Source organism: Mustela nivalis, assembly GCF_964662115.1.
Source record: "Mustela nivalis genome assembly, chromosome: 7".
Classification (NCBI taxonomy): Eukaryota; Metazoa; Chordata; class Mammalia; order Carnivora; family Mustelidae; genus Mustela; species Mustela nivalis.
This window is the reverse complement of record NC_139026.1, coordinates 95,020,811-95,146,100: the sequence shown is the minus strand read 5'-3', so window position 1 is coordinate 95,146,100 and position 125,290 is coordinate 95,020,811. Positions and strand designations below refer to the sequence as shown.

Here is a 125,290-nt window from a genome sequence, read left to right as displayed (position 1 = left end):
TTTTTTTCTCTGAGCCCTTTTTCTCTCCTCCCAGTGGGTAGCATCCTAAGGTTTATATTTTTCCAGAGAAGATGACAAAGCATCCCTTCCTCCCAAGGCAGTTCTGAAATCACTTGGTCCACTCTCCTTCCATGTGGTAGTTAGGACTGATGGAGTACAGCCTCTCTAGTTGCTGTTCAAGGAGGGGTCTCCAAAGGAGCAGAGCTCAAAGTGAGCATAACTGAATGGCTAGAAAATATTTCTCATTTTGCTGCCTATCAGGTGGTCCTGAAGCCTCTGTGAGTCTGGCGACACCTGCCACTAAGACACTGAGCCCGTGCTGGGCTGCAGAGCGTCCATGTTTGTGGCTTAGAGTCCTTTCACTGCAGAGCGCAGGGGATCATAATGGGCAGTGGACTGTAGACGGGGAGCTGTCTTCGCTCATCACCAAGACTGGGAATGAGTCTCACTGAGAACCTCAAAGGGAGCCGCTTCACACAGGTGCCTTGAACATGCTCAACGGAACCAGCATTCTTGGTGGCTGGATGCACAGTAGGTTGTGACCATTAATTAAACTGACATGATTCATTAATTGAAAGGCTTTTTTTAAAATTTTAACTTGTATTTTTTCCTTTTTTTATTAAAAAAATTAGCATTGACATAGAACATTAAATTAGTTTCAGATATATAACATTTCAATATTTATACAATCTCAAAATGAAAAACAGTAAGTCTAGTTATAGTTAACATCCATCACCTTACTTTGTTACAAATTTTTTTTCCTTGTGATGAGACTTTTCAGATCTCTTGTCTTAGCAGCTTTCACATATACAATATGGTATTTTAACTATAGTCACCATGCTGTGCATTGTGTCTCAGGTCTTATTTTATAGCTGGAAGTTTGTATCTTTTGACCCCCTTTACCCATTCTCCCACTCTCCTACCCCACCTCTGGAATCACCAATATGTTCTCTGTAGCTATGAGCCTTTTTTCTTTTTCTAAGATTTTATTTATTTATTTGACAGAGATAAGAGATCACAGGCAGAGAGGCAGGCAGAGAGAGAGGGGGAAGCAGGCTCCCCGCTGAGCAGAGAGCCTGATGTGGGGCTCGTTCCTAGGACCCTGGGATTATGACCTGAGCCAAAGGCAGAGGCTTTATCCCACTGAGCTACCCAGGCGCCCCTCTATGAGCTTTTTTTTTTTTTTTAGTATTATTAGATTCCATATGTGAGTGAGATCATACAGTATTTGTCTTTGACTTGTTTCACTTAGCATAATGCTCTCAAGGCCTGTCCATGTTGTTGCAAATGGTAGGATTTTCTTCTTTTTACGACTGAATAATATTCCTCTGTGTGTGTGTGTGTGTATGTGTGTACACATGCACACCCCACATTTCTTTCTTCATTCATTCTTCAGTGGTCACTTAGGTTGTGTCCCTGTCTTGGCTATTGTAAATAATGGTGCGGTGAATATGGTGGTGCAGGGATGTCTTTGAGATAGAGATTTCCTTTAGATATATACCCAGAAGTGGAATTACTGGATCATACAGTAGTTCTGTTTTCCATTTTTAAAAAAATATTTATTTATTTATTTATTTATTTGACAGAGGGAGAGACAGGGAGAGAGGGAATAAAAGCAGGGGGAGTGGGAGAGGGAGAAGTAGGCCTTCCACTGAGCAAGGAAGGCCTCCGACTGAGCCACCAAGTGCCCCTCTATTTTTAGTTTTTTGAGGCCTCTCCATGCTGTTTTACCTAGTGCTTGCACCAGTTTATATCCCATAGGGTACAAGGGCTCCCTTTTTCATCAACACTTGTTATTTCTTGTCTTTGTGATGAGAGCCATTCTGAAAGTTGTAAGGTGATGTCTGATTGCGGTTTAAATTTGCATTTCCCTTGGGGTGTCTGGGTGGCTCAGTCAGTTAAGTGTCTGCCTTTGGCTCAGGTCATGATCCCAGGGTCCTGGGATCAAGTCCCAAATCAGGAATCTCTGCTCAGCAGGGAGCCTGTTTCCCTTGCTCTCTCTCTGCCCTGCCTCTCTGTCTACTTGTGATCTATGTCAAATAAATAAATAAAATCTTTAAATTTGCATTTCCCTGATGATTTGTGATGGTGAATATCTTTTCAGGTACTTGTTGGCCATCTGTATGTCTTCTTTGGAAAAATCTCTATTCAGATCTGCCCATTTTTTAACCGTTTTTTTTTAAGCTATTGAGTTGTGCAAGTTCCTTATGTATTTCAAATATTAACCCCCTATAAGATACATAATTTACAAATATTTTCTCCCTTTTGGTAGTTTGGCTTTTCATTTTGTTGGTTATGTATGCAGTATGGAAACTTTTTAGTTTGATATAGATTTTTTTTTTTTTTGCTTTTGTTGCCTTTGCTTTTGGGTATCACATTAAAAAATCTCATCACCAAGACCTGTGTCAAAGAGCTTATTGCATATTTTTTCTAGTTTTATGTTCTAGGTCTTACATTCAAGTGTTTAGCCCATTTTTAGTTAATTTTTTTGTTGAGTATAAGATAATGCTCCAGTCTCATTGTTTTGCATGTGGCTGTCTAGTTTTCCCAGTGCCATTTATTAAAGAGACCGTCTTTTTCCCATTATATAGAATACTTGGCTCCTTTATCATAAATTAGTTAGCCATATGCAGATAGCCCCTGCTTTGTGAAAGTTCATGTTAGGCCACTTTGCTTTTAATTATTTACTTTATTTTTTAAAAAAAGATTTTATTTATTTGACAGAGATCACAAGTAGGCAGAGAGAGAGGAAGGGAAACAGGCTCCTTACTGAGTGGAGAGCCTGACATGGGGCTTGATCCCAGAACCCTGGGATCGACCCTGGGATCATGACCTGAGTCGAAGGCAGAGGCTTTAACCCACTGAACCACCCAGGCGCCCCAAGGCCACTTTGCTTTTAAGAAGACCTACATTAAGGGGTGCCTGGGTGGCTCAGTCATTGAGTGTCTGCCTTCAGCTCGGTTGTGATCTCAGCCCGTCGGGCTCTCTGCTTGACAGGAAGTGTGCTTCCTCCTCTGCCCCTGCTTGTGTTCCCTCTCTCGCTGTCAAATAAATAAAGGGAATATTAACCAAAAAAAAAAAAAAAAAAAAAAAAAAGGCTACATCAAGACCTGTTTTCACTAACCAAAAGAAATCCAAAGGGGATTTTTGCTTTTACTGAGGAGACTGAAAAGCAAAAATGACATTCAGCTTTTGTTGCAGTGAGCCAACATAGAGGCTGTGAGCACCCCACGCCGGGAAAGTGGCTCCCCAAGCTTCTTCCCTTGGCATACGCATAGCATCTGAATGCCATAGCTTTGTACTGTGTGCATCTTATTTGAATTTATTTTGTGCGTCCTTTAGCAAGAGGTGTCCTCAAGTGTCAGAGACGCCTAAAGAGATTATTTTGAGGGTTTGGGAATTCTCGAAAATTTCTCCATCTAAACTAACAGTAATTGATTTTTTTGCTTTATATTCAATCTATCAAAGGTTTCATAGGAACACTGTACTTTCAGGTAGCAGGGGAAGCCTGAAAGGGTTTGTTTCTGGGCTTTCTGTTGTTGAGTGTTTCTATGCCAACACCATACCGTTTTAATTACTATAGCTTTATAATATAGTTGGAGGTCAAGGAGTATGATGCCTCTAGCTTTGTTCTTTCTCAAGATTGCTTTGGCTGTTCGGGGACTTTTGTGGTTCCATACAGATTTTGGGATTGTTTGTTTCTGTGAAAGATGCCATTGGATTTTTGATAGAGATCGCATTGACTCTGTAGTTTGTTCTGGGAAGTGTGGACATTTTAACAATACTTGCAGTCCCTAAGCATGGAATGGCTTCTGTATCTTCAGTTCCTTTCCTAAATACCATATAGTTTTCACTGTATGGATCTTTCACCTCCTTGGTTAAATTTATTTGTAGGTATTTTATTCTCTTTGAAGCACCTGTAAATGGGTTTTATCTAATAGCTATTGGTGTATAGAAATGCAACAGATTTTTGTATGTTGACTTTGTATCCTACAATTTTGCTGAACTTTTAGTTCTCAGTTTTTTTGGTGGAGTCTTAAGGATTTTCTCTACGTACCACGACATTGGCAAATAATAATGGTAGGCTAAATTCCCTTTCCTTAAAGAAAAGAGCCACAGCTGGTTTGAGTATAATGTTTAATATAAGGTACAGTGGGTTGGCAGAGTTGGTGCAAAACCAAGAGATTTGGTTCTAGTCGATGAGTTAACAGCCTAGGTACCTGAACCGATACTGGCCCTGCTGCCTCCCGTCCTCCAAGGCTGCACGGCGCCAGCCAGAAGCCCTAAGACAGAGGTTCTCTCCACATCTTCCAAGTAGTGGCTAAGCGTTCTGGTTCCCAGAGTGCATCAAGAGACTGGCCCTGGTCATCGCAGCAGGTGTGATTTTCGGGCCAGACTTGAGAAGTGGGGGCAGAACTGGACTTGGGGGTCTGGGTCACCGTATGCTTATGACATGCACTAGTCCCAGAGGCTCTTGGCTTGAATGGTTAGCCCGTCTTCCTTCCCACCCACATGTTTGCCCTCCCTGACTGTTCATGGTAGGGAAGAAGGTGGCTGTCCGCTTGAGGAGAAAAGGTCTTTCCAGAAGCTGTATTTGGCATAAGTGAAGGCCACTGCTAGTGCTGCTAGTGGCCAGGCACAGGTACAGAAAGCCCTGAGGCGGAGGGACAAAGGAGGATAACGTGCAGGCAGAGCGGGAAACAGCCAGCTCAGGTCTCTGCCCCAGGAGCCCAGAAGGATCAAGGCCATGCAGTAAAGGGTGACATGGTCCTCCTCTTTGGTCAAGCAAAGGCCCCAGCATGGGCCTGGGAGGTGAGAGGGCTGAGGGGCACAGGCTCTGCCCTCGGGCCCTAGCTTTAGGCTCATCACATCAAGGTGGTGATGCAGTGAGGGGCAAGGCATGGAAACTGTGGTCAGGCTGGGAATCTTTGGCTCTTAGGAGCCGCCCTTTTCCTTGTCATCCATGAGGTCATACCTGGGGAAGAAGCAGAGAAGGCTCAGGTAGAAAGGGGACTTGTGTCCTCCAAGAAATGAAGCATGAGCCAAGGGCTCTTAGACTGCAGAGAATCAGTGGTTCTTACCTCAGAAGGCATGCTCTTCTCCCTGCCCAGGACTGGGATTTCTCTGGCTTATACAGCCAGGCCCACCCCCAGCCCATTGGGTACTTACCACTGGGCCGCTCCCTGGGAAAGGTCTATCTCAGCAAGGTCCAGCTGCACCTGCATTGGAGGAGGTGTGTGTGGGGGTGCGGATGTTACTTTGAGATCTCCAAAGACCACGTCCCATAGTTCCACACTCCTGCTCCAAACCAGTGCCGTGGGGATCAGGTCACATGTATAGTAGTGTCACCTGCGGTGCTTCCTCCCCAGGGCCCTGAGGGAGGATGGCCTTGCTCCCAGCAGCTTCCAAGCCTTACCTTCGCCTGGCTCACCCTCACCCTCTTACCTTCCCTAGCAGCTCACGCTCCCTTGACATGAAGGAGGAATTAGACTTCACAGAGACATCCAGCTTTCGCTTCAGGACCTCATCTAGGGGCAGTTCCCACTCAAATCTGGGGGGAGGGGAACGGCATTAGGGGAAGGGGTTCCTTCCTGAGCCGCCCTTCTCTCCACCTGAATGCCTACTGACTGACCGTTCATTGAATTCAGGGTTTAGGGTCCTCTTCTTCTGCGAGGTTTTCCGCTTGGTACCCCGGTTCTTGTCTGGCAGTAGCAACAGTGACACGTAGGGGTCGGGGGCTTCCCGTCCATTCTGTCGAAGGGCCCTGCACAGGAAGCTGAAGGTAAGAAGGCAGCCCAAGGGGAGGAGGACCAGGGGGGCAGGAGGGGAGGGCGGACAGGGTCTCACCGGCAGCTGTGAACAATGCTGACCAGCTTTCGCTCTTCGCTGTAGTACCAGACGGTCAGTCGCACCTGGCCTAGGGGCCCAGCTGGAGCCTCCAGCGCACTGTGAGGAGAAACGGAGATAGTGCCCCGGGAGCCTTCGTACTCCTGAGCTCACATGGTCTTTCTGGCCTAGCCCCTCACCTGTCCCCATGTGTCAGGCGCTGCCGCAGCTCCGGGGCAGAGGAGGTGCTGTGAGGGAGTCCCCCCCAGAGCTCCGGTTCTTCACTCAGCGAGGAGGAGCTGTGGCTATGGCTGTGTGCTTCCACGCCCGAATGCTGGGACACCAGGATCTGGGGAGGCAAGAGAGCTGCGAGCTGGGCCGAATCTAGCTCAGCTCCCTGACTACGAGAACAGAGCCCCCGGTCTCTGTCCCCGCCTTGGCCCATCACCTCCTGCTACTCACCCCCAGCTGTGCTCTCAATAGCACCTGCCCTTGACCATTGTTAAGTGTAAACCAACGGTCCAGGCAGAGCTGGTCAGCTCCGAGTAGCTCCGAGAGGGGCAGGGAGAACGAGCCCAGTGTGCCTGTCCCTTCACCCCGGACCTGTGGAATCAAGAGGCAAATGATTTAACCCTGGTGTTCTAGGTTCAAACACTTGGGTGGTTTTGGAGAGAGATTCCACTTTGTGATGGCCACATGGCAGCCATGTTGCTGGCCCCACTTCCCTTCCTTTCCTAGCCAGACTAGACTGTGGCCTCTCTATTTCCTGAACTTTCACAAATTACACCCCAGGGCCATAGCTGCTGCACAGCGTGGAGAAAAAGAACAGCAAAAATGGAATTACAGGGTTCCTGCCCACCTAACCCCCATTTCCACACTCCAGATGTAATGACCCGCAAACCCTTCCTGTCTTCTGAGTTCCAGAATAATTCTAGCTAATATGCCTAGATCTCTCTTATCACTGTTTGCCAGCTTTTGTATCTCCTGATTCCCTGCGGTGCAAGGTAAGGAATGGAGCTCATTGACTTATCTTCTCTACCTCTGCTAGTGTTGTTAACAGTTAGACTATTTTAAGGTCTCTTGATTTCTGTTCATGTAATTCTCAACTTATTACCTTATCAACTTTAGAGGCTCTTTGACTCACACTCCAGAAGAGGAAAAGCACCCCTGTATTACCTCTACCACCCTCTCCCTGCTCCCATACCTCTTTACCTTTGTTCGCCCTTGAACCCCCTGAAATCTAGTTTCTACTCCGTGCTTGCCACTAAAGTTGCTCTACTCTGTTACCTCAACGTCAGTCATTCTCAGTCATCTCATTTCATTCTCTCGGTAACATCTGGCCACTTCCCATCTTTTCAGACACTCTTCTTTGGCTTCCATACCCCCTTCTCTCCTGGCAAACACCCCATTGCCCCTGTTACACCTCAGGCCCTTTGCAGGGCTCCTCTTCCTCTGTCTGCTCTGTCATTGCTGCCATGCTCAGCATGTCCCTCCTCTGTCTTCTCACTCTCCGTAGGCCCTCAGGGTGCTCCTGCACACCTGGGACTACAGGTGCTAGGTGTGCTTGGTGCTCACATGAAGGAGCGGTGAGAACCCCATAGTGGGCCACAGATCTGCCTTCTGGATAGCTGTTTCCCCTTGGATGATCTCAGAGGTCTCAAATTCAAGCACTCCTGCTTTGGCCATTCCCTGTGTTGACAATGGCTCCCTTCTCTGTCCCGCTGCCCCAGGCTAAAAATCCAGGAGTTCGTGTCTAGGCTGTTCTTTGTTCCTTCTCCCATGTCAAAATAACCACCACTAAATACCACTGCCCTTCGTCAGGTCTTGCTTCATAGCCTGTTAGCTGACCTCCCTGCCTCCAGCACCATCTTCCTTCAGTCCACCCTTCACCCTGCCATCAGCACGACCTTTGTAAAGTGCAAATCTGGGTATGTCACCCCTCACTCCTTCAAATATTCCCCTATGCCTTTAGGGTAAATCCACATTCTTAGCATAAGAGTCAAGAGCCCTTTTGATCCTGCTCCTGTCTGCCTCTGTGATCTACAGTTTGCCTTCTTGGTCCTCATTCCCTTCTCAGCCTGAGACTATTCCTTCTCTTCTTGGTCACATCCTGTTTCCCCTTAAGCTCAGGGGTCATCTAGGGCTACCGCTACTACTACCTCCACCTTTTCCTCTCATCTGAGGTAGAAGCCCTCTTCCCCACAGTGTCTTCTACCTCAGCAGTTTGTCAGTCTGGAAGTTTTCCTTGGTTACTCTCCTCAAAGGGAGTGTGAGCTGCGTAAAGATAGGAACTAAATCTTTTCTCCCTATGCCTGGTTCAGTGACTTGCCCGCAGTGGCAAAATGTTCACAGAATGAATTTATGGTACCTGCAGCTCCAGGCTCTCGGTGTGTGGTCTCTTGATGAGAAAGGAGGCAGTCTCATCCCAGATAGGGGCTGAGGTTTGGGCAATTGTCTGGTGGAGATGAGGGGTTAAGGTCAGTGCTTGGAACGTTCTCCTCTGCGTTTCTCAGCCCTCCCAAACAGCCCTGCAGCATTTCCTAATACCTTCGTCTTATGAGAAGTGTCTCCGACAGTGAGAGTAGCGTAAGCGCTGGGAGGCTTGGTCCCTTTCCGGAGCTGGAGAGAGAACAGTGCATTGACTATTAAATACGGTCTTGAGCTGAGAGACCTAGTGAGGCAGCTCTCCTGCTCCCCTCCCAGATCACATCCCCATGGTCACTTGACAGCCACTACTCTCCTGGCCTTCAACAGACCATTCTTCCCACCCCAGCACCACCCTGGGAAGGAGGAATTTGGAATTTATTATTCCAAATATCTCCTGGAGCATCCAAACCTGAGGGAGGCGGAGGAAGGACCAGGGAGCTATGGGGTGCAGGGAGCGGCTCTCACCGGCAGCTCGTCCGCCCGCTCCAGATACACAGACAGCAGGGCCGCCGCCAGCTCTGCGCTCTTCTGCGTCTGGATCAGACTGTTCACCTGCAGCACCTGAGGGAGGACACGCGGGCTGGGGGACCCGTTTTGGATGCGCCGTGTCCCGGCCACGCCTGGGAGACGGATGGGAACGTTCGCCACGACCCACCCGGAGTCCTGTCCCTACCTCCTCTAACTCGGCAGCCGTGGGCTGGGGTGTCAGACGTTCCAGACGCAAGTGCAGGCGGCCAGAGGGCACGTCCTCCAGGGCCAGCCACTGTGGGCATAGGCAGGCTTAAGCCTTGGGGATGGGGGACAGAGGGACTAGGAGATTGAGACATGGGTCAAGATAGGAGGGATTATGGCTTGTAATTCCTTGCTCACCTCATCGAGGAAGCCTGTGTTCAGGACTGCGGTGAGACTCACTTTGCACCTAGAGAAGAGAAAAATTAAAACAAGAGGCCAGTGGCCACAGCCAAGTGTCCATCTCCTCAAAACCTTTGTCTTCCCCTCCGGACTCCTCTATCCTCTCACCTGCCCAGAAAGTCATCCTTGTCCAGGTCCTTGTCAAAAACTTCAATGTCTAGCTCTTGGCCTGGAATTGACGTAACAATCACCTAGAGGGAGAAAACAGTGCGAAGTCGGATTCTTTTTCTTCTTCAAATGACTGGGAACCTCACCCTCAACCACCTGAACCCCAGTGGGCTTTCAGACCACTCTCAGAGCTAGAGGGAAGAAGGAGAAGGGACTTGGAGGAGTCCTGGCTGTGCAGTTCTGACCTCAAAAACCTCATTCCAGCGGGGATTGAGATCTTCCCGAACAACACGGCTCCGGAAGCTTCGTCCTGCCAGCTTTAGTTTGACATAGGGGTCTGACTTGCCCTTCACCAGTCCCCCCAGGAAACGGTCTTTGGCGATCAGATCCTGGGCCTCTAATACATGGATCCGAAGCACATTCTGCAAAAGGGACAGACAGAGGCACCAGACGGTAGGTAGAGAGAGACCTATTAAAACCAGCCCGAAACAGGCTTTTGCACATGCTTAGGCAACAGATCCTACTTCGTCCTTTCTAGATCTAGACTCACCTCCATCCCAAAGTGACTCTCAGGAGTGGTGTGAGAAGGTCGAGGTGGGACATCCACGCTGCTGCCTGTCTGGGGGCTCTCATCCAGGTCCCAAGCCCCAGGAGTTCCAGGCACAGTGGGAAAGTGCACTTCTGATGAATCCAAGTACAAGATCTAGGGAGAGTGGTGTATTGTCCAATCAAAGAAGTGCAGCTAGCACCAGCAGGCAAGGGATGTGGGGTTGGGGGCAGAGCAAAGGCTGGGACAGGAGAAACCGGTCCATGCCTTGGCTGGGCTCATCTCTAGAGGGTTCCTGCCACACTCATCCTACTCATTTCTTCCCTAGTCTGGTCAACAGATGTTTTTGTGTGCCTGCTAGATGCTTCCACATACACTAGCTCATTAGATCTTAGAAGATTCCTCTTCTTTATTCTTCATACCAAGGAATCTATAAGGCCCCTCACCACCTCCAGCATTTTCTCTGTCTCCATACCCTCATAACCAATTTCATGTAGAGCCTGGAGTTTGAGCCAGAGCTGCTGAGCTGGAACCACTGGTCCAAGGTGAGTTCGGGGGCAGTCAGCAAGCGAGCCAGAGGCAGGGTCAGTGCCCCTAATGTCAGAGCCCTGGAGTCGTCCTTCACCTAGAGGCACAGGAAGAGGGGAAGTAGTGAAGTGGAAAACAGGGTCATACTCAATAATTTCAATGAGGCATTATTTGCCATAAAAATCACTCATTTTAAGTATACAACTCTCAGTTATAAAGAATGAATCTAGGGCACATGGGTCACTCAGTTGGTTAAGTGTCTGCCTTCTGCTCAGGTCCTGGGATCAAGTCTCACGTGCGGCTCCTTGCTCAGTGAGGAGTCTGCTTCTCCCTATTTGCCACTCCCCCCTCCACTCTTGCTCTTATTCTCTCTAAATAAAATCTTTTTTAAAAATTTTATTTAAGGGACGCCTGGGTGGCTCAGTTGGTTAAGCAGCTGCCTTCGGCTCAGGTCATGATCCCAGCGTCCTGGGATCGAGTCCCACATCGGGCTCCTTGCTCAGCGGGGAGCCTGCTTCTCCCTCTGCCTCTGCCTGCCATTCTCTCTGCCTGTGCCCGCTCTCTCCCCCTCTCTCTCTCTGATAAATAAATAAAATCTTTTAAAAAAAAAATTTTATTTAAGAGATTTTATTTATTTGACAGAGATCACAAGTAAGCAGAGAGGCAAGTGGGGGTGGGGGAGCAGGCTCCCTAAAATCTTTTTTAAAAAAGCTTATTAAGTAATCTCCATACCTGACATAGGGCTTGAACTCCTATCCTCAAGATCAAGAGTTGCACGCTCTTCAACTGAGCCAGCCAGGCACTCCTATAAAGAATGATTCTAGGGGTGCCTGGGTGGCTCAGTGGGCTAAGCTTCTGCCTTCGGCTCAGGTCATGATCCCAGGGTCCTGGGATCAAGCCCTGCATCGGGCTCTCTGCTTGATGGGGAACCTGCTTCCTCCTCTCTCTCTGCCTGCCTCTCTGCCTGCCTCTCTGCCTACTTGTGATCTATGTCAAATAAATACATAAAATCGTAAGGAAAACAAAATGATTGTAGAGTGGTGCCTGAGTAGCTGTCGGTTGACCTACTCTTTGTTTTGGCTCTGGTCACAACCTCAGGGTCCTGGGATCAAGCCCTGCACCAGGCTCTGCACTCAGCGGGGAGTTTCATTGAGGTTCTCTCTCTCCCTCTGCCTCTCCCCCCATTTGCATACGCACACACTCCAAAATAAAATCTTAAAAAATAATGATTCTGGGGCGCCTGCGTGGCTCAAACATTAAGCATCTGCCTTCAGCTCAGGTCATGATCACAGGATCCTGGGATCCAGCCCCACATCGGGCCCCCTACTCTGCCAGAAGCCCGCTTCTCCTTCTCCTACTCCCCCTGCTTATGTTCCCTCTCTTGCTGTGTCTCTATCAAATAAATAAAATCCTTAAAAAAAAAAATGATTCTAGGGAGATCACTGGGGAAGAGCAGGGAGCATGGAGATGGAGAGTCTAGGTAGACAGACTGGAATATAATCAAAGGGGAGAGAGAGGGACTTGATGCAGACCTGGGAAGGCAGAACAGGGTATTTAGAAGAGGCTCAGTAGGTGATTATCTCACCTGTACATCGAGCTCCTGGCTTCGAGGGTCTTGTAGGAAAAACCGGAAAGCCTCCTCCCACACCGGGCTATTGGTACAGTAGACAGCCTGGAGGGGCACAGGATGGGAGTAAGGATATGTGCCGCAGTACCAGTCCTGTTTCTCCAGAAAGCCTTACCCTCTGCAGGCAGCCCAAAGGGGAGACGCCCTCCTAAGACAGAACAGCCCTCCCAACCAGATGTGCATGCGTACATGCACACAAAATCTCCCACAATGCCGTCCTGGCCCTCACCTTGCTCTCCTGGGTCATATCCTGAATTGACAGTTGTACCATGGGGTTGGGTTCCTTGTTCGCCTTCTTCAGCTGTGGGAGTAGAATTCAGAAGTCACCATCTTGGGTATTTTTGGTTTTGTCTCAGTGAAGGAAGGTAGGCTCTCAATCTTTTCCAAGGTGGCTGTGATCCCCTCCTTGGAACCCTTGTGTTACATGCTGCTGCTTCTGCAGCTGAGTGGGGCGGGGGCAAGAGCTGGGCTGGGAAAGCTACATCCAGAGCTTCCTGTTCAGTTGCCCTTAGAATCCACACTCACAGGGAGATCCTGGGCCCGATCCAGATAGACAACTAAGATGGCAGCCGATGGGGGCTCTGGGCGGGAGGAGACTCCTCGATTCCACTGCAGAACCTGGAGGGAAGGGGGGGGTGGGAGTAGTCAGACCTTTGCCCTCATGTCACCTGTATTTCCAGCTTCCTGTTTCCCATGTTGGTTACCTGCTCTAGTTTTTCTGCATTTGGCAAAAGTGACAGCCATTCTAGCTTTAAGTGAACTTGGCCTTGCCCACCTTGCAGAGGAAACCACTGGAAGGAGAAGCAGAAGAAAGTGAGGTCTAGCAGATCAGATATTCACACAACCCTTTCCCCACCAATGTAGCAACTCCTGTCACCCCAGTAGGTGAGGCCACCCTCTTCCTCTGCTCTCAACTTACATCGTCCAGTACTCCAGCCTGTAGCACCTTCCCCACGTCCAGCTTCATCCTGGAGGGGGCAGGGAGGGGTGACAATGAGTAGAGAAAAAGGAGAGAGTGGAAATTAGGAGCATGTCATTGGCCTTCCACTCACCCACCTAGAAATAAATGGCGACTCTCACACTCCCTTCTTATAATCTATAGATACTTATGTGTGTGTTCAGGTGCGTGTGTGGTAGAGGCAAAGAGGTGGGGAAGTTGGGAAGGAAAATGATACACAGTTCTCGGGCCTGGAAAAGCATTATAATGACCTCTGCAACCCTGGTAGCACTGAAGCTTTAGAATCCTAACACACACAATCTCACCTGCCCAGAAAGTCATCTTTGTCTGGATCCTTGTCAAACACCTCCACCTCAATCTCCTGCCCTGGAACCTCGTGTACCATCACCTGAAGCACACACAGGGAGAAAGGTCTCACCAGCTACACTGTGAGGATCATCTGATGAGCATCTTCTCTCACGGCCCCCAGGACACCCCCACCCCCATCTGACAGCCCCACTCCTCAGCTCTCCTACCTCGTAAGTTTCTCCCCACTGGGGGTTGAGGTCCTCATCAATGACTCGACTGCAGAACGCCTGGGTGCCCACTCGCACCAATGCATAGGGGTCTGACTTGCCCTCAATCAGGCCCTTCACATATTTGTCCTTGGAGCCCAGACCTCGGGCAGCCAGCAGGTGAATCCGAATAATGCCCTGTGCAGAGGAATCAGATCATGAGAAACCAAGGACCCAGCACGAGGTTCCTCAGAGGACGATCTGTCAGATGGGGGAGAGGCCATACCCTGGGCAGAGGGGAACGCAACTGGGCCACATCATGAAGGTCAGGCACGAGGGGCACCAATAATCGGTTGGGCAACACAAGGAAGGCAGCGATGGAATCCATGATCATGGTGTCAGAGAGGGAGCTGGATGAGGGAGCAGAAAAGGAGGTGAGTGTGGCTCCAACTTCCAATATACCCCCAGCCCCAGCTGTTTCCCACAACTAAGAGATGCCTAAAGCTAGAGGGACATCCTTTCTTGAAAATCGTTTTTTGGGTGTCTGGGTGGCTCAGTGGTTAAGCCTCTGCCTTTGGCTCAGGTCATGATCCCAGGGTCCTGGGATCAAGCCCTGCATCAGGCTCCCTGCTCAGAGGGAAGCCTGCTTCTCCCTCTCCCACTTCTCCTGCTTGTGTTCCCTCTCTTGGTGTGTCTCTGTCAAATAAATAAATGAAATCTTAAGAAAAAAAATAGCTTTTTGCTACTCTTTTATCCCAATTCCTCACCTACTGCTCTGAACCTTCACTGCCATCTCAGCTCTTCTTTTTCTGTTTACCCCTACGTAGAAGCCTGCAGCCCTCTTCACTCTACCCTGCTTGCTCCCCCACAGGAGAAAATCACAGTATGGAGCTTCTCAGGGGTATTTGTCATCTCTCCAGCTAGGATGATCAAGGCTCCTGGAGGGTACTGGCTGCATCTTTTACTGTTTTTTGTTGTTTTTAATATTTTACTTATTTATTTGACAGAGAGAGAGAGAGAGAGACAGCGAGAGAGGGACCACAAGCAGGGGGAGTGGGAGAGGGAGAAGCAGGCTTCCTGAGGAGCAGGCAACTCGATAAGGAGCTGGATCCCAGGACCCTGGGATCATGACCTGAGCTGAAGGCAGATGCTTAACGACTGAGCTACCCGGGCACCCCTCTTTTACTGTTTTGTATCCCGAAAACCTGAAGCCCAGGGCTGGAACATTTAGGTGCTCAATAAATCCGGGTGCCTGGGTGGCTCAGTGGGTTAAGCCTCTGCCTTCGGCTCAGATCATGATCTCAGGGTCCTGGGATCGGGCTCTCTGCTCAGCAGGGAGCCCCCTTCCCTCTCTCTCTCTCTGCCTGTCTCTCTGTGTACTTGTGATCTCTCTCTGTCAAATAAAATCTTAAAAATAAATAAATAAATAAATAAATAAATAAATAAATAAAAATAAATCCTTGACACCTGAGTCCTGGGATATCCAGCAGATTGGTCATCCCCGTCCAGTTGATATCTAAGGTCTGGAAGGAAAGAGCAGCAGGGTCAGGAAAGAGCACCTGGTGGCATGGTCACACCCATCCAACAGTTGCCAGACCCCTCAGGCTTTCCTCCCCCAAGCCCCAGAACTGGCCACCCTCTCCCTCCCAATCTTCCCTGGTTTCCCTGCTCCCCCATGACCCTCAATGTTTTCCCTTACCGGGCGTCGGATGAAGAACATCGACACAGCTCCCACGATAGGAAGGTCCCCCATGAGAGGCTCAAGAATCACCCGTAAAACACCATGTAGCTGGGGCAAGAGGAGAAGAACAGACCATTTCTCCAAAAAACGCCTTTTTTTTTTTTTAAAGACTTTATTTACTTGACAGAGATCACAAGTAGGCAGAGAGGCAGGCAGAGCGAGAGGAGGAAGCAGGCTCCCCACCAAGCAGAGAGCCCAATGCGGGGCTCGATCCCAGGACCCTGGGATCCGACCTGAGCCGAAGGCAGAGGCTTTAACCCACTGAACCACCCAGGCGCCCCCAAAACGCCTTCTTTTGGTCCCAAACTTTCCCAGCCTTGGTTTTTCCAAACCTCCCACTTCCCCATATCTGATGAAATTCAGGGCAAAGGCTCCCTATTATGGGGACCCCTGACATCTGCCCCACCTGCATGCCTTTGACTCCTGCTTTGCAGAAATATTTCTTCACTTCCACGTCAATCTGCACATCACCTACATAGCTGGCAGTTGATAAGGAAGAGAACAAAGAGGGTTGGTACCGGGCTGAAATGGGGGAAGGGGGAACAAAGCTGTCAGAGTGACCAGGATCCTGCTGAAGAGGGGGCTGGAAGAATGAGCGGTATTACCTGATGTTCAAATCCAACAGGATCTGTTCTTTGCTCCGACCAGGGTGAACTTTGACGCCTACGATGCGCAATGGCTGAGGAGAGATGAATTCTTAACAGAGAGAAAAGAGGGAAAGGGAGGAGTATCTCAGCCTCTTCTGGGCCCCCCACCTTGCCTGCCCTGTCTCCTTCCTCCCATTACTTTCTTTTCTACACACATACCTTTTCACCCAGTTCCACTCGTGTAAATGTAAATGTTTGCAAGTGGGTGTTAGAGCCTCGAACAGCTGGGGCCACAGTTTCAGCCAAAAGCTTCTCCATGTACTGGCCCAGGAAGGGCCAGACCTGGGCCACAATCTGGAAGAAGAGGGAACCTGTCACAGGAGAGCCTAATCTTCCCCCCCTAAAGACAAGTTCCTTCAGAATCCTTCCCACAGAGAGCACTGGGGCTAGACCTGAAGTGTGGCAGGGTCTGCCTAGAGAAACAAACCCCATTCCCCACTCAAGAAAAAGCCAGTGCTCACCTTATTTAGCCACTCAGCCTTTTCCACATCCGGAAAGCTGACCTAGAGGTGAGGAATGGAGAGGGAGAGATGAGCACACCTTCCACCTGTGGTTTCCTACCGAGATGCTGGGCCGCATGCCCACAGAGAAAACAAAAGCTGTGGCAGGACCTCCCCACACGCAGGGTTCAGTGTGAAGGGGCTGGGATGTCCAGAACATTCACTGCTCCACAGACAGGGTTTAGGGGCACGGAGTTCTGATGAGGGGCCCTGACGGGGTGTGGGCCACACAAGGTTGCTTTGTGGACAGCTGGGGGATGTGAAGTGATGACAGCTGCTGGAGCAGAGGGGGAGGGAAGGAGAAGGGCACATTCTTTCTGGAGGGGGAGGTCCTGACAAGTAAGTTTAAGGAGGAAATCCTGGGATTTGGAGAAGTCTTGGCTTCTTTTTGCAGCCTTCCCACCTCACCTCGAACTAGAGCTTCTACACCCAGAAGGTGAAGAGGGGAAGCAGCTCCTAGAGTTAGGGAGGGGCCAGCAGAGTCATTTAGGCCCTAGCTGGTTTTTGTTTTTGTTTTTTTCCTCCTTCTTTTTATCAGTATGACTCCTTTTATGGGAAAGAAGGACACCTGTGCTTTGTATTGGGGAGGAAGAGGGATAGTTGTTTCAGAAAGAAGACGGCTTTCTATGACGAAGAGTAGGAGGAACAAAGACAGTTGCTGCCTGGGCTGCATGTCCCCTGGGACTTCCCCCCCCTTTCCCCTCTCCAGCCGCGGGCCTGCGCCCATGGCCCTATCTGCCAAGTGTCAACTTTGATTCTTCTCTTCTGCCATTCTCCCCCTAAACTGGCACCTCTGCTGGGAAGGGCAGCAAAGCGGAGGCAGGGAGGGGCCGGGTAACGGGCTCTGCCCCCGCAGGGCCGAGAGAAGGAAGGAGGTGAGGGGGTGCAGACCTAGGGTCCGGGTCCCAACCGAGCAAGCGCAGCGCACAGTCCGGAAAAGGGTGGGGCCGACCAGGGCCGGTGGAGTGTGGGCTGCGGGCACTGCAGCAGTCTCACTACCCTCCCCCCGCACCCCCGCCCTTCATCCCGCAGCCGCCTCTGCTGTGCTGCGGCCCAACCGCCTGGGGCTGGAAGGCGAGGGCCGGGGGTCGGTCGGGGGCGGTGGCTCTCCTGAGCAGTGCTCCTGAGGTTGGGTGCCTGCGGGTCTCCAGGAATAAGAGCGGGAAAAGGGAGAACCTTATGGCCATAAATAGGAAAAAATAAAAAAAAAATAAAAGAAAAAGTCTCAAGGAAGACTGGAGAGACTAGAGAACCCTCTGAGCCGCAACAGGGATGTCCGGGAACAGAAGGCGCGAGCGGCACCAGAAGAGAGGAGCGCTCAAGGAGCATGGCTAGGAGGGAGAGCCACGGCTGAGGCCGATTCCCCAGATGTTCTTATTGCTTGCCTAGGAGCAGAGGAAGAAGTCCTGATTCTGTAGAAGGATCGGGATCTGGACGCGGGGAAAGGAGGGAGGGGGAAGAGTGGCTACTCTGTCCCAAGAGTGGCGCGTCCCAGCAGGGAGGTGGCTAGCGGAGCGAGAGGGGAGTCTCCCTCCCACGGTCCCAGGGTGGGGAGCTGCCTTTAGGGACAGGAAGAAGATCCCTAGAAACGGGGGACTAGTAGGGCGGCTATGTAGCACTGAGGGTGCTCGCTCACCCAGGCAGGTAGTTCTCGATGGCTCATATAAAGTGTTTTCGCCGTGAGCCGCTCCTCATCGTCCAGCAGCTGCCGCGCTGCTCGAAGGCTCCGTTCTTTCTCATCGCGGACCCGGCGCCAGCCCAGGTAGAGGGCGAGGCCGAAGAGCACGAAACCCACGCTGAGTCCCACTGCGCCGGCCAGGTACACCGGCACCAGCACCAGCAGCCGCCGCCCGAACGAAGACAGCAACGCCATGGCCTCACCCGCAGCGCCTGGGCGGGCAGGTTGGTTCCCAGAACCCAGGTCCGGCTTTGCGTGAGCAGCGGGGGGCTGGTCAGAAGGGTCGGAGGGAGTAGAGGGCTGGTCCACGAGGCTGGGACTGGAGCCGTCGGCAGGAGAGCGCTCCATGGTGCCACCGCTGGGAGGACCCGCCCGACCCACACCCTGCAGAGAGGTTGCTAGGTCTAGCGCCCAGCTGCCCCCTGCAAACAGTAAACCCCACGCTGGGGGAGGGGACCCTAAGCCACGCCCCCTTCATCTGACCGCTCGGGTTGGCCTTCGCTGCACAGACCAAGGTGGAGTCGAAAGATAGAAACCCTGCCCCTCTTCCGCCGGGAGCCGGTAGGGTTCGGGAGAGGCAGGACCTCCTTGATTAGACCGGCGGGCCAAGATGGGCGGTCTGGGACGGCGGGAAAGGTCGGAAAGAGGCTAAAGGACGGCATTTGATTGGTCAGAAAGAGAAGGAGGCGTGACGTACCGCTTAAGGAGAGGCGGACCAGGCACTCCCCCACGTGGGATTGGAGTGCCTGCGGTATGACGTCATGCGGAGCCGCGCCGCCAATGACTGTTTTACCCGGACTTGGGGTTACGAAGTGATGGGGTTGTGGAGGATCAAGATTTACTTTCACTCCATTCGCACGGTTTGGCAGGATTTGTCTGGAATTCCTATATGTTCATTTGTCAGTTTTCCCTAGTCTTTATACTCTTGAGTACATTACTTAGCCTTCAGTGTTTCCCTGGCTGTCCTTAAAAAGAAAAGGAAAACACCCTGTGTGGAATGAAAATGTTCGATGACCGACCCTGGCTATCTTGTCCCGTCCTCTACTTTGTGCAGTGCAAAGACAGCAGCTAGAAAAAAAAAACAAAAACTGGAAAATACGAGAATTACAGAGTTGAGATTATCCAGCCTTCAGGGAAGAGGATAGATAGATAGCATGACTAGGAAGTGAGGCTTTATTTTTATTTTTATTTTTTTTAGAACTCTCCAGGACGTAGTTATTTCTATCATAGAAGACAAATTAAATTGGCTTGGAAAAGGTGGGGGGAGGGGGGCGCCTCAGCTGCAACGGGTTTGATTACATTTTCCAAGAATTTTCTGACCCTGAGGAGCTGCTAGAACATTAAAATGAGAAAACAAGAGTAATGAGACAATTCTGTTTCTTATTTGCCTGAGTTAGAAGGAAAAGTTCGGAATACAGTCAGATGGAGAACTACTGCAATTCCATGTTGTGCTGTGTAAGTTTAAGAAGGGAGAAGTGCAGGTTATACTGATAACTACTGTTACTAGTTAACTGCACTTACCAGTGTTGTCCAGGGACTTAGAAACTAAACTGGAAGCCCAGGAGGGAAGAGTTGGTCATAAAACAATTATCTTTTAATGCACTCTGTGTGGGGCTTGTGTTTCTGTTTGGTGCAGCAGGGGAAGTAGGGTTGATTGGTGGAGAGTCCAGATCTGCAGCTGATAAATATCATCTGCTTCTGCAGGGCACAGATTTCATCAGACTGTTTCACTGTTCAAAACCTAGCCCTGATCAGCCGTACCCCCTTAATCTTAAATTTTCCCACTTCCCTTTTTCTACTTCCCTGAGGCTAACAGTATCTAGAGCGCTTCCTTCAGTGTGCAGAACTACATAGGGAACAGCTTTCTATCCTCTGTGTACATCTTCCCTGTTCTCAGAGGTAAGCAGGTGGGAAGGAGCTCATCGAGTTTGGAAGAGGTAAGGGTGACCTGCTCATCAACTGATGAAGCAGAACTACAGCAGGAAAATGAAGGAGCCTCCTTAGAGGGAAACCTCTCTGTAAACTTAAATGTGTCAAGTACTAGAGTAGAAGGAGCAGGTCGCTTCACTAGGGGTGGAGAGCACCACCAATGGGGTTTCCTTTCCAGGCTTCTCCACTTTCTCACCCCATCTCGATCATCAGACCCTTCTACTAAAGATGGTCTCTGGAAGACAAAAGCCCATCCTCAGGAAGAGCTCTTCCCAGCTGGGGCCCAGCAGCCACAGGATCAGCAGCTGCAATGCAGGGACCAGAAGTAAACAGGGTGGGTCCCTGCCCGGAGACAATTCTGCTGTCCAGGTGCCACCTGGTGGCGATAAGCAGTAAATAAGTAATGGGGGGGGGGAAGCATGGCCGTTATATTAGAGAAGTAAGTGAGGAAAACGCTGAAACTTCTGGATTTGCAATCTGCATCTGTATGGATGCAGACATCGTTTATATCCTAGGGGAAGCAGAGGGTTACACGTGGTAATCTAGTCTTTGCTCTCTCCTCAAGATGGAAGGGACGAGATTTGAGGAAATTTCCTCTATTATTCCTCAAAAGTTACTGCAAAGTAGTTCTATCGTTAGAATTTTCTGTCAAGTCTGGAGTCAAGACTCCTTGAGTAAACTCCTGGCTCCAAACCTTACTAGTTGCAGAATCCTGGGCAGCTGACTCTCAGTATGCCTGCTCTCTCCTCTACAAAACAGGTTCGAGAATACTACCCACTGTCGGTGAGACGATGCACGTGAAGTGTTAGCACAGTGCCTTGGCTTATATTATTAAGTACATAACTAGTCTTCTGGAACTCCGTTTATCTCTTGTGCAGCAAGACAGGAAATTTTGGGGAGGTCTTCAAATATTTGAAGATGTCTATTAGGTCTTCCCTCAGTCTTTTCCCTTTTTTCCCACTGCTACCTCACTGTTTTATCAATGGGCCTCTTTAAAAATTACATTTAGATCACAGAATATTTAGGAGTGGTGCTACTCAGGCATGGTAGAACCGCTCTATTTACAATGCATTACTCCAGTTATGTTACCCTTATGGAGCTCCTCAAGAGGTGCCTAGAATATAGCAGACTCTTAATATATATGAATCGCCTACTAGAAGGACTGAGAAGGACTTGTTTTTGTAATCAGCTGGAAGTACTGTGCTGTTTTCATGTGAATTACTGCTAATACAGTTCTCTGCATTTCTTCCTTGGGTGGGCTCAAGCAATTTTTTAGGGGGAGGGTGAATCCAAATGATCCAGACTGATCTCTTGGATTAATTCAGTGAATCCACGTTACAGCACTTTCAGGAGTACTTGGTACTTCCTTGTGTTACTGTTGATAATAGGGCTTCTTGTATTTTTACACAAGTTTTTCTTTCCTTTCTTTTTTTAAAAACAGAACATAGCTCTTGGGTATATCACTAGAGACTAGAGGACTAGAGGTTTCTCTAACAAAATGCACTAATCAACATTTACTAGGCATAGATGTTGAGTTTTGACTCCACCAAACTCGACTATTAACTGAGTCATGATTATTCTCTTATCCACAATGACTTAGGTGAGAAGCAGGACAGTAGCCCTGCCATCTGGGAACTGGCTTGGCATGACAGGGCTTCGGATCTGTTAGTGGCTGAGCTGGGGTCACTGCTGGGAAATGGTGTTCTCCTACTGGACACAATCTCACAAAACACCAATGTCACACAAAGGAACTCAGTGACTGTGATGAAGTGAAGCAAAAAGCAAGATCGTATTTCACAATTGTTTAAATACGAAATATGGTCAGTGTGCAAATCATGAAATAGCAACCATCCCCTTTTCCCAGCTAATGAGTGACTGCTGCTTTGTCACCAACTTCAGCTTCACTCTAGTCTGCCCTTCTTCTGGATAAGATAAAGATACCCAATCACAGGGGTGCCTGGGTGGCTCAGTGGGTTAAAGCCTCTGCCTTCGGCTCAGGTGGTGATTCCAGGGTCATGCCCCGCATCGGGCTCTCTGCTCAGCAGGGAACCTGCTTCCTCCTCTCTCTCTGCCTGCCCCTCTGCCTACTTGTGATCTGTCAAATAAATAAATAAAATCCTTAAAAAAAAAAAAAAAGATACCCAATCACAGAAGTGTCCCTGCTTCCCTGATAGCACCCAATCCAGAGTGAAGCCCCACTCCCTTGAACCTTTCCCCAAATCACTCAACCAAAGTCCAAGTCCTCAAAGTCCTCTCTAATGGCCCCTTGCTAGGACACACCATGGATCCCATGTGCCATGCTTTCTCCACTACTCCAGTGAGCATTAACCCCAGCTTATTTGGCTATAGGTGTATTCCTGGTGGCCTTTAGCTGGTCTTATGTTAATAAAGAACATACAATGTCTACAGTTTCCCAACTACCTCTTTAGAGATACTCAGCAAAAAGAAAACAGTCAGGATTTGGCTGGGATGAACTCATGTTGGTATCTATGATCACATTTGTCTCTAAATGTTTATAAACCATCTCTTTTAATAATCCAGAATTGTGCCAAAAAAAAAATCAACATTAAGCTTATCAACGTGTGGTTTCTAAAGTCCACAAACAGTATTTCAGTATTTGACCACTTTTAGTCTTTAGGCCATTTTTCTTTTTTTATGACCAACCTTGACTTAGCCCACCATCTCCAACCCCAGGTGTAACCTGAGTGATCAACCAGACAAGAAAGCAAGAGGTAGCAGGAGATACAATGGGGGAAGCACAACTCAGGATCACTTTCTCTACCCCAAATCCACTGTCCCATCAGACACCTGAGTTGTTTCCCCTACATCAACCATGAGCTCAGGAGGAACTAAGGATTGGCTATGGGGGTCCCTGGCCTTACTGACTCTTAAAAATGGATTTAAAACCTCTGTGGTTCTTTTTGGAGGCAGCGGGAAGAGATGAACACCGAGGCTCGTGTCCCCAGAAGAACTTTCCTTTTCCTAGCACCTCCCAAGCCTTGAAGGCTTAAGGCATTGTAACTGAGGAAGGGATGGGGGATATTAACTGCCATCAACAACTCAGAGAGCAACTGCCACCTGCCCTACTGTTTGAATAAGGAAAGGATCTGTCAATACATAGCCCATTGCCATTTCCCAGCACAGCCACCCTCCTTAGTACCTGCCCCCCTAAATGACCCCAGGAGCCCTGGTTACTAAGGTATCCTGGGAGTAGTACATGCAGATAGAAACCAGAAACAGATGGGACTATTTTTAAACTAGACTGGGTGGCTCCAGTGTTTTTACCCCACAAAGCCCCATTTGGTCTTATTCTGGGTCTCTACCCTTCACCTGACCTCAGTCCAACCTTACCCAAACTATGTGAGGGTGGGGGGTCTTTATCCCATTTTGGCATGAGATCTATTTACCGCTCCTATCTTCCATACAGAATATCTAAGCAAGTTTTCACTGCCTCCATTTGTTAAAAATAATTCTTTTTTTATTTCTTTGGAAAGTGGTGGGCCCGGCCCTATGGATTTCCAGGCCAAGCCAAGGTAAGAAAAGCTCCCCTCGTCTCTGGGCTGGAGTACTATGGTCCCCACCTTCCCATGGGCCCAGGAACAGTTCCTGTATTGTCCAACTCCGCTAGGCCTCCAATTGTCTAAAGGCTCCGATCAGGCCTTCTCTCCTGGCCACCCGCTTCCCAATCTTTCCTGGCTTTCCCTCTAGGCAGGGTTTTTTGTTTTTTTGTTTTCTTACAAAGCCAGTGCTGAAACCTGTGCTATGCAGAAAAGAGGACAAGACCAGGATGTCCCCATCTTCCCATCAGGGGACATACAGCCCCTCGGTCAGTCCTTCCTCTCTGCTGGCTTCAGTTTGCACTCCTACGCAAGGCCCCCTCTGTGAGGCTTGAAGGAAGATGGACAAGAGGACCCTCATAAAAGGGAGGTGAGAGAAAACAGACCAGCCCAATCCCTTCTCAAAAAGCAAACTCCTTGTAGTCTCTCATCCTAGGGCTCACTTAAGTTCTTAAGTGAGCCCTTCAGACAGGGCCTGGGAGGGCTAGGCGAGCGGGTAAGGGCCCCTCGACCGCAGCCCTGGGAGGCTATACCCCGGGAGTGTCCATTAGCCCCCTCAGTGTGGCATGGCTGTGATACGCATGCTCTGGGAAGCGATGGGGTAAGTCACCATGGGAGTGGTGGTGTGGCTCATCGTGATTCCCGCCAAGGGCTGGGCCATCGATACAGCCACAGGGGCCACGGGAGCCACAGATACAGCCACGGGAGCCATGGAGACAGGTGGGGGTGCCATCCCCTGGGCAATTGTTTGAGCCAGAGCAGCCGACAATGGCGTGATCTCTGGGTTCAAGTGTGGGGGTGGGGGTGGTGGAGCAGCAGGAGGTGCAGCATTAGTTGGGGGAGCAGCTGGAGCTCCAGTGGGGGCCACCAGTTCTTGCTGGGATACAGGGCGAGGCTGTAGAGCCTGGCTGCTGAGAGTAGTGTGAGTCTGGGCAATGCCATGGTTAAAAGTGGCAACAGTGCCCACGGTGGGGGCCAGAGTCTGCTCCGTCGCTGGTGCAGTAGAGCTCAGGGTCATGACCTTGGCCTGATTGCGGAACTGGGCATTTTGTTCCAGCAGTACCTCATTGGTGGCCAGCAGGTTGCTGACCTGCTTCTTTAGCTCCTCCACCCGCTTCCTGAGCATGGCATTCTCCTCCTCCAGCAGCCTGCACTCCACGCCTCTCGGTGCAGCCAGACTATATTCATAGGATTCAAAATGGGGGCCATCTGGGGGGCAGCATCCACCTCGCCGGCGCTTGGGGCCTGGCTCGTGGTCCTCAAAGCCCCTGTCAGGGAGGTCGTAGATATCATAGAGGTCATGACGTCGTCCTGGGGGTACCGGGCCTGCTGAGCCACCGCCACCGCTGCCTCCTCCACCCCGAGCATCAAACTCAAAATCCCGTTGCAGGTGGCGGAACTTGCACTTGGCTCCTCTCTGGCAGTCACCCTTGAGAAAGTCACGGCAGATAGGGACCTCCTCCTTGCCATTGGGCAGGTCAGCCGGTGAAAGGCCCAGGCCCGCTGCCACTTTCTGCCTCAGCCGAGGGGGAAGCTCTCCTGTCTTCTTATAACCATCCTCATCCTCCTTGGAGCCATGGATGAATCGGCAGTTTGGGCGGCTACACTCCTTGTTCTGGAAGTCATGGCAGAAGATGAACTCATTTTTGCTCACCCCCAAGTTGGATACCTCACTCATGTCTGGATGACGATAGCGGCAACGCTTGCCTCGCTTGCACACATTCCTTAGGAAGTCTCTACAGATGGCATCTGAGCTGGCCCCGCCACTGCCTGCCCCTGCCCCACTGGCCTCCTCACTGCCACCGCCTCCAGGGCCTCCACTGCTGCTCCCAGTGCCGTTGGCATAGCTGTCCCGGTCAGGCATCCTGGTCCCCCCCAACTCAGGGCTTTCTTCTTTTTCTTGCCACCCTTGGTGACCACTAGGAAAGAGGAGAACCGTGTCAAACAGGAATCTTCCAGAGAGGCCACATTCTTCCCAGCTATAGAGCAGGCAGTCCAGCAAAAAGCAGGCCAGAGGGGCAATGGCTTTGGAGGTGGAAAATCTAAGGGATGAGAATTCTGGCTGGACTGGCTGGCTTGTCAGAAGTCCCGCCCAGGCCCTTGTGCACCTGGTCTGGTTCAGAATGATTCACACTAGCCTGGCTAATGGGGTGGGGAGGGAGGGAGCTGGGGTGAAGCCACCTCATCCCACCAATGATGTTAGGCCAAAGAGGGGGCAAGGAGAAAAGAGTGTTGGGTTTTATTTCCCCTTCCGAGCTGACCTTATTAAAGTTGAGGAAGTGAAATTAAAACTGCTGTCTCAGTGTCTCAATAGGTTAGGAGGAGACTGGGAAGTGGCCAAGATGGGTTGGTGAGCTTACTACGGCTCTGGATAATGGGGCACTGCAGACAAAACTTCTTTTAACCCCTCTTTTACATGAGGGCACTGTGAAGTATCAGATCTCTACACCCCAGGAAGTCCTAAGAGACTGGTGTCACCAGCTTGAGGGCAGTCCCTAAATCTATCATTTTTTAGTATTCCCTCCCAGCTCACCACTGTTCTCAATCCATGTGGTCACCCCCCTCTACTCCATTTCAGGGTAAGAGTTCTACAGCTGAAATCTCCGCTTCTAGACCCCCAAAGGACAAAACCATCTGCGGTAAGACCAAGGTGGGAGGAAGGAGTTAATTTCACAAGAACCAGTGACCTTTCTTTTCCATTCTACACACCCCTTTCATTCCCCATTAGATCCCACTGACATCAAACCACACCATTCCTCACCCCATAAAGATCCTCTTTATTTATAGACTCTATAAAAGCTTTTTAAGTCTCCTCTTTCCCAAGAGAGCTCTGGAATGTCAGTCCACTGCCCTGGTTCGAGCCCTCCCCTCTCCCCACCCCCAAAAAGACTAGGAGTCCCTGCCACCACGTGTCTGACCTCATAAGCCTTTCTAAGGCAGTGATCAGGCTCCCCCTGCTGTTCAAATAGGAAAACTTCATACTGTTTCCACTTGAGTATAAGGAAATCTTTACTGGTTTCTTTGGTCTTCATCTCCCCCCAATCACCTTTTCCATTGCCTTGACTTTGCCTTTAAACCTTCCTAAAATAAACCAACCAGATCAGAGACCAGGATTACAGGTAAATCTGTAAAAGAAGAGGGATCCTCTTCCTCCAAAAGGATGTAGTCCCCAAATCGAAACAACCAAGGAAAAAAGAAGGATATTAAGGAAGAATCAAACTTTTACTAAAAGTGAAAGGACCTGGTAAAAAAATAAATACCATCTCTCTGAGTCTGAACCATGCTGCAGCTCCCACCAGAGGCTGATAATCAGATATAATACTCCTCCCCACCCAACTCTCCCAGGATAGTTCAATACCTGAGGTAGCTCAGGTGAAGTCCGGGGCTCCTGTGGTTCTCCACCTCCACATCACTGCTGGGTTCTGAACAGGAATAAAAAACGAGAGACTTGGGTGGGAGAAGGGGTAAGAACAGAGAACTATAAGACGTTAAAATAAAGAAGTTTGACAAAATGGCAAGAGCTCTGAACACTTCCAAGGTTTCCTGCGAGTTCAAGCTGAACTTCACCTGTCAAAGGGAGAAGTTGTCAGTAAGAAGAATAAGACAGAACTAATCTGGAGAGCCTAGGAGAATGGGTTGGAAAACCAGCCCTGGGTGACCAAAGGGTGAGAGGTGCCCTGCCTCAAGATGAAGGAAGATGTGGGGATCAGAGCCCGGCCTAGGCTTGAAGTTAATTCACTACGAATGGGGAGCCGTGCAAGAGCAGCAACTGACAGTGCAATGGGATGGCTGATTAGACTTGGAGGCGGTGATTATGACGCTTCGCGACACCCCAGAGTTTGGGGGGAAAGTCCTAGGAGTTTCCCACAGCAAGTCTTCTAGTTTGCCAGGTTCTGTGCAGTGCGACCGGCGCTCAGCCGTGAACCAGACGAAGAAGACATTAAGGAAGCATAAGTGAAGCGGGAAGGGGGGACTCCAGGTGACATCAAGCTGCGGGGATGGGCAGGGCTGTGACGTCACGAAGCTGGCGTTTGCTCGCGAAGCAGGGTCAGTCAGAAAAAGGGTTCGGCCCTGGGGCGTGAGAAAGAAACAGCTCGGTCCTGGGGGGCCTTGTGTAGCCCGGTCGAGCCCAGCTGCTGGGCCGGCCCCGACTCCTCCCCTCCGGGCGCGGCCTCCACCTAAGTCTCCCGCCTCCCTCACCTGCCGCCGCCGCCGTAGTTGCTGCTGCCGCCTGCCGGTCCTGTAGCTTCGACAAAGAGCCGCCTACCCTATCGCCCTTCCGCTTCCTGCGGAAGAAATGACGCTCTAGCTACAGACCCGGAACTACTCTATGGTACGCAAAGTACTTGTGCGGCTAGCGACTAGCCGCAGGAAGTTCCCAGCAAGCTTTGCGTGTCACCATAGCAACCCAACCCAGCCGCACAGTAAGACCCCCAAAGCGGTAACTTAGTAACCGAGGTTCTGACAAGAGTTGGGGAGGGATCGTCGTTTGCCCCTAACTTGGTCGCGAACCAGGTTGAAACCCGTCCCCTTGCGTGTACTACCCTAATACGGGAAGGGCCACCCAGTTATGTAGCTTCGACAGCCGTGGGGCCGGTTGGCCAGGGCCGGATTCACAACCCGGCTGTAGCCCATGTGGCGGGACACTCTACAGCACAGTGATCCAGAACCCCAGCCAATGGAACCATAAAAACCACGTATCAGACAAAACCATTTTTTTCCTTCAGCTAAGACAGCAGAAGAGATGATTTATTGTACACGTGTTACATTCAGCCACAAATGAAAACAGTCCCGAAAAGTCACAGGTCCAGGGCAAAGGGCCAAAAGAGCCGGTTTTGGTATGAACAAGGCGGGTCTCTCAAAGGTGGTAGCTGCGATCAGACGGCGATGGATGGTCTAGATCCATTGAATCAAGCTCTAGAGAGTAGGCATGCAGCCCAACAATTGGTAACAGCGTCCCTGGCCTCTGGCTTTCCATATTTCTGCTTCTGTGGCTCCACCGGTGCACAAGCTAGCGGTTTACTTGGACCTCTGCCTCATCTTTCTTCTTTTACGCTTCAGCCTGAAAAGTAGACACGGAAATACATCTCCTGCCCACAAACCCAAATTCAGTCTTTCCCTCCCATCCTAAAAATCTGCATCAGATACCTGGGGTAGCAAAACAAACGAGCACTTCGGTCCTACCATCTTTATTGTGTTCAATCCCGTACTAGTAAAGTCAATACTTAGAATTGTTTTTCACCTAAGTTCTTTTATATTTCTAAACCAAATACTCCTCCCACGTCTTGTCCAAGGCACGCTACACTTCCCTTTTCCTGTTTCGGACGGTCAAGTCTTAACATACCTGCGCATTCGCTTCTTCCTCCACTGGCAATCGATCATAACCAGACGCAGTGAATAAAACAAGAGATTAGCTTTAGTACAGGTCTAGGCAGGGGTGTGAAGGACATTATTTAAAACCTGGCGGGTTCCTAAGTAGGAGAGCTTAGTCGCAGTAACCCTATCAATTTGGACTTCCACTCTCACCCGCGGATATAAACCTGAATCTTGCGTGCGCTTTTCTACTCCCGCCCCCTCTACCCACAGTACTTACTCCCCTCCTCTGCTTCTCCCCAATTATTTTTCCTCCCCTACTAGCTCTTGGGCACCCTTGAGAACCCAGCGGCTCGGAACCATGGCGGACTTCTCTTGCCTGGCTATCCCTCCACCCATCACCCATCGCTACTGCCTCAGCTTACTGCCAGGAACTGCTTACCTTGGCTCTCATGGTGCAGAGGTTTCTACAGGTAAAGAGAAAAAGGCTACAGTTAGTTTGCTGTAATGATGGCAAATGTAGAGATCAGATGTTAATGGATTGTGCACGGAATGCCAACACAGGAACAAACAACACTTACCCAAGAAGATGGCGCTAAGGCCGAGAGAGCGGCGGCGGCCCGCCTCCGGCTATTTAACGGAGAGCTGTGTCGTCACTTCCGCTGTTTGGATCTTCCTTCGAGGGGCGGGGCTGCCGAAGTAGAGTAACAGTGGCCTTTCAGGTGCCGGATTAAATGATTGCGTTAGCAGTTCTCTTGGAAACATTTTATTTGCGTTACAAAATTCCCCTCGCCCAGTTTTATTGTGAGGACATTGTATTATTTCAACATGCGCACATATTTCCAATATGGGACCGAGACGTGCGGACGAGCCTACGATAGCGACTTCCGCCTTCCCCCTCACTGCTTCATGGGAGTTAGAGTTTCGCGGGATACCCTCCATTTTATTATGGATAGGTGCGGAGTCTACAAAAATTCCCAATTTGTTTTACTGGTGTGTTTTCTAAATTGCTTTAGGGAGATTCTATCACGGAACTTACGAAGGTCCTAAGATTACTTGGGAGGATGTAAAGTGGGGAGTCGAGAAAGCCTTCATACTACAAAAAGAGACCTTTGTCATTTAGATCAACGCTTTTTTCTTGTCAACCCCGTAAGGTCTTTCCCCACAATACCTGAGGCTGAATGTCACAAGGTTCCTGGGCACAATGCATCTTGTTCAGAAAATACTTCCGTGACTTTCCCTCTACCTCGGGGTGAAGATCAAATCAATGGACAGAGGAAGCTAGATCAGCTGTCTTCTCTAGAGTGAGAATGTTTGCTGTTAGAGAACTTCCAGTCACAAGGTATGGTCAGGTCAAAAGCACTCGGAAAACATACCCATAGTTTTTGCTATAGGGAAACTTGACTTAGGAAGGATGAAAAAGAACCCCATACCATACAGACTTCACTTTTTTTCTTTGTAAGATTTTATTTATCGGGTTGCCTGGGTGGCTCAGTCAGTCGTTGAGTGTCTGCCTTCAGCTCAGACCATGATCCTGGGGTCCTGGAATCGAACCCTGCATCAGGCTCCTCTCTCAGCGGTGAGCCTGTTTCTCCCTCTCCCACTCCCCCTGCTTGTGTTCCCTCTCTCGCTCTAATAAATTAAAAAAAAAAAAAAAAAAAAAACAACCCCAAAGATTAGGGGTACCTGGGTGGCTCAGTTGGTTAAGCCTCTGCCTTCAGCTCGGGTCTTGATCTCAGGGTCGTGGGGTTGAGCCCCCCAATCAGGCTCTCTGCTCAGCGGGGAGCCTGCTCCCCCACCCCCACCCCCGCCACCCGCCTGCCTGCTCTCTGCCTACTTGTGGTCTCTGTCTGTCAAATAAATAAATAAAATCTTTAAATATATTAAGAAAACCCCCAAAGATTTTGTCAAAGAGAGAAACAGACGGAACACAAGCAGGGGGAGTGGGGCAGAGAGAGCAGAGAACCTGGTGCGGGGCTTCATTCCAGGACACCAGGATCCTGGCCTGAGCTGAAGGCAGACGCTCAGCGACTGAGCCACCCAGGAGCCCCCCACCCCCACCTTACTTCTATAGTAAGAGACTGTAAGGCTGTTTGTGATCATCTTTTTTCCATAATTTCCCTTTATAATTTATACAGTAACACCTCACCTTTTTAACTCTGGAAAAAAACGTTTCTTGTTTTTAACACTTAGGGCTCATGTTCCAAGATTTTAAGTAGTTCTAGTATTGTCACCATCAGAATATGAAAAATTGTGCTTGCTTCGGCAGCACATATACAGATGATGAAAAATTTTTGAGAATAAAAAAACCCAGCAACATTATATCAAGTTCACCAGGATTTCACCTGTTGATTGGCTACTACAGTTGACACTTGAACACAGGTTTGACTGCCATTGGTACAGGTACCTGTGTAGTTTCTACACAAAATACTGTAAACCTTTTTAAAAAAGATTTTATTTAGTTACTTGATAGAGATCACAAGTAGGCAGAGAGGCAGGCAGAGAGAAGCAGACTCCCTGCTGAGCAGAGTGGGTGTGTGTTTCTGTGTGTGTGTGAGAGATATGATGCAGGGCTCCATCTCAGGACTCTGGGATCATGACCTGAGCTGCAGGCAGAGGCTTAACCCACTGAGCCACCCAGGCGCCCATACACACAATAATGTAAATGCATTTTCTCGCTTTCCTAGCTCTGTAATGGAGTATATAATGCATATAACGTGTGAAATGTGCTAATGAACTGTTATCATATAGCTTCTGGTCAAGAGCAGGCTTTATTAAGCTTTGGGAAGTCAAAAATGCTATTGTTCAGGGGTTGACTGCAGCCTATAAGCTCTTACGAAGGGAGCTATGTCCAGTTTTGTTTACTATAGGATATCCTGGTCAGCAATGTTTCACATCTAAGATAGGCTAATAAATTATCCATTTCAGACTGGCCCTGAAAAATTGAATACTAGTAAAGGCATTCTTCCTGGCTTCCTAAATCAAAATAAACATTTGTAGACAGTGCTTTATTTTTTGCAGTACACCTTATCCCAAACTGTCACCAAGGTTACTCTAGGGGCACCTGAGTAGCTCAGTGGGTTAAAGCCTCTGCCTTCCACTCAGGTCATCTCAGGGTCCTGGGATGAAGCCCTGCGTGGAGCTCTCTGCTCAGCAGGGAGCCTCCTTACCCACTACTCTCTCTGCCTGCTTCACTGCCTACTTGTGATCTCTCTGTCAAATAAATAAAATCTTAAAAAAAAAAAGACTTTAGAGAAATTCAGAAACTTTCATAAAAAATGTACTGTCTTCATTCAGAAAACCCAGGATTTAGGTTTTTCCCAACCCACACTCTCTCTCATTTTAGAAAGGCAGAATATGGGAATGTAGAACTAGTTCCAAATGGCCATCACATCAACTAACATTTCCCCCACCTCCCATTAAATAAGAGCAGCATACAAAGGCACATGATTATGAGCAAATCCAAATTTATTTTAACGCCATGTCATTTTCAACATGTTTAAAAACCTCATAAGTTAGCGGGAGCCCTAGTTCCCTGGGACAACATGCCAGAGGTACTGGAATCCATCACCTTTCTCTCCAAACCCCTAGCAATTCATCCAATCCAAGTCCACAGCTTCAAAAAGCTAGGAGTTGTCTCTTCAGTCAGTCTGCTCCTCCGGTTCCTGGTCTTTCTTTCAGGGAGGGAGGGCAAAATATTTCAAACAGGGAACAAAACCACAGTTGAGCTTCCAGCCCAGGTTTCTAAAATGGAGCAGGGGAATGCACCACCCCCACTGACTCCAAAGAAATGGACAAGGTTGAGATGGATTACTCCTTTACAGCTTTGTGAAGACAAAAAAAAAAAAAAAAAAAAAAAAAAAAAAAAAAAAAAAAAGGTCCTGTGGAACAAAAATGACTAAAGAGATTTACAAATGAAGATCCATTTGACAGATGAGAATCCCTTGGTAAATGCAGGCTCCGGCTCCTAAAAATGAGAGGGGCCTAACCAGACAGTCTGGATCACAAAAGGAATCTGCCGCATGTGAATAAAAACAATCTGAGGAATATAGCTCCTCTCTATTTTGAGGCCTGATAAAATACCTGGGGAGAGTGGGAAAAGAGAGGAACAAGCCCCACAGATGGGAAAATGCTGATACCAAAGTGGTATAAAAAAATTTCAGCTGAGTTTTTAGTGGTGGTGGCTACTTTAGCCTTCTCCCTGTTCTGGTGTAGGGCCATAAACCTTGACCAAGCAGAGAGTAGTAGAAAAAGGCTAGAAAGAGGGGCTTGAAGACGATGAATTTTGACTCCTGATTTTATTATTCAATTTCTCTTTTCTATTTAAAGTAGTCTTCAGTGGTTGGGAAGCCTGGCCTCCCAAGACCAGAGTCAGTTGGAGCTGGTTGTTGTTGGAAGGGGTTGGGGTGGGGACAGGGATGGGGGCAGGGAGACCCTGCTCTGTTGGCGGTCCTGGGTGGAGAAGACGAACTGCACTTCACAGAGCCTGGGGTGTGGTGGGAGGGGGATGAGGCAGGAGCAGCAAGCTGGGGAGATGGGACCCACCTCAGTCCCCAGCTTCATTCTCTTCTAATGTTTCCCCACTGGTGGCATTCTCTGCAGTCTTGGAGGCCTATATTCATGGAAAGGAGAGGAAGACTTCTCAGTTCCCAGCTACTTGCAATAGTATCTGGGAGACCAAAGACAAAAATATACTAATGCTCTAGGTCAGGGCTGAGGTGGGAGGAGGGGGAAGGGAGGCAATAAGGTTATACAGAAATATGTATGCCCACCACAACCCAGGAAGGTAGACTAAAGAGGAATCAGGTTCATCATGCCAGACAGCAAAGATCAAAACATACCTTCTTTTTTTTCTTTTTCTGGGTTTTCCGACTTGCAGAACTCTGGAGGAGGGCCTGGACAAGAGGAGGAAGAAGGATAACAAATTCTGAGCAATGCAGAGGAAACACGAAGTGTCACTCTCAGTATCACACCTCTTTTCAGGACTTTGTTGACACCTCACCCTCACTCCCAGGACAGGTGCCATGTGCTCACACTTTCCATCACACACTGACCTTTAGCTCTGCATCTTGGACCTCCATCTCAGACTTGTAGAGTTCAGGTTCAAAGGGACCACTGGTTATCCGCATGGGGCCATTGGGCATGAGCAGGACTGTAAATTTAAACTGGGCAACAAATTCACCTAAAGGAGAAAGGAAGTGTTTTGGTAAAATGCCCCCTCGTCATACTCTTTTCTGTAAGCTAGAGGGAGGGGACCCTAACCAGGGGCTCCTAAGCAAAGCTCTCAGAACTCACCCTCCTTCTCATAGAGAACATTAAATGGCTGCAGCAGTTCATGTTTGGCGCACTCCACCACACCCATCCGGGCCTTCTTCTCGTCTTCAAATGCTCTGGTGGGGGAAGACAAATTCAGGTCTCTTTACCCCCCACCAAGTCTTAGCATTTTCCTCATGGCTTTAAATAGCTCCTACCCTCAGGCAGCAATCATGCTCAGGATCACTCTTTCCCATTATCTTCAATGAGAGGGCAATGGGGAGAGGGAGAGAAGGCGTGCATGCAGGCTGGAGCTACAAGTCTAGGCAGGGGCAGGGTGGGAGGGGGTGTGCTGGGAGAAGGAACAGTGTTCCTGGGTGTGTGGTCTATGAGTCAGACCGGTTCCAAGTCCTGTTCTTGCTAAGTGAGGCTGTAGTACCTTAAAGTAAATGGCATGGCATCAAAACGCCTTTCAACCTCACTGAAGAAGGCACGTGAAGTTTTCATTTTCAGGCCATACTGTTTAGAAGGGTCTCGTTTGTAAATGGTGGTTCTCTGTCCCGCGTCCTTTGCCTAAAAGAGTAATAAGTTAGGTCATGTTTGGGCTGGTGCTCTCAGGATACACACTCAGTCACCCCTCTTTGCTAGCTCTGGCAACCTCTCCTCACCTTGCCCTCTCCTGAGCTGACAAGAACATCCACAGCATATACTTCATGTACCTCAAATTCAGCTTTTTCATGGTCCTTCCTAAAAGAAATAAAAAGGGAATCATAAAAACAATGAGTAGTTCCTGGAGTTTGAAGTAGAAGGCAGACACAATGAGGCTGGGAGTATGGAAGAAAACACTATGAGTAGTGTCAGACGGAGGGAAGGTGAAGGGTGGAACTGGCACCTACTTCTGCTGGTCTGTGGGATTCTGGATAATTGTTTTTTCTCCATCGATGACATGCTGCTTCAACTGATGAGACAACATACCTGTAGACAGGACAAAGCCATCTAAAATCCCAAAATGTTTCCAAATCCACCCACCTACATCATTTGATGGAGCAGGCAATGAAGGGAAAATGCCTGGTTATGAAAACTCGGGGTAGTAAGGGTTTTGGCTTAGACTGTGCTAGAGCCAGGATGGGTCCTCAAAGGAACAAAATCCTTAATTCTACTAAAGCACTTAGACCCACAACCCTGTTATGTGAGGTCTCACCTTCTATTGGTGTGCAATTAAACGAGTGGGCAACCTTGTTCCAGGCTTCTGTCACTTGTGTGTTCTAGAAGTACAAGATCAAATAACAGGTGAGATACGTATGAGGGGCCAAAAAGTTCTCTACCATGCAAATGAAAAGGATAAAAGAACTAAGAATCCCCATATCCTCCATCAAGAGCAATGATTCTTACTGGTTTTTCATTTCATAGCCCTATTACTCCTACTACCTAACAATACCACATGTCTGCTTATCATTTTACAAAGTGCTTTCAAAAAGATGGTCTAACTAAACAATTCTTATAAGTGGATAGGGTAGATCCATATCCCATATCCCAATTTAGAAGATATAGAAACTGAGGCTCAGAAAAGTTAAGAGATCTGCCCAGGGGTAAGCCAGTTAACTGAAAGAAACTGGAAAAAACTCAGGTTTTCTAATGATAAATCTGACAAATCCAGTGTTTATTCCAAGATCTCTGTTTAGAGGGGGACAACAAGCTCTGATTATCCCTTTTTTACCTCTTTCGAATATGATCTGATCCCCATCTAAGCTATTTCATTTGTTTCATTAAACAAAATGAAAAACAAAACTACTATTATTAAACTATGTGTTAGGTACTTTATAAGGCTCATCTCAATTGTCACAACAACGCTGTGATAATAAGGGACAATTTTATTTTTCCTTTTTTGTAGATGAGGAAATCAGAATTCAAAGCTATTTTTATTTATTTATCTATTTATTTATTTATGTATTAGACTTTATTTATTTATTTGACAGAGAGAAACACAGCAAGAGAGGGAATACAAGCAGGGGGAGTAGGAGAGGGAGAAGCAGGCCTCCTGACGATCAGGGAGCCCGATGCGGGGCTTGATCCCAGGACTCTGGGATCATAACCCGAGCCAAAGGAAGACGCTTAATGACTGAGCCACCCAGGCACCCCTATTTATTTATTTTTTAAAGAAGGAGATGTATGTATGACAACTTTATTTATTTTTATTTATTTGAGAGACATTGAGAGAGAGCAAGCATGAGAAGTGGAAGGGTCAGAAGGAAAAGCAGACTCCCCGCCACGCAGACAGCCCAATGAGGGACTCGATCCCGGGACTCCAGGATCATGACCTGAGCCGAAGGCATTCGCCCAACCAACTGAGCCACCAAGGTGCCCTCAAAGTTATTATTATTTTTTTAAATTTTATTTATTTATTTGACAGATAGAGATCACAAGTAGGCAGAGAGGCAGGCAGAGAGGAGGAAGCAGGCTCTCAGCCGAGCAGAGAGCCCAATGCGGGGCCCGATCCTAGGACCCTGGGACCATGACCCAAGCCGAAGGCAGAGTCTTAACACATTGAGCCACCCAGGCGTTCCCCTCAAAGTAATTTTTAAACAGTAAGGGGTGGCAACAGGGCAAGAACCCAGAATTCTGATCTATGTCCTAACTATACAATAGCCACTATACGACACTACCTTCTAGGGGAGAAACACAGTAGTTAGTATATAAAGAAAAAAAAAAAAATCAATGTGCAAATTATAGCCAACACAAGTGCTTACTATGTGCCAGGCACTCTTCAAGTGCTTAACAGCTGTATGAAGTAGGTACCATTATAAGGAAACCAAGACAGAGGTTTAAGTAAAAATGATGCAACTGAGTAACGACGGGGATAAGGTACAAACTGATTAAAAGGATGAAGAACAAGAAAGCATGGGGAAAAAAGGGAGGAAGCTTTAAGTACTGAACAGGACCCTGAAGAATGAAATGCTAGAAAAAATATCTCCACTCATAATCTAAATGTAAAATTGTATTAACTCATGACAGTTCCTAATTGTTGGGCTTCCTAATATTGTCTTGCAAGGCACAGAACTAACTTTTGGCCCCTCTCTGCCACCAGTCTACTGGTATGATGATTTCTGTCTTATAAGTTTTTAAAGTTGAGTTTTTTTTGGGGGGGGTACCTAACTGGCTTAGTTGGAAGGATCACTCTTGATCCTAGGGATGTGAGTTTGAGCCCCACGGTGGGTACAGAGATCAGTTAAGTAATTAAGTTACTTGGAAAAGGGGCAAAAAAGACTTTTTCTTTTTTCCATGTGTTTTACTGTGATATACTTCAAACTATTTTAGAAAAAGATGCACATCCAAAACATGAATAAGGAAGGATCTCTAGGCTCCATAAAGAAAGGACCATATATTCCCATACACCAAGCATGGAACTTATCTATGATAGGCACTCAGAGTTAACTGCTGTTTAGTCAACTGTCTCTTCTCTTTCAGAAATCCCATTCTAAGATACAACTAACAAAAAAAAAAAAATAAAGATTTATTTATTTGACAGAGAGAGAGAGAGATATCACAAGTAGGCAGAGAGGCAGGCGTGAGCGGGGAGCAGGCTCCCTGCTGAGAAGAGCCCCCCCCCCCCAATGCGGGACTTGATCCCAGGACCCTGAGATCATGACCTGAGCCAAAGGCAGAGGCCTAACTCACTGAGCCACCCAAGTGCCCCAAGATACCACGAACTTTAAAGAGCTGTTTGTATCAGGGGTGCCTGGCTGGGTCACTCAGCAGAGCAGGCGACTCTTGATCTCAGGCTGTGAATTCAAGACCCACCTTGGGTATACAGCTTACTTTAAAAAAAAAAAAAAAAAAAAAAAGCTGCTTTATAAGGGAGCTGCAGGAGAAGCTAGCAACTCAGATTCAAGAGAACAGCTATAGATGACTAATGCATCTTTAGCTCTATCATCTTTGGAGCTGGGACTAAACAGCTTACCTGGTTTCCAGGTTTGACCAGGCGCAGGGCAGCTTCAGCACAAAGGTGAGCTGCCTTAATGACATCTGCTTTCCGCCCTGTTACTTGGGTCCCCTGTGGATAAGGAAATGCAATCAGGAAAGCACTTTATCTCAACTGGTCACTATGCAAGGCTAGCCAATGAGTGGGAGAGAAAACACTTTTCTCCTTTTATTTCTCTAGGGACTCTCTCAAGACGTATTTGGTGGTAGGGGGTGGGAATAAGAAGCAAGCAACAGCTATTCTCCCCCATTCTCCACAGGTGGAAGGGTTCAAAGCAGGCCACCTACCTGAGCTACGTCAACCACAAAAGTGTGAGCCACATTAGCGATGAAGCCATCCACATGGACCCCAAGGTCACTAAAAGGCAAGAGCAGAGCACAGTATTAGCAACTGGCACTACGCAAATGCTTAGGAAAAAGATAAGTGCTCTAAAATGGCTTAAGCTTACATTTTTACCAAGTCACCTTCCTTGAGAATATAGTCCTGGTCGCTCTTCAAAGGGGAGAAGTGACATACACAGTTATTTACTGAAATGCTGGTGGGAAAGGCAATACCTGTAAAGAGACAATCATCAGCCTTACTGCCTTGCTGTCTCTCTCGCCCAATCTCTCTTGGAGTCCTGCTGCCCCTCAGAAAAATGGAAGGATTTTCTTCAGGGTCTTGCCTGGTTAATCAGTTTGGATTGGGTAGGAAACTGCTTGTATCCCACCTGCCATTCCAAACTTCCAAATATCTCAACCAAAGCTCGGGCAGGGGTTATAGCATTACAATAAAACAAACAGGACTGAATAAGGGTCAAACGGGGAATTAGTGAGGGATTTTTTTTTTTTTACCTTTTTTCATTTCTTTTTCTTTCTTGAAAATTTTCCCTGTCTCTTCCATAATCATGGCATCACCTTTCTCACACAGGCTCAGTACCGACACACCTGAGCAGGATGCTTCCACCAAAGACCGAAGTACCCCTGGGGACAGAATCCCACCATGTCAGCCCTGCATGTGTTGTCTAAGTTACCATCCAAACAATACCTAAAGTTAGAGCTTCTAATATTCCCTAGTGCCATTGCCCAAAGGTTGAAAGAGTGAACAAGTTTTGCCTCTTGGAATATACCTACCGATGATCACTAAATTTCTACCTTCCTTTTCCTAAAATAATAAATTAACACACCCTTCCCTCCCTATAGAATGTGACAACTGGATAAACACCATCTGTCTCCCCAGTCAAGGGAGACTTTCCAAAGATCCCTGCAGCGTGGTAAGACAGTTACGAAGTTCAAGGGGGTGCTCACCAAGGTAACCAACATATGTTGCAAAGCAGACTAGAAGAAATTTATAGGCGTCAGGAACAACAGGAAGGTAGACACAGAAATGCTGACTCGAAGCTGATGCATTGTTAAATGCTACCTTCTTCCGTTCTCAGACACCCCAATTAGATGTTAGTAATCTCAATCTGTGTAAATTTATTTCCTCATCAACCAGTATATAAACCAAGGGGACTTAATCTAAGTTTCCTGGGCTTCAACAGGCTCATGGCTTACAGATCTTAGCACATTTCAAAGAGGGGTTAAGACCCAAAAAAAGTTTCAAACTGGTATCTGGGATCACAAGTGCCCCGGAGTTGTAAGTTGCAAGGGAAAACATTTTTTTCTAATTCAAGCCACTAATACTAAAAAGCATCCCAAAGCGGGGGTACTACACTAAATGCCCATTATGTTATAAAACATTGTTCTGTTCAGTGGATGTCCTCCTCTCCATGGCCTATCCTGAACTACAGGTTTGATTTTTGTCATCTAGGTTTTGGTGAATCTTTGGAAGTGTGAAAGGCTCAGGTTTTCAGCCATAGGACTAAAGGGATCCTAAATACCTATCTTTACTGTCAAAACCATTTAAAAGCCCAAACCCCACCATTTTCTGTCTTCCTAACTGGGTATTAAAGTGAAAAGGTGAACTGGAGAGAGAGAAAATAGAAAGTAAGACATCTGCCTAGATCGGCAGGCAGCTGCTAAGGTCAGAGCACAGTCCTAATGAGGATGACTTCTGAGACCCTAAAATCAGTAGCCCCCCCCTTCAGTACTATTCACAAGACTGCCTAGTTGAGGTGAGAACCTCAAAACACTCCTAGAATTGACAAGCCCCAGAGAACAATCAAATTTGATGGCTAACTAAGGCTATCTGCACAGATAGTTGGTAGTAATGAGTAACTTCAAGGAAAGCCAGATAGATCTTCAAGAGCTGTGTTAGATCTCCAGGAGTTCCCTCCAACGGTCCCTGAACTGGCCCAAGGGTAGAAGGGAGCCCCACCAGCTAAGGAGTTGAAGTAAAAAACGCAAGACTCCAGTAAAGCACGTGGTAAGGAAGCTGGTGTCAGGGACGGTAGCGGAAGAAGAGAGCCGGCGATCCGCATGGGAACCCGGCGACACGTGCCGGCTGGGCCCCTGACGCCGCGGAGCCAAAACAAAATAGAGGGGCGCTTCCGTCGCCAACAGCTGGGCGCTTCCTTTTCGAGGTGGCCTTGCCGCTGCCAGAACCAGAGAAGGCAGGGATCCGGAGCTAGGGGTGAGGGGCTTAAGATGCACCCTGACTCCTGATTAACGGCCTAAGGTCCGAGACGGCTGGGGGCCCTCGCTCTGCGCTCTTCCCGGTAGCGGGCCCGCACCTCCCCAGACTCCAGCCCAGGCCTGGCGGCTCAGGTCCCAGGCGCAACACGGAGTCTTCCCACCACGCCACCCCCAGCGGACCGGAGAGGGGCCCTCAGTACCTCACTCTGCATGACCCCACCGCTCCAGCCCCTCCGGAGCCAGCCCAGTCCCGTCCCCCTTGCCTCCCCCTCTCAGCCTCGATCCCCGGACCCCCAAGGCCCGCACTCACGGTTGGCGATGTCGCCCCCCATCTTATACTTGGTCACGACCAGGTCCTCGGCAATAGTTTGCTCCTGCTGCTCGTCCTCGCCCGACATCTTCCCACCACCACCACCACCACTGCAACCTCGTTTCCCCTGAGCCTCCGCCTCTGCCTCCCTTCCAGCCGCAGGCTGTGGCTAGAGCCCCTTCGATCCGCGAGGAGAGCGCGAGCAAAAGCGCGATCTAGCAGGGGAGCAGGCGGGCGGGCGAGAGCGAGAAGCTGAGAGCGCGCGGGCTGAAGCACAAGGCACGCTGGGACGACGAGTCCTTTCTACACCCCGCCTCTAGCCGACCTTGCCGACTTTTGAACTACAATTCCCAGCCCGCCTTTCGCGCCCCTCAGCCAGGCCCTGGGGCCTTGCCCTCCAAGGGCCTCGCACGCCGGAGTCGCCGAGCACGCTGGGAAGGGTCAGGCTCCGGCAGGAAGGCGGAGCCGTTGGCGAGCTTGAGGGGAAGCGTGGTCTCTCCCGGAAAAACCACATCCACCAGGAGCACTGAGCTAGAACCCGTAATAGGGAGGGGCGGGCTAAAGGGAGAAGGGGCGGAGCTACGGCGGGGCCAGGAGAGTAGAGGCAGCCCCGCAGGGTGGAGCAGGGTGGAGCCTCGGCGATAGGGGAGTGACTACAGTCAGGGCGGGGAGGCTGGGTGCGCCCTTCCCCAGATCCCCAGAGCGGCCGGCGGGACCGGCTCAGCGGGTCCAATCATCCTCTGATGTTGGGGGTCGGGGAGGGGCAAGAGCGCTGTGGTAGGAGACCAAGGGTGCAACAAGCGGGGGCTAACTGGGCAGCGGAGTCCGGAGAGATCATCCGTTCACAGCCTCCCAGTCTAGAAGCCAGACTCCACTGAAGATGGCACTGTTGTTCCAACAATAGGCTTTGATGGCAACCAAGGGAAGTGTTCATACAGACTTTTTCAAGAGTAAGAGTTCTGAAACATACGGGAGTTTCAGTGTTCCACCTCACGAGGCACATCAGTAAGGCTTTTTCGCAAACGTGGGTTTTCTGGGTTTTTTTCTTATTCCCGGTGGGTTGTCCTGTAAAGAGATCCCTAGTAAAAGCTTTCAATGAAAAGGACTGTGTGCTTTGCTTGTCTTCAGCAAAGAAAAGTAGGGCTGAGTAAACTGCAAGGTGCAGAATAGAAGGGTCACAAGACAGAACAGCATGCGGTAGCGGCTACCCACTGCTGAGGAGCAAAGGGGTGACTTTACACACTAAAGGTTTTCTTACATTTGACAGACAGGAAGCTGAAAAACCGGCATTTTTTTATTCAGGTGTGTATAAAAACAAAACAAAAATCTTCAGTGATAACAAGACACCCCGTTTCCCATCCGAGCAGACAAAGGCCTGAAGCTGGGTCCTCTTTCTATCCTAACTGGTAGTTTCCCTGGATGAGTACAGAGCCTAAAAGTGGCTCTTGGGACTCTTGTGAATCTGTCCCTTGGGTAAGAAGTGATCATTTACAGCACATATGGATTATGGTTTACACAAAAATGTCCAGTTATTTTTTCCTTCTGACCATCCCCTTCCCCCTACTTCCGGAGATGAGAAGTCTGGGTGTAGGAGGAGGCTGGGGTTGTTGGGGTTAGACTTGATTCAGTGCAAAAACAAGACGACAATGCCCTGACAAGGACTCTGACTTATCAGTTTGCCTTGATACCTTACAGGGAGAAAACCTGCAAATGGGAGATTCTGAATCCAGGACCCACCACTTTATGTACTTAATCTCTTTAAGGCTCAGTTTCCTTATTTGTGAAATGGGAGAATAACTAGCTCACAGAATCGTTGTAAGCATCAGATGACATAACATAGGTAAACTTTAGCATGATGCCTGGCATAGTAGATGCAGAATTAATAGTACTCTAAATATCTGTGCCCAACCTCTTTCTTCACTCAAGATTTGAAGCTTTCCATTCTTTCCAGGGGGCTGAGTCATCAGCCAAAATTTTACTTTCCCCTGCCTCGTTCCCCCCAACCCACTTTCCCCTTCCTTACAAGTCTGGTAGGAAACAAAAAGCACACGTTAAAGCCTAATCTCAACAAGTCAGAGTCTGAGAGAAAGGGACATGGGAGTAATCCTTCATATCTCCAGGGAGTCTCCCTGAGGAAGCTGAGGAATGGGATTAGAAACACACATAAAATAGGGGAAATCTCCTTTTCCTGGATTGGGAAAGGGAAGAAAGTGCACAGCTGGCTACATCTCACAAGAATTTTGTTGCAGTGTTTAAAAGCCTCCAAAGGTTGAATGGAATTGTCTAGGGCTGGGGAAATAAGGCTAAGACCCGTGAGAGAGGGACTAGGGAGAAGAGGGGTACCCTTTAGAGGCAATAGCTGCCATCAAATGCTCCCTGAGTACTTCAGTGAGCAGAGGTTATGTTCTCTGAGCATTAGCCTTGGGGAAAAGCCTGCTATGCCAGTAATCAGGGTTATCAAAAGCGGAGTCAGTGGCTTCTAAACTACGGAGAGTTTTGAGGCGAGCACAGTGGACATGGGGGGCATGGTGTCCAGGCCCCTGGAAAGCTCTCATCTCTTCATAACCTTGCTCAGCCGCTGGGCAGGCCCCCATGGCTGCGTAATCTCCCCCGGGAGCTCCTCCACCATGTCGCCGATTCATATATTCATAGTCCTCATCTGGGGTTGTGCCAGCAGCAGGCATGAGGGGCACAGGGTTGAGTGGGCAACTCTGTGTGCTGCCCAGGGAAGCACTGAGGTCTGATCCCACATCCATGTACTCATAACCCAGCTCCTCGAGAGAACTGGGCCTAGGGGGACGAGTTGGACTGCGCCTTCTCCTCCGGTTCATGTACTCATACTCGTCATCTTCATCTTCTTCTTCGGTACCCAGGACAGAACTGAGGCCCACTGAAGAAAGGGTACCTTCCCGGGAGGAGGGAGTACCTAGGGATTGAGAAGGAGGATAGGTATGTGGAGAATGTGGTGGTAGACAGTGGGGAGTTGGGAAAGTTAGGAAAAAATGAAAAGGGAGGGAACAAGATCGGAGAAGACGAAAGGATTAAGAGGAGCCTAGGGAAAGGATCAGAGAAGGATTTGAGGAAAGCTCTAGGAAGAGTCTAGCACCTTTGAGGTGTGCATCTGGCATGACATATCCATTGACATCCTCTTCCTCTAACCCTGGTGGGGAGAGTGGGGTGACAGGAGTGAGCAGGCTATGGCGCTGGGAATGGTAGGCACTGTCTCCACGTGGCCGTGGGCTCCGGCTCCGGCTCCTACACATTGACACCTTCTCCTGGAGCTCAGCCTCAGAGCCTGTCACATGGCCCTCTGAGGACTCTGATGCCAGGCGTCCCCGTGGCATTGGGTGCAAAGAGGCTGGACGGGGGCACCGCTCACCACTCCCACAAAATGCAGACTCCTAAGGAGGAAAGGAATACACAGAGATTTACAGAGAGACGAGGGAAGAGGTATTTCTTCAGAAGACTGGGTTGTTCAATGCTTCTTTTTTGTGGGGCACTGATTAAACCTCTGATTTCTACAGTCTCCCACACTGCCCCTATGGATCCCAAGACACTGCCACCCAGCGTCTCAGCAGCCCCTTGAAGAGACAGACCTTACCTGGCAAGTCTCCCCAAGATTACCCTGGTTCATAGGCATGTATCCAGATGATGGGCTTAAAAGACTCTGGCTCTAGGATGAAAAAGGTGAGGAAAAGGTTTAGGTTAAGGGAGAAATCTACTCATCATGGGGACCTCCAAGTAGTTAATCTGGGCATCAGTAGGGTTCATGAGGGTGCAGGTAGGTAGAGGGCTCAGGGTGCAGAAAGTCTTAAAAATGCTGGGAAGCACCTTACCCCACGGGGCCGATTAAGTGTTCCCACAGGTAGGCTGAGGGCAGAGCCTAGTGTGGCCGCCAGACCATCCTCCTCTGCCTCCAAATCCAGGTCTAGCTCCAATTCTGGCTCTAGCTCCACCTCCTCCAGTTCCTTGTTTGTCAGAGCAGGGGGCTCTGCCCCAGGGGGAATTCCAGGCCCACTCTCTCTCTGTAGGGACAGGTGATGGTTAAGGTGGGTCCTAGTCCCAGCCGAGTCCCGTTGCCTCTAGATCTCTTTGACAACTCCTAATCACTGCTCACCTTTATGACCAGATACCGTGGTGGGTCTCGGGCCATCCTGGTGAACTCATTGGCTAGTTCTTTAAAGGTTGGACGAATGTTCTCATCAATCATCCAACCTGGGGGTAAGATGAAAGAAGTAGAGCCATAAGAGGGGAGTTGGAGTAGGGATGGAAGTCCGCTAGAAAATGGCTGGAGGCACCTGGGTGGTGCAGTCCGTTAAACCCTGACTCTTGGTTTCAGCTCAGGTCATGAGATCAAGTACAGAATCAGGCTCCTTGCTCAGTACAGAGTCTGCCTGGGAATCTCACTGTCTCTTCCTCTGCCTCTCTCACCACTACCCCATCTCCGCCCGTGTGCACTCTCTCTCTCAAGTAAGTAAATCTTAAAAAAAAAAAAAAAAAGGAAGAAAGAAAAAAGGAGGGGAGGGAGAGAGGGAGGAAGGGAGGGAGGCAAGAAGGGCAGGCAGGCAGGAAATGGCTGGGATCAGCAGGTAACTCACACTTGACCATGACCATGTAGACATCGATGGTACAGATCTGGGGCTGCGCCAGTCGCTCCCCCTTCTCTAGCAGGTCTGGTACTTCAGCCAGTCGTAGCCCAGCATAGGGTTCTGCCCCAAAGGTCATCAGCTCCCAAACTGTCACTCCTGGTATAGGAAGACATGACTGGTTGATGGTGAAACAGTAGACGTGGGCGTGAAAATGGAGGGAAAGCAGAACTTGATCCAACACAAGGATCTAGACGGATTAGAAACTCTTAAGAAGGGCCTCTCAAGAGGCAACTATAGAATTTGGGCCAATGATGGTATGGAGGATATCCAAATGGACTGACCATAACTCCAGACGTCACTCTGGTGTGTGTATTTCCCAAAGTGGATACTCTCCAGGGCCATCCACTTAATTGGAGTCTGGGGAATTAAGGGCAAAAGTGTCATCAGTTGACTTCCGCAAATTTTCTCAGCACTTCTAAACCCCAGGTTTTCAATCTTTCTTTTCTTTGTTGTTTTCTGAACTTGAATTTCTAGTATTTCCAGGTTCCTCCTTGAACTTACTGTGCAGCTTCTGTTGCCTCTGAAGGAGACCACTGACTGCCCCCTTCTCCCATGCTTCATTCTACCCCCCACCTCCTTACCCAGCCCTCATGCAACCTCACCTTGGCCTCACTGTGTAGTAGTTGCTTATCATCAGGGGGCAGCAAGTCAGCCACCCCAAAATCTGCCACCTGAACCTGACTGGGTGACTTCAGTAGCACATTTCGGGCTGCCAGGTTCCTGTGCACCATACCATGCTCCTCAAGGTAGTACATCCCCTACAGAGAAAGGAAGTGTTCTTAAGGTCGGGGGAATTGATCCTTGAGATCCAGAATCATCCCAAACCCTGAAGGCACCTCTCAGAATTTCAACCTCCCTGCCAACAACCAGCCAGGCAGTTCATAGAGCTCTTCCAGGTTCCTCTCACCTTGGCAATCTGTACTCCCCAATTGAGCAGCAGCTGGGGCCCCAACGCTCCACGGTGTTGTCTCACGTGATCCAGCAGGGAACCCAGAGGCAAGTACTGAGTGACGAGCTGCAGAGATGACCCTGGGCACAGTCCCAGCAGCCGTACAATGTGGGCATGGTCTAGGCTGCCAATGGCCAGCATATGCTACGAGATATAGGAGGGGTCATCCAGGAATCAAAAAGGTTCACGTATACTGACCAGGCCTATCCCAACATTCAAGGACATTATTATGGCTAACAGTATCTGCTAACACACAGGCCCATGCTTCTACAAAATCCTGTCTAATAGTGACCTCTCTCCCAGTGGGGATACACAATACCCTTCCCTCACTTACATCCGTCACATCTTGAAAACTTTGTCGTCCACTCTTGTCCTCAATGACTTTAATGCAGACTGGAATCTTGATTGATTCCCCCTCAGGTATCCATACTCCCTGCAAAGTTTTGGGCAGGAGTCAGCATAAGGTCATTCTCCCTGGGGCTAGCCCTTTTCCTCAACTCTTTCTCTCCTTCACCCTAGATCCTTTCCCTTCCTCTTCCACAGACTTCCTGTGGGCCACTCACTTTGTGCACGGTTCCAAAGACGCCTGAGCCAAGCACTTTAAGCTTCCTTAGCTCTGTTTCTTTGAAGATTCTGGCCAAGACTTTGTTAGCCTTCTCACTGGGATCCAGAGGCTCTATGCTCTGAGGAGCAGAAGGGAAGAAAATACTCAGGGAAGTCCATTCCCATGTCCCACTCCAACCCCCTGCCTATGGGTGGATGCCCAGAGCAACAAGGCCCAAAGGGGTGGGGAGCAAGAGGAACTGTCTTTAGTCTTAAAAAGCATTGCAGGCATATTGGGGAGTAACAGACCCTAAGGACTGAGGACGCTGTTGTGTTCATGAGATCAAGAATCAAGAGGGCTGGGTTTCCTCTTTGATGGGAGAAAGAGGGGGAGAGCTGGTAATGCTATCACTTTTTATATCATTCTCTATGCTTTCCAAAGCACTTTCACATACATGATCCCCTTTCACCCTTACAAGCATCTTATAAGGATCAATGTTATTATTTCTTCTGTATATGTGCATAAAATGAGGCACAGATAAGGAAAGCTAACTTCTTCAAAGTCATGTTGGCAATTAATGAATTTTCTCCCATTTCTCTGGCCAGAGTTCTTTCTGATGGACCATATTACCTCCTTGAAGAAAGGAATCAAATCTCTGGGAAAAGTGGAGGCTCTTAAAGACTAATGGTATACAAGTTACCTTTCAAGTGTAAACTAGACACTCACCTCACCCCGTTCCAAGTAGCGCCTCATAGCCCTCTTATTCTGAATCCGACGCCCACGCCAGTAGAGGAAAGTGCCTCCAAGGATCAGGAAAATCACTGCCAATCCTACTACCACTGTTAAACCCACTGCCAGATGGGTTTTGCTGTGGGATAGGGGAAGTCCAGCATTATCCTGGGTCTCCACCTCCCTTATAAATGTCACCTATGCTTACATTAAATGTATAGTACAGATCTAAGGCAAGAAATTAACATTCACATATACACATATCCTTGAGCACTGAAAGGGTTAACCTAAATCTGGACCTTCTGCGGATACTTTAAGTTAATTTTAGGAAGGGAAGGCCAGGGGTGCCTGGGTGGATCAGTGGGTTAAGCCTCTGCCTTTGGCTCAGGTCATGGTCTCAGAGTCCTGGGATCAAGCCTCCATCGGGCTCTCTGCTCAGCGAGGAGCCTGCTTCCCCCTCTTTGCCTGCCTCTCTGCCTACTTGTGATCTCTCTCTGTCAAATAAATAAAAGAAATCTTAAAAAAAAAAGAAAAGAAAAGAAAAGAAAAGAATAAAAGGAAGGGAATGCCAGAAGCCTGGATTCTTGTGTATCCAAGTCCAGTGACAGTGGTGTGTATAGAAAGCCACAATGAATAGAGATTCCTCTCTTCCCAGCAAGTAACTGCCCCCTCCCTAGCTTCTCTCCCAAATACCCCCAGCTAACTAAATCTCTAAGCCCATCATACCTGATCAGTGCCAGTGTTTGACCTAAACAGTCTTGTAGCTCTGGTCCCTTGCACCTGGAGAAGAAAGTCATCTCCTTAAATGGGAGCTTGGGAGACTCTCATGGGAAGCACAATTCTGACAGCCTCAACATAGGACACTGTTTCAGACCCTACCATGGTAACCCATCCTGAAGCCCCATCATGTGAGACATGACCCCCATATCTCTAGCTTTCCAATTCTCCCTGGGTCCCTCTCTTAAAGGAAAGTCCCCTGAGCTGAGGTTATTCCAGGTTCTCGAAACCCAGTATCATTTTATGCTGTTACTGAGAGATCCCCTTTCTCTAATCCTTCCTGATACAGCTTGGAGTGATTCTTAAATCATAGTCCTTTTCTTCTTTCAGCCCCACTTTACCCTCTTCTTTCCTGCCTAGTTTTGTTTCTTCCCCTCTCCCTTTATCATCCCATCACTGACCCCTGGGTGCAATTCTCATGGCAGGGCCGACATTCATTCTGAGCATCTGGATACTTGTAGATGGGGCCCTTGGCCCCGAGGATGCCACTGGGGCAGCTGCTCACACAGTGGGGCCCATCTCGAAAATGGGCACACTGAGCACAAGCATCAGAACCCTGGGTGGAAAGAGAAGGTTGGGAAGAATGGGATCCCAAGGTCAATTTCATACTTCCCAGCCAGGGCCCACCCAGACATTTAGGATGCTCCAACCACAGACCCTAGTGTTGTCTGGCCTCCCCGTGTTGGCCTTGTGATTTGGCCGTGTCATCCCAAGACATTCTTGTGTTGCCCTTGCCCTCTTTCCCTTAGAGATCCTGGTGCTGCTACCGTACCGAGCCATTGCATGTGGCAGTACCCTCCATGGGTCGGCACTCCAGGTGGCAGGAGAAGCATTCAGCCTCATGGGCAAACTCACGAGGCTCCCTGTAGTTGGGGGTAGGGGGGTAAAGGGAGAAAGGTCACTTCTAGGTCCTGACCTTTATGTCCTGCTCCCTAACCACAGCAGCCCCTTACTCATTCCCACCAAGACACATGTAGAAAGTTGCCAAGAGGCAACTGGGTGGTGCAGTCGGTTAAGTGTCCAACTCTTGGTTTCAGGTCAGGTTGTGATCTCAAGATCATGAGATCAGGCCCCATGTCAGGCTCAGGTCTGCCTGGGTTTCTCTCTCCCTCTGCCCTTCCCCCACCCATCTCTAAAATAAATAAATAAATCTTAAAAAGAAAAGAAAAAAAAGAGAAAGTTGACTAAAGGCTTTCAGGTGCCACCTGAATAGCTCCATCCCAGGGCCCCATCCCCCCACCCCTGCTTGACTCTTTCGCCCTTCAGCGTTACCCATTCAGAAAGTTGCAGTGGGTCACACAGACACCTCCTCGGCTGTAGTTTCGACAGGAGAGGCACTGACCAGGACCTGGGCCCCAGCATCCTCCAGAGGAGCACAGGGGATCACACACTTTACCCTCGGCCACTGGAAAGAAGGGGTGAGTTAGGAGGGGTCTCTTCACATGCCCTCTTCTGAACTATTCCTCATAAATGCCTCCAGCCTAACACTCCCCTTTCCTTGGCTCTACCCCTCCCCCCTAATCCCTATTCCTGCTTCCAGACCTGAGAAGTCTCTACACTTGCGCTCTCCTCCCTGACTTCCTTCTCCCCACCACCCCAGGGGCCCTTCCCCTCACCACAGTCTCTGCGGGGCCGATTATGCTTGATGTCTAGTCTCTCTTCAGGAGGCCCCCGAAGAAGCCTGGTCCAGTTCAGAGAATGGTGGTAGCAGAGCTGCCTGTTGGCACTTATGTAGACACGCCCGGCACTAATTTCTTTCAAAGATCGGAGGCCCAAAGATGTTATATTCAAGTTCTTCATGATTAACAAAGAGAAACCCCGGCTGAGAACAAGACGACAGGATAAGGGAGATTATACTGGGAAAAATGACCACACAATGGATTCATTTTCATTCAACACATTTCTCTGGATCAGGCAGACCAGGAAGAGCAATTCCCCTTCCTTCCGCCTTTTCCCCTTCAAACTCTCAGACCCTTTGGACGTGTTGTGTGAGACAATGCCTGGATTTTTCTCAAGGCTGCGTAAGAAACAAGGTTCGTTGCCTGGGTTCATGCTACCACCGCCACACTCCTTACTACTCACTTGTATAGGCTTCTGCCCCCAATGGTTGTCAGGTTGGAAAAGACACTGAAGTTGTGCATGTGGGGAGGCCAGGACTGGATGTTCAGGTAACCTGAAGGGTTAGAAAGAGGCACATGAGCCTGGAGTCTTCTCCCCTTGCTTTTTCAAGTTCTATCAGTCCCTCCCCTCTTACTGGGTACATGATTTTGTAAGTAGCTAAATAAGAATATGTGCCAGTGGTTCACCTCTTCCAGGAAGGGAAACCTCTCCCCCTACTCACCTGTGATCTCCCGTACTGTCCGGAAGACATTGAGCTTCTCAGGGTCCAGGGCAGGGATCTTGTGCCAGGGGTCTCTGGAGAGAACAGTAAAAACCGGTCAACAAGGTAGAGGTAGAACCCAGTAGCAACAAGCATGCATAGCCTCAGAACCCAGTTTCTATTTTTTTTCTTTCCTTTTTTTAAAGATTTATTTATTTATTTGACAGACAGAGATCACAAGTGGGCAGAGAGGCAGGCAGAGAAAGAGGAGGAAGCAGCTCTCTCCCCGATGAGCAGAGAGCCCAACTCAGGGCTTGATCCCAGGACCCTGGGATCATGACCTGAGCCAAAGGCAGAAGCTTTAAGCCACTGAGCCAACCAGGCACCCCTAGAACCTAGTTTCTAAATACCATTCTCCACTAAAAGGAAACAGGGCTCCTTGGAGAAATGGCTAGGGCAGGAGAAATATAACATGAGTTTACAGCAGCTGATGCAAAAAAGTAAGGAAGTGGTCAGAGAATGAAGGGTACAAGCCCTAAGAACACAGGATCCAGCTTGAAGTAGCCCCCAGTGACCAGATCAGAGACAGCCGAACACCAAAATAACAACTATAAAAGATTATAAAGGACTGAATGAAATAGTTCTCAATCAATCAATGGGAAGGAAAGACTTCCTAACACTAAAATGCCAACAAATAAATGCAGAAGGAATAAGGAATAATGGAATTAGAAAATCATCAAGTGGCGGGGCGCCTGGGTGGCTCAGTGGGTTGGGCCGCTGCCTTCGGCTCAGGTCATGATCTCAGGGTCCTGGGATCGAGCCCCGCATGGGGCTCTCTGTTCGGCAGGGAGCCTGCCGCCCTCCCTCTCTCTCTCTCTCTCTGCCTGCCTCTCCATCTACTTGTGATTTCTCTCTGTCAAATAAATAAATAAAATCTTTAAAAAAAAAAAAAGAAAAAAAGAAAATCATCAAGTGGCAACTCTCATTAAAAATTTAGAGGGGCGCCTGGGTGGCTCAGTCTTTAGAAGTGTCTGCCTTTGGCCCAGCTCATGATCCCAAGGTCCTAGGATCGAGCCCCACATCAGGCTCCTTGCTCAGTGGGGAGCCTGCTTTTCCCTCTCCCACTCCTCCTGCTTGTGTTCCCTCTCTGTCAAATAAATGAATAAAATCTTTTTAAAAAATTGATTTAGGGGGCACCTGGGTGGCTCAGTCAGTTGGGCATCCAACTCTTGGTTTCAGCTGGGATCATGATCCCAGTGTCAAGGGATCAAGCCCCAGGTCAGGTCTGTGCTCACCTCTTCCTCCTTCCCCATCTGCTTCTCCCCTGACCCCCATGTGCACTTTTTCTCACTCTCTCTCTAATTAAAAGATTTTTTTTTTAAAGATTTTATTTATTTATCAGAGAGAGAGAGGGGGAGAGAGCGAGCACAGGCAGACAGAATGGCAGGCAGAGGCAGACACTCTCTCTCTAATTAATAAATAAATAAAATCTTAAAAAAATTTTTTTTGATTCAGGTAGGGGCACCTGGCTGGTTCAGTTGGTGGAGCACATGATTCTTGGTCTCAGGGTTGTGAGTTCAAGCTCCACGTTGGGTGAAGAGATTACATAAAGATAAAATCTTTTTTTTTTTTTCTTTTAAAGATTTTATTTTTGACAGAGATCACAAGTAGGCAGACAGGCAGGCAGAGAAAGAGGAGGAGGCAGGCTCTCCGCTGAGCAGAGAGCCTGATGCGGGGCTCGATCCCAGGACCCTGGGATCATGACCTGAGCCGAAGGCAGAGGCTTTAACCCACTGAGCCACTCAGGCAACCCCATAAAGATAAAATCTTAAGGGTTGCCTGGGTGGCTCAGTCCATTAGGCATCAGACTTTTGATTTCGGCTCAGATCATGACTACAAGGTCATGAATCAGGCTCTGAACGAACCTGTATGCCTGGCATGGAACCTGCTTGGGATTCTGTCTCTCCCTCTCGCCCTCACTCCCCCACTTCCTGCTCTCTCTCTCTAAAATAAACAAATAAATAGCGTAAGTAAAATCTTTAAAAAAAAAAAAAAAGAAGAAGAAAAAACAAAAAAGAGGAGGAGGAGGACACAATGCCCTTGTCCCCTGTCACTTAGCCAGATGGTATCAGATTGCTTAGGGTTGTCTCTGAGGGATTCAAGCCCTGGGTGGGAAACAGACTTAGGTATGGTCAGGAACTGTGTGTCCTCTAAAACTATGATTTATATACCATTTATTTATTTATTTATTTAAAGACTTTATTTGTCAGAGAGAGAGAGCACACAAGCAGGGGGAGTGGCGGGCACAGGGAGAAGCAGGTTCTCCACCAAGCAGGGAGTCCCATGCAGGACTCATCTCAGGACCCTGGGACCATGACCAAAGCCAAAGGCAGCCGCTTAATTAACTGAGCCATCCAGGCGTCCCTCTTTTATTCATTTACTTTTTTTTTTAAGTGATTTTATTTATTATTTGACAGAGATCACAAGTAGGCAAAGAGGCAGGCAGAGAGAGTGGAGGAAGCAGGCTCCCTGCTGAGCAGAGAGCCCGATGCTAGGGCTTGATCCCAGAATCCTGGGATCATGACCTGAGCTGAAGGCAGAGACTTTAACCCACTGAGCCACCCAGGCACTCTGATCTTTTATTTTTTTAAAAGAAGATTTTTATTTATTAATGTTGAGAGAGAGAAAGAAAGCAGGGGGAGGAGCAGAGGGGGAGGGAGAGAATCTCAGAGCAGAATAGGGCTCGATTTCTATTTATGATAAGATTTATATTCCTCATCAGCTGCCCATATGAAGGGTTGAGCCAAATGCAATGAACTGTGAGGCGAAGGCTGGAGTAGGGGATTAGAGAGGGGAAGCAGAATCTCTAACCCATTGAGGCCAGTGATAAGAAAGTCCAGGTTGCCCAGGATCTTGGTGCAGTTCACAAATCCATCAATGTTGCTAGAGTCCACAGTCTGGAAGCGGCTCCCAGATCCTGTCCCTTCACAGGCTGTAAACACAAAAGAGGCTCAGTGGGTGGGGCCTGCTTGGTCTCTGGGGAAAGGAGATCTCTTCACCACCTCCTCACCATCTCCTACTCACCTTTGGGGCAGAGCCCCCCACAAGGTTCACATATTTTGAGTCCATTTTTATCTACTTCCATTTTGTCAGGAGGACAGGCCCGGACACAAGAAGTTTGATCCACTACAAAGTTATCTAGGAAAGAGGAGAGCACCGTTAGAGATGAGGGAGGAGAAACACTGCCAATGACCGGCTAAACCTTGCTCCCTCCTGCCCTGTGCTGGGTTTGTCCCAATTCACTACCCGGGGTTCCTTAAGTACTGTCCTACTGATGAGAAAGGCCCTTTGCGCTTTGTTGCAGAACTAGGAGCCATGGCTAAAAATCTTGGGGAAGTAGATAGGGAGTAGGACACAGGAATCATTCATTGGAAGTGGTTAGAGGATCACAACCAACAGCCTGATTTCCCACCCAACTTGATCCTTTTTACCTCCTAAAATCCTGGTTCCACAACCCCTGTTCCTCTTCTTAGGCACTTACGGGGACAGCTGGCCACACAAACTCCTCCATACTGATACTTAGTGTGGGGGTTGGGTTCCAGCTGGAAAGTTAGCTTGTTGTAGACTAGAGGCTGTGGACACTGGCGCACACAGGCCCCACTGTCATTGAAGAGTCGACAGGCCTAAGGACATAGGAGATGCATAAAATTCACGTAATGTGTGTATCCCTACTTCCTCCCCAAAGCCCACATCCCCATTTCTGAATCCAGGCGAATGGTGGTACATACAAAGCAGTCTGTGTCCTGAGGGCCTGAGCAGCCGCCTGCGCACTCATCATGGCAGCACTGGTTGGGGTTGGGCCCAAAGCAGTGACCATTACATTGAGGGGCACAGATGGTCTTGGTCACTACAGAAAGACAGAAAGCATGGCAGCGAGGGCTCTTAAGATTGTATTCTGAGGCCACTGCTCAACTTCTTGCCTTCTAGGCTTGTCCCTTCCCACAATGTTGACACAGGTCGGGGTGGGTAGGGATAGGAAAGTGGATGAGCTTGAAGTTTTTGGAGGGGAGGAAACTCACATGTCTGGCAATCCTCTGGTCTAGGACCCCAGCATCGCCCCTTGCAGGCCTCATGACATGGGGGACCTGGTTGGGAAAGAAACCAACAAAGGGCTGTCAGGGCTAAGAAAGGCCTGCTTGAATCAACAGGGTATGATGTCAGCACACAGGCACCCCAGTCCTACGAAGCAAAGAGCTAGGGCAGTGTCCCTCCTTCCCCTTGCAGAGCAGGGCTGGGCTCCAGCGAATGGGTCAACAAGGGGCGGAACCACACCTCCGCACCACCCACAGGGCAGCTGAATGGGAGGGTCCCGGGCAACTGCCAAGCTCAGCTCCAGTCCCAGCCCAGGAACTTGGTGACTCCTTACAAACCGAACCCAGTAGGAATACGTGTGTGTGAGTGGACCGGGACCAGCAGACTGTGATCAGGGAGAGGTAGGTTTCAAGGAGAAGAGAGAATGTTGTAATGGAAAGAGATGTGGATATGGAGTCCAAAGATCTGGCTTCCCCACCTAGTATACAGAGATCTTTTGCTCCTCTTTTTCACATAATGCTTCGGGAATTTGGATTCTAGGAGACTGGCCTGCTCTCTCCTGGCAGGCTCCTTGGGTCTAGGGCCTGAGGTGTTTTTTTTTTTTCCCCAGTGGAGAGGTGGGTTCACATTAGGGATATAATGATGACTGGAAAGAGGTCATTCTATTTGGTGGGGGTAGGGGAGCAGTTTTGATCATGGTCACTCACAGTTCCTGCCATTGTCCTTCACCACTATCTCTGCACCTCGGTCCCTCACGATGTCCCTCCAGTCGATTGTGTCCATGTGACAAAGTTTATCGTTCTTCTCAATATAAACGCCCCCTGACAGAATCTCTGAGGTGGGGAAGAGAAGGGACAGGGATAAGGGCTACAGCAGACCTCCTCTTCCCTCCCCCACCAACCCAAAAGGCCACCCAAGCCTCAGGAGAAGGGGAGATGGGGCAGACAAGTATGTCTAATTAAATCTACACTGCAGAGAAGGCTTGCCTTGTGAGGTAGAGGAGCCAGGCCAAAAGAAACTCCTGCCTCCTCAGACACCTGTCCAGATCCGGTTTAGCCAGTGGGGGAGGGGAAGGGAAAGAAAGAGAGAAGATCCCTGACTCAATCGCCTCCTTCCTCCGCCCTACCTGTGTGTTTTCCAACTGACTGGCACAGGGAGAAGTAAAAGGTAGCCCTGTGGTATTAAACCCGATATTCCCCCCAGCCTGTGGGGGAATTGTGAGGGGGAGGAGATAGGACTCTCCTTCCCAAAGAAGAAGGGACATCAAAGTATGCCGTGTTTTAAAGGTAGAGGAGGGGCGCCTGGGTGGCTCAGTGGGTTAAGCCTTTGCCTTTGGCTCAGGTCATGATCTTAGGGTCCTGGGATCGAGCCCCACATCAGGCTCTCTGCTTCCTCCTCTCTCTCTCTCTCCTGCCTCTCTGCCTACTTGTGATCTCTCTCTGTCAAATAAATAAATAAAATCTTAAAAAAAAAAAAAAAATAAAGGTAGAGGAGTGGGTAATAGATCTAGCTAACTCCAGCCCCGCGGGACATGGGGACCCTCCTCATGGGGAGTAGTGGACCTTTAGAGCACAGCGGGCCCCACGAAGGGGGCACTTAATGGGCAGTCTTGGGTTATCATCACGGAGAGACCTGTCTGCAGGTTGCTTGAGGGGCAAGACTGGAAGGAATCGTCAGGAACTGACCAGTGAGCTGAGTAAAGCGGAGCTGGCGCAGGGCATGGCTGGAGTTGGTGTTATAGTTCAACATGACAAAGATGGCAAACTTCCCATCGTACACCTGAGTCCCCCGCACCACCCGGAGGTTGGGCAGTGGCAGCGTAGAGAACTCGTTCATGGCCACGAGGACATAGCCGGTCACTTCTCGGATCCACTGTGATGGAACAGATCAGGTCAGTAGGAGGGAAAACAGGCAAAAGGCTCGATCCCCTCATTAGGGAATCCCCAACCCCTCTAATTCTTTCTAATTCCTACTCCAAGTAGGGAGGAGTTGGTGTCACACTGCCGTGTCTCTTCTGCCAAGGAAGACAGGCGGCAGAAGTGACAGGAATTCTAATCTCCTACCCTTTACTTTTCAGAGCTCCTCATGCCAGGAGGGTCCTTGCTTGGTCCCTTCCTCGCCTTCCTAGGTGCCTCTTTCCATTGGCTCCCAGTGCGTAACACTATTCTACCCGTGCCTGCTTCTCATCGCTAGCCCCTGTGCATCCCTGGCGACCCTGACCAGACCAGAGGTCCCAGAGTCCAGTCACGGTCCCCATAAACACACAAGTTTGGCTCTTTGGAAATGCAGAATTTTAGGAATGCTGAACTCCAGCAGAGGATAACCCTGAGGAAGGGAAGGAGCCTTCTATGGGAAGGATTAAGGGGGAAGAGGTTGAGGGAGGGAGTGAGGGACTCTAACCTGCAGGAAGGAGAGGTCAGCATTGTGTCCTGTGAGCACAATCTCAAGGTTCCCCATCACCACCTCACACCTCTCGTACAGCTTGTACAACGTCTGGTACTGGTTCTCGGCATCGCCCGTCACACTCAGCCCATTCAGAGTCCCAGGACACACTGCTCAAAGTGGAGGTAGAATGGCAGAGAGCTGGACACAAGTTTTCAGCCCGGTCCCCCAAAACCATCCCCTTGGTTGCCTCCTACAGTAAGATTCAACACGATCAGGAAGCAGCCACCTCCAACCGTCACCCCTAGAGAGAGACACAAAAGCCTACATTGGACTGAGAGCCTGAACTCCCCCCTCTCTCAGAATCCCCCCACCATCTCTCTGAACAGGCAGGTGAAAAGGTTTCCCTTTTCCACCACGGACTCCTCGGTGCCCCTTTCAGGTATGACTTTGGGTATTAAGGAGTTAATCAAAGAGGATGTAGGGTTTTCTTTCCCTCCCTAGAGAGGTTAGAAAAGGATTCCAACTTGGTTACCCTCCTCTTCCCTTCCCCCTCTCTGACCAGGGTACTTACTTCTCTACCCCCATCCTGCCTCTCTCTGGGTCCTGGAATAAATATCTCTTTGGGGCTAGCACACAGCCCCTATTGTGTCTACTGAGGGTGGGATGGGGGCAGAGGGTGGGGGCAGTGCCCAGGGCCACAGTTCAGCCCACAATGAGGCAATTCTATCTAGGAGAGGGGCGCTGCTCCACCCTGTCCCGAGACACCCTGTCCTCAGTAGCACCCGTCCCCCCACCTCAAGCCCTGGGCTCAGACAAGTGACCTCACCAGAGTGGGGAGCTCTGGTGGGGGAGAGGGGGTCAATGTGAGCTTTGTCTTTAAAGCTGAAAGATAAGGAGCTGGTTGCCTACCCCACACATCCCCTCCTCCTAAACTCTGACTTCCCTTTTCCCTTCCCCTGTCCCAACACACCCCAGCTCCTCAGCATCACACTTTCCAGCAAATACACAGTAGTCTGGAGGGCAACAGCAGAGGATTACCCCCCCCCCACACCCGCCATTCTAAGCCTTCCACCCAATTTCACTGTCAAAAGATTCATTAAAAAACTTTCCAACATGGCAATCCTCATGAGGCATGCCAGTCTTGGAGGTTCACTTGACCTTATAAGTATAGAGGATAGAGAGTGTATGGGAAATCTTGGACCCTGAAGCCCTAGGCAGGTCTCTTTCCTCTGGCTCTGGGAAAGACTGTGGGGAGGGTGGGGGTAGAAACCACCTGTTCCAACCACCCTTCCCTGAGGCGCTGGTGGTTTAGTAGGGGGCGGGAGTGGGAATGGAGGGAGGGACATTAGTGAGGCCCCAGCCCCTCCTCCTAGGCATACCCCTAGTCTGACCACTAGACCTTTGAGGCCTCCCATTCCCTATCGTTCCCCACAATGGAAAGGAAGGGGGGTGGGCTAGACCTAGCAGATGGGTGCAGGGACTGGGAGCTCCCAGAGGAGCCTGGAAACTCTAGGGTCCTTGGGGTGAAAGGAGAGAAACTAGGAAGGTTAGTCATTTAGGGAACAGCCCCACCCTAAACCCCTTCTTGGCAGGACACCCTCTCTTCCAAAACAAGGCGCCAATCCTCCCCAGATAAGGTAGGAGCCAAGATTTCTACAGAGAAGTGGGGTGTGTGTGTGTGTGTGTGTGTACGTGCATCTGCAACACACACACACACAGACAAGCGTGTACCCAGCTCCCCCACTGGCCCAGAAATCTATACTGGTTCTGTCCTTGGGTTTCCTTATAAGGAGGTTATTTCAGGTGGCCCCATCCATCCCACCTGCCTTTATGTGTTTGTGCAGACTCTTGTCTGTGTCTGGGAGGCTACAGTGTTAGAGGTCCCCGTTCTCTGCCACCCTGGGGGTAAAGTCCATATTACACAAACAGGGAGCAAAGGGCCTGCTCAGGAAAAAAACATGAAAACCACCTCGAAGGAGGAACACGCAGCCTGGGGAGGAGGGTTGGGGGAAGGGAATAATAAAGATCCCCGTACCCAGGCACCAGGGGCCTAGGGAGGGGCCTGGGCGCTCCTTTGGTAGAGAGCACTGGGGTGGGTCAGACCAGGAATCCTCAGCCCCTCCTCAACCAGAGGCCTCCTCTCCAATATCCCCCACCCCCATCACAGCCAGGACAAAGGGACTATAGAAGGACTGAGACAGGGCCGGATGCCCAGAGGCTGCACGATCCAGATAAAGGGTAAAGAAACCCAACCAAGCCTGCCTCCTGTCTCCCTCAGGGAAGGTGGCCAAGATCTGGGACTCCTGGGTTCCTCATTGAAGATTCCAAGGGTCTGGATGGGACCATGATGCAGTCATTCTATTTGGTCCCTCCCACTCCAGTCCCCAGACCCCTCCGCCCTCCACCAGCTGGGAGTTTTACATTCAAGATCCCAGGTCTAAATTTAGGCCCAGCAACTGTGGGGGAAGCACAGGTGTTTCTCCCACTCCCACACTGGGGAAGAGGCCCTGGCTGTGCCAAACCCCAAGCTGAGGTCTGGGGGAGGGGAAGAGAGCAACAGGATATCTCCAGTGTGAGCAGCACCAGCACCCTCAGGTGTCCAAACTCCCAGAGACACCCAAGGGGGTGGGCTCTGACGGTATGAGAGTTGGAGAAACAGACCAGCAATATCCGACAATAAACAATGTAGGTGGAGGAGAAGCTGGGTTTAGGAAGGACTCCCAGGATACAGGAAGCTCAGAAGGTGGGAGTGATGCCCTAGTGGTCTCAGGTTGGGGAGGGAAAAGACAAACTGAGAAGCAGAGGCTGGAAGTCCTTGACCCAACAGCTCCCGACCCAGGGCCTTGTACATAGTAGATGCTCAATAAATATCAACTGAATCAGTCTGGGTCTTGACAAAGAGAGTTGGATCAAGTTGGGGACCAGCAGCTTTATTATCCTCAGGAAAAGAGGGAGGTCAGCCTCTGAGTGGCCTCCCACCCTGATGTCACCTGGACTTGGCCCTTTGGTTAGACTCAGCCCTTCCCAGGGCAGGCCCACTCACGGAAGAGGAGGTGCCATTCTTGTTTTTCCAAACGTTGAGAACAACAACCCCCCCCCCCCAACCCTTCCATAGCTCCGCCCTGTCGGCAAAACAACGAAACTAGAGGTGCTGAAAGCCGAGGGATGGGGCTGGGGAACAAACAGAGACCCACCCCCCCTTTCTCCAAGACCTCCACCTCCGATCATCTCCTCACGTTTACAGAAGGAGGTCGCAGCTCCCCTCCCTACAGAGTCCCTCGGAAGTGTGACCTGTCTCGGCGTCAGCCACCCCCCATCCCCGCCCGAGAGAGACAAATTAGAAGGCCGGCGACGCGCTCCGGAGGGTGGGGTGTGTGTATGTGTGTGTGTGTGTTGGGGGGTGGGGGGGATGTCAGGAATTCCGACCCCGCCCGGACCGCGCCGAGAACCCGAAGCTGACGGTCCCTGCCTAGGTGGTCCCAGCGGACCCAGGGTCGGCACCCCAACCTCGCACCGCCCCAGCTCCTGCCCCCTGCCCTCCAGGACTCCGCGCACTGGGTTAGGGATCCCAGTTTCCGAGACGGTCGCTGCTCCCGCGCGGCTTACCTGCCTGAGAGTTGCCCACGTCGGAGCCCTGGGCCAGGTTGAGAAGAAAGCCCAGCACCTGCAGAGCCGCGTTCACCCTCATGACTCCAGCGGAGGGTGAAGGCGGCCCCGCCGAATCCAGCCCGGACGGCGGGGGGGGGGGGGGGGGGGCTGGACTAGGACATCGAAGCAGAGCCACCTGAACCGCCAGTGACTTGGTAGCGGCGGCAGAGGAGGTTGCAAACTGCAATCGGAGCCGGAGCCAGAGTCCGGGGCGGGATAGCAGGGGAGGGGTGTATGTCTGAGAGGGCGAAGGAGGGAGCGCAGGGGGAGGGGGTGACTCACGGCCGCGCCCCCTCCGGCGCGAGGCCGGCGTGGAGAAGGCTGGAGCCGCGGACCGCCCGCCCCGAGCGCACCCCACGCGCTAGTGCGGGTCCACGAGAGCCACGCACATCGGGCATGGGTCTCGCCCTTATTTCTCTTCGGGAGCTGGACTAAGGGGAGGCCAAGATTCCAAACACCCCCAAATGCCTCCAAAGGGAAAAGGTACTGTGGGTGGAGAGCGCGCTTCAAAGCCCGGCCCCTTGAAAGTTGGCCTCGCCCATTAACCAAATCACTCAACTTCCCTAGCCGGTTGGGTCACTTGGGGGATTTTTCTCTCTGAATGTGAGTGAGTGAGTGAGTGAGTGTGTGTGTGTGTGTGTGTGTGTGTGTGTGTGTGTTTGAGGAGAAAGGTGTTTGCCTCATTCTTAGGCCACCTCAGTTTCCCCGGAAACCCTTCGAAACCCCATAATTCATCTACCCTGCCGAGGAACCCGAGCCCCAGAGACCGCGTGAAATCGCACTGTCTCCGGCAACTTCCTCCTCCAGACCCGGCGCCGGCCCGGCCTCTCCGGGGGATTTGGCTCAGGGCGGGGGGCGGGGGCGGTTTCCAGCCTGGGAACAGTCCCGAAGCCCGCCTTTTCACTTCCACCGCGGGAGGGGCTCCCGCACCTGTCGCGGTCCCCTCTGCTGCCCCCGACGGCCGCCTGGGAGAACAGCTGCCTTCCCTTCCACACGAGTCACCGAGCCGTCGGGGCGGCCGGAATTCCCGCCGCTTTAACGCGGACCCACACCGGCTACACCGTCCCCACTACAGGCGCTCACGCCTTTTCGGGCGCCTTCCAAGCCCCGGCTCGCGCTGGAAAGGAGGGCTCAAAGAGGGCAGCAGAGACTGCGTCCACGAACGGCACGGACACTTGGCACCTCCAGCACCATCTCCCAGATCCTGATGTCCCACGCGCAACGCGAATGGCTTGGCTGCCCCAAACCCGGCCAGCCTCCGGACGGTTCCGATGGGCGCCCCCTGGTGCCCAACGGGCGGCAGTGAGGCCCCACACGGCGTCGCATTTCAGATCCCTAAGATTGGCATTCCGGATGAGCCTGAAATCCAGAGACCCTAATTATATATTTCCTCAAGTTTCCAGCCCGAGACCCAGACTTTGAAGGAGAAAGATTCCGCCCCTATTGAGACAGGGCTTCCGCCTAGAATTCTTTATAAACTTGTTCTATATTGATATGCACCCAGAGCGCCCATTCTCCACGGGAGGCTTACCTTTGCCCTCAGGCCTTGGCCTTGCCCTGGACGCTTGCATAACAGTCATAATAGTAATATCAACAGGGAAACATTAACATATACATACATATATCACTTCATTTGCAAACGTTTCCCCAAACTTAGATAGATATTTCACTTAACATAAACTTGTGGGGTAGGCAACATCACTTGATTTTGCAGAACTGGAAATGGGTGGATCCTTCAAGGTCACCCACTCCCTGACAGTGAATCAGGTGTATCAGGAGAGGGAGCTCAGGGTTCGTTGCAGGTTTCTTCCATCACAGAGACTGGAGCTTCATCTGCTCAGATTCAAGTTCTCATCAGCTAACTGAGCATTTTCAGGGGCCTTTCCTTTTATTAAGCACCCACCTGATGTTCAAGGTTCTGGTTATGAAAGAGAAAACCCTCTTTAGTTTCTTTGTAAAACAGTTCTATCAATCTATAAGGTTGTTGTTAGAATGCAGTGAGAAAAGGCTAGTAGAGCTCTTAACTACAGTGTCATGCTGGTCCTTTAAGAAGCCATCAATGAAAAAAAAAGCATTCAATGAGGGGCACCTGGGTGTTTCAGTCTGCTAATCCACCAACTTTCATTTTCCTCTCCAATCATGATCTCCAGGTGGTGGGATCCAGCTACCCTTCTGGCTCAGTGTGGAGTTGGCTTCAGGTTCTTTCTCCCTCCCCCTCTCCACCTCCCTCTCTCAAATAAATAAAGTAAATGAATTTTTTAAAGATTTTATTTATTTATTTGAGAGAGAGAGAGCAGGCACAAGGCGGGTGACAGAGGGAGAGGGAGAAGCAGATTCCCTGCTGAGCAGGGAGCTGGACCTGGGGCTCAACCCCAGAGCCCTGAGATCATGACTGGATCTGAAGGCAGATGATTGAGGCGCCTGGGTGGCTCAGTTGTTAAGTGTCTGCCTTCAGCTCAGGTTATGATCTTAGGGTCTTAGGGTCCTAGGATCGAGCCTCTCATCGGGCTCCTTGCTCAGAAGGAAGCCTGATTCTCCCTCACTCCCCCTGCTAGTGTTCCCTCTCTCACTGGCTCTGTCAAATAATAAATAAAATCTTAAAAAAAAAAAAAAAGCATTCAATGAATGCTACCTCTATTTATTCCCTCTATGAGCAACCCCACTTTCTCCCTCTCCAACTAGATCCCAGGGTGTGTTTACTGGTATATATTCTTATACTTAGAGAGTCATCATGCTAAGAATCAGGGATATGAACACTGGATAAAGCGGATAAAGCTGACACACTTACGTGGCCAGTTGTGTTAGGTGCTGCCCTCACTGCATAAATGAAGAAAGGGAGACTTTATTTACAACAGGTCTCTGCCTTATCTTTCTAGCATCCCTTATCTTTCCTTACTCTGAGCTGATGACTGATTCTTATTTTACTGTGAAAATAGAAATAATCAAAAGAAAACATAGTTATCTTTCTACCACCAATCTGGCCAATTTACCTCCATGCTCTTTTACATACTGGGACTTCATCTTGTTACAATGAATCATTCTTGCTTCTGTTTAAGCCAACTGTCCCCTCCCATTTCCATCCCTCACCACCATGCCCACCTTCCTATACCTCAGTCTATAGGTATCAGTTCTGTATCTCAGTCTATTTCTTTTTCCCTTTCTCCTATATTATCAAATTTTCTACTAGATCTTTCACATTAGCATACAAATGTGCAGTAATATCTGCCACCTTAAAAATAAAATAAACTTCCGGGACAATTGGGTGGCTTAGTCAGTTAAAGTGTCTGCCTTTGGCTTAGATCATGATCTGGGGTACTGGAATCGAGTCCCACATCCGGCTCCTTGTTCGGTATGGAGCCTACTTTTCCTTCTGCCTGCCATTCCCCCGGTTCGTGCGTACACACTCTCTCTCTTTGAAAATATATAAACAAATCTTTAAAAAAAAATAAAATTAGGGGCACCTGGGTGGCTCTTTGGGTTAAAGTCTCTGCCTTTGGCTTGGGTCATGGTGTCAGGGTTCTCGGATGGAGCCCCTCATCCAGCTCTCCGCTCAGCAGGGAGCCTGCTTCCTCCTCTCTCTCTGCCTGCCCCTCTGCCTACTTGTGATCTCTGTTTGTCAAAAAAAAAAAAAAAAAAAAAAACCTTTAAAAATAAAAATAAATAAATAAATAAGTAAAAACAAACTTTCTTTGATCTCATGGCTTTCTAGTCCTTTGCTCCTAACTGCTGCAAGATATACTATTGTGTGGATCCCTATGCTTTTATTTGTTCACTACTCCAGTAAGTGCCTTCAGCTTCCTACTACTTCAAGTGATGCTGCATGTGGACATTTCTCCTTTAGTTCTGTGGTAATTTCTTGTGCATTTTGAGCTCCACGCTCTCTGGAATGTCACACCATCAATGGTGGGATTTCTATATCTCAACTTTCTTGCTTGACAACACTTAATGTTATTCAGGTTTTCAATTTTCTCATTTGCCATGAATTTAAAATATCTCCTTGAATTTCTTTAATTACTAATATGTTTGACATCTTAAATTTATTCTTACTTTTGGTTTTTCTCTTTTATGAATTGTCTCTTTGTTTTCCTTTGCCAATTTTTCTATAGGAATTCCTATTTTTAAAAATATTTTATTTATTTATTTGGGAGAGAGAGAGAGAGCTCACGGGTGAGCGTATGAGCGGGGAGAGGGGCAGAGAGAGAGGGAGAAATAGACTCCTCATGGAGCAGGGAGTCTGAGCCTGATGCGGGGCTCAATCCTAGGACCCCAGGCTCATGACCTGAGCTGAAGGTAGATGCTTAGCCAACTGAGACACCTAGGCACCTCATTTTTTTTTTTTAAAGATTTTATTTATTTGACGGACAAACAGCTAGAGAAGAAAACACAAGCAGGGGGAGTAGGAGAGGGAGAAGTAGGCCTCCCACTGAGCAGGGAGCCCTATGCGGGGCTCAGTACCAGGACCCCAGGATCTTGACTCAAGCTGAAGGCAGACGCCTAACAACTGAGCCAACCAAGCGCCCAAAGGATTCCCAAATTTTTTATTGATTTGCATCAGTTAATTGTAAGTTTAGATATTAGTCCTTTGTTGATTTTAGACATTGCAAATATCTTTTCCCAAGTTTTATTAACTCTGTCAATATTGTTTATTGGACAGATATCCTGTTTTTTGGTATAATCTAATCGATTTTACTTCTTGTGATCTTGATTTTTTTTTTTACCTTTTTTCCTTTTATTTATTTATTTGACAGAGAGAGCGAGAGAGCACAAGCAGGCAGAGCAGCAGAGGAAGAGGGAGAAGTAGGTTCCCCACTGAGCAGGGAGCCCCATGTGGGGCTCGATTCCAGGACCCCAGGATCACCAACTGAGCCACCCAGGTGCCCCTGATCTTGATTTTTTTTTTTTTAAGATTTTATTTATTTATTTGACAGACAGAGATCTCAGGTTGGGGGAGAGGCAGGCAGAGAGAGAGAGAGAGAGGAGAGAGGAGGAAGCCGGCTCCCCACTGAGCAGAGAGCCCGACGCCGGGCTCCATCCAGGATGCTGGGATCATGACCCGAACAGAAGGCAGAGGCTTAACCCACTGAGCCACCCAGCACCCCTATCTACTTGGTTTTAAACTCTTCCGCTTCTTCTTCTTCTTCTCCTCCTTCCCCTCCTCCTCCTCTTCTCCTTCTTCTTCCTCCTCTTCCCCCTTCTTCTTCCTTTTTACTTCTTCTTCAAAAGGGAGAGGATGAGGACAATAGAGGGAGAGGGAGAGAGAGAGAATCCTAAACAGACTCCATGCCCAGCTTAGAGCCTGACTCGCAGCTGATCCTACAATCCTGAGATCAGGACCTGAGCCAAAATTAAGAGTTGGTTAGGGCGACCAAATCACCCTTAAAGATTTTATTTTTAAGTAATCTCTGTGCACTATGTGGGGCTCAAAGTTACAACCCCAAGATCTAGAGTCTCATGCTCTACTCACTGAGTCAGCCACGTGCCCCAAACTTTTACTATTTATGTATTTTGAGCCTATATTGCCAAGCACATTTATGTTAGTTATATTTTCTTTGTTTTATCATTATATAATACTCTCTCTTTGGTCCCACATATTTTTTAAAGTCTTATTTATTTGGGGGGGAGGAGCAGAAGGAGAGAGAATCTTTTTTTTTTTTAAAGGTTTTTATTTATTTGACAGAGAGAGAGAGCACAAGTAGGCAGAGGAACAGGAAGAGGGAGAGGGAGAAGCAGGCTCTCCACTGAGCAGAGAGCCTGATTTGGGACTTGGTTCTAGGACCTTGAGGTCATGACTGGAGTCAAAATGAAGAGTTTGATCCTCAACTCACTGTGCCACCCCAGGTGCCGTGGCCCCAAAATTTTTTTGCCTTGAATTTTATCACACGTTACATTTAAAAATTTTTTATTTTAAGTAGGCTCCAGGCCCAGCATGGGTCTTGAACTCATCATGACCCTGAGATCAATAGTTGCATGTCCCACCGGCTAATCCAGCCAGTCAACCCCCCATTTTTTTAATTAAGAGAATAGGGGTGCCTGGGTGTTCTGGGATTGAACCCCGTATCGGGCTCTCTGCTCAGCAGGGAGCCTGCTTCTCCCTCTCTCTCTGCCTGCCTCTTTGCCTACTTGTGATCTCTGTCAAATAAATAAATAAAATCTTCAAAAACATTTTTTCTTTTTAGAATTTTATCACATATTAAAACCCCAATTTACTTTTGGTTTATTTATTTATTTATTTTTGCCTGGCAAAAAAAGGTTAATGTCTCACCCTCTGTAGAGCAAGTGTTGTACCAAGGCACGTGACATACTTGCCACTTCCTGCTCAACCAGTCCATGTTGCATGATGTTATCAAGGTAGCAGATCCATCTGGGATCTGTGAGAGATGTCTAGCCGGTTAGCTCTCTTCAGATCATTTAATGACAGAGAGCAGAAGAATAAACAGAGCCCTGGGGTAAGACTGTAAGTGTACAGTGTTGCCTTTTACAAGTGAACGTGAAGGGTTTCTTTTCTTTCTGATAGGGATGGAAAAGAATGCATTTGCGGATCAAGGGTTGCATACCAGGTACTTGGGCCCCTGCTAATCTGCTCTAGCAATGATACCATGTGTGGCAAAGCACCTGCAATTAGGGCTACTACTTGGCTGAATTATATAGTGGTTCACAAATATCCTCCAGTACCTGGTTTTTGTAGGGGCCGGATTGGTGGACTAAATGAGGATATGATGGGGACTACTACTTTTGCCTTTTTTCCCCCCACAGTTCAGTGGTCTTTTCTTCTTCATACACCTGTGATGAATTCATAAGGAATGGGTTCCAGCAGCCCAGTCCCCTTTCCACACTTGTTCTCACGAAGTATGCTTCTCTGGGTAGCACAAGCGGGTGCTTCCCAAGTACTTTTTTCATTTGCTTCTTTCTTGATCATTTACCTTCACACATTTCAAGAAACTGTCTCAGCTCTTAGAGTGCTTATTATGCTCAATATGTATATTAATTCTCTTGACAAGAATCTAGCCCTTAATTTGTTTGCTTACAACAATGCAGAGCATGCTGGGTAACATCATAGACTTCTCTGGTTTTGCCATGGTAACATTTGTGGGGTGTTTCCTTTTTTCTTTTTCTTTCTTTCCTTTTTTTTTTTTTAAAGATTCAATTTATTTATTTGACAGAGAGAGAGAGCACAAGCGGGAGGAGCCAGGACAAGCAGACTCCCCACAGACCAGGGAGCCCCACATGGGGCTCGATTCCTCTTGACCTGAGCAGAAAGTAGACGTTCATCTGACTGAGCCACCTGGGCGCCCCTTGCAATGTTCCTTTATGAATAGTGCCCATTTTCTTAATGTCTACAATATCATATTTCTTTTAGATTCACATGTTTGTGGCCAAAGGAACAACTCCATGTTTTCTGAAAGGTTTATTTTCTAAAGATAAAATCTTAAAATTATTTTTAAGTAATCTCTACATCAAAGGTGGAGCTCAAACTCACAACACTGAGATCAAGATTCATACGCTCTACGGATTGAACCAGCCTAGTGCCCCTACTTAAAAATAAAATCTTTTAAAAATAAATAAAATTTAGGAGTGGGTGGTTCAGTTGTTGGGCATCTGCCTTCAGCTCAGGTCATAATCCCAGCATCCTGAGATCAAGCCCCGCATCAGGCTCCCTGCTCAGTGAGAAGCCTGCTTCTCCCTCTCCTACTCCCCCTGGTTGTGTTCCTCCTCTCGGTGTCTCTGTCAAGTAAACAAAATCTTAAAAAAAAAAAAAGAAAATAAATAAATAAAATTTAAAATTTACTTGAAACAGATATCTTCTTAGGAAAACAAAACTTGCCTAAATTGATCAAAGAAGTAATAGAAAGTTCTGAATGGTCCTATATCTGGTAAGTAAACTGAATACATAATTTAAAGCTTTCCCATAAAGAAAACTATAAACCCAGATGGATGTATTAGTGAATTATTCCAAACATTTGGGGAAGAAATAACACCAATCTTACAAAAACTTTTCTAGATAATAGAGAAAAAGAAAATTTCCAGTTCCTGAAGAAAAATTTGAATTATATATAATTTATTTTATATATATATATATATTTAAGATTATTTATTTATTTATTTGACAGAGAGACATCACAAGTAGGCAGAGAGAGAGGAGGAAGCAGGCCCCCCGCTGAGCAGATAGCGCGATGCGGGACTCGATCCCAGGACCCTGAGATCATGACCTGAGCCGAAGGCAGCGGCTTAACCCACTGAGCCACCCAGGCGCCCGAATTATATATAATTTAAATATAAGTTTAAATTATAAAGTAGGGCAAGTACAGAGTCCTTTCTCATAAACTTTGATGTGAAAATCCCACACATAATAGCAAATAGGATCTATCAATATGTTAAAAGATTTTAAGAAACATTTATAATCAGCTTGACTTTATTTCAGTAATTCCAGTGTGGTTTAACATTGGTAAACCAAACAATACAATTTACCACATTAACAGAATAAAAGAGAAAAATCATGTAATCCTCTCTATAGTTGCAGAAAAAGTATTTGATAAAATTCAACAACCACTGATGATTAAAAAACTTATTAGCAAACTAGAAATGGATAAGACTTTAAAATTTTTTGATAGATGGGACGCCTGGGTGGCTCAGTGGGTTAAGCCGCTGCTTTTGGCTCAGGTCATGATCCCGGGGTCCTGGGATCAAGTCCCGCATCAGGCTTCTTGCTCGGCGCGAGCCTGGCTCTCTCTCTGCCTCTCTCTCCACTTCTGCCTGCCTCTCTGCCTGCTTGTGTGTTTTCTCTCTCTCTTTCTGACCAAAAAAAAAAAAAAAAAAAAATTTTTTTTTTTTTTTTGATAGAGGGTATCTACCAAAAACCTACAGCAAATATCGTATACATCTAAGGGCAAAATATTGAAAGTTTTCTACTGTCTTAGAAAATAAACAATTGGGGGCGCCTAGGTGGCTCAGTGGGTTGGGCCTCTGCCTTCAGCTCAGGTCATGATCTCAGGGTCCTGGAATCAAGCCCCGCATCAGACTCTGCTCAGTGGAGAGCCTGCTTCCTTTCCCCCTCCCTCTCTGTCTGCCTCTCTGCCTACTTGTAAACTCTCTGTAAAATAAATAAATTAAAAATCTTTTAAAAAAAGAAAATAAACAATTGTTACATCCTACAATGTGACTAAACCTCAAAAACATTGTATTGAGTGAAAGAAAGCCAGACATACGTGATAACATATTGTATGATTCCATTTATATAAATGATTCAGAATAGGTAAATCCACAAAAAATGAAAAAATGATGGCTGCCAGGGACTGGAGGTAGGGGAATAAAGGGAGTGATTACTTCATGAATATGGGGTTTTATTATGGGGTGATGAAAATTATTTGGAACTAGATAGAGGTGATGATTGTACAGTATTGTAAATAAACTGAATGACACTGAATTGTAAATTTTTTCCTTGAGATGTCTTTTTCTGATTTTTGTGTCAAGGTAATGTTGGTTTCATGGAATGAGTTAGCACATTCCCCCTCCTCCTCTTTTCTTTTCTTTTTTTTTAAAGTTTGAAAGGATTGGTATTAATTCTTAAAATTTTTGGTAGAACTCAGGGGTTCCTGGGTGGTTCAGTTACTTAAGCATCTCCCTTTGGCTCTGATCATGATCCCAGGGTCCTGGGATGGATCCCCACATTTGGCTCCCTGCTCAGCGTGGAGCCTGCTTCTCCCTCTCCCTCCTCCACTCCCCCTGCTTGTGCTCTCGCTCTCTCTCAAATAAATAAATAAAATCTTTAAAAAAATGTTTGGTATAGTTCACCAGTGAAGCCATCTGGTCTTGGACTTTATTTTTGTTGGGAAGATTTTGGTTACTGATTCATTATCTTTGCTTGTTATAGGTCTGTTCAGATTTTTAATTTCTGCTTGAGTTGGTTTTAGTAATCCCTGTGTTTCTAGGGATTTGCCCATTTCATGTAGATAATCCAATTTGTTGGTGTAAAATTGTTCATAGTATTCTCTCACAGTCTTTTTTATTTCTGTAAGTTTGGTAGTATCATCTCCACTTTTACTTCTGATTTTTAGTTATTTGTGTCTCTTTTTTTTTCTTAGACTAGCTAAGGTTTGTTAGTTTTGTTCTTTTCGGAGAACCAACTTCAGGTTTCATTTCTCATTATTTTTCTATTCTATAGCTCTGCTCTAGTACTTATTATTTCCTTACTTCTGCTAGATTTTGGCTTAGTTTGCTCTTCCTTTGCTATATCTTCTTCTTCTTTTTAACCTCTAAACAATGGAGGGTTCTAGAGTTTGGTCCTTGGTCTTAGAGTTTGATCTTAGGAAGAGGGGAAGATCCAGCAAAGAGGACAGAAAGCCCGTGTTCAGTGAAGTAGGAGGAAAACTAGAAAATAAGATGGTTTCAGAAGATAAGCAAAGAAGACCTAATAAGCAGGCACAAATACTACTAGGAGGGCAAAAAAAAGTTGAAGATTGAGAGTTGAGCAGGGATTTGACCACATAAGGAGGTGTTTGATGACCTTAACAAGACATATTGTCTCACATGATGGGGATTACACTTAATTTATAGTGGGTTGAAGAGAGAATGGGAGAAACTATCAAAGACCACTAAAGTTGTTTTGTTTTTTAAGATTTTATTTATTTGACAGAGAGAAATCACAAGCAGGCAGAGAGGCAGGCAGAGAGAGAGGAGGAAGCAGGCTCCCTGAGGAGGAGAGAGCCCGAGGCGGGACTGATCCCACCACCCTGAGATCATGACCTGAGCAGAATGCAGAGGCTTAACCCACGGAGCCACCCAGGTGCCTGACTACTAAGGTGTTATCAAAAGAACTCAAGAGCCAAAGTGAAGAAGCTCCCAGTGTAACCATCCCAATTTGACAGGAATAATAACCACAATGGAACACCTTAAATAGATTTAAATCCATGAATTCATAATGTTACTTTAAAAAAAATACTAGTCATGTAAGATGATAGGGAAACAACCCACTATTCTAAAAACTCTGGATAAAGTAACAAAAATTTATCTTGCCTTGCCAACTACTACTCTGAGGGGAAGTTCTTCATTATAAAAGTATGACAGCTGGGGTGCCTGGGTGGCTCAGTCAATTAAGTGTCCAACTCTTAGTTTTGGCTCAGGTCATGATCTCATGGATTGCGAGACCGAGCCCTGAGTCAGGCTCGTGGTCTGCAGGAAGTCTGCCTGACAATTCTCTCCTTCTGGCCCTCTCCTCCTCACTCATTTGAGATTAAGTGAATCTTAAAAAAAAAAAAAAATAGTATGGCAGCTAATACATGAAGAAGGAATGATACAATGAGAATACCAGAATTTTGGACAATAATAGTTGCTAACATCACAAAAAGAGATAACCAGATATTATATAGCTCCTGATGTAAGAAACTCATCACCTTCTATGAGGTAGGCTTACTAAAAAAATCAAGTCTGAATCTTTTCCTCTCAATCCAATACCAATTTGCAAGAAATTCATAAAACAAAGGAAAGACAACACACAGCAAAATCCAGAATGCAGAAAATTCTACCAGCAAAATCTATAAATGGGAAATTCTATAGGATAACAATTAAGTGTCTTCAACAAATAAACTGCAAGAGAAAAATACCCCATAAGATTCATAGATGAGGGGAGCCTGGGTGGCTCAGTGGGTTAAGCCGCTGCCTTCAGCTCAGGTCATGATCTCAGGGTCCTGGGATCGAGTCCCACATCGGGTTCTCTGCTCAGCAGGGAGCCTGCTTCCTCCTCTCTCTCTGCCTGCCTCTCTACCTACTTGTGATCTCTCTCTGTCAAATAAATAAATAAAATCTTTAAAAAAAAAAAAAGATTCATAGATGACCATTTGTGTATTTCTCCTTAATATCTCCAGGATAGCAAATGCCTGAGATAGTCATCATAGGATTGGGGCATAGTAAAATAAAAAAAAATGTTTTTAAAGATTTTATTTATTTATTTATTTATTTGACAGAGAGAGAGATCACAAGTAGGCAGAGAGGCAGAGAGGTGGGGGGAAGCAGGCTCCCCACCGAGCAGAGAGCCTGACGCGGAGTTCAATCCCAGGACCCCGAGATCATGACCCGAGCCGAAGGCAGAGGCCCAACCCACTGAGCCACCCAGGTGCCCCTCCAAAAAAATTTTTTTTAAGTTAGAAATGTTTTTACTCTCTTTTAGAGCAAACTAAATTTCTTCTTTTATTTTTTTTATTTTTTATTTTTTTTTAAAGATTTTATTTATTTATTTGACAGAGAGAAATCACAAGTAGATGGAGAGGTAGGCAGAGAGAGAGAGGAGGAAGCAGGCTCCCCGCTGAGCAGAGAGCCCGATGCGGGACTCGATCCCAGGACTCTGAGATCATGACCTGAGCCGAAGGCAGCGGCTCAACCCACTGAACCACCCAGGCGCCCTAAATTTCTTCTTTTAAAATTAGAAAATCTGGGGTGCTTGGCTGGATCAGATGGAACAGCTTTAGCCTTGGGGATGAGAGTTCTAGCCCCACATTGAGTACAGAGATTACATAAAAATAAAATCCTTAAAAAATTTAAAAATCTGTTTATATATCTCAAAGGATATATAAGAAACTGCCTATATGAAGGGAAACTGAATGCAAGATGCCATTGTACATTTTTTGTACTTTTTATGTTTTATTCATGTTTTATGTAATCAAAACATAAAATAATTGGAAAGGAAAGAAGGAGGGAAGGAAAAAGGAAAGAAGGAAGGAAAGAAAGAAGGAAGGGAGGGAGGGAGGGAGGAAAATCTTCAGACCAGTTATATCTCTCTGAAACTTCTACCTAGTACACTTAGTTCTATCCTCTGGTTGATCACCCTTTTATATAACAACCCTTTAGATCTTCGAATATGTCCCTTCTTTCCCCTTTAGTTTTCCTCTCTCCAGCTAGATGTCTGCGCATCTTCCCCTTATTCTTCAGGTGACTTGATTAACAATCCCTTCTCTATTGCACTGGCCTCTCTTTGCTGTACATGGCCCAGTTGTCAATGTGTGTTGTCAGGATTCAATAACAGATTACAGGTGGGACTACCATTTAGCACATCCTGAAGACTATGTCCATTAATTGAAACAAAGAGTAAATAAAATGACTCAGCAATTCCATTCGTGATTATATACCCAAGAGAAATGAAAACACGGCTCTCCACAAAAACTTGTGCATGAATGTTTATAGCAGCATTATTCATAATAGCTAAAAGATAGTGAAGGAAACCAAAATGTCACCCCAAAATATACCTCTTTGACATGAAGTTATTTTGAACTAAAGGCAATTAAGAAGCAGCAAACACATAAAAAGCTCTCTCTCTCCCCTTCTTTTCTGCCTAAAGGCAGAATATAAATTCTTTACTGGAGATGCTCTAGACTCTTATCAGCCCAGAAATGGCACCAGAGAAATCAGCAAACAATCCTCACTCCATTAGTGTCCTCCCATATGTTTACCTTCCCACCATTTGCTGCCCCTAGAAGTGAAAAACTCTTTTCCTTTGTCCTCTCTTGTCATTTTCCCATAGATTTCTTGCTTTTTGTTGAAGATGCTATATTACAGGTTCTAAGCCACCACTTTGAATTACTCTTCATTGAGGTTCCTCCCCTCTAATGAGTGCTGCATGTGTTAAAAACTTGTCTGTTTTATCTTGTTAATCTATCTTTCTTGTTAAAGAGCTCCAGCTGAGAACCTAAGATGGGTAGAGGTAAAGTTTGCCTCCCCTACAATGGAAACAACCCAAATGTCCATCAACTGAAAAATGGATAAACAAAACTTTATATAACCAGAAAACTGAATATTATTTGCCCATAAAAAGAGCATAGGCACATAAAAAGTAATGGGGCACCTGGGTGGCTCAGTTGTTAAGTATCTGTCTCTGGCTCAGATCATGGTCCCAGGTTCCTGGGATCAAGCCTTACCTAGGGATCCCTGCTCAGCAGGGAACCTGCCTCTCCATCTCCTCTCTGCTCAAGCTCTTTCTCGGTATCTCTGTCACTGTCTCTGCTCTCTCCCTCTCTCAAATAAATAAATAAATAAATAAATAAATAAATAAAAGCTTTAAACAAAAAATGCCAAGATTTGAGACGCCTGGCTGGCTCACTCGGAAGAGTGTGTGATCCCGGAACCTGGGGTGGGATCCAGTGGGAGCCCCACACTAGATATAAAATCTCTGAAAATTAAATTAAAAAAAGGCACTTGCCCATTTTTTGATATGCTTGTCTGTTTTGTGTTTGTTGTGTTTGAGGAGTTCATTATAGATCTTGGATATCAACCTTTTGTCTGTACTGTCATTTGAAAATATCTTCTCCCATTCCGTGGGTTGCCTCTTTGTTTTTTTGACTGTTTCCTTTGCTGTGCAGAAGCTTTTGATTTTGATGAATGGGCAGAAGATATGAACAGAGACTTCTCCAATGAAGACATACAAATGGCTATCAGACACATGAAAAAGTCTTCATCATCACTAGCCATCAGGGAGATTCAAATTAAAACCACATTGAGATATCAACTTACACCAGTTAGAATGGCCAAAATTAACAAGACAGGAAACAACATGTGTTGGAGGGGATGTGGAGAAAGGGGAACCCTCTTCCACTGTTGGTGGGAATGCAAGTTGGTGCAGCCACTTTGGAGAACAGTGTGGAGATTCCTCAAGAAATTAAAAATAGAACTTCCCTATGACCCTGCCATTGCACTCCTGGGTATTTACCCCAAAGGTACAGATGTAGTGAAAAGAAGGGCCATCTGTATCCCAATGTTTATAGCAGCAATGGCCACGGTCGCCAAACTGTGGAAAGAACCAAGATGCCCTTCAACAGAAGAATGGATAAAGAAGATGTGGTCCATACACACTATGGAGTATTATGCCTCCATCAGAAAGGATGAATACCCAACTTTTTTAGCAACATGGACAGGACTGGAAGAGATGATGCTGAGTGAAATAAGTCAAGCAGAGAGAGTCAATTATCATATGGTTTCACTTATTTGTGGAGCATAACAAATAGCATGGAGGACATGGGGAGTTAGAGGGGAGAAGGGAGTTGGGGGAAATTGGAAGGGGAAGTGAACCATGAGAGACTATGGATTCCGAAAAACAATCTGAAGTGTTTGAATTGGCGGGTGGGTGGGAGGTTGCGGTACCAGGTGGTGGGTATTGGTGAGGGCATGGATTGCATGGAGCACTGGGTGTGGTGAAAAAATAATGAATACTGTTATGCCAAAAATAAATAAAAAATAAATTTAAAAAAAAAAAAGAGGCACCTGGGTGACTCCGTTGGTTGAACTTCTGACTTCAACTCAGGTCATGGTCTTGGGGTCTGGGATCAAGCCCCAGGATGGGCACCCCGCTCAGTGGGGAGTCTGCTTGTCCCTCTCCTTCTTCCCCTTCCCCCTATGGTGCTCTCTCCATCTCTCTTTCTCTCTCTCAAACAAATAAAATCTTTTTAAAAAATTAAATTAGGGGTACCTTGGTACCTCAGTTGATTGAGGGTCTAATGCTTGGTTTCAACTCAGGTCATGATCTCAGGGTCATGAGATCAAGCCCCAGGTTGCTCAGTGTGGAGTCTGCTTGGGATTCTTTCCCCATTCTTCTCCCTGCCTCTTTTCTCCCCCTGCTCTCTCTCTCTCTCAAAATAAATAAGTAAATGAAATCTTTTTAAAATAATTAATTAAAATTTTAAAAAATCTTTAAAAAGTAAAATAATAATTAAAGGGAAAAATTTTTAAGCAAAAACAAATGAAATAAGAGGTTTCAATAAAAAGTGACAAATAGTAAAGACAGACAAGGAAGATATAAAATCCTTGGCTCGAATAACATGGAGGATATTAGGAGAAGGAAAAGTAAAGTGAATCAGAGGGGGAATCAGACGGAGAGACAAGACATGAGAGACTGTGGACTCTGAGAAACAAACTGAGGGTTTTGGAGGGGAGAGGGGAGGGATAGGTGAGCCTGGTGGTGGGTACTAAGGAGGGCACAGATTGCATGGAGCACTGGGTGTGGTGCATAAACAATGAACCTTGGAACACTGAAAAAATAAAATATAAATAAATAAATAAAATCAATCCTTGGCTCACATTTTTTTTCCTTAGGCAACTTCCTTTGAGCATTTTCAAGGCCTCCACTAACAGGTTAATAGAAATCTCTGATAAAAAAAAAAAAAAACTAAAGCAAAGGGACAGAAACAAAACAAAAATGAAACAAAACCCGAACAACAAAGAAACAAACAAAAAAATTACTCAAGATTTTCCTGAGGGGCACCTGAGTGGCTCAATGGGTTAAAGCCTCTGCCTTCAGCTCAGGTCATGATCTCAGGGTCCTGGGATCGAGTCCCGAATCGGGCTCTCTGCTTGGCAGGGAGCCTGCTTCCTCCTCTCTCTCTGCCTGCCTCTCTGCCTACTTGTGATCTCTCTTTCTCTGTCAAATAAATAAATAAAATCTTTATTTAAAAAAAAAAGAATATTCTTCTGCCTTTAAAAAAAAAAAAAAAAGATCTTCCTGAAATTAAAAATGTCAAAACTACATATTAAAGGATACAAGGAGGGTAGGATTGGTGGCTCAAATTTCAATTGTGGCCACTACTTCCAGCCCAGAATAGCCCAGAACAGCAAGAAGAGGTCGGCCAGTCATTCCCACAAGGGCAGGAGTGCTGGGGGTTATAGTGCCAGGGAAAAAAAAAGTGTCTACCACCAGCTTTAGGCAGGGTATCAGCATGGAAGCCATGAGTGAGAATAAAATGGTGCCCTCTGATTTCAGCACAAGACCTATGGAAAACGCTGCCAAGCCATTGCCATTTAAGGTCCCAAACTTTGTGCACTCTGGCCATGGTGGCGCAGTAGCTGGCAAGAAGAACAGAACCTGGAAGAACTTGAAACAAATTCTCCCTTCTCAAAGGGCATGGCCATGGCAACTCCAGTACTGATGCTTCTCCATCCTTTAAACCATTGAAGAAGTCTTCTGATGTTTTAGGCCTTCTTGCCAACTACACAGACCCCCAGAGCAAGCTGGAGTTCAGCACCACTGAAGAGTTTTCCTGTACTCAGAGGCTGCCATTCAATGTCACCACTGACTATGTGTCCCTGAGGAAGGCCACAAGTGTCATTCCCTGAGCCTTGAGAAATGGAGACCAAGTGGAAAGCTGTTTCAAAGGCAAACTTTGGACTCATGATTTTCTTTTATGGAAACAAACCTATTTTGTCAATTTGAAAATGTCAGTGCTGTGGCTTGGAAAAAAATGTTTGACTTTAATTTAAGGGTTCCCTACCTCTCTTTTCCCTTTAAGTGTAATATTTCTTGCTGAATTAAATTACACTCCAGTTGGGGGCACCTGGGTGGCTCAGTGGGCTAAGTGTTGGACTTCTGATTTTCAACTCAGGTCATGATCTCAGAGTCACGAGACTGAGCTCTCTGTGGGGCTCCATGCTGCGTGTGGAGCCTGCTTAAGACTCTCTCCCCCTAAAAAAAAAAAAAAAAATTCTGGAGCAAAAAAAAAAAAAAAGATCCTGTCTCCCTGGGTGCCTGGGTGGCTCAGTCGGTTATGTGTCTGCCTTTGGCTCAGGTCATGATCTTGGGTCCTGGGAATGAGCCCCACATTGGGCTCCTCGCTCAGTGGAGAGCCTGCTTCTCTCTCTCCCTCTGCCTGCTGCTCCACTTGCTTGTGCTCTCTCTCTCTTCCTCTCTGTCAAATAAATAAAATCTTTAAAAAGAAAAAAAATGTGTCTCTCTCCCTTTCCCTCTGCTCCCTCCACACCCACTCCCACTATGATGCTTGCGTGCTCTCTCTCTTAACAAAAAGAAAAAAAAAAGTTGTTGCCTCAAGTAAATTGTTTGACAAGAAAAAAAAAGAACACAGAAGGTACCTAAAATATTTACCTATGATGACCAAGACCAAGGCATATTCTAATTTATTAGAGAGAGCAAGTGCAGGTGGAGGGTGGTGCAGAGGGAGAGAGAGAATCTTTTTTTTTTTTTAAAGATTTTATTTATTTATTTGACAGAGAGAAATCACAAGTAGATGGAGAGGCAGGCAGAGAGAGAGAGAGGGAAGCAGGCTCTCCGCTGAGCGGAGAGCCCGACGCGGGACTCGATCCCAGGACTCTGAGATCATGACCTGAGCCGAAGGCAGCGGCTTAACCCACTGAGCCACCCAGGCGCCCCAGGAGAGAGAGAATCTTAAGTAGGCTCCACACCTAGCACAGAGCCCAACATGTGGCTGGATCTCACGACCCTGAGATCATGACCTGAGCCAAAATCAGTCAGTTGCTTAACTGACAGCCACTCAGGCACCCCTAGGCTTTAAGGGAAAAAAATCCTTTAACCAGACAAAAAGAGCATAGGCTCTGGACACCTGGGTGACAACTGACTGATTTTGGCTCAGGTCATGATCTCAGGGTTCTGGGATCAAGTCCCACATTAGGCTCCTTTTCTTTTCTTTCTTTCTTTTTTTTTTTTTTTTTAAGATTTTATTTATTTGTCAGAGAGAACAAGAGAGAAGGAGTCCAAGCAGGGGGAGCAGCAGGCAGAGGGAGAAGCAGGCTCCCTGCAGAGCAAGAAGCCCGATGCAGGACTCCATCCCAGGACCCTTGGATCATGACCCATGCCAAAGGCAGACACCCAACAGACTGAGCCACCCAGGCGTCCCATCCACATCAGGCTCCTTGCTTAGTGGGGAGTCTGCTTCTCCCTCTGGCCTACTCTGTCTGCTCTCCCTTCTTGTGCTCTCTCTCAATGACCAATAAATAAATAAATAAAATATTTTTTAAAGATTTTATTTATTTGACAGACAGAGATGACAAGTAGACAGAGAGGCAGGCAGAGAGAGAGAAGAAGGGAAGCAGGCTCCCTGCTAAGCAGAGAGCCTGATGCGGGACTCCATTCCAGGACCCTGGGATCATGACCTGAGCCAAAGGCAGAGGCTTTTAACCCACTGGATCACCCAGGAAGTCCTAAATAAATAGACTCTTAAAAAAAAAAAAAGCATAGGGACGCCTGGGTGGCTCAGTTGGTTGAGCAGTTGCCTTCAGCTCAGGTCATGATCCCAGCGTCCTGGGATCGAGTCCCGCGTCGGACTCCTTACTCTGCAGGGAGCCTGCTTCTCTGTCTGACACTGCCTTCCACTCTGTCTGCCTGTGCTCGCTCTCGCTCGCTCTCTCTGACAAATAAATAAAATCTTAAAAAAAAAAAAAAGCATAGACTCATAAGGGACAAATTAAATACTTTTCAGACTTGTCTGAAAACAATGTTTTTGCAGGAAGAAAATAAAGTTAATGTATTTTAAATATTTAAGAAAAGGAGATGTGAGCCAAAGCAAACTAACCCTTAACTATAATGGACAGAGACAAACTTATATCAATATGCAGGAACTCAGAGAATATTGTCCTCATGAGCCCTTCCTAAGAAATCCACTGGAGGGGCACTTGGGTGGCTCAGTGGGTTAAAGCCGCTGCCTTCAACTCAGGTCATGATCCCGGGGTCCTGGGATTGAGCCCCACATTGGGCTCTCTGCTCAGAGGGGAGCCTGCTTCTCCCTCTCTCTCTGCTTGCCTCTCTGCCTACCTGTGATCTCTGTCAGATAAATAAATAAAATCTTAAAAAAAAAAAAAAGGGAAATCCACTGGAGAATACAATTCAGACAACCAACTGTCTGGAGAGATATCAATATAAGGGCTCTGAGTAAACACCGAAATATTAGTTACTTGTAGAACTGAGACTAAATGAAGGTTAAAAGAGAAAGTATATTATGTAATGGCCGTATGATCTTAAAAGGTAGATATTATAACCATAAGAAAATGACAAGAGAATGAGTATAGCACTTGCAAAAAAAAAAAAAGTATCTGTTTCTGTAATTGGTGGAGGTAATATTACTAGTTATTTTGAGACTAATGTGTAATGTGGGATAAGGCAAATGAGTAACTGAGATATTCTAATTTTTTCATTTCTGTGCCTTTGGGGCCCATGATTTTTTTATTTTTTAAATTTGTTTTAATTTCTCTTAAAGATTTAATTAATTTATTTATTTAAGAGAGAAAAAGAGTGCCTACTGAGGGAAAGGCAGAGGGGGAAGGAGAGAGAATTTTAAGCAGACTCCCTGCTGAGTGCAGAGTCTGCCTCAGGGCTTGATCCCATGACCCTGAGATCATGACCCTAGCTGAAACCTAGAGCCACATGCTTAACCGACTGAGCCACCAGGTGCCCTGATTTTTTTTTTTTTCTTTTTTAGAAGTCCAGGTACCTTGGAGTTTATTTAAACTAAGAGAAAAAGGTCATGTTTTCATGCAACACATATTATGTATATGTGACAGGGGCGCCTGGGTGGCTCAGTTGGTTAAGCATCTGCCTTTGGCTCAGGTCATGATCTCAGGGTCCTGGGATGGAGCCCCACATCGGGCTCTCTGCTCAGTGGGGAGTCTGCCTCTCCCTCTCCTTATGTCCCTCCCCACTGCTCATGCTTGCTCTCACTCAAATAAGTAAATAAAGTTTAAAAAAACTTGAATTAGATCTAAAATGCCAGTTTACTTTTTGAAGAATCTACACAGAAGACAAAATATCATGTTGCATGGAGGCTAAAGAGCATCCTGCTAAAGAATGAATGAGTCAGCCGGGAAATTAAAGAATTTTAAAAATCCATGAAAATGAAAATACAACTGTTCAAAATCCTTGGGATGCAGCAAAGGCATCTTTTTATATAGCACTATAAGCCTTCTTCAAGAAATAAGAAAGGTTTCAAATACACAACCTAACCTTATATATGAAGGAGTTGGAGAAAGAACAGCCCATCAAACATAAACCCAGCAGGAGAAGAGAAATAATAAATATTGGAGCAGAAATCAATGAAGTAGAAACCAATAGAACAGTAGAACAGATCACAAAACTAGGAGCTGGTTCTTTGAGAGAATTAATAAGATTGATAAACCCCTGGTCAGACTTACCAAAAAGAAAAGAGAAAGGACCCAAATAAATAAAATCATGAATGAAAGAGATCACAACCAACACTGAAGAAATACAAACAATTTTAAGAACATATTATGAGCCGCTATTTGCAAACAAATTAGGCAATCTGAAAGAAATGGATGCATTCCTAGAGACAGATAAACTAACAAAACTGAACCAGGAAGAAATAAAAAACCTGAACAGACCCATAAACAAGGAAATTGAAGCCATAACCAAAAATCTATCAACAGGGATGCCTGGGTGACTCAGTTGGTTAAGCGGCTGCCTTCAGCTCAGGACATGATACCATCATGGGATCTTGATCCTGGCAAAGTCCTTCATCGGGCTCCTTGCTCAGTGGAGAGCCTGCTTCTCCCTCTGCCTGCCATTCCTCCTGCTTGTGCTCTCTCTCTCTGGCCAATAAATAAACAAAATCTTAAAGAAGAAAAAAAAAAATCTCCCAACGAACAAGAGCCCAAGGTCGGATGGCTTCCAAGGGGAAGTCTACCAAACATTTAAAGAAGAATTAGTATCTATTCTTCTGACACTGTTTCAAAAAGTAGAAATGGAAGGAAAACTTCCAAATTCTTTCTTTAAGGTCAGCATTACTTTGATCCCAAAACCAGACAAAGACTCCACCAAAAAGGTGAATTACTGATCAATATCCCTGATGAACATGGATGCAAAAATTCTCACCAAAATACTAGCCAGTAGGATCCAACAGTATATTAAAAGGATTATTCAGCACCATGAAGTGGGATTTATTCCTGGGCTGTAAGGGTGGTTCAACATCTGCAAATCAATTGAAGTGATACACTGCGTAAGTAAAAGAAAGGACAAGAACCATATGATCTTCTCAGTAGATGCAGAAAAAGCATTTGATACAGTACAGCACCTTTCTTTCTTTCTTTTCTTTAAGACTTTACTTAAAGAGAGTGAGAGTGAGAGAGCACAAGCCAGGGTATTGGCAGGCAGAGGGAGAAGCAGGTAGAGGGAGAAGCAGGCTCCCTGCTGAGCAAGGACTTCCCCCTACCCCCTGAGGGACTTGATCCCAGGACTCTGGGATCATGACCTAAGCTGAAGGCAGCTGCTAAACTGACAGAGCCACCCAGGCGTCCCTACAGCATCCTTTCTTGATTAAAACTCTTCACAGTATAGGGATAGAGGGAACATACCTCAATATAATCGAAGCCATATAGGAAAAGCTCACAGGAAATGCCATTCTCAATGGGGAAAAATGGAGAGCTTTTTCTCTAAGGTCAGGAACATTGCAGGGATGTCCACTATCACCACTGCCATTCAACATAGTACTAGAAGTCCTAACCTCAGCAATCAGACAACAAAAAGAGATAAAAGACATCTGAGTCAGCAAAAAAGAAGTTAAACTCTCACTTTTTGCAGATGACATGATACTCTATGTAGAAAACCCAAAACACTCCACCCCAAAATCGCTAGGAATTCAGCACAGGCAGGATATAAAATAAATGCACAGAAATCAGATGCATTTTTATACACGAACAATAAGACAGAAGAAAGAAAAATTAAGGAGTCAATTTCATTTACAATCACACCCAAAACCATAAGATACCTAGGAATAAACCTAACCAAAGAGGCAATGGATCTGTACTCAGAAAACCATAGAATACTCATGAAAGAAATTGAGGAAGACACAAAGAAATGGAAAAATATTCCATGTTCATGGATTGGAAGAACAAATATTGTGAAAATGTCTATGCTAACTAGAGCAATCCACACATTTAATGAAATCCCTATCAAAATACCATCAACTTTTTTTTACAGAGTTGGAACAAATAATCCAAAAATTTATATGGAACCAGAAAAGACCCTGCATAGCCAAGGAAATGTTAAAGAAAGAAAACCAAAGCTGGTGGTATCACAATCCCAGATTCTAAGTTCTTTTTTTTTTTTTTTTTAAAGATTTTATTTATTTATTTGACAGAGAGAAATCACAAGTAGATGGAGAGGCAGGCAGAGAGAGAGGGAAGCAGGCTCCCCGCTGAGCAGAGAGCCTGATGCGGGACTCGATCCCAGGACCCTGGGATCATGACCTGAGCCGAAGGCAGCGGCTTAACCCACTGAGCCACCCAGGCGCCCCTCTTTTTTTTTTTTTTAAGATTTTATTTATTTATTTGATAGAGATCACAAGTAGGCAGAGAGGCAGGCAGAGAGAGAGGAGGAAGCAGGGTCCCTGCTGAGCAGAGAGCCCGATGCGGGACTCCATCCCAGGACCCTGGGATCATGACCTGAGCTGAAGGCAGAGGCTTTAACCCACTGAGCCACCCAGGCTCAGCCCCCCAGATTCTAAGTTCTATTGCAAAGCTATACTCATCAAGACACCATGGTACTGCTACAAAGCAGACATACAGATCAATAGAACAGAATAGAGAGCCCAGAAATGGACCCTCAACTCTATGGTTAACTAATCTTTGACAAAGCAGGAAAGAATATCCATTGGAAAAAAGACAGTCTTCGACAAATGGTGTTGGGAAAATGGGGCAGCCACATGCAGAGGAACAAAATTGGATCATTTCCTTAGACCATACACAAAAATAGACTCAAAATGGATGAAAGACATAAATGTGAGATAGGAATCCATCAAAATCCTTGAAGAGAACATAGGCAGTAAATTCTTTGACCTCGGCCACAGCACCTTCTTCCTAGACACATCTCCAAAGGCAAGAGAAACAAAGCCAAAAATGAACTAACTACTGGGACTTCATCAAGATAAAAAAACTTTTGCAAAGGAAACAGCCAAAAAACCAAAAGACAATAGATAGAATGGGAGAAGATATTTGCAAATGGCATATCAAATAAAGGGCTAGTATCCAAGATCTGTAAAGAACTTAGCAAACTCAACACCCAAAGAACAAATAATACAATCAAGAAATGGGCAAAAGACATGAATAGACAGTTCTCCAAAGAAGACAGCCACATGGCCATAAGACACATTAAAAATTGTTCCATATCGGGGCGCCTGGGTGGCTCAGTGGGTTAAGCCGCTGCCTTTGGCTCAGGTCCTGGGATTGAGTCCCGCATCGGGCTCTCTGCTCAGCAGGGGGCCTGTTTCCCTTCCTCTCTCTCTGCCTGCCTCTCTGCCTACTTGTGATCTCTCTCTGTCAAATAAATAAATAAAATCTTAAAAAAAATTGTTCCATATCATTTGGCATCAAGGAAATACAAACCAAAACCACAATGAGATACCTTACATTAAGATATCTTACAATAAGATAACTTACACCAGTCAGAATGGCTAAAATTAACAAGTCAGGAAACGACATATGTTGGTGAGGATGCAGAGAAAGGGGAACCCTCTTACACTGTTGATAGGAATGAAAGTTGGTGCAGCCACTCTGGAAAACAGTATAGAGGTTCCTCAAAAAGTTTAAAATAGAGCTACCCTATGACCCAGCGATTGCACTACTGGGTACTTACCCAAAGATCCAAAAAGGCACTGGCACCCCAATGTTTATAGAAGCAATGTCCACAATAGCCAAACTATGGGAAGAGCCCAGATGTCCATCAATGGATGAGTGGATGAAGAAGATGTGGTAGTTATATACAATGGAATATTACTCAGCCATCAAAAAATGAAATCTGGCCATTGCAATGATATGGATGGAACTAGAGGGTATTTTGTTAAGTGAAATAAGTCAGTCAGAGAAAGACAATTCTCATATGAACTCAATGATATGTGGAGTTTAAGAAACAAAACAGAGGATGATAGGGGAAGAGAGAAAAAGCTAAAACAAGAAAAACCAGAGAGGGAGAAAAACCATGAGAGACTCTTTAAAAAAAAAAAAAAGATTGTATTTACTTATTTGACAGAGAGAGAGAAATCACAAGTAGGCAGAGAAGCAGGCTCCCTGCCGAGCGGAGAGCCCAATGCAGGGCTCGATACCAAGACCCTGAGACCATGACCTGAGCAGAAGGCAGAGGCTTAACTCACTGAGCCACCCAGGTGCCCCCCATGAGAGACTCTTTTTTTTTTTTAAGATTTTATTTATTTATTTGACAGAGAAAGAGATCACAAGTAGGCAGAGAGGCAGGCAGAGAAAGAGGGGGAAGCAGGCTCCCCGCTGAGCAGAGAGCCCAACAGGGTCCCTGGAGGGGAGGAGGGAAGGGATGGGGTCACTGGGTGATGGACATTAAGGAGGACACGTGATATAATGAGCACTGGGTGGTATATAAGACTCATGAATCACTGATCTCTACCTTTGAAAATAATAATATACTATATATTAATTAATTGAAATTAAATTTTAAAAATCTTAAATTATATATATATTGCATAATGTGTATAAATCAATTTGTCAGATCCTCCAGTTAACAATCCTCCTTCTAGGAAATTTTTCACCTTTCCTAGATACCAAATGAAACATCTCCTTAATGATTTGCTGTTCTGTGTCTTCACTATAGTCTGTCTGGTAGAACTTGGAGAGCCATGGCTTCCCGTGGTTGTTGAAGATGAGGATTGCCTTGACCCAAACACTTAACAGACTGAGCCAACCAGGTGCCCCATGGTTTGAGGTTTCTAAGATGAAAGTTTTTTGGTGATGTCAGGGTTTAAGTTACGATTGGTGGAGTGAGGAAAGATCATGCGGGACAAGATGGTTAAGAAATTGAAAGGTCATGGGCACCTGAGTTGTTCAGTTGGTTAAGCATTCAACTCTTGGATTTTGGCTCAGGTCATGCATGACCTAGGTGTCTTGAGATCAAGCCTGTCATTGGGCTTGGCAGTGGGCGAGGAGCCTGCTTCAGATTCTCTCTTCCTCTCCCTCTGCACCCCCCACTCCCTGCCTGCTCTATGGCTGGGTGCACACACGCTCTTTCTCTCTTCCTCTCTAAAAAAAAAAAAGAGAGAGAGAAAGAATTATAATAAATAACATTGAACTTTACCAAAACATTTTTTGGGGGGTTGGAGGAGGTCTCTCCTTGATAATCCTATGATTTTATCATTGAGTCTATTAATGTGATAAATTTCATTTTTAGATTTTCTGTTACTGAGCCATTCTTGCATTTCTGGGATAAACTCTACTTGATAATGATTTTTTTCCCAAATTTTATTTATTTATTTATTTATAGATTTTATTTATTTATTTGACAGGGAGAGAAAAGAGAGAGAAGAACACAGTCAGGGGGAACAGCAGCAGAGGTAGAGGGGGAAGCAGGGTCCGGGCTGAGGAAGGAGTTTAATGCCGGACTCGATCCCAGGATGCTGGGATCATCACCTGAGCCAAAGGCAGATGCTTAAGCATCTGAGCCAACCCGGCGCTCCTATTTTTTAAATTTTTATTTATTTATTTATTTAAGATTTTAATTTATTTGAGAGAGAGAGAGATCACAAGTAGTCAGAGAGACAGAACAGAGAGAGAAGGGGAAGCAGGCTTCTTGCTGAGCAGAGAGCCCCATGTAGGGCTTGATCCCAGGACCCTGAGACCATGACCCAAGCTGAAGGCAGAGGCTTAACCCTTTGAGCCACCCAGGCACCCCTTAATTAATTTATTTTTTAATAATGATTTACTTTTACTTTTTAAAAGATTTTATTTATTAATTTGTCAGAGAGCACAAGCAGGGGGAGCAGCAGGCAGAGGAAGAAACAGGCTCCCCACTGAGCAGGGAGCCCAATGCAAGACTTGATCCCAGGACCCCAGGATCATGACCTGAGCAGAAAGCGATGCTTAACCAACTGAGCCACCCAGGTGCCCCAGTCCGTTACTATTTTTAACAGCCCTATTGAGGTATAGCGGACATACAGTAAAATCCAAGTGTGTAAGTTAAGCTCTGACATATGTATTTGAAACCATCATCACAGTCAAGATAATGAAGATACCTATGACCCTCAAAGTTTTCCCAGGAGCACTCATTTCTCCCTTTCCTTCCTTCCCTCCTCCCTTCCTCCCTTCCTTCCTTTCTTCCCTCCATCTCTTCATTGTATGCTCCACTAACCTGGCCAGCTGGGCACCCCTGAAGCACTCATTTCTAATGCATCCCTTGCATGTGGCTGCCTTGTGGGCACCTGCTCACTGGGCTGGACCCTATGGTGTGGGGGGGCTCATGGAGGTAGTGGTGCTGCCTTAGTTGTGGTCATGGGGGCTGCCACCTTCTCCCCCAGATTCCACTTATGGCCAATTCCTTCTCATCTGTGACATCTACCAGGACTTTCTTGGAAGCCCTGACACCTCCAGATAAGAGCAGATAGATTCTCCTTCTATGCTCTCCATTGCACTTACCCTCTCATTGGCCTCCTTTTATGGTTATGGATAGTTTGCCTCTCTTTCTAGATAGACCGCCGCAAGCTCTTTGAGGGCAGAGGCCATGCCTATGTTTGTTTAGCACTATATTCTCAATAACTTGAGCATACTGTGCCTTCAATACATATTTTTTTAATGAATCAGTTAATTAACGAAGCCATCAGTGTTTTTGGTGTTGAAGACACAAAGATGAATAACATTAGAATCTGCCCCAAAGGGCTCACAGCCTAATGGAGGGGCAGGCAGGTAAATAGATTCATTGACCTCTCTGAAGCAGGCACAAATGGAGGACTGGTTATCAGTTTATGCAGGGGACAGGGTCTGACAAGGTTTCAGGGCAGATGGAGTGCTTGAGTTAAGATAACCAGGATAGGTTCCAGGGCAGAGGTTTATGGCTGTCGTAGTAGATTAATGGCTCCTAAAGATGTCCATACCCTAATCCATGAACCTGTGGTGATGTTACCTACATGGCAAAAAAATAAATAAATAAATAAAACTTAATAGATGTGATTAAGTTAAGAATCTTGAGCTGGGGAAATTTTCCTGCATTATCTGGGTTGGCCCAGTGAAATGACAAGGGTCCTTATAAAAGGGGGGCATGACTGTCAGGGAAATTTGATGTTATGCTGCTGACTTTGAAGATGAAGGAAGAGGCCCCAAGCCAAGGAATGCAGATAGCCTTTAGAATCTGGAAAAGAGAAGGAAATGCATTCTAGAGCCTCCGGAAAGAACTCAGCTGAGCTGGTATCTTGATTTTGGCCCTGTAGAATCCATTTCAGACTTCTGATGTCTAGAACTGGAAGATAATAAATCTGTGTTGTGTTAAGCCCCTGAGTCTGTGGTAATTTGTTACAGCAACCATTGTCAGTAATACAATCGTCCACCACCTGACACCTTCCTACATGACCTTATGCACAGATCCATTCATTCAGTACCATGCACTGCTCTAAATGCTGAGAAAACAATGGTAAAATGAGAGACTAGTCCTTTACCCTCAAGGAGCCTACATTCTAGGAAGGGAAGACATTCAACAGATAATTCAAGAAATAGCTTCAGTAGTAAGTGGTATGATGAAAACAAAACAAAGTATTGGGAAGAGATCACTGGTGTGTGGGGGGAGGGGCTCCTTTAGGTACAATATCAGAGGGAGATTCTCTGAGGTGATGTTTGCACCAAGTCTTGAATGAGAAGGAGCCAGTTGTGTGTTGATCTGAGGTCCTGAGAAAGGAATGAGCTCGGAGTGCCTGAGGAACAGAAAGGAGACCCATGTGGCTGGAGCAGAAAGAATCATGGGAAGGAGGTCAGAGAGGAAGGGAAGAGCCAGATCAGGCAGAGGCTTGTATCCACAGATTTAAGTGGGGAAGTGACAGATTGGATTTATTTTTTCATTAATATGAATGTTGCTATGTGGCGATGAAGAGTGATGGGTAATAGTTGAGGCAAGAAGACCAGTGATGAGGTCACTGCTGTAATCTAGGTGAGAGGCAACAGCTGTGGCTGGGACTAGTGTCCCAGCAACTGAAAAAGAAACCTTCCTCCCACTGTCCTCCAGTCACCCAATTCTACCCCCAGAGGCAACCACTGTTATCTCCTTATCCACTTTAATCTTGGAGATCCTTCTAGAAATGTTCCATGTACAAACATAGTAAATGCATTTAAAAAAACTTTTTTAATGAGGTTTGGGAAAGGTTAGTAGGAATATGGCCTACTTACAGAGTCATAAGAGGGTATGTTGTATTTATACAGAAAAGATCTTTCCTGGACAAAACTGTCCCTAGAGTAGAAGAGGGCAGTTTACCACTTCAGTCCTAATCCTGTGCTGAAAACAACCCTTAGTTTATAGTTAAACCCTTAGTTTATAGGTCTCCTGAGTTAACTCACCTGGCAGGGAAAACTGTCCCAAGGGAGTGACTAGAATTCATTGTTTTGCTAGAGATAGGTGCCATCAGGAATACACAGATTAGGGGTATGTGGGTGTCTCAGTGGTTGAGGGTGGAACTCTTGGTTTCAGCTCAGGTCATGATCTCAAGGTTGGGAGACAGAGCCCCACATCAGATTCCACGCTTACTCAACAGGGGGTGTGTCTGAGATTGTCTTTCCCTCTCCCTCTGCCCCTCTGCCTTGCGCCCCCCACCCTGTGCTTGTGCTCTCTTGTAATCTCTCTCAAATAATAAGTAAATAAATCTTTAAAAAAATCAGAGATTGGCATCTTGGCTTTAGAAGGCAACTAGGCAAAGAATAAAGACAACAGGGTGCCTGGGTGGCTCAGTGGGTTAAGCCACTGCCTTCGGCTCAGGTCATGATCTCAGGGTCCTGGGATCGAGTCCCGCATCGGGCTCTCTGCTCAGCAGGGAGCCTGCTTCCCTCTCTCTCTCTCTCTGCCTGCCTCTCTGTCTACTGTGATCTCTCTCTGTCAAATAAATAAATAAAAATCTTAAAAAAAAAAATTAAAAAAAAAAAAAAAGAATAAAGACAACAAAATTTGGAATTAGCCCAAATCTGGGGTTTGCAACTTAGTTGTGTTTAAAGATACGGAAATGGGGGAGCATGAGTGACCAGAAAACCATGACCTTCATACAGAAGGTGGGGTACATTTGGACTAGGCAAGAGTTGGGACAGGTACTGAGGGTGGTGTGCCCATGGAACAGAGAGGCCAGGAAGGAAAGTCCTCAGAGGAAACTGGGCAGCAGAATTCTAAGCCTCTGTCCCCAAGGGCTTTCTGATGGATAACACAGGGGTTAGCTTTTCTAGGCTCATCTCTCCACACCAGTGCTTTTGCACATTATATATTTGTACCTCAACCTCCTTTCATCAGCAAATTATTCCTATCATACAGTTATATGAAGATGCTTCCTGAAACAGCCAACAGTTTGCTTTCTGCCAGTTACTTTGTTTTTGGAGCTGTTATGCAATTATAGCATTGAAGTATTTGTCTTGTCTCGTCTTGTCTTTTTTTTTTTTTTCTTTTCTTCCCTTCTTCTCTCTCTCTCTCTCTCTCTTTCTCTCTTTCCTTTCTTCTTTCCTTTTCTTTGTTTCCCACCCCCCACCCCCGGAATTTTTCTAACCATGTTCCTGGAACCCTGGAGGTGTTTTTGGCAGAAGGAAGAGAAGTGAAGAGTGTGAGCCCCTCATAGACACATATACGTCCTGCTCCAGCAAGTGCAAACTTTCACCAGTTACAATATTAAGCTTCTGAGAGATGCTCACTTGAAGAAAAGATTCTGCCCACTTAAAAAATGGAATACCATAGTTACCTTGTATTTTGCAATTTTATTAAACTTTTTTTTTAAGATTTTTATTTATTTATTTGACAGACAAAGGTCACAAGTAGGCAGAGAGGCAGGCAGAGAGAGAGGAGAGGAAGCAGGCTCCCTGCTGAGCAGAGAGCTGGACGCGGGGACATGGGGCTCAATCCCAGGACCCTGGGACCATGACCTGAGCCGAAGGCAGAGGCTTTAACCCACTGAGCCACCCAGGTACCCCATAAACTTTTAAGGGTAGTAGAAAACAGGGGGACCTGGGTGGTTCAGTTGGTTGAGCAGTTGACTTCAGCTTGGGTCATGATCTTGGGGTCTTGGGACTGGTCCAGTGGCCAAATTCCCTTCTCTCCCTAGGGGAAGGGAAAAGGGAATCCCCTTTCCTTTCCCTAGTGTCCCTCCCCCTGCTCGTGCTCTCTCTGTCCTTGTCTCTCTCTCTCTAAAAAAAAAAAAGAGAGAGAGAGAGAGAGAGAAAATAGTGAAAAACAGAAAAATAAAATCTCCAATCTTGTGATGGAAAATCAATAGAAATAAATGAAAGAGCAGTGAGCCTTTAGCTTCAGTGGGAGTTAAGCTGGTAGATTGTGTTTAGTGTAAATGGGAGGCTAACATTAAAAGGAATATTTGAAAAAAAAAATAAAGGGAATGTCTGAAATGCTAGGAATGTATCATCAAAGATTGGATCTAAAAGGAGAGGTGTCTCAGGAATTGAAATGTAAATGAGATGCCTTATAAATAGTAATAATAAGTAACATTTATTGTGTACTTACTGTGTGCCAGCTGCTATTCTAAATGTCTTGAACATATTACCTCATTTAATTTTGTTTTTTAAGTAAGCTCTAGGCCCAGTGTGGGACTTGAAATCAGAACCTGGAGTTAAGAATCACACTCTCTACTGACTGAGCCAGGTGCCCTCCTATTACCTCATTTAATCTTCAAAACACCATAAGGAATTTACTAGTATTATTCACATTACAGATTAGGACATTAGGTCACCAGAAGTTTAAATAACTTGCTTAATATAATATAGATAGTAAAATTTGGGATTTCAACCCAGGCCTTTATAACTTGAGTCTACTCCTTCAATGATTTGGCTAATTTTCTGACCCATAGTGTATGCCTAGTTTGACTCTAAGTGAGCTTTCAAAATTGAGTTTTCTTATAAAATATTGAGAAATTAAAGAAATCCTAAATAAATGGAGGGATATTCTTCACTCTTTGGTGGAAAGACCCAATATTGTTAAGATGTCAAATTCTCTCCAAGTTGATCCATACATTCAGTGCAATCCTCCAAATCTCAAACTTTCTTTCTTTCTTTCTTTCTTTTTTTTTTTTTTTTTTTGTATAAAGTGCCAGAGGAACAAAATTGGCAGTTTACCCTACTTGACTTCAACACTCACTACAGTGATCAAGATAATGATATTCGGGGACACCTGGGTGGCTCAGCCATTAAGCATGTGTCTTTGGCTCTGGTCACAATCCCAGAATCCTGGGATTGAGTACCATATTGAGCTCCTTGTTCAGTGAGAAGCCCATTTCTCCCTCTGCCTGCTGCTCCCCCTGCTTTTGCTCTCTCTCCCTCTAACAAATGAATAAAATCTTCAAAAAAAGATAATGACATTGGTATAAAGATAGACAAATATATCAATGGAACAGAATAAAGTCTAGAAATATATAGTCAATTGATGTTTGTCAAAAGTGCAAAGATAATTCAATAGAGAAAGGATAGTCTTTTCAACAAATGGGTGCTGGAACAATTAGAAATTGGAAATAAGCAAAAAAAAATTTTTTGATCATCTCGTAGCACATACAAAAATTTAAGTGGATCATGGATCTAAAACTATAAACTTTCAGGAGAAGAACTCCGTGACTTTGAATAAAGAAACTATTCTAGATTCAATACCAAAAGCATGATCTATAAAAGAAAGCAAATTTGTTTCAACAAAATTAATAACTTCTACTTTCAGTAGACACTGTTAAGAGAATAAAAGGAAAAGTCACAAAGTAGAAGAAAAATTATGCAAATTATATACCTAAGAAATAACTTGTATTCAGAATAAAGAACTCTCAAAAACAAAAACAAAACCCTCCTGGGATGCCTGAGTGGCTCAGTTCGTTGTCTGCCTTCGGCTTAGGTCATGATCCCACGGTCCTGGGATCAAGTTCCTCATCCAGCTCCTTGCTCAGTGGGGAGCCTGCTTCCCCCTTGTCTTCTGTCTGCTGCTCCCCCTGCTTGTGTTCTCTCTCTCTCTGTCAAAGAAATAATAAATAAAATCTTTAAAAAGAAACAAAAAAAACCCTCCACAAACAAAAACATTCCTCTCAATAAAAACTTATTTAAAAAAAAAAATAGGGGCACCTGGGTGGCTCAGTGGGTTAAAACCTCTGACTTCAGCTCAGGTCATGATCTCAGGGTCCTGGGATCAAGCCCCGCATCAGGCTCTCTGCTCCGCAGGGAGCCTGCTTCTTCCCTCTGTCTCTGCCTGCCTCTCTGCCTACTTGTGATCTCTGTCTGTCAAATAAATAAATAAAATATTTATAAAAAAAAAATATATATATACAAAGCACTCACAAAACTCAGTAAAGTGGTACTTGGCTGACTTAGTGGAGCACGCAACTCTTGATCTCAGGATTGTAAGTTTAACCCCCATGTTGGGTGTAGAGATTACTTAAAAAAAAAAAAGAACCAAAAACCAACTCAATAAAAATAAGCAAACCAATTTTAAAAACATGGGCAAAAGATTGGAACAGACATGTCACCAAAAAGATATATCTGGCAATTAAGCACCTGAAAAAATGTTCAATATCATTAGTTATTATGGAAAATGAATTAAAAACCATAAAAATAAGCAAACCAATTTTAAAAACATGGGCAAAAGATTGGAACAGACATGTCACCAAAAAGATATATCTGGCAATTAAGCACCTGAAAAAATGTTCAATATCATTAGTTATTATGGAAAAATGAATTAAAAACCATAAGAAGACAGCACTATTGTCACCAGCAACACCCTATGACCAGTCCTTTACATCCACCACCTCACTAACCTTTTTTTCCCTAAGCTCTTCTTTCCAGCTTTCCTTAACTCAGACAAATGAAACCCAAAACCACCCTCCAGGTGATGGTGACTGGCCTGACAAGACCTCCCACTGCTCAGACCACCCAGATCTTATTTTTTAATTTAATTTTATTTAGTTATTTGACAGACAGAGACACAGTGAGAGAGGGAACACAAGCAGTGGGAGTGGGAGTGGGAAAGCAGACTTCCTGCCACCAAGCAGGGAGCCTGGTATAGGGCTCAATCCCAGGACCCTGGGATCATGGAGCCGAGGCAGCCGTTTAACGACTGAGCCACCCAGACCTTTTGAGCTAAACCTGACTGGTGGCAGAGCAGATGGATCATGGTGTGACCTCTGGAATGACTTAAATTATAATTCTAAAATCTCTGTCCAAGGAGAAGCCTCAGTCTCCTTTACATAACATACAATGTATAGGCATGTTTCCTCAGGGCATATGTATGACCTTATGCCGGGTACTATGTAGACAAGGTTTCCCCATCTAACTATTCATACTGACTGGAATTCTGGGTGGCTCAGTTGGTTAAGCATCTGCCTTTGGTTCAGGTCATGGTCCCAGGGTTCTGGGATCAAGTCCTGCATCAGGCTCCCTGATCTGCCTGGGAAGAAGCCTGCTTCTCCCTCTTCCTGCTACTTCCCCTGCTTGTGCTCTCTCTCTGTCAGATAAATAAATAAAAATTTTTTTTAATTAAAAAAAAAATATGGGGCACCTGGGTGGCTCAGTGGGTTAAAGCCTCTGCCTTCGGCTCAGGTCATGATCCCAGGGTTCTGGGATCTAGCACCACATCAGGCTCTCTGCTCAACAGGGAGCCTGCTTCCTCCTCTCTCTCTCTCTCTCTCTCTGCCTGCCTCTCCACCTCCTTGTGATCTCTGTCAAATAAATAAATAAAATCTTTAAAAATATTAAAAAAAATTTTTTTTACAGTTTTTTAAAAAGTTAAGTATATACTTACAGTGTGACTCATCCAGCCAGTGATTCCATTCCTAGGTATTTACCAAAGAGAAACAAAAGCATATGTCCACAGAGACTCTGTATATAAATAGTTTTTTTTTTAAAGATTTTATTTATTTATTTGACAGACAGAGATCACAAGTAGGCAGAGAGGCAGGCAGAGAGAGAGAGAGAGAGAGGGAAGCAGGATTCCTGTGGAGCAGAGAGCCCGATGCGGGGCTCGATCCCAGGACCCTGAGATCATGACCTGAGCCGAAGGCAGCAGCCCAAACCACTGAGCCACCTAGGCGCCCCATAAATAGTTTTTTTAAAATAGCTATGCAAAGCTTTACATTCTTTTTTTTAAAATTTTATTTATTTAATTGACAGATAGAGATCACAAGTAGGCAGAGAGGCAGACAGAGAGAGAGGGGGAAGCAGGCTCCCTGCTAAGCAGAGAGCCCGATGTGGGGCTCGATCCCAGGACCCTGAGATCATGACCTGGGCTGAAGGCAGAGGCTTAACCAACTGAGCCACCCAGGCACCCCTGTATATAAATGTTTATAGCAGTTTTATAATAGCCCAAAACTGGAAAGGCATGCAAGTGCCCATCAACAGGTGAATGGATAAATAAACTGTGGTAAATCTACATAATGAAATCCTACTCTGCAATAAAAAGCAATCATGCAACAATGAATCTCAAAAAATAATTATGCAGAATGCAAAAAGGCAAGATTTTAAAAGTTTATATTATATGATTTAATTTATGTAAAATTCTAGAAAAATGCAAACTAATTTATGGTGACAAAAAGCAGATAAGTGGTTGCCTTGGGAGGGGGCTTGGAGTGAAAGGATGGTGAGATTACAAAGAAGTAAGAGGAAATTTAAAAAAAAATTTTATTTATTTAATTGACAGAGAGAGAGCACAAGTAAGCAGAGTGGCAGGCAGAGGGAGAGAAAGAAGCAGGCTCTCTGTGGAGCAGGGAGCCCAATGCGGGGCTCAATCCAAGGACCCTGAGATCATGACCTGAGCCGAAGGCAGAGGCATTAACCCACTGAGTCATCCAGGCGCCCCCAAAAACAGTTCCAGTTTTAACAAATTTGGCCTAATTATCTACATAAGCTCAGTAATAACAATGAGTGATCATATAGATCTTTTAGAATCTGCTTTGCTGGAAATTTTATAAGGAGTCTATCTAGGCCAGAAGCCAAGCCATATATTTGCCTGCAATACTTGTTGATTTGGGCGAATTTCTCTTCCTGAGGTCCCCAACATATCCTGAGGTTCCTGCACCTTCCAGGAAGTGACATTTTTTTATTCACCTGGTGAGGCTGCTGGGAACTCTGTAAGCAAGGTATCAGGCCAACAGTTTCAAGGGGCTTTATGGCTCCAGGTTTTATAAAGTCAACCTTAGTTCCTTTAAGTTGTCTGAGTCTTTTTAAAATATGATATTCCAGTCAAAGTCTTGGTAAAATAACTAGAGTTTTTAATAGTGTCCTGTTAAAAGGAGAACAGATTCTTATTGAACTTATGCAAATGACTGGTTACCATGGAAGAAAGAATACTTGCTGAGACCTTTGGTTTCAGAGGGTTCAGATAGAGAGAAAAGTTGAATGTCTTGATTTCTTTACAAATGAGTATTTTTACATTTCTGTAAGTTATAGATAATTTAAGAAAAAAATGTCCTTAGTCTGGAAGAGCAAACATTAGAGAACCAGCAATGTTTAAAATGAGATAAAACATTATAATCTTTTAGCTTGTTTATTCCCATGTTACTAATTCTGGTTTAGTTTGAATGCAGTTTTTACTTCTGGACATTTTACCTGTTTCAGTTTTAGGATTTTTAACATATCAAAGACCTGTCTTTGTCCTGAAAGTTCTTTATGTGAATCTCCTTTAAGACAAAACTCATTTTATAAGAGAATCAAGATTTTGCTCAATATTTTAATCTTGAGGAAGTTTGTTGAAATCTTTTAAAATACATGCCTAGGGGCGCCTGGGTGGCTCAGTGGGTTAAAGCCTCTGCTTTCAGCTCAGGTCATGATCCCAGGGTCCCGGGATCGAGCCCCAAATCGGGTTCTCTGCTCGGCAGGAAGCCTGCCTCCCCCTCTCTCTGTGCCTGCCTCTCTGCCTACTTGTGATTTCTGTCTGTCAAATAAACAAATCTTTAAAAAAAAAAAAGTTAAAAAAATAAATAAAATACATGCCTAAATAGGATTATGTATGTTAAATACCTGATAAAACAAAACAGAGAAACTGTTTTTTTCTGGGCAGGTAAAGAGAAAACCATGTACATTTTCTTCTTAACAGTAGATCAATTAATCTAGGAAAATTTTGTACTTGAGTGGATCATCAATATAGATTTGTCATGACACAGGGCTTTAGTCTTTCTTTTTTAAATACTATGTCTCATTTTGGGGTACCTGGGTGGCTCGGTGGGTTAAAGCCTCTGCCTTTGGCTCAGGTCATGATCCCGGGGTCCTGGGATGGAGCCCCACATCGGGCTCTCTGCTCAGCAGGGAGCCTGCTTACCCCTCTCTCTCTGCCTGCCTCCCTGCCTACTTGTGATCTGTCTGTCAAATAAATAAAGAAAATCTTTTTAAAAATTAAAAAAAAAATAAATGCTATGTCTCATTTGAATGGAAACATTTTACAGGAAAAGATTCATTAGCCTTTTTTTCTCTCTTGTGAATAAATCCACCAAAACTGATCTAATATGGTTAAATTTTCAACATATTTTATTGTTTTCTTTTAAACCCATAAACCAAGGCAAATAAAAGTTACTTTCCCTAAGCCTTCTATGACTTTATTTCATACCCTCAAGTTTATCTCCTTTCATGTTCTGGTGCGACCAGATATTTTTACCTTAAGATAAAACTATTCACTCTCTTAGGCCCTCTTTTTCATGGTGTACAGTTAATCTTAGTCTGTCCTGACCATACCTAAAATTCCTTTTCTGAAGATTTCCCTTCACAAACCTTCGACAACTTGCTTTTGCATGTAGGTTTTGTCCCAAGCCATTTTCTTCCAAACAACCTTCTCATTTAGGACAAAATTACCTTCCTTTATCTTTAACAAAATGCATTTTTATTTCTTAAATCTTTCTTACATATCTCCTACTTTCCTACATACAGGGATGGGTTTTTTTTTTTTTTAATTTTCATCATTCTTACAGTTAGTAGAATTTTGTACTCTTAGAAACATTTTAATCTCTAGTGAAGACTAAATATAAACCAATTGTGAACTGTTATAACAGAATTCTTTAGGAGGCAAATTATGAATCAGTTAAGCACAAAACATGTTTACCAACAGATTTAAATATTTTTAGTTTTTTTTGCATTAGGAAGTCAAAGGCACAAACCTATATCGAGTACTCAATGCTTTAGCATTTTATTCCATTTGGTTAAGACCTAGATGTCCATTATTTAATTTAATTTGTCATCTAAAACTTTAAAGTTTCAGGTTACCAAAGACTTTGAAAGCTACTTTAACAATTACCCATTAAAACTTTGAGACAGACAATTAACCATCAGTCCAGTCATTTTTTGCTAACAGATTTTAACAAATAACATGAGCTTATTTGACCTTCGTAAACTTTGATAGAATAAAGGTTTCACATTTACTGCTGTAACTTCAAAGACATGTCTATCTTAATTAAGCCAACAAACTTAACTTAGCTCAAATACAGATTTACATTCCACCTGGGCCCACTCATTTCAAATGTTTACCTGAGACACAGGTGGGAAGATCTGGAGTAGGGGGGTGTTAGGTCCAGGGGGTGCTCTTCTCATTCCTTGACAGAGAAGGAGCCATGGTGCAGGAAGCACCAAGGATGGTCTAGAGGCCAGCTATGCAGGCAATACCCAAGTTGGTGTAGAAACAGAAGGGGGAGACAGAAGAACAAAGTGCTGCCAGAAGGCAGAGAAAGGATTCCAGTTTTAGAGCTCATTAGTTTCAACAGAGGAGCAGATGCCATGCTTTCCCGCCAGCAAGGAGGGAGGGGTTAGGCTATCCATATCAAGCCAGAGAAGACAGAGAACTTCCCTCAAACAAAGGGAGTTTTGGTAGCTGCTTGGGAATATTCCTTGAAGTCTCTGTCTCGAGTTAGACTAACCACAGTTGGCTCCAGTTATAGCCATTAACACAAGAAATGAGTAAGGGAGAAGCCCCATATCTATTAGGAGAAATGGAGAGTTAGGAGTCAGAGTTCCCTTACTCTCTGCTTGCCCCATTCCTTCAAACATAACAAACAACACAACAGACAACAAAAAGACAACCACAGACCCAGTGGCCCTTCCTCAACCAGATATCAAGTCTAAGGGTGTGTAAGATGTAATCCCAACTCAAAAACACAACCTGCCGCTGGTGGGGACTTTTTCGGTCCCCTGCCCGCCCAGGGGGACCCAAACCCCTGGCGATTCACCAATGGAGGGATGGGGATCCCCACATCCACTCCAGCCCTGGGAGCAATACTGCATCCAGTTTCTCCCCAGTGGGCCATACCCCTGGAGCTCCGCAACCAGACAGACAAACAGACAGGATCTTACCTCCGGAGGCTTTTCCCAGAAATTCTGATGCTGGCTCAGTTCTCGTCATTTAATCCCAGATGAGCCCCCAGTGTTAGGTCCGTTATTAAATGAAACGAGACTGAGACAAAGTGAAAGTTATTTAAAGTTTTATTAAAGTATTAGAAGTTAGACTGATCGGCCAGGGGAATGAGACTGAGACAAGGTGAAAGTTCTGCAAAGCTCTATTCTATGCTAAGCATTTGAAGTCAGACTGACCAGCCAGGGCTGTCTCCAAAGAGAGCGACCACCCCCAGCTTACAGGCTTAAGAATTGACCTACTGACCGGACAGGGCCACCTCCGAAGAGAGCGACCACTCCCCATCTTACAGATTACCTTTTATAGAGCAAAAGCCTGGCCACACATAAGTGGCCAATGAGATTGTAACACATAGAGAAAGTTGCATAGCCATGTTAGGTCACACGCAGGTGGCCAATTGAATTACAATTTACCCCTTAGTAGCTGTTTGAACTAACCTATTACTCTGGTTAGAACTGGCGCTTAAGTTTGGCGCCCAAAAGGCGGAGTTTACATTCTTTGGTGGTTAGGGAGACAGCATGTGTACTTTTACTGATTGGTTGTCTCCACCTGGCCTGACTCGTCCTTGTATTCTGGGCTCTGTTATCAGGAACTGGCCGACCTGGCCTTGTATTCTGGGCTCTCTTATTAGGAACTAGCCTACCATATTTTACTGGCTTCCCAGTCTGGCTTCTAAGTAAGTTTCTTTAGGGTGAGGGGAGGGCAGGGTCAGTTTAAGTTTTACTGCACAAACAACAAAATGGCTTTTAGCCAAGATGGAGTCACTCTGGCTAAATAGGTCCTTACACAACCCATCTGCTTTTACATTATGTATTCTAAATTGTTATTTATGTAAACTGTCTGTGCTCCTACTCAAGGCCAACCTCTTCATCCGTGCCCTGGACTCCACCCCTTGTCTGTTCAAGTACATGGCTTTCTCTGTCTCCAATATCACCTACTTTTCTCTCTTTCTCTGTTTTCCCATCCTTAAGCAATCATGATGATGTTTCTACCATTTTATTTTTTTTTAAGATTTATTTATTTGACAGAGAGAGAGACATGGCAAGAGAGGGAACACAAGCAGGGAGAGTGGGAGAGGGAGAAGCAGGCTTCCCACTGAGTGGGTAGCACAATGCAGAGCTCGATCCCAAGACCCTGGGATCATGACCTGAACCGCAGGCAGAGACTTCAGGACTGAGTTACTCAGGCGCCCCTCTACCATCTTATAAAATCCCTGTCTTGACCCCACAGCAGTGTTCCAGCCACTGTCCTCCTTCCTTTTTTAGCAAATCTGTTTGAAAAAGATGTCTTCAATGTTCTCCCATCCCATTCTCTCTTTACAGTTAGGATCATATTTAACAATAATATGTTAGAGACATTCTGCCCATTCTCTTTTGAACCTATTATGATCATGCTTTTGTTCCCAACTCTTCACTGAAAAAAAAATTTTAAGCCAGTCAAATTTAACAGTGGGGTGTTGTATACCAGCTTTAGTGACATTAATGTTAACAAGTTTTGATAACCCACTACCATTGGACCAGCTTCATTAAAATTTCTCATCAAGGTCACCAATAATTCCATATTCTCAATTCTTAATTTAGTTAACCTATGAACAGCAGTTGGCACAGTTGATCACTTGCTCCTTCTTATATTTTCTTCACTTGACTTCTAGGACCCTCATCATATCCTAGTTTCCTTCCTACCTCATTGGCCTTTCCTATTGTCTCCTGCTGGTTTCTCCTCCTCTCCCTGATTACTAAACCTTGAAGTATATAGAATTCAGTCTCTAGTCTTCTCTCTCTCTCTCTCTCTCTCTCTCCCCCTCTCCCCATCTATATATTCCCTTCCTAGCCAACTTCATCCAATTTCATGACTTAAAAACCAATTATAAAGTGATGATACCCCAATTTTTTCCAGCCTAGGCCTCTTTCCCTTAAACTCCAAACATTTGTATCTGTCCACTTAACATTTTCAGTTGGATTTAAAATGTGAAGAGATATATATATAAAATATCAGCACAAAGAAATTCACATGAATGATGTCGTTAGCTTCAGTGTAGTGGTTACCACTGGGAGGGAGAGAGTGGGTGCAATCAGGGAGGAATTCACAGACAGATCCAACTCTACAGGTAGCCCTTTCTTTCTTAAGCTGGGAGGTGGATATAAAAGTATCTGTTATAGGTCTTAAATATTTCTTTATATGTTTTACCACATCCCCTATGCCTTTTAACCTTGCCCTCTTGCTCAACACCCTCAGTCCCTCAGCCACCCTTATTTTTCCCAATCAGTTCTTTTTTGGTTTCCCCTCTCTCTCAACTGATCTTGGACTCCTTCACCACCAATCATGACTGAAGTGACTCCGTAAGTTCCATGTTTCTATTCCCAAACTAGAGAAAATCTAATCATGCATATTCTTTTTCTTTTCTAGTACAATTCTTTGATATTTTTCAAAGTATGGTCTGTAGACCCATTGTATCAGAATCATTTGGGAAATTATTAAAATGCAGATTCCCAAACTCTACCCTCAAGACCTTTGTTATTGTTGTTATAGGTAAACTCTATGCCCAACATGGGGGTGGAACTCAGGATCCCTAAGATCAAGGGCCACATTCTCTACCAACTGAGCCAGCCAGGTGCCCCATACACTCAAGATCTTTGAATCCTGCTTTGTGGAGGTAGGATTAGGAATGAAATTTATTCAACTGGCACAGGTGATTCTTAGTCACACAAAGGAGACTTCATTCATCCCTGACTTTTCAATAAGCCCAGCATATTTAGTTATCCACAAATGTTGAGCACCTACTGTATGTCAGGCAATATAACTGACATTTAGACATTGTCCCTGACCTCATAAGCTTACATCTCAAGAGACATTTCCAATGGATATATATAGGATGACTCCGGGTAGTATCACTTTTGGTGATAAAAATCATTTTGGTGATAAAAAATAGCAGTCAACTTTTTAAAAGATTTATTATTATTATTATTATTATTATTATTATTTTAGAGAGAGAGCGAGCATGTGGGGGAGGGGCAGAAGGCAAGGGAGAGAAAATCTTAAGGAGACTGAGTGTGGAGACTGACACAGGCTTGATCTCATGACCCTGAGATCAAGACCTGAGCCAAAACCAACAGTCAGACACTCAACTGACTGGGCCGTCCAGGTTCCCCAACTTTTTTTTTTTTTTAATTTAATTTAATCTATTTATTATTTTTTTTAAGATTTTATTTATTTATTTGACAGAGAGAAATAACAAGTAAGCAGAGAGACAGGCAGAGAGAGGAGGAAGCAGGCTCCCCATGGAGCAGAGAGCCTGATGCGGGGCTTGATCCCAGGACCCTGGGATCATGACCTGAGCTGAAGGCAGAGGCTTTAACCCACTGAGCCACCCAGGCACCCCAATTTAATTTATTTTTAAAAAGATTTTATTTATTTATTTGACAGAGGGAGAGAGCACAAGTAAGCAGAGAGGCAGGCAGTGGATGGGGGAAGCAGGCTCCCCACTGAGCAGAACGCCCGAAGTGGGGCTCGATCCCAGGACCCTGAGATCATGACCTGAGCCAAAGGCAGAGGCTTAACCCACTGAGCCACCCAGGTGCCCCCCGTCAACTTTTTTTTTTTTTAATTTAAAAACTCTTTTTTTTTTTAGTTTAAAAGCTTAAGTAGTTTTTTTTAAAAATTACCTTCTATTTGTGGCAAAAGTTAATTTGTTTTCCACTTAGAATATTGATGATTTCCTTTTTCATGATAAATATATGTAAGAAGTGAGTCAATTCAGTGTAGGTACGGGAGAAATACCAAAAGAGGCACACAGGTTCTTGAAGTCGGGAAATACTCATCTAGCATTTCAGAGCTAGTTGTGGTATAATAAAATGAATAGCCAAGATTTATCCTGAACTCACAGATCTAAGTCAGATCATGTCACTGCTGTGCTCAAAAGTCTCCAATGGAAAAAACAAAGAAACAAAAACAACTCTCATGGATTACCATCACTTTATTTTTTCATGCTTTATTTTTATAACAGCTGCACTGAGCTATAATTTACATACTATATAATTCAATGATTTAAAGTATACAATTCAACTGCTTTTAGTATGGTCCACAAAGCTGTGTCACTATCACTAATCACTTTTAGAATATTTTCATTACCCCTAAAAGAAACCCCATGCATTTAACAATCACTCCCCTCTCCTCCCACCTTCCTATCCCTAGGTGAACACTACTCTACTTTCTATCTCTATAGATCTGCATATTCTGGACATTTCATGTAAATAGAATCATACAGCATATGGTCTTTTATGACTAGCTTCTTTCTCTTAGCATGTTTTCAGGGTTCAGCAATGTAGCATATAGCAGCACCCCATTTCTTTTCATGGCCAAATATTTCTTTGTATGGATATGCCATATTTTGTTTATCCAGTTAATGAACACTTGTTCACCAGTTAATGAACACTTTCATTGTTTACTTCTTGACTAGTGTGCATAATGCTGCTATAAACATTCATATACAACAACTTTTTGTGTGAATATATATTTCCAGTTCTCTTGGGTATACATCTAGGAGTAGAATGGCTGGGTCATATGTTAACTGGAACTTTTGAGAACTCTGTTCCAAAATGCATCATTTCACATTCCCACCAGCAGTGTACAAGGGTTCCAACTTTGTCACACATTGTCTAGAACTTATTGTCTTTTTCTTATTAAAGCCATCCTAGAGAGTGTAAAGTAGCATCTCATTGTTTACCATCACAATTTGAGTGAAGTCCAGAGCTGGCCAGGGCCTACAGGGCCTCACATGATCTAACTTTGTGTACGATTGGTAGGTACACAATCTTTTATCGCAGTAGACAAATCAAAGCAACTCTAAAACCCAGTACTTTTGGAACTCCTATGGCAACAAAACCTGATCTGAAACTCATATTGGGTAATTTACATGACTATTCTTGTATTTTGCTACAGAAATAATAATGTGTTTTAATCTTGGGTACTACTCCAGATCCCTTTGAAGATGTTATATGTTTAGCAGTATATGCTCTTTATCACTGCTCTAAAGTCAAAACAAATTCCAAAGCAAGTGAGGTGTCAAGGATTTCATATAAAGGATGGTAGACATGAACCACTTTCCCCTAGCTCACTTGAATTTATCCAGACTGCCTTGCTTTTTTTGTGACGTGCCAGGCATACTCTTTCCTGAAGACATTTGCTCTTCCCCCATTTATCCAAATGGCTTGCTTTCTTTAGTTTTCTGATCAACTGTTATCAACCTTATAGACATAAGGCCATTTTAAATAAAACTTATATAAAACTATAGTCCTTCCTTACACCCTCTCACCCTCTCACACTGCTCCCTCATTAAAATGTAAGCTCTATGTATTTTTATCTTGGCCATTGCTAGGATCTTCAGTATTTAGAAATGGTTGGCACATTGTAGGTTGACACATTTTATTTCGTGAGTAAGTGATTGTTTCATACCACTCAAACCTCACAAAAATACTGTGAAATAGGAATGATCACCTAAAGATTAGAAAATTGGAGAGAGGGGTGCCTGGCTAGCATAGGACTCTTATCTCAGGGTTTTGAGTTTAAACCTAACATTGGGCATGGAGCCTCCTTAAAAAAATAATAAAAAAACAAAGAAAATGAAAAAGAAAGCGGTTGGAGAAGTTAAGGAACTCACCCAAGCTCACATAGCCAGAATTATCAGATGTGAGAATTACATCTAAGAGTCCACTCTCTTACGTTCTTAACCTGACAGCCCTGTTTAATGGGAGACTTGGACTGAGAAACTAAGTGCCAAACACAGTGGCAAATAAAACTTATTGAAAAAATGAACAAATTTAGATTCTAGCCTGTTTTTTATCTACTGGCTCAGTTTCTTTTAACAAGCCTATTAGCTTATTAATGCATATGAAGTCAACACCCTTCTATACCTAATAGTTACTAAAAGAATAAATGTATGAACTAAATGTATAAAGCAGGATATTAACCTAGTATGACAGACAATGAATAATTTTGTTCTCTTACATGGTAAGTTATGGAAACGTAGGCAAAAACAAAACAAAGGGGACGCCTGGGTGGCTCAGTGGATTGAGCCTCTGCCTTCGACTCGGGTCATGATCTCAGAGTCCTGGGATCGAGCCCCACATCGGGCTCTCTGCTCAGCAGGGAGCCTGCTTTCTCCGCTCTCTGCCTGCCTCTCTGCCTACTTGTGATCTCTCTCTCTCTGTCAAATAAATAAACAAAATCTTAAAAAAAAAAAAAAAAGAAAAGAAAAAGAAAAAATGAACAAATTTAGATTCTAGCCTGTTTTTTATCTACTGGCTCAGTTTCTTTTAACAAGCCTATTAGCTTATTAATGCATATGAAGTCAACACCCTTCTATACCTAATAGTTACTAAAAGAATAAATGTATGAACTAAATGTATAAAGCAGGATATTAACCTAGTATGACAGACAATGAATAATTTTGTTCTCTTACATGGTAAGCTATGGAAACGTAGGCAAAAACAAAACAAAGGGGACACCTGGGTGGCTCAGTTGGTTAAGCAGCTGCCTTCGGCTCAGGTCATGATCCCAGCGTCCTGGGATGGAGTTCCGCATCCGCAGGGAGCCTGCTTCTCCCTCTGCCTCTGCCTGCCATTCTGTCTGCCTGTGCTCGCTCCCTCCCCTCTCTCTGATAAATAAATAAAATCTTTAAAAACAAAACAAAACAAAGTACAAGACTTGGGCTTTAAAAACAAAACAAAACAAAGTACAAGACTTGGGCTTGTACTCAAGCCCACCCTCAAGGCAAAGGGTGGTCCAGGACATCAGTAAAAACCCTGATTACCACAGGGAACTGACCTCAAATCCAATTACCTCAAGGCAGGCATTGGAACAGAGACTGACTAGCCCAGAGACTTCTACCTGGCTTAATGAATACTTTTATACATTTAAACTGGAACACACTTCAGAAAGTTAGGGAGGTGTTGAGATTGCAATGGACTTCTTCCCACCTAATCAAGTCCAGTCAAAGTAGGTGGGAGTGGGAGATGGAGACTCAGATGTCTATACCGCCTTTTTTGTGACCAACTACCAGAACTTTAGTCCACAAGAGCTTAGCAGAGGAAGCCATTCATTTTACCAAACATCAGAGAACACAAGCTGACTTGTAGGCTACTTCTAATGGCATGATAGGAGGGCTCTCCCTAGCTGGAAATCCTGTCCTGACTGCCCATCAGACAAGACAAGGTCTGAGTTATTTGCAATGGGTATCTGGTTGGGAGATGGGTCTACTTTAGAGCCTGAAGCACATGAAAATCTCTTTGGTCATCTCTGGCACTCCAAAATCTCAATGAATTTGGGATTATCTGCAAGTAGAGAAATTGCTCAACCAATTCTTAGCTGTTAGGCTCTGGCATATATGCTCCCTGGAGATAGGATCACATTTTTTAAGATTTTAAGTAATCTCTATACCCAATGTGGAACTTTAACTTACAACCCCAAGACCAAGACTTGCACACTCCAACTGAGTCAGCCAGGCCCCCTGGATCACACTGTAAGACTGGGGCACCTTGGTGGCTCAGTGGGTTCAGTGCCTAAGTTAGCTCAGGTCATGATCTCAACGTCCTGGAATAGAGCTGCTCAGGGGGAGTCTGCTTGTCCTTCCACCATTCTCCCATAAGGGCTCTCTCAAAAAAAAAAAAAAAAAAAAAGTACATATCAGGAGAGCAAGGGATTCTTGATCTTGGGGGGTTGTGGGTTCAAGTCCCATTACTTAAATTACATTACAAAAAAAAAGAACTCCACAAATCAACTTTTAAACTCCCAGTCTTGGGAGAGCCATTTAAAAATTATCTCAAGGGGTGTCTGGGTGGTTCATTGGGTTAAAGCCTCTGCCTTCGGCTCAGGTCATGATCCCAGGGTCCTGGGATTGAGCCCCGCATCCAGCTTTCTGCTCAGCAGGGAGCCTGCTTCCCTTCCTCTCTCTGCCTGCCTCTGCATACTTGTGATCTCTGTCAAAAAAAAACCTTTAAAAAACAAAACAAAACAAAAACCTTATCTCAAAAAAAAAAAAAAAGGGCAGGGCATCTGGGTGGTTCAGTCCTTAAGAAGCTGCCTTCTGCTAGGGTTATGATTCTAGAGTCCATGGATTGAGCCCTGCATCAGCCTCCCTGCTCTGTGGAAGCCTGCTTCTCCCTCTTCCACTCCCTCTGCTTATGTTCTGTCTCTGCCAAATAAATCAAATCTGTTAAAAAAAAAAAAAAAGTTAAACCTATAAATGAAATTTCAAGAAATATCTTAGTGGTTACATGGCCTGATTTACTACCTGAATCTGGTATTACTTAATAAACTGGCATTTGAGAGAACCAGGTTTAGCATTTTTACCTCAGACCTTTTTCTTCTACCCAGTGTTTACTCCTGGTGTAGAGGTCATTACAGCATAAAGGATGAAGGAGCATTTGCCTCATGGGCTGGGCCTCCTGAAATGATGGGACTCCTACCTACAATGTGTTCTCAAATTCAGGATTTGCCCCAGCTTTTCCAGCACATGCATTAGTAGGTTGACCATGAGCAAGTTGGGAGTCTTCATTTTGTTATTTTTCAGTTAGAGTTCAATTAATAAGAGCCAGCTTTAGGTTCCAAAATACTCTACTCCTTGTTATCATATTCCTTTGGATAGACACTCAGAAAAATGTGTATTTTGATTTTGAGATAGCCAGTGAGTGAGCACATGCATGGGAGTGGGGTGGAGCACAGGGAGGGACAAGCAAGACTCCACACTTAAGTCGGAGGTCCATCTCTCAACCCAGAGATCCTGACCTGAACCCAAACCAATACCCCAACGGAGTCATCAGGGACCCTCCCTTTAAAATGTTTTTTTTTTTTTAAGAATCTTAAAGAGGGGGCACCTGGGTGGCTCAGTCAATTAATCTGCCTTTGGCTCAGGTCATTATCTCAGGGTCCTGGGACCAAGCCCTGTGTGGGGTTCCCTACGCAGCAGAAAGTCTGCTTTCCCCTCTGCTCCTGCTCATACTCTTTAATAAAAAACCTTAAGAGATTTTAGAAAGTGCATACAGGAGCGGAGGGGCAGAGGGGGAGAGGGAAACGGATTCCCTGCTGAGCCCTAGGCTGATGCAGTGCAATTCTAAGACCCTGAGCTGAAACCAAGCTGAAATGTGTATTTCAATCAAAATTTCCAAACTATGGGCTTAGCTTAGTTTGGGGGAGGAGGAATCCTGTAACTTCACTAGCAAAGCCAATCATTATCAATCAATTCCCAAATGGGTTTTTCAAACATGTTTATCTGTACCTAGTAACTAATTTCTGAACTCCACAAAAAACAAACCATTGTCACAGAATTAGATATAGCTCTCCTCCATACTTTGTGTGGAAACTTTCCTCTTGTGGGACTACCACAAGTTTCTAGGAGTGCTTCTGGTATCCTGAACATCTTTATTAGAGAAACTGACCACAGAAAGATACAAATTGGCCAGAAACAGGTTTAGCAACAGAACAAGTCCAATAAATGAATTTTATGAAGTGGAAGATCTGAATACAGGTCTTTTTTTTAAAGATTTTATTTATTTGACAGAGAGAGAGAAATCAAAATTAGGCAGAGAGGCAGGCAGAGAGAGGGGGAAGCAGGCTCCCTGCTGAGCAGGAGCCTGATGTGGGAGCTTGATTCTAGGACCCTGAGATCAAGGCAGAGGCTTAACCCACTGAGCCACCCAGGCACCCCTGAATACAGATCTCCTTAAAAGCCATGTCATTGGGGCACCTGAGCGGCTCAGTCATTAAGCGTCTGACTTCGGCTCAGGTCATGATCCTGGGGCCTGGGATCAAGCCCTGCATCTGACTCCCTCTCAGTTCGGAGGTTGCTTCTCCCTCTCCCACTCCCCCTGCTTGTTTTCCCTCTCTTGTTGTGTCTCTGTCAAATAAATAAGTAAAATCTAAAAAAAAAAAAAAAAAAAAAAAAGGCTAAGTCATGTACTTCCTATTGAAGTCTTTGTGTCCCCCACCAGGGTTAGGCACAACCCTGTCTATAAATTGTCTCCTGATGTGCTCCTCACTCACATTTTTCCTGACCTTCCTAGTTCCATACCTCTATTTTTAAGACACCAGCTTCATCTACTAGAAAGGTCGCATTAACCTAACACCTAACACAGGTACCTCATCACCCCCCTCACAGCTATGCAAGTTGGGAAGGCCAAGAACACAAAAAAGAAACCCAAGTCGAGGTTTTACTTACATGTATAAACTTTCTCCCCCATGAAAAGACTATGTGGTACTCCACACTTGAATGTAAAAGTTAATTATACTCCTTGTGACACATACAACTCCTACACTGACAAAACATACACTCAACATGCTATATGAAGTGTAATTGCCTTTTATTATTTCTTTTTCTGGAGAACAACTTTTCTTCAGTCCTTAAGGACTTAGCTCCTTACATGGGCTTTGGTGGAGGTCGTGGGGCAGCACCCTGAAAAGAAAAGAACAGCAAATTTTAGAACGTTAATGAACGAATCCCCCCACAAAGAACTTGACTACTATCCTCCTATCACTAACAATGCACCTGGGCCATACATGCATGGAAAACTGGTCCGTGCGGATCACACACTAACTCCATCTGAAATAGATTCTAACAGCTCCTCCTTAGAAGAGTCTCCAAACAAATGTTTTAGATGTAAACTACCTTACCTATTCAGACCTTAATCTGAGATTCCTGGGGTCTTCATGTTGTCTCTCATCCATCACCCCTCTGGGCTTCCACATCTCTTTTTTAAAAAGATAATTACCATGGGGGTGTGGCTGGGTGGCTGAATGGGTTAAGTACCTGCCTTCAGCTCAGGTCATGTTCCCAGGGTCCTGGGATCCAGACCCGTGTCAAGGGCTTCCTGCTCAGCAAGGAGCCTGCTTTTCCCTCTCCCCCTGCTTGTTCTCACTCTCTCTCTCAAATAAATAAAATTAAAGAAAAAAAAAAAAGAGAGAAATAAAGATACTTACCGCGGGTCTAAATCGGGGTGGGGGTGTTCGGTCCTTCCGTGCTTCACGAGAGCGATTCCTGACTACCTTGCTGTGAATGGCACAACTCACGCAATAATGTAGCTTCACATAGAGCTTGGGAAGCACATAGGCTAAGAAACAGAAAGAGGCAGAACAGTAGGTATTACATACCCACACTGCACTTGTCCTCCTCCCATTCTATCAGTCAAAAATAAACCTACTTAAGTGTCTCTCAGGCACGCCTACAAAGTTCCCGATTTCCAAAGCAACCATTCAGTTTCTGGTAACACGTACACTTTTACAAACGAATAATCCCCTTTAATCCTTTTCACCACAGGTACTAAATCCAGTCTACTGGCAATAAACCAACAATCCAGCTTCTTCAGAAGCTGCACCAGTCCTAATGCCTCTTCCTGGGCCCCTTCTCCTTGCCTAAGAAAACTAATTTGTCTTAAGAAAAATAAATGATCAAAATAACAGAAAGCACACTGCTCCAAGTATCACCTCTGACCAAGTAAGACCACCTTCGTTATCGAAATATTCCTTATTAAGACAGTCTGGGGGCACCTGGGTGGCTCAGTGGGTTAAAGCCTCTGCCTTTGGCTCAGGTAATGATCCCAGGGTCCTGGGACCCAGCCCCGCATCAGGCTCTCTGCTCAGCAGGGAGCCTGCTTCCTCCTCCCTCTCTGCCTACTTGTGATCTCTGTCAAATAAATAAATATAATCTTTAAAAAAAACCCTCAGTCTGTACATGTTTGTTTGTTTGTTTTTTAATGTTTTTTAAAGATTTTATTCATTTGACAGAGAAAGACACAACAAGAGAGGGAGAACAAGCAGGGGGAGTGGGAGAGGGAGAAGTAGGCTTCTCATCTGAGCAGGGAGCCCAATGCGGGCTCGATCCCAGAACCCGGGCATCATGACCTGAGCCAAAGGCAGCCACCCAACAACTGAGCCACCCAGGCGCCCCCCTCTGTACATCTAATCTTTATAAGGAACATTCCAGCCTTCAAAAACCCAGAAAGGGTGCTCCACTTACCATATTTATAGCTAGGGATCCAAATGCGGATATAAACTTTAAAACACTTTCGCAATCTCAATCTCTGAACAGATAACCACAAATCATGACCCAAAGACTGCACTATCACACAAGGACCCCCTCTGTCCACACAAAGCTAAAACAAACGAAGCTAAGCACTAGTCTCTTCTACCAACAGTAATTCTAAAGGCCCGCAGAAATTGCCTGGGAACAGCCCACGAACAGAGCCTGCAGGTGTGCCAGAAGCTCACTCACCGTCGAAGACACTGGCTTCGGAAATATCCCTGACAGCGGCGGCCTCTACTATGTTCCGAATAACAAACTTCTTAATGGCCTTGTCCTTGGGCACACAACGGGCGCAGTTGGTGCAGCGAATAGGCTGCACGTGGCCGCGGCCCTTTTTGGCACGACCATTATTCCTTCTTTTCTTGGTCTGCATCAGAAAGAAGATCCTGTTACAAAGAGGGCGCAGCTTCCCCAACTTTAGCCCCCTACCGGCTACAACCGTGCCGGCAGCCCCCAGAATGACTACTCAAGACATTCAGCCCCTCCGCACATCCCTCCCAGGTCGAAGCAAATAGACACTCTATACTCTCCGCCATGGTCCAGGTTTTCAAGTCCCCACAACCTCAAAATCTGTTCCTCCCAGGTTCCCAGGCGGACCCCTACCACTACCCACGCGCCACAACTCACCATCTTGGAAGCGGGACCCGAGAAAGAATATAGCGCCGGCGCCGACTCTCTTATATAGTACGAGATCCCTACGCGCACACAGGAAGACTGTTTTAGGAGACGTATAGCGAGAGCGGCAGGCCACTTTACTCAGATTTTCTTTATTATTCAGCGTTTACGCTGAAATGTAAGCGTAGAAAGGCGCTTCTCGGGTTGTGTTATCCGTGGTAGGATGTGACCATGGGACTATTTAGCCGGATGGCGGAAGAAAACTAGGGTAATACGCTCCCAGCAAGCCCCACCGAGTATTACTCCCTACCCCGGAAGTAATTCTGCGTGCTGTAATTATCCGGTTTTTGCGACGTTATGCGCGGAAGTTGCCCGCGCAGCACCACAAGTCGCACCCCCCCGCCATCGGAGGTCAGAGTCGGGGAGATGCATGGGAGTTGTAGTGCGAAGCTGGCGGGCCCTTAGCCCCCAAGCTCTTAGACCGAAGGCGGCGCTGTGCCACCGGGGGACGCTCTCGGCTTGTTTCTCCGACAGTATTGTTACTTGGTGTAGGATTGAGAAACCAAAGACGGGGGCAGGGTGGAGGGGTGGTGAGGGAGCGGGGACCTGGGGGAAACAAAATATTTTGTTAATTCCTCCTTCCAGTATGGACAAAACCTACGAAGGGCCTTGGGCAAATACATGGGTGTTAACGCTGTTTCTTACTCACTTTGTTTTTTTTTTTTCTTTAAACATCCCTGGCTCTTGGGGCGCCTGGGTGGCTCAGTGGTTTGGGCTGTTGCCTTTGGCTTGGGTCATGATCTCAGGGTCCTGGGATCGAGCCCCGCATCGGGCTCCCTGCTCCGCAGGAAGCCTGCTTCCCTCTCTCTCTCTCTCTCTCTCTCTCTGCCTGCCTCTCTGCCTACTTGTGATCTCTGTCTGTCAAATAAATAAATAAAATCTTAAAAAAAAAAAAAAATCCCTGGCTCCTGTTAGCGTAGCGCCAGACTCTGTAGTAAGCACTTTATAAATATTAACTCATTTTACCTTCAACAAGCCTATAAAGTAGGTACTATTATTGGGGCGCCTGGGTGGCTCAGTGGGTTAAGCCGCTGCCTTCGGCTCAGGTCATGATCCCAGGGTCCTAGGATCGAGCCCCTCATCGAGCCCCGCATCGGGCTCTCTGCTCAGCAGGGAGCCTACTTCCTCCTCTCTCTTTGCCTGCCTTTCTGCCTGTTTGTGATCTCTCTGTCAAATAAATAAATAAAATCTTAAAAAAAAAGTAGGTACTATTATTATCCTCCCTTTTCAGATTGAAAAACAGATTGCTGAAAAACACAGTTTTTGTTTTTTTTTTTTAAGGTTGTATTTATTTACTTGACAGAGAGAGAGAGACCACAAGTAGGCAGAGAGGCAGGCAGAGGGAGGGGCAGAAGCCAACTCCCCACTGAGCAGAGAGCCCAGTTTGGGGCTTGATCCCAGGACCCTGAGATCGTGATCTGAGCCAAAGGCAGAGGCTTAACCCACTGAGCCACCCAGGCACCCCTGAAAAGCACAGAGTTAGCAAGAGGTGTCCTGGCTCCACTAGGCTATACTGCCTTCTGCCTGACAAAAAAATGGGTAGAGGTATATAACCTGGCAGAGTAACTTAACGATTAAACGATTTTGATTCCAACCCATAGCATAAACATGTTTTACATTGGTTCTCAGTACCTACACAAACGTACAAAACTGAAACACAACTTCAGGAAACAATACTTGCCCTTAGGGCATAAAGTGCAATGATACGTTCTATTTCCTGTATTATTTTAATAAATGTTGTTCAAGCCCCACTGAAGTGATTTCACCACTCAGTTGAGTCTGGCCTGTGACTGAAATATACTTTCCTACATATAAGCTCCATTTACCTTGAAGACCCTTCAGAAAGTCTTTAGCTTTGAGTGGGAGTGCTATCCATGGGCATTCAACCACCCAGTTGTCTCCAAAGTTGAAAAAACTAGAGTGTCAAGGGGACCTCCCAAAATTCAGACCCAAGATGGTCTGGTTGATGAGTCTCAGATAAGTTGTTTATTCTCTCTTGGCCTTTTATATCTTCACTAGTAATAGTGGATCATTCACTTTTAGGTGGTTTCTACAATTACATGAATATTTGGCACAGTCTGGGCACTTATCCTCAAGAAGAGGTAGAACTATTATTATCATCATTCATGTTATTGTAACTTGCATTTCCTTGGGCGTATAATATGTTTTGCATATAGTAGGTACTCAAAAAATGTTTGATGAACCTCTGCTTTGGATGGATAGTCAAGTTGAGCTTTCTCTCTCCTGGAGGGACTCCTGGTAGGAAAATCTCGACTTTTCACTGTAGGCTGAAAATTATGTTCTGTAGCAACAGCGTGAGCATTCTTGTTTGGCTTTGTCTTAATCGTAGACTTGTTCACCTTCAAAACATTCAGTAGTTGGTACAATGTGCAGCAAGGAGATCCCCCTCCCTCCCAGCAGAAAATTACAGTAAAATATGCAAAAAACAACGAGGGGTTGTTAAATTACTCATGTTTATTTATAACAGACCTTCAGCCAGTACAGTACAAAACTTACAGTAGTATATCTCCGTTACACAAATATTTACTTACAATATATTACATATACAAAATGCTTTGCAATAAGTCTCAAAAGCTAGTTTAACTCCCCTTGAGAAAGGAGAAAAACTCTTTAAAAAAAGGGGGAGGGAGAACCAAAGGAAGAGGAGGGCAAGGTGAAAGGGTAAGGTCCAAGGGAGACACCAAGCATAGGCTACAAATGAAACCCTGGGAGAGAGAGAGGAGAGGTGGTATTGCACTTGCTTCTGTGTTTTATTTTTTTTTTCTTTTTGTTCTTCATAACTTCTGATTAAAAATATATATAATATATATATATTATGTACACAAGGAAAGAAGCTGCTGAAAGTATTACAAAATCCCATCCGCAGCTTGGACACAGACACAAAAAAACAAAGGTCTGGAAAAGTGTCTATTTAGAAACTTTCTTGTGTGGTGTTGGTCTTGAATATCAATATAAAAGGAAAACACCTCTTTTCTCCATGTGGGTTTCAATGTTTTTTTTTTTTTTCTTTTTCTTTACTTTTTTTTATGCAAAAGGAGCTGGGAGAGAGCATGAGGATGTTTGAGGTTCCAGAGCTGGAAGGCTCTGGAAAGTAGGATTTTGTACCTAAGACCCTGGTTAAAGTGCAGTGATGGTCTGGAGAGAGACAGAGTGCCCTTCTCTCCCCTCCTTAGCACCTGGTCTTGCCCTTCCAGTCTCTGCTCTCATGGGCTCAGAGTATAGCCTCAGAGCATAATCCTTCATGTTCCAGGAGGTTACAGGTGCCAGAGCTGACTGGGGGAGGGGATGGGGCACCCTAAGGCTCTGGTACCCCAGAAGGGACTAGTCCTTATGAGGTGTCACCAGATACACAGCAGACGCAGAAGAGGTGGTAAGGGGTAGGTCTAACAGGAAGGGGCTCAATAACCAGAACAGTTGAGGAGAACCCTAGATATTAATCTCAGCTCTGCTGCCATCCTGAAAGAAGGATCCAGTTCCCTGGGGTACTGTTGAGAAGCCTCTCCCCTTCTCTAGAGACTACTCTCCTTCCAGGTAGCCCCCACCCCCATCCTCTGCCCTTGGCAGCATCTGTTTATTGCTACATTGTCAAGAAGGAAACAACCCACAATGCCCCTCCTTGACAATCTGGTTCTCTTAGGGAGACTACATAATGGGGGAGAAAAGGAAGGGAGAAAAGTTTTTCTAGGGTCTCCCTTCCCATAGAGGGTAAGGTAGACTCTTCTTAGAGCCCTTAGGAGCCCCCATCCCAGGGTCTTTTCCTTAGCCAACCCTTCACCATCCCCCTAAATTATCCCTGATAGGGAGTGAGAAAAGTAGGAGGCAAAAGAGCCAATAAGGAAAGGACACATGGAAAGAAAGATGGAAGGGAAGAGAAAAGGAGAGAGAGAGAAGGACCAAGTGTTACAACTTGTGAGGTGCTGTGTTTGGTTTTTACTTTCTTTTTTTTTTCTTTAAATATAGAAAAACAGCCTTTGGTTTGAATCTCAAGGAAGCAGAGAATGGGAGAGCTGTGGCCTTGGGCAGGAAACGCTTGTAGAGAACTCCACTCACAGTGGAGCATATCTCCTCCTGCCCCCTTCTCACTAACTAGGTTACCCAAAAAGCCAGGGGTCTCTGCTGTAGCCAGGAGGAGCAAGGCCCCTCCTGCCCTACATCTGGGAACTGAGTGTAGAAGGGGGCAGTAGAGGATGACCCCCGGTTCAGTTGCGCCCATCCCATTCTTGCCAGGACAAGAATGGAATGAGGTGAGGGGCAAATGCCCTTCCTCGTCCTGGGATAATTTTTGGTTATATACTGACAATTAGAAGAGAGAAAAGAGACACCCTTTTCTCCCTGCCACTGATCCTAAGAACAGGGCCAAGAAGCCTGGGAATGAGGGTGAATCCTAGAGCGGGGAGAAGAAGAAGGCAGCATGACTGAGGGGTTGAGATACCCCCTTGTCATCAGGCAGCAACCCACTAGTTTCTCATAGGAGAGGGACGGCAGGAGCCCCTGAGAGCCTAGGAAGGTCACTAGAGTGAAGAAGATCAGAGGTGGAAGAGAAAGATAAGAATTTTAACCCACCCCCTTCCCATGCCCTGGTTCCCAGTTAGGCACCTGTGGCTCCCAACATGTCAGAGATAGGATTGCAGACCTAGCCTTGGCCCCTGAGAATATAAAATTGGGGCACTCCAAGAAGAGAAAACCACCACTGAGTAGACTGGCAGGTTGAAGAGAGTAGCAGTGTTGGGGGTTGTTTGAGGAGAGAAGAGACAGATCACATCCCAGAGGGAGATTCCCAAATGTGGGCTTTGAGGAACTCATATTACTAGGGGAACGTCAAGAGGACCCTTAGCCCCACAGTGCCTAGGGAGAATTTCTTCAGCGCCTCCCACTTCCCAATGAGGAAATTCTTCATTTGTTCAAGCATAGTGCAAGCTGCCTAACATGAGAGGGCACAAGAGGTATGGAGTACCAGGTGGGAGGGTCCCAGAGAGGAGATATAATGCCACAGAGCTCAGGTAGGGCCAGAGGGAGCTATCAGCATCAAAAGGAAAGAATCAGATAATGCAAAAGGTGAGGACTTAACACAAGAAGCTCAAAACTCTTAGGACTAAGAGGAGCTTCCTACCCCGAGGGCTGTTAGAGAAAGCTGCATCAAAGAAAGAAAAATTAGGCCTAAAGTGGGAGCGGTCTGTGGGCTGTGGCGGATGACTGATCAAAGTTAAGAGAGAAAGCCAAAAGAAAAATCCACAAATTATATCAATAAATAACTCTGACTATACTGGGATGAGAGAAGAGGAAGAGGAGAAACATAAGCAAAAAGGCCTGTTTCATCACAATGCTTAAGTCAGTCAGGGTAGAGGAGAATAGGCAAGGAGGGGTCAGGGTGAAGTGTGAAGTCTGGTAGCCAGTGGAGGAGGCTACCGAGCCAAGCTCCTTCGGATGAATGGGGAAAGAGCTAGACTCCTGTAGGGAGGCAGTGGAGTGGCAGACTGAAGGGAGGGCGGTAGGTAGGTGGCTAGCCGACCTTGTGCTCCCCCCGGACAATGTGGGAAGAGAATTCGTACCGGTCCTGGCTGTGGTATCCGCAGATGTTACACTCGAAAGGGTCTCTGAAGCCATGGCAGCCCATGTGGATAGTGAACATGACATGGTCCAGAAAGAGGATTCGGCAGTGCTCGCACTTGAAGGCCTTCACGGGCTCACCGCTCTCACCCACCACCCGGAGCACTTCCTTGGACGGGCCCGGGGTGCCCCGCAGTAACCCTTCCTGCGGCTTGGGGTCCTCTTTGGCGTAGGCAGGACTGGGCCGGCCCACCACAATGGTGGGAGGTGGCTGGGGTGGGGGACCCTGAGGGAGGGATACCACCCCCCCAACCCGATCTTCGTGGTTGCTCTCTGTATCTGTGGAGTCCTGGCAGCCATTGCTGGGGGATGCCCCAGGGTCGGTCAAGGGGCCTCGGGCCCGGTAGAGGAGGGGGCCTCCATCAGCCAGGTCCTCGGGTCCCTCACCTGCTTCTCTGGACCCTGGAAGCTCCAGCCGACCAGGGAGGGGCTGCATCTGGGTATAGACAGAGCTGATGACGGGTGTGAGTTCCGAGATGCAGTTGGTAGGTGGAAGGCGGAGGGGACGCAGATGCTCTGCCCCCACAAAGGCCAGGGAACCTCCAAAGCCGGGCTCTAGGCCATGATGTGCCACCAACTCCACATCCTTCTCGTAGCCACCCGAGTTCACATCGTAGGGGATGTCTGAGAGGCTGAAGCGCATCTGCTTTTCACCTGCGGAGGAGAGGATCTCAGCAGAGCTGGGTTTGGAGAATTCCTGAGTTTTCCCAGGATGACTTCTTTGTTTGCTTATCCTGGGGATGGCTCTAACATTATTTACCAGCCCTCATTCACTTCCCTCAAGGTCAGGACCTCTGTGGGGCCACTCCCCAACTCCAGCTATAATTGTAGGGAAGGACTCAGTTCCCAGCCCCTGCTGATCTTTAACACTTCCTTCATTGCCCTTTATAAAGCTAGAGATCGAACCTCAAGGCCAGGTGGGTGGACCCCATACTCATACCTCCTCCCTCTGACTCTCAGGGCCCTTTTCTCAGATCCCACAGGCGGAAGTCCTTGCTGTTCTCAAAACCTAGGAGAACCTGAGCTCCTTGACCATCCTCCTCTTACAACCACCACAAGAGCCCTCCACACCCTCTCGAGGTACCTTCTTCCTTTTCATGCCCCTTCTGTTCTGGGGATGGATTCTGAGCACCGGAGCCTACCAGACCACTTTTTCCCTTCCATCAAATCTCCAGGCCCAGCTGGTTTGATGGCTACCAGAGCTCAGGTTTAGAGGAGCTGTGGCTTAAAGCTGAGGTCTCCCCTCTAGTTGGACTCTTACCTACAAACTTCTGGGGGGTGGAGCGCTTGCGTTTGGTGAGGCTGTTGGCCAGCCGATCAATGAAAGTTGGCCGCTCCGAGGATGAGTGCAGCATGGAGTCTGGCACCATTTCCAGGTCACGGATCTCATCACCTAGAGGGAAGGAGGTGGGGAAAGTAGTAGCAGCTGAAGCGGAGCAGCAGTGGCTCAGCAGCCTTTGCCTGCAGAGAATCAACCAGTTGGTAGCCAAGGAAGGGCATCCCGATACCTGGAAAACTGGGTTCTGCTCACTTCCCCTTATCTAGAGCTCATCCTAGCAACGTTTCAGGTAATTGGGAGGACGATTACAGATGCATCATCTGACCCTTGGTTTTATACTCCCTTGTGTTTTCTCTCTCCCCTTAGACTGAGGACATAGATCAGAACGTCCCTGACCCCTGGACCTTCCTGCAGCACCTACCACAGGGCTCTGCACCAGTTGGAGTGCTCCAGGACCGAGGAGGGAACCGTCCTTTCTCCAAAGACCTCATCTCTTTGTCAGGGGTGGACGGCAGGGGGGGGGGGCTAGAGTCATCCTTGCCCTGCAGGCCCTCTGGCTCTGCCCTTCACTCACCCCTCCCCTCCCCCCAAGCCTGCTGACAGCCCCACCTGGTTGGCCCACCAGAGCTTGGGCTTCAGTGCTGAGACTCTGTAGGTAGTTGTGGCACCGCTCTTTGTGCTCCTCCAGGGTACTCTGCTGTTTGTAGCTCCGGCCACAGTAGTTACACTTGTAGGGCTTGCCCACTGTGGGAGAGGAGACTGTGGAGGAGATGGGAGAGACGCCACATTGGTCACGCCTCCCGGTGCCCCGGGCTCTACAAGGCCCCCTGGGAGTGAATGGACCCCAGCATGAGGAGGAAGGGGTGTGGCTCAAGGGAATTCTGCTAGTCTTTCCTCCCCTACCTTCAGTGGCAAACATAGAAAAGGGGGCCAGTGCGCAGCCCTGGGAAGAGAGAGGGGACCGGGGGCCTAAAGCCTGGGACTGCGGGGGTGTGGCGGGGGTAGGGCTCATGGCGGCCAAACTGCTGCTCACAGGAAGGAGGAGTCAGGGACTTGGTAGAGGATCATCCCATACAGGCTGGCCCCACCCTAGGGTCTCAGATTCTGGGGCCCAGACTGCGGTTTAACCTTTCCATGTGGCAGGCGGGTGCAAGTCCTGTTTATCAGACAAGGGGATTTTTTGCTTATGACCTATCTGCTTTGGTTTGGGGGAAATTGGTGGGCTGGGGTGACAGAAATGAGAGCCCTTAGATCTGGCAATGTGGGGAGGGGCAGTTTTCACTGACCTTTACTCCACCCCTAGCCTCGTTCTACTGCTTCTTTTTCTTTCTGTCTCTCTACACTGAGCTACCAAGAGAGCCCCAGAAAAACCATCACTGACAGAGAAATTCTGAGAAGAGAAGAAGAAGAGAGAGAGAAATAAAGGAGATGAGTAAAAGGAAGAGGATATCAACTTTGGGGGCGCCTGAGTGGCTCAGTGGGTTAAAGCCTCTGCCTTCGGCTCAGGTCATGATCCCAGGGTCCTGGGATCAAGCCCCACATCAGGCTCTCTGCTCAGCAGGGAGCCTGCTTCCTCCTCTCTCTGCCTACTTGTGATCTCTATCTGTCAAATAAATAGATAAAATCTTAAAAAAAAAAAAAAAAGAATATCAACTTTGAGGGTCTTGTAAATTTTTTAAAAATAAAGAACAAGTTAGGGGCACCTGGGTGGCTTAGTCGGTTATATGCTGCCTTCAGCTTGGGTCATGATCCAGAGGTCCTGGGATGGAGACCCCTGGCAGGCTCCCTGCTCTGCAGGGGGTCTGCTTCTCCCTCTCCCTCTGCCTGCCGCTCTGCCTGCTTATGCTCATGCTCTTTCTCTCTCTCTCAATCTTTGTCAAATAAATAAAATCTTTAGGAAAAAAAAAAAAGAAAGAACAAGTTATAAAGACTTAGTTTCTGGGGTACCTGGCTGGCTCAGTCAGAAGAGCAAGAGACTTTTTCTTTTTTTAAGATTTTATTTATTTAGGGGTGCCTGGGTGGCACAGTTGGTTAAGCATCTGCCTTCGGCTCTGGTCATGCATGATCTCAGGGTCCTGGGATGAGCCCCATGGCTGGCTCCTTGCTCACTGGGGAGTCTGGTTCTCCCTCTCCCTCTGCTCCTCCCACAGAGCAGGGAGCCCTACAGGAGGCTGGATCCCAGCCAAAGGCAGATGCTTAACCGACTTGAGTCACCCAGGCATCCTGAGTATGAGACTCTTGATCTCTCTTGATCTCAGGGTCTCAGAACTATACTCTGGGTGTAGGGATTACTTTAAAGAGAAAAAATATATATATATTTTTTTCTCCCAAAGAAAAGAAGTTGGGAAAACTGAGATGGATATTTCCTTTAAAAACCACTTTTGGTTTTTTTTTTTTTAAGATTTATTCATTTGAGAGAGAGTGAGTGAGGGAGAGGAAGAGGGGAAGCAGACTCCTCACTGACCATGAAGCCCAATGTGGGGCTCGATCTCACCCCCCTGAGATCATGACTTGAGTCAAAATCAAAAGTTGAATGCTCAACCAACTGAGACATGCAGGTGCCCCTAAAAGACAACTTTTGAGAGGTAATATTTGTGAGAGGAGAGAGAAAAGTGAGAACAAGGTATTGTGTATCTTGTTTTACATATCTTGGGGCGTCTGGGTGGCTTAATTGGTTAGGCATCTGCCTTTGGCTCGGGTCATGATCCCTGGGTCCTGGGATTGAGCCCCACATCATGCTCTTTGCTCAGCAGTGAGCATGCTTTTCCCTCCACCTGCTTCTCCCCCTGCTTATGTTCTCTCTCTCTGACAAATAAATTAAAAAAATCTTATTTTACGTATATTGTTACTATTGAGCAGGGAGGCAGGAGGTGTCTTCAGGAGGCTGGTAATTACCCCTACCCTATATGTACACACCTAAACCAGGCCTTGATTCAATCTATCCATGCCATTTTGACCTTACTCTGTAAAACCTAGTCTTTGGGGGATGAGGTGAATGCCATGGTCCCTGTCCACCTAAGACTTTTGGGGAAACGGTTTAACATCTGGGAGAGGGACCCTTTTTTCTTACAGTGTGGGTTACATAGAAAGCATCTCATAGAGATGGAACCTAGTGGGATACCTGTATCTAATTCTGTTCCTAATAATCTCCTACAGAACAACATCCAAAACCTACCCGGGGGGACTTGTTTTTGTTTCAGCAATTCTTGGGATCAAGCCATCCTTGTTCCAAACCAGCAGGGGAGGCCACCCCTTTTCTAAGGAAAAGGAGTATGATTCTGTAGCACAGAAACTTAATGGTGTCCAGGAAGGCTGCAGAATAGCTGTGACTAGCAATTTTTTTTTCTTTCTCCCCCAGAGCTTTAGTTTTGCCAGCAAAGTGAGGATAATACCATGTACCTTGGAATTGTAATGAGGATCACACAAAGAGACAAGCGAAAAGCTTTATAGATCAAAAAGCCTGCTCCAAGGTGAGAGAACCTAGAACAAGGTAGGTGGCTGGGAAAAGCCTGCTGAGGTGATTACTCTGTCCCTTGAAATCCTGGCCCAAGAGAGTTTAGGAAAAGAGAAAAATAGCAAGGAAAGTTGCCAAGGACAGATCCTACTAATTTTTTCCCCTCTGCCCTTCCTCCTGTCTTTTCCCAGTCTTTTCCCAATCTTGAGCTCTTCCTTCCCACCAGCTTGACTCCTGGTCTCTTCGCAAGGCCAAGCTTAAAACTTAGTAAGATACTTCAAAAATACTGTCTGCACAGCTGATTCAGATAGATGTCAACTCCAAGAGTCTTGGCTGGGGCCATGAAAACTGGATAGTCCAGTCCCCTGGCACGGATCCAAACACTAACCTCTAGACACTCTGGCGATTTGCTCTTGCCTCTGGGAAGGGGACAACATCTTGGGATGGGGAACAGAGGCTTTTCCTAGGCCTCCTTTCTTTCTCTGGAGTTTGGAGGCCCATGGATATTTTTAGGAACCAGTAGGAAGTAAAGGAGAAGACAGACAGTGGTGATCCAAGACCTCTGGTATCATGGAGGGAGGTGATGATGGATGATGGGCGTGGGACCTCAAGCACATGGAAATGTGAGGAAGGGTTTTTCTGGTGCTCAGAAGTATGGGGGTGGGGTGGGGGTACAGATGGTTCTGGCAGTAGCATGAACTTTAAAAAACAAAGGGCGGGTGACTGTTAAGAGCCTAGAACATCACCCATGCTCCTTTTGCTCCAAGTCACAGAGTGTAGCAGATGTAAAATACCTCATCAAAGAGTCCCCCAAATTCCCCATGGGGCCCAGACGAGGGGTTAGAGAGGCAGGGCCCTATCTGCTCTGTGGGTGCTCTGGCCTCCTCAGTGACAGACACGTAACTCCCTGAAGACAAGAGAAGTCACTGAGCTCTATTTCCCTGGGGTACTGAGGTCCCACTCCTCCTTTCCCACCAAGCAGGTCACTGACCCGAGTGTGTACGGAGGTGGCCGGTGAGCGCGTCACGCCGGCGGCAAGCATAGTTACAGAAGGGACATTTGAAAGGCTTCTCCCCAGAGTGCAGCTTGATGTGGCGCAGAAGATTCCCCTTCTGGGTGAAGGAGGCACCACACTGGTTGCAGTGGAACGGCCTTTCACCTGCAAGAGAAGCAACAGATCACTGAGGACTGGGGGAGAGGAGTTTTGAAGGTTGAACCTCTTCTTGCGCCCTCTGCCCCACCCTGCCTGAGGGCAGGTGCTCAGGAGGATTTCTGAGGGGCAGAGCTGAGGCACGCACACAAGATTCCTGCGTTCTAAACCTCCCTCAGGAACAGTCTTACCCTGGGAAGGTGTGGAGCAGAGACTAATGGTAGGGCAAAGGGCACCAGGCCTGCAACTCTGGGCCAAAAGCCCATGAACCCAAAACTGAGTCCTATAAGACCCACTGTGCCCCGGGAACCTTCAAAGCCTCAGAAAGCTGAGACGAGGCTTTTGTTTTCCTTTTTTTGTTTTTGTTTATTTGTGTGTTTAAAACTTGACACTGGAAGGCCCAGATAATACCCTGGAGTCCTGTCCCTGTTAGACTCTAGGCCCCTTCTGGACACTACGCCATCATCTCCCTCACCTCCTGAGAGAAATATCAGCTTTTCTTTATAACAAACAACAGCTGATGAAAGCGCCAGAGAAGTATGAGTGTTGAAGGAATCCAAATGGCATCGCTCCTTTTTTCCATCAGCCGGAAGGTGTGCTGGGAGAGACCCTTCCCTTTCTGAGGCTACCCCACTGCAGACATGGTGTCCTACGCCTCTGCCTGTCCAGCCCGCGTGGGAGCTCCTCCGGACCCCCTGGCTTACTCACCCGTGTGGCTGCGCTTATGCACCATGAGCACATTGGGTCCAATACAGACCATGCCGCAGACGTCGCATTTGAGTTTGCCGTTGGGCAGCCGGATGCCCCCTGGGGAGTGAGGCTCTGGCCCACTTCCATCACAGTAGCCCAGGGGCTCTGACAACGAGTCTTCCACGATCACACTGTCATCCTTTTCGAGGAGCCGCTCATCTGGCCCCAGCAGTCTGCTTGACTCCTCATCGCTGTACATCTCCACCTTGATGGAGTTGGCTGGAGGGTGGGATGGTGTTTAGGACAGAAACAG

General features: G+C 46.4%; 6 protein-coding genes, 3 long non-coding RNA genes and 1 pseudogene across 40 annotated transcripts in view; 2 read left to right on the top strand and 8 right to left on the bottom strand.

Moving 5' to 3' along the window:
• Nucleotides 1-4,120: 4,120 nt before the first annotated feature.
• Nucleotides 4,121-22,058, bottom strand: ESYT1 (extended synaptotagmin 1). The gene is made up of 31 exons (XM_082741696.1): nucleotides 17,952-22,058; nucleotides 16,277-16,318; nucleotides 15,975-16,109; nucleotides 15,774-15,847; nucleotides 15,575-15,647; nucleotides 15,127-15,216; nucleotides 14,895-14,950; nucleotides 13,714-13,837; nucleotides 13,449-13,625; nucleotides 13,239-13,321; nucleotides 12,895-12,943; nucleotides 12,680-12,766; nucleotides 12,501-12,593; nucleotides 12,205-12,276; nucleotides 11,934-12,020; nucleotides 10,296-10,445; nucleotides 9,824-9,976; nucleotides 9,519-9,695; nucleotides 9,274-9,356; nucleotides 9,124-9,172; nucleotides 8,927-9,016; nucleotides 8,719-8,814; nucleotides 8,374-8,445; nucleotides 8,195-8,281; nucleotides 6,289-6,429; nucleotides 6,027-6,175; nucleotides 5,848-5,946; nucleotides 5,633-5,764; nucleotides 5,446-5,551; nucleotides 5,170-5,219; nucleotides 4,121-4,975 (listed from the first exon to the last, which is right to left on the bottom strand). The coding sequence occupies exons 1-31, from the start codon at nucleotides 18,339-18,341 to the stop codon at nucleotides 4,936-4,938; spliced, it is 3,306 nt and encodes a 1,101-aa protein (XP_082597822.1). The 5' UTR covers nucleotides 18,342-22,058; the 3' UTR covers nucleotides 4,121-4,935.
• Nucleotides 22,059-22,381: 323 nt separating this feature from the next.
• Nucleotides 22,382-27,779, bottom strand: ZC3H10 (zinc finger CCCH-type containing 10). Its single transcript, XM_082741751.1, has 3 exons — nucleotides 27,680-27,779; nucleotides 26,838-26,901; nucleotides 22,382-25,398 (listed from the first exon to the last, which is right to left on the bottom strand). Exon 3 carries the CDS (start codon nucleotides 25,341-25,343, stop codon nucleotides 24,036-24,038), a length of 1,308 nt encoding a protein of 435 aa, XP_082597877.1. The 5' UTR covers nucleotides 25,344-25,398; nucleotides 26,838-26,901; nucleotides 27,680-27,779; the 3' UTR covers nucleotides 22,382-24,035.
• Nucleotides 27,780-28,189: 410 nt separating this feature from the next.
• On the top strand, nucleotides 28,190-29,260 carry LOC309869946. The gene is made up of 2 exons (XR_014314382.1): nucleotides 28,190-28,548; nucleotides 29,224-29,260. It is a non-coding gene; the product is annotated as an uncharacterized lncRNA (long non-coding RNA).
• On the bottom strand, nucleotides 28,270-29,657 carry LOC309869945. Its single transcript, XR_014314381.1, has 4 exons — nucleotides 29,374-29,657; nucleotides 29,235-29,259; nucleotides 28,824-28,846; nucleotides 28,270-28,541 (listed from the first exon to the last, which is right to left on the bottom strand). It is a non-coding gene; the product is annotated as an uncharacterized lncRNA (long non-coding RNA).
• Nucleotides 29,658-32,242: 2,585 nt separating this feature from the next.
• Nucleotides 32,243-41,459, bottom strand: PA2G4 (proliferation-associated 2G4). The gene is made up of 13 exons (XM_082741741.1): nucleotides 40,890-41,459; nucleotides 38,858-38,986; nucleotides 38,473-38,578; nucleotides 38,312-38,381; nucleotides 38,004-38,096; nucleotides 35,247-35,310; nucleotides 34,942-35,020; nucleotides 34,714-34,792; nucleotides 34,485-34,618; nucleotides 34,088-34,182; nucleotides 33,847-33,974; nucleotides 33,634-33,687; nucleotides 32,243-33,404 (listed from the first exon to the last, which is right to left on the bottom strand). The coding sequence occupies exons 1-13, from the start codon at nucleotides 40,975-40,977 to the stop codon at nucleotides 33,339-33,341; spliced, it is 1,185 nt and encodes a 394-aa protein (XP_082597867.1). The 5' UTR covers nucleotides 40,978-41,459; the 3' UTR covers nucleotides 32,243-33,338.
• Nucleotides 41,460-42,165: 706 nt separating this feature from the next.
• On the bottom strand, nucleotides 42,166-61,796 carry ERBB3 (erb-b2 receptor tyrosine kinase 3). Of its 2 annotated transcripts, none has more exons than XM_082741676.1 (28): nucleotides 60,941-61,796; nucleotides 57,350-57,501; nucleotides 56,635-56,821; nucleotides 55,657-55,782; nucleotides 54,937-55,002; nucleotides 54,646-54,764; nucleotides 54,399-54,540; nucleotides 53,942-54,055; nucleotides 53,729-53,849; nucleotides 50,879-50,952; nucleotides 50,620-50,710; nucleotides 50,154-50,359; nucleotides 49,810-49,942; nucleotides 49,310-49,400; nucleotides 48,939-49,093; nucleotides 48,487-48,540; nucleotides 47,758-47,899; nucleotides 47,051-47,170; nucleotides 46,822-46,920; nucleotides 46,446-46,631; nucleotides 46,141-46,296; nucleotides 45,820-45,895; nucleotides 45,488-45,634; nucleotides 45,007-45,104; nucleotides 44,726-44,914; nucleotides 44,491-44,562; nucleotides 43,996-44,290; nucleotides 42,166-43,815 (listed from the first exon to the last, which is right to left on the bottom strand). In XM_082741676.1, the coding sequence occupies exons 1-28, from the start codon at nucleotides 61,020-61,022 to the stop codon at nucleotides 43,289-43,291; spliced, it is 4,020 nt and encodes a 1,339-aa protein (XP_082597802.1). In that variant the 5' UTR covers nucleotides 61,023-61,796; the 3' UTR covers nucleotides 42,166-43,288. The 2 variants fall into 2 exon arrangements, with proteins under 2 accessions (XP_082597802.1, XP_082597803.1); XM_082741677.1 differs by having other exon boundaries at nucleotides 57,350-57,635; nucleotides 60,941-61,454.
• A 15,838-nt stretch (nucleotides 61,797-77,634) lies between these two features.
• LOC309869942 (INO80 complex subunit C pseudogene) lies at nucleotides 77,635-78,067 on the top strand (annotated as a pseudogene). Its single transcript has one exon. The product of its transcript is annotated as an INO80 complex subunit C pseudogene (transcript).
• Nucleotides 78,068-103,989: 25,922 nt separating this feature from the next.
• Nucleotides 103,990-107,708, bottom strand: LOC309869948. Its single transcript, XR_014314384.1, has 3 exons — nucleotides 106,793-107,708; nucleotides 106,535-106,738; nucleotides 103,990-106,080 (listed from the first exon to the last, which is right to left on the bottom strand). It is a non-coding gene; the product is annotated as an uncharacterized lncRNA (long non-coding RNA).
• Nucleotides 107,709-110,366: 2,658 nt separating this feature from the next.
• RPS26 (ribosomal protein S26) lies at nucleotides 110,367-113,043 on the bottom strand (the record flags this gene model as incomplete). 2 transcript variants are annotated; one of them, XM_082741787.1, is made up of 4 exons in its annotated part: nucleotides 110,367-110,475; nucleotides 111,000-111,130; nucleotides 112,291-112,468; nucleotides 112,729-113,043. In XM_082741787.1, 4 exons carry the CDS (start codon nucleotides 112,729-112,731, stop codon nucleotides 110,440-110,442), a joined length of 348 nt encoding a protein of 115 aa, XP_082597913.1. In that variant the 3' UTR covers nucleotides 110,367-110,439. The 2 variants fall into 2 exon arrangements, with proteins under 2 accessions (XP_082597913.1, XP_082597912.1); XM_082741786.1 differs by lacking the exon at nucleotides 112,729-113,043 and having other exon boundaries at nucleotides 112,291-112,474.
• Nucleotides 113,044-116,707: 3,664 nt separating this feature from the next.
• IKZF4 (IKAROS family zinc finger 4) overlaps nucleotides 116,708-125,290 on the bottom strand; it is a 22,156-nt gene continuing 13,573 nt past the window's right edge. For 26 of the 29 annotated variants that reach the window (XM_082741714.1, XM_082741709.1, XM_082741726.1 and 23 more), the window contains 5 exons: nucleotides 124,996-125,256; nucleotides 124,129-124,296; nucleotides 120,293-120,442; nucleotides 119,666-119,797; nucleotides 116,708-119,058 (listed from right to left, as the gene is read on the bottom strand). In XM_082741714.1, coding sequence (XP_082597840.1) covers nucleotides 118,298-119,058; nucleotides 119,666-119,797; nucleotides 120,293-120,442; nucleotides 124,129-124,296; nucleotides 124,996-125,256 — 1,472 coding nt within the window. In that variant the 3' untranslated portion in view covers nucleotides 116,708-118,297. The remainder of the gene's footprint in view (nucleotides 119,059-119,665; nucleotides 119,798-120,292; nucleotides 120,443-124,128; nucleotides 124,297-124,995; nucleotides 125,257-125,290) is intronic. The other 3 variants (XM_082741721.1, XM_082741730.1, XM_082741737.1) reach the window with 1 other exon arrangement.

Coding starts and splice junctions, on each gene's coding strand:
- ESYT1 (XM_082741696.1), bottom strand. CDS start 18,341: ATGGAGCGCTCTCCTGCCGACGGCTCCAGTCCCAGCCTCGTGGACCAG. Junction 9,017..9,123: donor ACACAGGCTTCCTCGATGAG/GTGAGCAAGGAA, acceptor CTATGCCCACAG/TGGCTGGCCCTGGAGGACGT. Junction 5,947..6,026: donor CGCCTGACACATGGGGACAG/GTGAGGGGCTAG, acceptor TTCTCCTCACAG/TGCGCTGGAGGCTCCAGCTG.
- ZC3H10 (XM_082741751.1), bottom strand. CDS start 25,343: ATGCCTGACCGGGACAGCTATGCCAACGGCACTGGGAGCAGCAGTGGA.
- ERBB3 (XM_082741676.1), bottom strand. CDS start 61,022: ATGAGGGTGAACGCGGCTCTGCAGGTGCTGGGCTTTCTTCTCAACCTG. Junction 56,822..57,349: donor CTGACCTCTCCTTCCTGCAG/GTTAGAGTCCCT, acceptor GTTCCATCACAG/TGGATCCGAGAAGTGACCGG. Junction 54,056..54,398: donor TTGTGTGGCCAGCTGTCCCC/GTAAGTGCCTAA, acceptor CCTCTTTCCTAG/ATAACTTTGTAGTGGATCAA.
- PA2G4 (XM_082741741.1), bottom strand. CDS start 40,977: ATGTCGGGCGAGGACGAGCAGCAGGAGCAAACTATTGCCGAGGACCTG. Junction 38,097..38,311: donor TTGTGGTTGACGTAGCTCAG/GTAGGTGGCCTG, acceptor CCTTATCCACAG/GGGACCCAAGTAACAGGGCG. Junction 34,793..34,941: donor AATCCCACAGACCAGCAGAA/GTAGGTGCCAGT, acceptor TATTTCTTTTAG/GAAGGACCATGAAAAAGCTG.